This window comes from Protomyctophum parallelum (genome assembly GCF_964188405.1).
Source record: "Protomyctophum parallelum genome assembly, chromosome: 21".
Lineage (NCBI taxonomy): Eukaryota > Metazoa > Chordata > Actinopteri > Myctophiformes > Myctophidae > Protomyctophum > Protomyctophum parallelum.
Window position 1 is genome coordinate 12,913,776 of NC_139713.1, and position 144,179 is coordinate 13,057,954.

A 144,179-nucleotide genomic window follows, 5' to 3' on the forward strand; every position below is an offset into this window, starting at 1 on the left:
GCACGGGCAGCTCGTTGTGGGCAGACACGCGTCGTCCGTCCGCATTTCGCGAGGAGGTGCTGGCTACAGGCTCTCTCTCTGCGTTTTCATCACCTTCCATGTTCTCCTCCTCGGACTCCATTGGAAGCATCCAGCGGTCTCCATCAGGAATGTGTGAAGTCGAGGAGGTGCTGGCTACAGGCTCTCTCTCTCCGTTCTTCTCATCTTCTTCTTCGGTTTCCACTGCTAGTGGACATGTCAACGATGACCCGGCAGCCTCCTCTGCTCTCTGAAGTGGCTCTTCTTCTTCCTGCTCCCGTGGTGTCTGCGGAGGCTCTGGTTCCCTCTGGACCAGACTGGAGGTCCTCTCGTCGTGTTCAGTGGGACACACGGGCAGGCGAGGTAACTCTGGACAAGAGTGAAGTTTTAGAGTTGTTTTAGCTCTGGAGAGAGAGAGGTTACTATATATCTATTTGAACGAGACACGCTATACTTGATAACCCAGCTATATACGATAAAACGAAGAGCTCATATAATATCAAAGTGATGTACCTTCACAATATACCATACGACTAAGGTATCCGGATCCATGTGCAGGCGTCAACGTTAACCGATCAGGATCCTGAGGTCTTTGAAGTAGTTCCTCCTGCTGTTCCTCTGGTTCCACTTTCACCTGGACCACCAGACTGGGACTGCTGTCCTCCTCACTCTGTGGTGGTGGTTCCACTTTCACCTGGACCACAACTGGAATGAGTAGATCTAGAAGGAGAGGTGAGGTGGTAATGTCAGCAGAGAGCAAAGAAGAACGCCCACCCCAAGTTGTTTCAAATTGGCCTCATAGCGGCACTATATATAACAGGCCGCTTCACATGTTGGCCTATGACTCTTGAACCGTGGATAAAATGTTCTTAAGCATCGATTTCAGCTCTGACACTTATTTCAGACATGCTCTAGTATGTGAAGAGTCTGCCTCTGTGCTATTAACTCATTTTGGACAGTTAGTCTTGCCGCCATGACTGTCTCTGTATCAAAATGAGTCACCTCTATGGCTTATACATGGAATGTATGGGTCACACCCATTTAGCTTTTTTTTTTTACTCCTACAGATTTTCTACAAAACTAAAAATATGTATGATCTCTGTCATGTGAACATGCATGAAGTATGATTCAGATTCTGGCTACGATTGCCTTCCAAAGTTTGCAGGAGTGGCTCATTTGACAGTGTGTGTGTGTGTGTGTGTGTGTGTGTGTGTGTGTGTGTGTGTGTGTGTGTGTGTGTGTGTGTGTGTGTGTGTGTGTGTGTGTGTGTGTGAGAGAGAGAGAGAGAGAGAGAGAGAGAGAGAGAGAGAGAGAGATAGAGAGTGGTGTGTGTGTGTGTGTGTGTGTGTGTGTGTGTGTGTGTGTGTGTGTGTGTGTGTGTGTGTGTGTGTGCGTGTGTGTGTGTGTGTGTGTGTGTGTGTGTGTGTGTGTGTGTGTGTGTGTCTCACAGCATGTGACATTGTCAGCCTGGTTATAGACTGAAGTGTCGCTAACAGTCCTACAGGAGGCAGCAGAGTTCAGTTCTTGACTCAGGGCAGTTGAGCTGCTGGATATCTGCTTCAAACACGTATGCACGCACGCGCATGCACACGCACACGCACGCACGCGCATGCACGCACACACACACACACACACACACACACACACACACACACACACACACACACACACACACACACACACACACACACACAAAATAAAGTCAAAATAAATGAAAGCCAACTATGTTACCTTTATTCTGATTCTGACTGGCTGCATACATTTGATTAAAGAATAGCTAAAAGGTAACGCAGGTCATTTACAAATGAAATGTTCAAGCCATATTTCATTCTTGATCCTATAATCTGTACACAGTTAATCCTACAGACATAGTTGTATTGGCTTTAGCGTCCGCAGGTCACAGATTACTATGAAACCAGTCGGTCAGTCCGTCTGTCGGGAGGTATCCTTTGGTTAGACATAGCATTGGTCCGACCGGATTAAGGCTGGTGAGGGGTGCGTTAAAACGACCGGATTAAGGTTGGTGAGGGGTGCGTTAAAACGACCGGATTAAGGCTGGTGAGGGGTGCGTTAAAACGACCGGATTAAGGCTGGTGAGGGGTGCGTTAAAACGACCGGATTAAGGCTGGTGAGGGGTGCGTTAAAACGACCGGATTAAGGCTGGTGAGGGGTGTGTTAAAACGACCGGATTAAGGCTGGTGAGTGGTGCGTTAAAACGACCGGATTAAGGCTGGTGAGGGGTGCGTTAAAATGACCGGATTAAGGCTGGTGAGTGGTGCGTTAAAACGACCGGATTAAGGCTGGTGAGGGGTGCGTTAAAACGACCGGATTAAGGCTGGTGAGGGGTGCGTTAAATCGACCGGATTAAGGTTGGTGAGAGGTGCAACCATTACTCAATGGCTCTGGTCTCAGCCACCGCGGTGGATATTTTTAGTTCGGACCACTATGTAAATATGTGTCACACTGACCTCTGTTCCGCTGGGATTTCCAGCCACTTTGCCATCATCACTGCCGAACTCCAGGCCTCCGGGAGGCGATGTTGTGACAACATCTCTGGCGGTGCTGATGGTGCCCAATGTGTGGATCTCCATCTGGCCAGTGTCACAGTCCTCCACCTTGACAACCACTTGGTTCTTCTCCCCCTGGTCCTCATCTATACACTGATAAGAGACACACACTTTAGACTATAGAACAGGGCTGGGCAATTATTATTCCCAAGAGGCCAAATGAGAAACAAAACATATTGCTACTCAATTCTGCATAATATACATTATATTTCTATATAAAAGCAGTACATGGCATTGTTTTGACAAGCTGGTAAGAGAGTATATGTTATTATTAGGCAATGAAAAAGTAAGGTTGTCTTACAAAAATGGCATTTATTAAATAAAAGTTTCCAAAACAATGGTGAACAAGTTGTCAATTGCACGCAATTCACGGCAGGAAACAGACCGTGTAAGTGAATGAACACGCTTCAAAAGCACGCATAATAAGGTAGAATTTGAAAGTACGTTTTATTTTCTAATTTAACAACAATTCCAAGCAACCTTTCAGGACAGGGGCCGGTCAGAGTCAGCCAAAGGGCCGCATTTGGCCCCCGGGCCGTGTAATGCCCAGGTCTGCTATATAGACGCTGTGCTTCCCCAACGTTTCAGGTCGAGACCGAACAGAGAGATCAGACGTTTGCCCGTTTGGAGACTATTCCACAGTCTCCGAATGCTCAGTGCTTCCCTTTTTTACGTCAAGGACCCCCAAATTGACAATCATTAGCCTGCGGACCCCCATTTGAAAAGATATGCCAGGGACCCCCATAAGAGAACATCTTTACGGCTCTAGCAGTAATTCAAGGGCGGTTTGACCTGAATTAGGCTTTGCGGCCCCCTATTAAAATGACCGGATTAAGGTTGGTGAGGGGTGCGTTAAAACGACCGGATTAAGGTTGGTGAGGGGTGCGTTAAATGACCGGATTAAGGTTGGTGAGCGGTGCGTTAAAACGATCGGATTAAGGTTGGTGAGGGGTGCGTTAAAACGACCGGATTAAGGTTGGTGAGGGGTGCGTTAAAACGATCGGATTAAGGTTGGTGAGGGGTGCGTTAAAACGACCGGATTAAGGTTGGTGAGGGGTGCGTTAAAACGACCGGATTAAGGCTGGTGAGGGGTGCGTTAAAATGACCGGATTAAGGTTGGTGAGTGGTGCGTTAAAACGACCGGATTAAAGTTGGTGAGGGGTGCGTTAAAACGACCGGATTAAAGTTGGTGAGTGGTGCGTTAAAACGACCGGATTAAGGCTGGTGAGGGGTGCGTTAAAATGACCGGATTAAGGTTGGTGAGTGGTGCGTTAAAACGACCAGACTAAGTACCTCATACTTTAATGCTTAGTATGAGGTATAAAGTACAGCAGCCTTGTGTTCCTAAAACAGAAAGAGTGGGTATTGGGTAAGACTGATGTTATGTATCTTTCAGGACCTTTCACTGCTTTGTCTCAACCATTACTCAATGGCTCTGGTCTCAGCCACCACGGTGGATATTTTGAGTTCGGACCACTATGTAAATATGTGTCACACTGACCTCTGTTCCGCTGGGATTTCCAGCCACTTTGCCATCATCACTGCCGAACTCCAGGCCTCCGGGAGGCGATGTTGTGACAACATCTCTGGCGGTGCTGATGGTGCCCAATGTGTGGATCTCCATCTGGCCAGTGTCACAGTCCTCCACCTTGACAACCACTTGGTTCTTCTCCCCCTGGTCCTCATCTATACACTGATAAGAGACACACACTTTAGACTATAGAACAGGGCTGGGCAATTATTATTCCCAAGAGGCCAAATGAGAAACAAAACATATTGCTACTCAATTCTGCATAATATACATTATATTTCTATATAAAAGCAGTACATGGCATTGTTTTGACAAGCTGGTAAGAGAGTATATGTTATTATTAGGCAATGAAAAAGTAAGGTTGTCTTACAAAAATGGCATTTATTCAATAAAAGTTTCCAAAACAATGGTGAACAAGTTGTCAATTGCACGCAATTCACGGCAGGAACCAGACCGTGTAAGTGAATGAACAGGCTTCAAAAGCACGCATAATAAGGTAGAATTAGAAAGTACGTTTTATTTTCTAATTTAACAACAATTCCAAGCAACCTTTCAGGACAGGGGCCGGTCAGAGTCAGCCAAAGGGCCGCATTTGGCCCCCGGGCCGTGTAATGCCCAGGTCTGCTATATAGACGCTGTGCTTCCCCAAAGTTTCAGGTCGAGACCGAACAGAGAGATCAGACGTTTGCCCGTTTGGAGACTATTCCACAGTCTCCGAATGCTCAGTGCTTCCCTTTTTTACGTCAAGGACCCCCAAATTGACAATCATTAGCCTGCGGACCCCCATTTGAAAAGATATGCCAGGGACCCCCATAAGAGAACATCTTTACGGCTCTAGCAGTAATTCAAGGGCGGTTTGACCTGAATTAGGCTTTGCGGCCCCCTATTAAAATGACCGGATTAAGGTTGGTGAGGGGTGCGTTAAAACGACCGGATTAAGGTTGGTGAGGGGTGCGTTAAAACGACCGGATTAAGGTTGGTGAGGGGTGCGTTAAAACGACCGGATTAAGGTTGGTGAGGGGTGCGTTAAAACGATCGGATTAAGGTTGGTGAGGGGTGCGTTAAAACGACCGGATTAAGGTTGGTGAGGGGTGCGTTAAAACGACCGGATTAAGGCTGGTGAGGGGTGCGTTAAAATGACCGGATTAAGGTTGGTGAGTGGTGCGTTAAAACGACCGGATTAAAGTTGGTGAGGGGTGCGTTAAAACGACCGGATTAAAGTTGGTGAGTGGTGCGTTAAAACGACCGGATTAAGGCTGGTGAGGGGTGCGTTAAAATGACCGGATTAAGGTTGGTGAGTGGTGCGTTAAAACGACCGGATTAAAGTTGGTGAGTGGTGCGTTAAAACGACCGGATTAAGGCTGGTGAGGGGTGCGTTAAAATGACCGGATTAAGGTTGGTGAGTGGTGCGTTAAAACGACCAGACTAAGTACCTCATACTTTAATGCTTAGTATGAGGTATAAAGTATACAGCAGCCTTGTGTTCCTAAAACAGAAAGAGTGGGTATTGGGTAAGACTGATGTTATGTATCTTTCAGGACCTTTCACTGCTTTGTCTCAACCATTACTCAATGGCTCTGGTCTCAGCCACCGCGGTGGATATTTTTAGTTCGGACCACTATGTAAATATGTGTCACACTGACCTCTTTTCCGCTGGGATTTCCAGCCACTTTGCCATCATCACTGCCGAACTCCAGGCCTCCGGGAGGCGATGTTGTGACAACATCTCTGGCGGTGCTGATGGTGCCCAATGTGTGGATCTCCATCTGGCCAGTGTCACAGTCCTCCACCTTGACAACCACTTGGTTCTTCTCCCCCTGGTCCTCATCTATACACTGATAAGAGACACACACTTTAGACTATAGAACAGGGCTGGGCAATTATTATTCCCAAGAGGCCAAATGAGAAACAAAAAATATTGCTACTCAATTCTGCATAATATACATTATATTTCTATATAAAAGCAGTACATGGCATTGTTTTGACAAGCTGGTAAGAGAGTATATGTTATTATTAGGCAATGAAAAAGTAAGGTTGCCTTACAAAAATGGCATTTATTCAATAAAAGTTTCCAAAACAATGGTGAACAAGTTGTCAATTGCACGCAATTCACGGCAGGAAACAGACCGTGTAAGTGAATAAACAGGCTTCAAAAGCACGCATAATAAGGTAGAATTAGAAAGTAAGAATTAGAAATTCCTTGCAGGTGATATATTTTTTCTTCCAAGCGCTCATTTTCTGTAACGTCCTACTGCCTTCTTGCATTAGCAAATTCATAACAGGTGGTAGGCCTACGCAGTTTTACCTGCACTGCAAGTATCTGAGAGTTGAAGCATGTGCTGCATGCTTTAGGTGGTAAAAACGCCATGCGAGTAAGTGATCACTGATCAGGCAAACATTTGTCTGTATCACACACACACACACACACACACACACACACACACACACACACACACACACACAATCTCTCTCTCTCTCATCTCTGTAAGTTCTCTCTCTCTCTCTCCCTCCACAGAGATATTAAATAAAGGCTGTCAAGAGTGGCAACATAACATACATAACATACATATAACCTATAACTCTTGGATCGTGATTTGATTTATAGTTAGACTACCATTCATTTTTGAATGGCACGCCCATAACAGTGTGTGCGTTTTGGGGAGGTGATGGAGCTAGTCTCCGCGCAATTGCGCCCAGGTCAAAAATTTAACAATCTTTACAGTCTATAATATGCTATAGAAGCACACCAGTTCGTTTATAGCAGCACGCTTTAGCCACTCTATTGACAAGAAAGTGTCATGAAACAAAGAGGTAATTAATCAATGCTGTCAATAAGTTGTATACAAATGCTATACATATACTGATAGTCAAAGCAAAGGAATTTGAAAGCTATATGCACATACATCTGGAATCTGTCTGGACTATCAACAGAGATCTGCTATCATAAATTCAAATTGGCAAAATAGGCCCAGGTTGTATCAACTATCAATCAATGACTAAAGTTTTCAAAAACTATTAGCCAATTCACAAGTATAGCTTATCCCATTCTGACCTGAGATCCGATTCTAAAAATGTCTATTACATCCTGACAGTTTCATTATTAACCCATTCTGACCTGAGATCAGATTCTAAAAGTGTCTTCGATTTTTCAAAAATAGCAGACCTACAAGCTCGTATCGCGCCACTCGGTGGCGCGATATGAGCTTGTAGATCTGCTATTTTTCAATAGCTAAAGCATAGCATGATGCCGACACCAAAATGGGTGCCCGGTCAGAATGGGTTAAATAGTTAGTTCGTTTATTGACACATATGTATAAAACATTGGCTCCAAACAATAATAAAAACCCATGAATCAAAAACTTTAAAAGGTACAATACATTAAAATATAAATCAAACGCAGCACGCGGAGCGGCGGAGTCAGTTCAGTCAGTCAACCTCAAGGGAAGTTCTTGCTTGCTCAAAGGCCCATACTATGCTCAAGGGGTTAACATGCTGCATTACTATGTGGGAGTATACGTGTGTGCAAGTCTCTCACGTCATTCGCTGATGCGGCAGTCAGCTGACTAAGTGGGCAGGCTACTTAAGCTCACTAGACTCCATGCTCTTCCTGCCTTCCTCTGCTCATGGTTCCCCGGTCGTATGTGATGTTTTCTGTTCCTCGTGGTTATTGCTGCTGCCTTTGCTGTCCGCGTGTGCAGCTACTGCTGCTTAAATTATGCTTCTCAGCTTCTGTCCATGCTGTGATAAGGGCCTGCAGGTTGTATGCACAATATTAAGTTTGATATGAGTCTGCTAATGCTGCTGAGCTCGATTATGTGGCTTCATCAAGCTTCATAATAGCCTGTTCTGGTAATTAAGCCGGATGCACAGACAGTGCTGCAGCTTCTATTGTAATGTGGTACGTGTCTAGTGTCTACAGTCAAAGCCACGCTTTCATTTTGCTGATGTTTTGCCAAGTCAGCTCAGGTGCAGTGTTTGTCCCCTCCAGCTATGGGTCCTCAACTCATGTGCAGTGGTTGCCACATGCGCTTTTATAAGCAACTTTGGGCTTGTTTTCTGTAGTTAATCGTTGTTCTGGGGTTCTGTCATAGATCCAAATGACCTCGTCCATGAAATGTATTGTTTCAAGTCATTGTAGTCATTAAGGTATATATATTGTAAACTAAGTTCTCACGTGGTGAGTCCTAGGTATGGGAAGGTTCTACACCTAGTTGCTTGCTTTCTCAAGATCTGGCAACTCTGCTGCCTGTTTGTCTCCAGTTTCATTAATTTTGAAGCAAGACTTCAGTCACACTCTGCTTACTCTAGTATTACTTAACACTTTTTATATGTGCTTTGAAAGTATTGCTGTGAGTTAACTACCTCAATGGCAATCTCTATAGATTTGGTGCTTTACTGCTTTGTAGCCATGTGGTTGTTGAGGTTTCCTCATTGCCATGAGGGTTTGTTCATGCTAAACTAATGCTAAAGCTAGCACCCTTTCTCCATGTGATTTATTATGTTTCAGTTTTGAATTTATATGTGGCATAGTTATTATTCTTAAAGTTTTCCATGTTTCCATTCAGGACAGTATCATAACATAAGTTATTGTTAATTCATCTCAATCGATTCAGTTATGTGCAGTGTCATATTAAAGTAGGTTAAGATTGCAAATTGCATTTGCAGTAATCTCATGTCAAGTGTCATAGCCTTCTGTCTAGTTTATTTACTCCTGTAAGATTTGTTTCTAGCTGTTTATTTTGGATGTATTTCTTAAATGGGCATTTAATTAGTGCTTCCTCTGTCGTGGTATCATGTCTCAGCTTCTCTATACGGGTTGAGCTGTCTTGGAGAAGAGCTGAAAGCCTTAACAAACTGCTGCCTCCGTCCGCCCCTCAAGCCTATCTAGAGATTCTAGCTGTCGGTCTAGTCTCTCTAGTGTATACCCTCCTCACCTTCTTTGAGGTCAGAAGTTCAGATCAATATATACGTACACGTATGTAGCGTCTTGTCACCGTGCGTCCCATTGCCCATTTGTCACTTTTAATGTCTCAGATTCATATTGTATGTTCTGTTGATCAGTCCTTGAGTGGGATTAGGTAATGGCAGTTGCTTCGTGGGACTGAAGATGTTTCAGAAGGTGGTAGGTTAGCAGCTCGCTGCGTTGCTTCATTTCTGCACAGCTAACATCCACTGCCAGGAGCTCTAAATTGAACTCGTAAGCAATTATTCATCACTTATCCGTGAGAGGATCCGGGTTGAAGGAAGGCAGCCATAGACTATGTCTATGTTCGCAGCAAGCTTGGCTTCCGTGTCGCAGTGCTTGTGCGACCTATCGGTTGTGGTTTCCCCGGTGCAGTCTTGGGATTGTACTCTGCCAGTTGTATTCAGATCAGTAATTGATTTGATGTCGCTCAGTGCCACTATAGTATTGAGTAACAGCATTAGGAAAATGTATCCAAGTGTAACCCTAACCCTAACCCTAACCTTAACCCAACAGGATAATTATGTCATAGGTATCCTCTGCACTCGGCACCAATGGTCGGGATGGAGTAAGTCCCTGCGTCATACTAGCGTCACGTCCAGGGGCTGTACGTGTACATCAATCTGCTCACTCTACTGAAACAAGAGTTAGGCTCCTGCCCTCGGTCCTCATGACTCGGCAAGGCTGTTTTCTGCCCATCTTAGTTATTGCAACTAATTGGATGACAGTAATCAATTCATAGTTAATTGCATATATGTTATCAATCAACCGTAGCCTTTGTCATTGCTTCTTCATAGAAGCTGTTTAGCGCTGTGTTAAATTAATTAATTATATTAATTAATTATTAATATTTAATACAAAAAAGTGGCTATTCAGGACAGGCACATATATAGGCATGCTTTCTCTCAAAGCATATCATGTTTTATCTGTTATCTGTGGCTCATTCGTTCATCAGGTCATGAACCCCAGATGATCTTTTGGTCCTAAGCTTTCTTTCAGCTCAATCACAGATGTCCCGGGTCGCTCAGTCAGGAGATTCACCAATGCTTCTTCAGCCGGTGTGGGCCGGTTGGGTTTCTTCGAAAGTGATGGTTCTAGTATCTAGCGAAGAAGTAAGTCCATCACCATCACCCATGTGCAGGCTGCAGCGCTGTCGATCCTGCACCATTATTTATAGATTGCTTGCATGGGTCATCTCATCTTAGTTCTGGAGAGTGGTATCGAACAGTTCTCGGGTCCGCATGACATGAAGCTTAACTTCTTTAAAGCTCAGAATCAATTGCTCAAAGGCCGCTTGAGAGCATATGCCGCTCATTTAAGTTAATTCATAAAGGGTCTCTATCAGGTCCTCCATGCTGGCCTACTTGAAGTGCCTAAAAGAATGCACAAAAAGAGGCAGCTTTTTGCTTCTACGGCCCAACGGCCTGGAATAAACTTCCATTCGAGCTCAGTCACGCACCCTCTGTAGACTCACAATGCGCTGTCAAGCTACTTTAGAGCCAAGTGTGCCCGGACCACTAAGTCAACATGGTCAAATGTATTTTGATCAAACAGAGTCTTTCTCAGTCTTTCATTTGTCCACAAAAAAAAAAAAAAAAAAAAAAAAAAAATATCTTTTGTTTTTAAAGATATGTCACTCTGACACTGTAACATAGGTTTTTGGAGTTTCACTACAGAAATCAAGAACTGTGCAAGATTAACCATGCATATTAATGAATTATTATATTTCATGATACAGGATGAGATTATGTACTTCTCAAAGTGGGGTCCTTGACTGGGTTGTCCCCAAAATAATGAATATAGCATTCAAATCTGCTATAGACCAGCAATTGACATGGATAGACAATGATTCCACTTGTATTATAAGGAGAGACATTCAGAAGCAGCTTGGACTCCTCATGCATAGAAGGAGGCATGATGTCAGTCCGCTGCCCCCCCAGGTTGGCAGAGGAAGTTTAGCGCCCAGGATTACATTACATAATTGGCACTGGCTGAAAAGAAAACTAGGTTACAAAATCAACGATTGCGGCAACCACACTCTGCAATATTTTAAAATTGCGAATTTTCTAGTTTATTTTATGTTCTTATATTCAATTTTGTTCTTGCCATTGTTCTATAATTTTAACCACTTGTGTTTTATTGTATTATATTTTTGTGTCCTGCCCTGTGAAGCACTTTGAGCTGCATTTATGGATGAAAGGTGCTATACAAATAAAGTTTATTATTATTATCACTTGGGTGTTTAAATAGTTTAGGATTAAGATCTAAGGCTTCTCTTTAAGTATTGGTATCTCGGCTCGTGGGTGTGGGAAGTCTCTCCGTGCTTAGGATCCCCTATTCACTCTTTAATTCATTCAGTCAGGATGAAGTATAAGTAACTCTGTCTCTGCTCGTGTCTTTTAGTTCTACATTGGGCAACCTGCTCCGGCTGTGTTCCGGATTCCGTAAGGTGGCGTAAGCCCTGCTTAATCGGCTATCGGTCTCCTCAGCACATTCCCTGGCTACTCCCGATTCTACTGCCACGCTGATGCACCAGTCGCCACCTGAAACTCAGGCCATGGTCCTCATCTGCCCATGAATCATCATCATGTGCATCTAATCGGAAGAGCTTTCAGTTGTTTATTCAGGATGTAATGAGTGCAAGTGCTGTATTCGATCAGGAATGGTAATCTTATTACCTTCATATACGGTGGTCGCTGGGGGTAGTTCAATTGGTGGCATGTCACAAGCTAATGTTAATAATGGTTCGTTGATGTTCCTCTACAGTGGCATTAAAGGAACATCGGGGTAATTGTGGTTTCCTCACTCTGGCGTTAGAGGAACGTTGGGGTAACATAAATGGTTGCACTACATGTAAGATCTGTGAAATAGTTCAGGTAAGCCTCACGGCTATGGCATGCGCCATAGTTACACGCAGCTCACGTGTATCCGTGCAGGATCCAGAAATGCATAGCTTGCACTCTCGAGTCACTATCGAGTGGGACATCTGCCCGGATGTGTATCGGTTGAGAATTCCCGTAGGCTGATGGCGTTTCCTCATAAGGAACGTCGGCGTAATTGGGCCAATGGTGTGTCCTCATACTGGCAGTAGAGGAACATTGGCGTTGCACTACACGTAAGCCCTGCGAAAGCAGCGTAGAATATTCCTCTATAGTGGCATAGAGGAATGGCCTATCGGCGAGCGCAGCCATGCAGGCCTTTTTCAGCTTAAGCTTAAGGTTAGTATATGCTTGTACTCCAAACCAATGGGTTTTGAGTCCGGCTTTCACCCCACACATTACTTTCTCACAGATAAGCCTCACGGCTCGCAGTCATGGCTACACATAGCTCACGTAAAGTTAAAATATCCGGGATATCTGCCCGGATGCGTGGGACATCTGCCCGGGTGTGCCCGTAGGGCGTTCTCGGTTCTGCTTTGTTGGGGGGGTTAGCAATCCGTGCAGGCTCCAGAAATGCATATTTGCATTTCGTCACTGTGCATTCATAGTGGGTCACCTGCCCGGATCAACGGTGAGAGTTCACCGAAAGGTATGTGTGTTGGGGGGTTATTGTATATCTATCTCCCTGCTCTTATGTTTTATGATGTTGCTTAATCATGCCGAGCAGGGAGAAATCCAGCAGAGCCGAACGCCAAGTCAAATATCATATGCACACTCATTACTCATTCTTCAATAAATATTGTTTAATCTATTCGTGAGTTGTCTGACTGAAATCAAACGCAGCACGCGGAGCGGCGGAGTCAGTTCAGTCAGTCAACCTCAAGGGAAGTTCTTGCTTGCTCAAAGGCCCATACTATGCTCAAGGGGTTAACATGCTGCATTACTATGTGGGAGTATACGTGTGTGCAAGTCTCTCACGTCATTCGCTGATGCGGCAGTCAGCTGACTAAGTGGGCAGGCTACTTAAGCTCACTAGACTCCATGCTCTTCCTGCCTTCCTCTGCTCATGGTTCCCCGGTCGTATGTGATGTTTTCTCCCACCACCACCCCAGCACCACCGGTGGGCTCTGCTATCTATGCTCCCCATGGGGGGGGTTATTGTATATCTATCTCCCTGCTCTTATGTTTTATGATGTTGCTTAATCATGCCGAGCAGGGAGAAATCCAGCAGAGCCGAACGCCAAGTCAAATATCATATGCACACTCATTACTCATTCTTCAATAAATATTGTTTAATCTATTCGTGAGTTGTCTGACTGAACTATAATTTTTTTTTACCTTATCCATAATGCTTTTCACTCTGAAAACAGTCCAGTTCAACAGTCAGTTTAAATCAACTTCTTCTCAAACACTTCCTGTACACTGACTGTGTGTGTGTGTGTGTGTGTGTGTGTGTGTGTGTGTGTGTGTGTGTGTGTGCCTGCGTGCATGCGTGGGCCCATGCTTCAAGGCCACTGCCAGGGCAGACAACAGTGGACATTATTATTAAAAGTTGTGAATGATCTAATATGTAGCTTTTTGTAGCGGCCTACAGCAGGTCTGAGCCCCGGCAACAGCAGATAAGAACATATGCCTACTGTTGCATGACTGGTTTGTGTATTACATTGAACAACACATTTGGAGATGGAGGTCAGCAGTAAAATGCATATATTCATGGTGGTCCAGGAGAACATGTTCCTGTCTTGACAGGAACATTATGATAGAAAACAGATACCGGTAAGTAGCCTATAAAATAACCTGTCCTCTATCAGAGAGAGAGAGAGAGAGAGAGAGAGAGAGAGAGAAAGAGAGAGAGAAAGAGGGAGGGAGAGAGAACTTACAGAGATAAGAGAGTCAGAGAGAGAGAGATGGTGTGTGTGTGTGTGTGTGTGTTTTTTGGATCCTAGCCCAAATGTGTGACTGTATCTTGTGCTGTTTGCATGAAGTATTCATTCATTTGCTATTCCACTTAAACCCTATATTATTTCGTCAAACGGTCCTTTAGACAACAGCAGACCAACAACAAGCTCACAACACGCGACGTGTTGTGAGCTTGTAGATCTGCTATTTCTGGCCAATGTAACCCACAGACACAATGTTACAACACTTTCAAAATGTTTCAACAATAGCCGATCTACAAGCTCACAACTTAAGACATCACATAGTTAGTGGCACGCTGTGAGCTTGTAGATTGGCTATTGTTGTTCCTTTTGACTGACAAAGTAAGGCATTGATTTACAGGTGGGGATACAAAATAACAATCACATGTCAAGGTTTGTGTCCAACAGCAACAGGTTTCATGTGTTTCTCTAGGGGTTTACCCAGGCTAGGCACAAGCTGCATTTAATAGCCAATTACTGACAAACTATACATGGGATCAATGTGTATTTGTTTTCCTCCTAAAAGTAGGCTTTCATTCAGTGTGTAGTATGTTTATGATATTATTTGTGTTCATTTTTATATCTGTCTGTCAATGTCTGTCAACTTCAACCTTCCATATCTCTGCAGTTTTTTCAAGCGAGCAGCGTGCAGCCAAAAGCAGGTGTTAGAAAAAGGTCAATATCTCCAGAATGGAAGATGGTAGAATCATATATTTTTTTTTAAATTGAAGTGGACAAGTTTGGCTTTCTTTTGATTTATGCGGTGTGATTCTCTCTAAGAGGCCCCTCGCTGTGGCTGTGGCTGAAAAAGTTCAGAAGTCCAATGTTAATCGCTTAGCAACACCAAGCCTGAGAAAATTTCACACTGTAGCATTCAATGTGTTATTAATGTGGCCCTCAGGTTAATATCAGAATACTGATATATTATTGATTTCAGCTGTTACAATTCCCAATACATGACCCGCTTTAATTACTTTTTATATTAGTAGCTGAATAGTATTAGAATTTCATTCTTTTCTTTTTTTTTACGTCCAATGGATTTGCATTTATGTTCATAAAGTTAACATAAGTATAACTACATGCATTTGAAATTAAAATTAAAAAAATCACTTTTCAGGATTCCAATTCAAAAATAGCAAAACTAATATTCAGGATTTCAATTAAAATATAGCAAAAATATATATTTTTGCTACGAACATGCAACGTGGCCCCTCTGGAGTGAGTGTGGAAATAGTGTGAGGCAGGAATGCATTTTGAAAACATGCAAACCATCCCGCTTTCTAACTGTGTCCCATAGATAGACCACACAACTCTACTGGATCCTGAAAATCTGAGAACAAAGCATTTTTTATTATTTATCCAAACATTTTTTTTTGGTTTTTGTAAATTCAAGTTAAGCGGTCCACAACACATACCGACATGGGAGCCTGGCAGTTTGCACTGCGTCAGTGTGGTTTACTGTACAGATTCTGTGTCCACCAGCAAAACGTACAACTGCGTAGAAAACTTTGGGTTAAAGAGCGTCGCAGTCGCTCCCCTTTCATGACGACTCCAGGCCCAGGAAATAATTCCCCATGCATTTGTCCCCATAGAGATTTCAAAAAGTATTTATTTAAAGACCTTTTAAGTGTCGTACAAAGACAACTCGGGTTGTGACAAATCATGACAACAAACAATGTTTTGGGACGATCAAATAATTACAAAGAAAAAAAAGAAAAAAAGTGCAGTTTCTTTTCTTCTAATAATTATTTGATAGGCCCAAAACATTGTGTTTGTTGTCATGATTTGTCACAACTCGAGTTGGCTTTGTCCAGCGGCGTAAACGTCTTTAAATAAATACCTTTTGAAAATATTATGAGGTAAATGAACAGGGAATTATTTTCGGGGTCTCTCTCGAGGGTGGCGGGAGTCCTTGACATGGAACCGTTTGAGAACCACTGAGGAACCAACGTGAGGTTTTTCCAGATAACCGTCAGGATCAAGAAGGCATTTGTAGAATCGTCCTCAGGTCATATGGGTCATATCTAACATGTGAACTAGGCTAGAGAGAAAATAATACAGCTCAATGTAAAGAAAGAATTATAATGATAAAATGCTCCTTTTTTTTTACTCTGTTATGTCAATGATGCGGGGCAGCTCTTTGTACTTGATGAGGTAGTACGGGTAGCACTGACAGCTGTCGAACACCACAAATATGGACGGCTTGGTCACGCAGTCCACGCAGGTGTCGTAGAAGAGGAGAGGTGCATTCTTGCGCACCGGCGGAGGCCGGCGGTAGACGGGCCTCCCTCGGGTCACGCTCCCCACCAGGACCTTGGCCAGGAACATGTGCCGGACTCCGTCGGGCCCCGACTCGGGCGGCGAAAACGGGTGGCAGTACTCGGGGCTCAGGGAGAAGTAGGAGCCTTCGCCGAAGGCCGTGCCGTTGGTCCCCGACACGCGCGGGTCAAAGTTGTGGCGGCATATCTGCGGCACCGCCGCGCTGGCGGTGCCGTGGAAGGCGTGTCTCTCCAGCCACGTCGTCTTGGAGTTCTGCTCCATGTGCGCCCTGTGCCTGCAAAACGTGCAAACGCAACAAGAGACCATTAACCCATCCGCAGTCCCGCCGACTTGGATTGAAACAAGTGACCCTAAGCTTCAGTGTCGTCGACTTAAAACGAAGGCGAAAAATGTTCGTCGACTACCTTTTTCCGCTGACGAAAACCAAAATGGAAACTAAATGAAAACTAAGCTATGATGACTAAAACTAAGACTAAATATATTGACATTGAGTATATATATACTCTTCCTAACATATTAGTCATTTTACGCTTGGTTGCATGCTGAAAATAGCCGATCTACAAGCCCACAACGCGTCGCAGTGTGAGCTTGTAGATCGGCTATTTTCAGCAAGTGAAACAAAAAACTACTGGAACTACATATTTTGAGATGGGGGTCCGTGGCCCAATAGAGATAATTCTGGGGGTCCTTGACATGAAAAAGGTTGAGCCCCACAGCCCCCACTGACATAGAAACATGGGTTTTTCAGAAAAAGGGTTAGGATTTAGAAGACATTTCTTTAATCGACTTCAGTCCAAAATGGGTCAAGGCTACACATTAGGCACACCTTTGGAACTTGTCCCAGTGGAGGAGGTTCTGGACTTGCTGGATGCTGGTGATTTCCATCTCGGTTTCAGAAAGGCTCTGATGGAACAGGTCCTGGACCTTGAGGAAGGCCCGTGTGCCCGTAGGGACGTCCACCAGCCTGTAGTCCTGGTGTGGGACCAGACTCCATACGGGGGGGTACCAGCAGGCGAAGGCCTTCAGTGGGTCCACGTTGAAGTTGGCCTCGGCGGGAGGCTCACTGGGAGTTCCCGTCCTCCTGAGAAGGTAGAGAGAGAGAGCGGAGAGGGCCAACGGATTTATTTGGTAGAATGACCTTGCATTACCGTCAATGTAGTTTTTCGATGAGGTGGAAATCTCTAATAGTATAAAGTATACTATATACTTTATACTGTATACTTTATATCTCTATAAAGTAATACAAAAAAAAAAAGAGGACAGGTAATGCTGTGCGTCTGTGATGTCAACTGAACTTAGCAATGCTGAAATATAGCTAAGCTATTGCAGACTGAAACATTATTTTATCTGGTTACAACTTCTGATAGTTCCACTTGAATATTGTCAGATACAACAGGCCGGTACATTAATCCTGCTAGATTTTCAGCTCTGCAAGCAGCATATACGATTTCTAAACCCATTTTTTCACCCAGTGTCAATTGTCTAATGTAATCCTGGGCGCTACACACACCGCTTCTTTTCACCTGACGGGAGAGTTTCCCCGGGCCGGACTTAGCACATGGAAGGAACACGTTATTCCGACCAGTTCCTTTCCCCTCCATCAGGCGCCCCAGGGGGAGGCAGTATAGAGACCAGGATCACTGCATGTTTTTTTTGTGAGGGTACCTACCTTAGGGGACACGGGGAGAACATGTGAGGGTACCTACCCTAGGGGACACGGGGAGAACATGTGAGGGTACCTACCCTAGGGGACATGGGGAGAACATGTCAGGGTACCTACCACCGTGCCCCCCTGCTATGTACATGTTTATAATACGAAATTTGATGAAAAAAAAGTTAAAGAAAGAAAATCACTTATATCGCTTATAAAATATCTATTGAATCCCCCCAGAAAAGACAGATGAGTATCACACGCACACACACACACACTTACCTATGTAAGTGTGGCTCCATGGATGCCGGAGAACGGTAGGTGGGCCTGCAGAGAACTCTTGCAATGGATCCTGGCTTTGAGTTGCGGGTTTGAGTCATATCGCCAAAGTTCACCGTGTATTCTTCGCCGTGGATCTGCACGGTGCATTCCGGTTCTTTGTCAGCCATCTTCCCCAAAAGCAACTTGGACACTTCCTAAATAGGCCACATTAAGAAGACACAATAAAACATGGCAATGCATTGACTGTGACATCTTACAAGCACCCCCTGGCCAGCAGTGTTGTTTTTGTCGACTAAAAACTAAGACGTCGACTACCTTTTTTCACTGACGAAAACTAAATGGAAACTAGATGAAAACTAATAGTGACTAAAACTAAGACTAAATGTATTGACAATTTTCGTCAACAGCTAAAAACTAGACTAAAATGTTAGGAAGGGACTAGTGGACAAGAGGTCCAGTATAAGTCATTTTACACTTGCGTTGCATGCTGAAAATAGCCGATCTACAAGCTCACAACGCGTCGCAGCTTGTAGATGGGCTATTTCAGCAAGTGTAAAATCAGTCATTACGACGGCATCAAGGCCCGCCAAAGCACATTTCGACTAAATCAACTGTAGATTTAACACTAAAACGTTCCAGGTGCGACTAAAATGTGACTAAAACTATTCAAGAGACTATGACTAAAACAAAAATCTAAATGTTCTGCCAAAAACAACACTGCTGGCCAGTGGCCATGCAGTCATTATTATTACCCCACCCACCTGACCTTTTTTCCCCCTAACTTTTCCAAGTGAAGGACCCCCCCCCCCAAAAAAACAGAAGTCCTAACCGTCGGGTATTCCTCCCATCTGCCGCTGTTGGAGCGGCAGTAGATGCGCCACCTGGTGGGGAAGTGGGGGTTCCTGGCGGGGTCACTGGTGTTAGACAGACGTCTCACATGTGTATACTTGTGGCCCACTTTGTTGTTCACCTGCATCAGTGCAAGATCCAGGCTCAGTCTGTGCAAACTAACAAGGAATACAGGATCAGTGTTGTTTTTCGTCGACTAAAACGTCGACTAAATGTATTAACAATTTCTTCAACAAATGAAAACCTAGACTAAAATGTCAGGAATGGACTAGTGGACAAGAGATCCAGTATAAGTCATTTTACACTTGGTTGCATGCTACAAATTGCCGATCTACAAGCTCGCGCGACGCGTCGTGAGCTTGTAGATCGGCTATTATCAGCAAGTGAAAGAATCAGCCATTACGGCATCAAGGCCCGCCAAAACGCATTTTGTTCGACTAAATCAACTGTAGATTCAGTCGACAAAAATCTTATGACATTTGATTTAGTCGACTAAAACTAGACTAAACACTAAAACATTCCAGGTGACTAAAATGTGACTAAAAGTAAATGAAAACTATTCAAGAGACTATGACTAAAACTAAAATCTAAATCTGCTGCCAAAAACAACACTGTAAACAGGATAGATGAGGACACATACATTATTGCCTGTGAAAATCCATAGAATTTAAGTTTACACTAAAGGAGCTCCCCTTTACCATTATCAATACCATCCAATCCTGATCAGGAATGAGTAGGTACATGAACATGGAGTTGCTAATACAATACCGTACATGGTAAAACACTATCATGAATGAATGCATTACTTTTCTTTATCATTTTCATTATCTGAAACCGTGATAAATACATGGAGTGATTCATGACCTACAGCAACAGGCCTTTGAAACCAATCAAAAACCCACATTGTCAATGAGAATTTGATTATTAATTTACATGTGTTTGACAATGTCACCATTCACTGGGCCTGTTTTCTTAACCACTTTAAACCCAGTATTTTAATGTATGCATGTTGTTATAGGCAGACATTTCAAAAGTGTCGAAAATCTTAGAAAAAACAGGATTTTTGAAAATGGGGACTAAAATAAAAAAGAGGTTAAGCCTAATTCATAGTACGGCACCGTACGGCGTAAACTCCGTAAAGTGTATGAATTAGCCCATTTACTCACCCATCCTTGATTATAATCTCTTCCACGTTGAAAAATTTGACAGTATTACAGTAGTGCCTCTCCAGACAGAGCTGAGCGTCAGGCTTTAGGTCCACCCACTGGCCGCCGGCGATCTCGAACAGCTGCCAGTGAAACGGGTAGGGAGTGTGGTGCATCTCACAGCTCTCCCCCTTGCGGCACAAATTCAAGAGGAACTCGTCACAGATCTGGATGTCACGGGGCTGCTTGGTGTGGGTCATCTCCTCGATGGCGGGTGGTGGTGGTGGTGGTGGTGGCGGCGATCCGGCCGGAGACGATGAAGAACTCGTCTTCGTCTTATACTTGGAGGTACACGATCGGGTCCTCTTGGCAGGAGGAGGAGAGTCGGGTAGCCGTTGGGTACTGGTGGCGGCCGCCGGCGGTGGCGGCTGGGAGATGATGAGAGGGAGAGGGCAGAAGAAGGAGTTGTTGGTCACGGGCGCCAGGGCAAAGGGGTTGACGGGAGAGCAGGCCACGTGGCTACTCGGCAGGACGGTGAGGAGGACGTTGTTGTTGGAGGCGCCCTGGGCGAGAGGCACGTGCTGGAGGGTGATGCGGGGCTGACTCGTCGGGGAACGCTTCTCCAGAGTGCTACTGCTACTCGGTGGCGGCGTGTCGTCGTTGTTGTTATTATCACGCGCGTCGTCGTTTCTCCGGGGACGGCCGCGTTTTCTCTTCGCCGCCTTGGGCGGCGTGACCGCGGCAGGAACCGGTGTCACGACGACACCGATGCTGTACGCGCCGACGGTCCATTCGACGTCGACCTGCTGAGAGCGCACGGCGTCCCACACCGGGAGGTCGGTGTTGGTGTCCATCGGGATTTCGAGGAGAACGAGAGACGGGCTCAACATTCTGACCTTGGATATTTTGGACAGAATCTCGACGGCCGGATTCGCCGGAATGTCGGGCATTTTAGTGCTCTTCTTCCGTGGCATCTTCGGAATTCTGTTGAGACATTGTTTTTGTTTTTTTATGAGCATGTTCTGTTTCTTTTTATTGAATTGAATCCATACTTTAATCATTCATTATGGTGAACAATCAACAATTCCCAGTGTTTTGTGGTGCAGGAGGATGCTAAACGCACACCAGTCTTGGTAGTGGTGCCAGCTCACGGCAGAAACATCTAAAGAGTTAAGTCAAAGTAGCCATAAACGTCAAGACGTCTAATTGCCTATTAAGTAATGGATGCCACGGGCGTCAAGACGTCTTCCCTTATATAAAAAAAATATTATATATTCTTACGATTTTTTTTTTTTTTCATCCATATTTTGAAAATTCCTCTAATCTGGTGTACAGGTGATGACATGCATATTACATGCATAATATAATTACAAATTATTTCTTTCTTTATAATGTATATATATATATAGTATATAATGGCACTCAGAGCCTAAACTGGTGACCACCAGGTGGCGCTGAAAGAGTTAAACTTCTGTGCACCAGTCTATCCTGTACATGGAGCTTAATTCCAGATCACGTACATTGATTGAAGGGCCTTTGTCTTCTGTGATGTAATGTTATGTTAAAGTTTACAATATTTGCCATTGAAATTATGTCAAACGTCAGTCTTACCCAATACCCAAAATTTCTGTTTTAGGAACACAAGGCTGCTGTACTTTATACCTCATACTAAGCATTAAAGTATGAGGTATAAAGTACAGGAGCAATGTGTTCCTAAAACAGAAAGATTGGGTATTGAGTAAGACTGACTGATCTTTCAGGACCTTTCACTGCTTGGTCTCAACCATTACTCAATGGCTCTGGTCTCAGCCACCGTAGTAGATATTTTGACATATATATATTTTTTTGTTATGTTGCCAACTTGCCACTACTGTTGGAGCAGCCATAAACTACACAGGTTCATCCCGATGTTCTGGGCATCTTTGTAATGTTAGTTAGTGTTAGTAAAAAGCAGGTAAAAGAGTAACGTTTGAAGCAGACTAACATCAGTCGCTTTTCCATTCACTGTAGTAGAAGCTTGGTGCGGGGTAGCCCTGGAACATGACTGCCATGATAATTATCATGACAGTCATGCAGTAACTTTGCCCTGTTTTTTGCAGCCGCTGCATTTACAAGATTTCCGTATATTTAAACATTCAGATTTCAAATATAAAGTACTCACAAAGTTTCCCACGGGTGTTAGTTAGTAGCAGCGCGAGCGATTAGAATTGCTGCGTCCCGCGTTCTTTAATAAAATGCATTTTTGTCCGAGCTCTCCGGCTACTTTTTTCAAACGGGGTTCGTTTGGGAAATCCACAGTTGCACACCGAGAGCGCACTCGCCTATTAGTCTGTATTGGCAGGGCGGTCAGCGTACCTATATCGAACACACCGAGTGCCACCATCCTCCCGACCGATAGGGGCGCGTAGTTGAAAGCCAATGGCAAAATAACACCTCGGATAAAAATGCTTTTTATTAAACAACGCGGGATGCAGAAATTCTAATCGCTCGCGCTGCTACTAACTAACACCCGTGGGAAACTTTGTGAGTACTTTATATTTGAAATGCGAATGTTTATATATTTTAATTATTTGTAAATGTAGCGTCTGCAAAGACCAGGGTGAAGTTACGTCATGACCCTCGTATGAATACGAGGGTCATGTTTACAGGGCTAGGTGCGGGGAAACCGCAGATGTGTCGTCTCCGCGGCTCCGCCTAAAGGAAATACGTAGGCTGCGACCATGAGACCCGCTACGGAATCGGTCTATACGACGATAAGAGCGCCCCAGCCCTCACTTCACAGTTCACATGGGTGGGATTTTTATTTTCGTACAAGTTGAACTGCAAGCTGAACTCAGCAAATTTGACATTTAGGCTATCATCATCACCATCCGACGTCGTCAATATCATCGCCGCCTCACCACCTCCCTCCATCACCACGTAAAAAACCCATCCCAATATAGCAAGGTAAAAGCGAAAGATGGTGAGGTAAAAGCTACACGTTTTCATAACTTAGTAACAGTTGGACCTATATCCTACTAGCTATAGCCCCGCTCGGAACCCTGCGTACAGTTTGTTTACAGTACACTACACTTTGTAAACAAACGAATATGGTTCCGAGCGGGTCATAACTTAGCTACCAGAGCCAGCTACTATAGGCTTAAACGGTGTTCACTTACCAGTTACCACCCACTCAGTCACCACGTAGGCTACGATAGTACGATCCCTTCTTCGTCCAACTTCTTCTCAAGGATCTATCAAGTTTAGTTTAGCGCAGAGATGTTCTCAGAATCTCAGTGGCCTAGCACTTCGAACATCGATCAACTGTAGCCTACTGATTGATTGATTCATTGAACAACTTATTTTTTTTTACTAGGGAGTAGGGAGCAACGTTACGTACCAATTGCTTCCAGCCTTCCACAAGCCTGTGGAGGAGTGCGCCAGGTGAACCTAATTAGGAAGTGATTATGTTCTGCAGCTCTGCTATGTTTTACACATAATAGTCAGGGGATAATACAATCTGGGAATAGGCCTACATTTCTTGTGTTTGTAAAGGTGTCTACTAACACATCCCACATTGGTTTATATTCAACCACCCTAGGGGAATTTTTGACAGCTGCTGAAAGTTGGGGTACCATTAGCCCCTTTCGGGACCCTACATAAAGCTTTTCTGAAATTTTGATGAGTTTTATGTTGGGTCCCTGCTCACTAGTGTATTTTCGTATGGAAATTCCTAAATGCGGATGTGGAGATTCTCTCTAAAATAGGACCCGCGGCATGTGACGCCATTATTTTCCTTGAGTTATTCTGAAATCGGTAACTTTAAGTAGCTATACATCCAGCTGCGAATATCTCCTGTGGCGCGGAAGCCGTTAAGTATTTTTAATCTTTGTTTGACCGATTTGGTCGCTTTATTTCTTCTTGTTTGTTTACCGTTTATTGTACCGCCTCCCGGTGTGCGGTTGGCTTGTGAGGCTACGTCCCTGCCTCTGATCTGCTGTGTCATAGCTATAGCGCCACTAGCTAGCCAGATAGGCGGTACAATGAGGTGTCAATAAACAAGAAGAATCCAAGCTTCCAAATCGGGCAAACATATATTAAAAATACTTAACGGCTTCCGCGCCACAGGAGATATTCGCAAAGGTATGTATGTGTACTTATACTTTACATATTCAGAAAGCCTCATACTGAAGAATATCGTCAAACAGCGCGGGGAGGCGTTTTAACTTGTAAACATTAGCCAGTAAATGTTTTAATCAGGTGGCATGGACGACATGGAACAGGACCCAATGCACTGGGTCGAACAAATGTCAGAAACTTCAGTAGCATTTGGGTTCTGCTTGGAGGGCTAGGGTACCATACAACCATTAGCCTATAAGACAACATGTTATATATTTAATTATGTCTGTGTCTAATTTCAGCATTGGTGTCTATCTAACTCCATCGCTCTAGAAACTGCTTCTCATTCTCTGTCAGAAAACACAACGTATTTTATCCATATTTGATTATGCCGATGTCGTGTATCAAACCGCATCTAAGTCCAATTTGAACAGTCAATATAGTTTACAACAAACTTTGCAGATTTATCCTAGGTTGTCCTTTTACAACTCACCATTGTGATTGTACTATGTATGAACATCTTGAGTTGTCCTGTTGCCCTCTCACTATAAGAAGACAGCGTCATTGGACCCAGTTTATTTTTTAAATGTATACACTTCAACTATCCACAATATCTCAAACAGTTTCTAGTACCATCCACTACCAATTACCAGTTGAGGCACTCTTTTTAACAGTCTCCAATGCATTAGGTAAGAAAGCATTCATATTTAAAGCCCCCTCTGATTGGAACTTTTTACCAACGCATATTCGAACCATTTAATCTTTTAATATGTTTAATATGTCTTCTAATATTACGACCTCTTGTACATACCCATGACCATCTCACTCCATTTTATTTATTATTTATATATTCATACACTATTACTTAATATTACTTACTTACTTACTCCTCTTCGTCCCCTATGGGACATAAGGCTTCAATAGGATTGTTCATTGTAGTTTCTTACTTTATTACTAGATTACTTAATATACTCTCATGCAAACAATGAACTTACAATCAATGAGATTAATTAAATGTGTCTTTGTATCAAACGTTCTCCAATGCTGAAAACCAAATTAAATGTATCTTAATGCTGACCTATATAGTGACAATGATACTGACAGTCGGAACAACTTTTCCATCTTGTTGCTACTCTGCTCGTCTAGTGCAATACCCTGTTTTGTGTTTTGTTTTCCTTTTTTTATTTTCTTGTCCCAGTACTGAGTGGACCTCCAACTCCTCCCTGGATTCCCACGCCAGCACACAATCCACCGAGCACCACCATAGTTTTTTAGGCAACGCCAGAGGACACAGAGGCGGCGGCGGCGGCGCCGACGAGGAAGGGGTGCAGGAGGGGGAAGAGGCTGGCATTCCCCACCATTGACCCGCAGCCAGACACGGTCATAAACATATCCACAAGGTCAGTCACAGATATCGAAATTGCAGCACTATGCAAAGGTCTCTCTTTTGCAACAAGCAACAGTTTTGAAACTCATATATACAAGTTTTTCAGATCACTCAGGCTGACAAGAGTTCTTTAACAAACCCAACAATACTGTGCATGAACCAACCCGTACTAGTGAACATGACACAGAGATACCATTGATGAGACTAACCCGACCACTGTGGCGACCCCCAAGAATGTGTTTCGTCCAAAATCCAAATTTATACCTATAAGGGCAGGAATGCGTCCCTTTACACTTACTGCCGCCTGGTGGAAAGAGACGTATATGCAGCTCTCAACAAGAGACAAGAACAGAGAATCCACAACAATATGACAAAAGCTGAAAGAGAGGTCCTTAAGGATTAAAAAAAATGACACCACAATCATCATTAAACCCGCGGATAAAGGGGGAGCCATAGTTTTACAAAATGTTCAGAATTATGAGGGAGAGATTGAGAGACAATTACAGGATTCTGATTTCTACCAAAAACTGAGTTCCAGAAGACCATCCATGGCAAACTACAAGAACTGCTGGATAAGGAAGACCTCAGCAAAAATGAGCACGGTTTCATGAAGGTAATGCACCCCCGAATCCCAGTGTTTTACACATTACCTAAGAACCCCAAAGGCCGACCCATAGTTTCATGCATTGGATCACTGACTGAAAACATATCTTCTTTTGTAGACCACCATCTCAAATCCAGCGTTGCCGGACTACACTCATACATCCGTGACTCCGGTGATTTCCTCCAGAAACTCCAGGAGATCGGACCAGTAAGTGAGAATGACTTCCTCCTAGTCACCTTTAATGTAGAAAGTCTATACACATATCCCTCACCAAGGAGCCCTAGACTAGAGGCTATCAAACAATTTTCCTCGAACTACGACCCAATGACAACCTCCCCAACACTAATTGTATCCTCGATCTGACAGCTTTGGTTTTGCAACACAGCTACTTCCTATTTAAAGACACCTTTTATCTACAGAGGGTGGGCTGTGCGATGGGCAGCAAAATGGGAAGGTCAAAATAAATCACATCACTCTGCCTGTGTTGTGTTCATGCTTTTTTCAACAGTCTGATGGTAGCGGCCGGGCAGTACAGGGTCAGAAATCCTGTTTTCAGACAGTTGATACTGTGACAGAGCTGGCCTAGGCTATTCTTTTTGTTTTGTTGGTAGTAATGGCGTGAATCAATTGGATCCAACAAGATAGTGCAAGTATTTGGCAGATGCATGCATGTATATCAGATCCAGTATGTAAGGGCAGGAATGTAAGCCTCAAACTGTTTCATTTATAAGAAAATATATATATGTCCATTTGAACTATGTATGTAACATCACTCATACTTCTGTGTGAGCTTGATTTTGGCAGTTGGCATGGTGGGTATTACTATTAAGCAATGCATCCAATTCAATTCAATTCAATTCAAAGGGCTTTATTGGCACGAGAAAACATACGTTTACATTGCCAAAGCAGAAAGAACAATACAGCAATACAATCAATACAAAACTTACGTACATTTGAAGGTCAGAATCTTCAATAGATCGAATTCTATGTACCAAGGTCACTCGATGCAGGTATAGTGCAGGAATATACACAATGATTAGTCTTTAGGGTGGTTGTGTTCCATTTGATATCCTTCTCCTATCACAGCAACTCACAAAATCCACTAGAGGGCAGTGCAGAATCAAAGATCTTCTTCAGACAACCAGGGTGGAAGAAATAAACTACTAAAGTATTGACACCAAAATATACTTAAAGTACCAAAGGTAAAAGTACTCATTGTGCAGAATGTCCCTTTTCACTCCCTCCCCCGAAATAGCAGATCTACAAGCTGCCTTGTCAAGCATGCCTTTCTGCACCTCAACGCATTGTGAGCGTGTAGATCGGCTATTTCCGAGTAGCTGAAGTATTATGGGGATTAAATTGGTTAATTATGTTTTGTTTTTGTTTTGTTTTTAATAATATTCTAAATCTGCAAAGTAACTTGTGACTAACACAGTGTCAAATAACTGTAGCAGAGTCAAAAGTACAATATAAGCATATTGAGATGTAGTTGAGTAGAATTATAAATAATAAAAGTACCTCAACACATTTGTACTTAAATTAATTTGTACTGCAATCTGAGACATCTAGTATGTACTGTACTACTGCATAGGGATTAACCATTGCAATGTGCAGATATTTATGGCCCTACTAAATAATAGCCGAAGGAAGAAAGGACTTAATTGGCAAACCTGGCTGTTCTTATTTTTCCTAGTTCTTGTGACCTGATTGACCTGCTTTGTTGAAACCCAGGGACGTGCACACATAGACATCAAAGGGGGCTTCATAGCTGATCAACAAGCTCTCAACGCGTCGTGCGCTGCGACGCGTTGAGAGCTTGTAGATCTGCTATGTTCGCTATTTTTGTCCCTCTCTGAGCGTCCCTGTTGAAACCTGCTGTGTAGACTAGAGAATGGGCCTCCCCATTCTGGTGATGCAATGTCATATCGGCCGTATTCAGAATAAGGTTTTGTGGCTGACATCTAGGTCACACCCAGGGGGGGGCAGTCAGACAGCCCAAAAACCCCATATCCCCATAGAGGTCCATGTATTTGGGCCCAACTTCACCTAGACTGTATTACCTTAATAAACATCATGAATAGTTTCTGCTTCCAGTCACTAGTTTAAAGTCTCATTTCTCATGTCATAATATTCTTTTTGGAAAATGATGGTCCCATTTATTAAAAAAATGACCATAAAGTTGCGTATGTTCTGAGGGGCGTGGCTACCGTTACAGTCTATGATCGGGAGCCACCCCTCGTTCGAGTCAAAATAAAAACAACTAAGAAGAAGGGGGGAAGTCCCGCCTCGTTGTCTGGGCCAGCCAATGGCCAGCTGGGCCAAAACGGATCTAGAAAGATGGCGATTTACAATACAAGGACTGACTGGCTTCATTTTACGTCCATATCAGACCCGGCGAACGCTTTGTCCATATTTTTTTCACACCCTACTCTCACCATCGTGATAATGCACTGCAACCTGAATGTGCATAGCCTGCTAACAAACACACACACATCAGGCCAATTCAGGAGCCATTCATTCTCCATGAGGTTTTAATGCATTTTCAGGACGTGTGTTTGCGCCTATTAAACCTCAGGTCTTGCTTTGTGGAGATAGCCACTGACTCTCAAATACAGGTACCCCCCTCTCTCACTCTCTCTCTCTCTCTCTCTCTCTCTCTGTGTTATTAGTCAGGGAATATTATCAGAATAATGTAAAATCTGGGAATACATTTCTTACCGAGACCTTTCTTCACCAATGTGTTTGTAAAGGTGTCTACTAACATATCCCACATTGGTTTCTATTCAACCACCCTAGGGGGAGTTTTGACAGCTGCTGAAAGTTGGGACAGCTCACAGGATGGGACAAGATACATGGCCACATGTCCACCTGTTTCAATCAAAATCCCTCGAAAGTCAACACACTTGACTCTTCAGTTAAAAAATGACATTTCTGAGGGTTAAAAAATACTTAAGTATACAACTTTACTTAAGTACAAGTACAAGTGATGAAGTTAAACTCTAGTTGAAATCGGGCCGATAGGTGCGAAAATTAATATGTTAGGCACATTTTAAAACTGTTATTGCTTTTGTAGATTAGATGATTAGATGTATTTGTATGTACTTTTTTAGAAAAGATTGTATAGAAAGGCCTATAACCAGGGACTGGGGTTGCAAATTAGCCTAGGCTGCAAACCCATATACAATGCAACCGTTTCATGTTTTTACAACTTGATACATTGTTTTTTTGTATTGTCCCTGTTAAATAATCGTATAAATAAAATAAATAAATAAAATACTTGAGTACAAATGTACTTAGTTATTTTCCACCACTCACGAGGTAACACACAAACTCTGGCTCATAGTCCAGCAGTTTAGTCGGTCTGGCCTGTCTCGGGCTGAATGAACTGGAGAAATCCCACTCTCACAAGGAGAGGAGAGGAGGGAGGGTGTTCAAACTCAGCATGCAATTGGCTCAGGCCTGAGAGGCTGGGCTTTTGCATCTGCTTAGGCTACAGGAGGAAAGCGTGCGTGCGTGCGTGCGTGCATGTGTGCGAGCGTGTGAGTGAGAGAGAGGTTAAATCAGGTAATCAACAGTCAACAGTGAAACGCTAGAGACTATTAGTGCCCTTGACACTCATAGTTGGCTGTTTCATGGTAGTCTGTACTGTGCACTGCAGGGTTGGTGTTGGTCTTCCAAGATCACCTCCGGGATTTATAAGCTTTGCCACCATTATGTGTGTTTGCCATCATCATTTCTAATTACAGCGCGCAACCACAAAAAGATACACACACACACACACACACACACACACACACACACACACACACACACACACACACACACACACACACACACACACACACACACACACACACACACACACACACAGACAGTACAATTCGAGGAGCTAATTTAACAACGTTAACCTATAGCAAGTTGCTATTTTGGGAATGTCATTATAGGCGAAGATGTGCATTTAGATTGTATTGTGTTATGTTACATTATGAACAGAAACATGGATGTACCATTAAATCTCTCACACGCAAGCACACACGCACGCACGCACGCACACATGCACGCACGCACGCACACACACACACACACACACACACACACACACACACACACACACACACACACACACACACACACACACACACACACACACACACACACACACACACACACACACACACACACATGATGTACATTGTTCTGCTAGACTGTTTTGATCATTGCTCATGTTCTACTTTTGCTTGACTTGCTTTCTGGGTTTAGAGGACTGGAGTGGAGATAGTAACAGCTGCCACCAATGACGCACACACACACACACACACACACACACACACACACACACACACACACACCTTGTGCCATCAAAGTGACAGTGTCATGCGACTTATGCCATTGTCGACACTAAACCAGGAGTTAACCCACGATCAGAATCATCACATAGGTATACATGTCATGTATACAATATGCTGTTTGAAATCACAGAATGATACATACATAATAGACAGTTTGCTTGCATGCATTAAATCACAAAGACATTATACTATAACAGTTGACCTTGAACTTTGCACTTTGTGTTCTTCTTTGCTCTATAGATGTTTTTTTTGTCCTGTGTATATAAGACTGAGAGTGCTCTGAGCTAAATAATTGTCATTGTATTTATACTCTGTATCTATACATATGACAAATAAACCTGAACCTGAACTATAGTGACTCTCCACAATTTCCCCTGAGGCCAGTTGTTGTACAACCAACCGGTTCTACAAGGCCACCCATCTCATTATAGTATACCTTACATCTCAGTCTAGATGTTTTTGAGCGGTGCCTATAGCCACTCCAATACGTGTGTGTGTGTGTGTGTGTGTGTGCGTCCGTGCGTCCGTGTGCGTCCGTTTCAGCCATAGACTGTAAAAAAATATGGACAAAGCGTTCTCCGGGTCTGATATGGACGTAAGATGAAGCCTGTCAGTCCTTGAACTGTAAGTCGCCATCTTTGTTGATCCGTTTTGGCCCAGCTGGCCATTGGCTGGCCCAGACAACGAGGCGGGACTTCCCCCCTTCTTCTTCGTTGGTTTTTATTTTGACTCGAACGGGGGGTGGCTCCCGATCATAGACTGTAACGGTAGCCACGCCCCTCAGAACATACGCAACTTTATGGTCATTTTTTTTATAAATGGGACCATCATTTACCAAAAAGAATATTATGACATGAGAAATGAGACTTTAAAATAGTGACTGGAAGCAGAAAGTATTCATGACCATGTTTATTAAGGTAATACAGTCTAGGTGAAGTTGGGCCCAAATACATGGACCTCTATGGAGATATGGGTTTTTTGGGCCCAATGACAGCGCCACAACAGGCCATTATATGAACTTTCAGGAAATCCCGATTTCCTTGTGGTTTCACAAAATATCTGTCTGACTGCCCCCCTGGTTTCAGCACGTACAGCTGCAGTAGCAGCTTTGCGACCTGGGGTGGCACTATTGGGCGGCTAGCGCTGTGTGCCCTGGGGTTTGCAGTGCACTAGAGTACAGTGCCTATAACAATATTGATATTATATATATTTTTTTCCTATGGCACGTTTTGTGACAAAACATAAATAAATAAAGATCTCAATGAAGTTCTCTCTACTCTGGACCACTCCACAGTGCAAAAAGTAGAGAACACGATGACCAATATTGAAAAATGCATGTTTTTGCACAAGGTTGTTTAGTGAGTGACTGACAATACACTTTTTTCGTGATATGACCTGATAACCGCTCATTTTTATAACAGTTTGAACATCTTCTGCGATGAAAGTTTTCTATTCAGACCATCTCAAAAACGTGTTCCTCCAGCTAGTCTACATCAATGGAACTATGGAAGGAAGGAAAATACACCCGCACACTGTATCTGATCGGAACGGTCTGAAAATAATACAGATTATTTCATCGTTTTTCACCAGCAAAGAAATAAATACATTCTACATTCAGTTGTGTGAAAACAGACACTTGGAAAAGTATTATGCTATGTATTGATTGATTGAATACTGTATCTTCATTCCTTTCATTGATGTCCACTGGGCTACGCACCTGCAGTGCATACGCCTGATTTACTAGGTGTACGAAAGCTTTTTACTCCAGTCTACATAAAACTTTAAAGCCATGGAATTTCAGTTGTTAAATTTCATTTTTTGTTTTGTTTTACAGTACTATCAAATGTATTATTGGCTCTGTGCGCATTCACACACACACACACACACGCGCGCGCGCACGCACGCACGTCGCACGCACACACACACACACACACACACACACACACACACACACACACACACACACACACACACACACACACACACACACACACACACACACACACACACACACACACACACACACACACACACACACACACACACACACACACACACACACACACACACACACACACATGTTCGTGCTCTGTGATTGTCAGTGGTGGAAAGAGTACTCAATTGTTTTACTTAAGTAAAAGTACCAATACCGCAATTTAGAACTACTTCGTTACAATGTACTTGAGTAAAAGTACAAAAGTATCGGCATCAAAATGTACTTAAAGTATAGCCGATCTACAAGCTCACAATGTGGCGCAACGCCGAAATGTATAGGGTCGAAGTGGATAATGTATGTTTTTAAAATTTCCAAAGTAACTAGTAGTAAAGTTTTCAAATAATTGTAGTGAAGTAAAAGTACAAATTGTGGCTCTGAGATGTAGTGGAGTAGAAGTAAAAGTATTGGAAAATGGAAATGCTCAAGTAAAGTACAAATACCTCAGAATTGTACTTAAGTAAAAGTACTTAGTTACTTTCCACCACTGGATTCTGTAACCAGACAGCATCATCCCAGAGGCCATATACTGTAGATCTAAAATAGTACACTCATGCTTGGTTTAGAAATGAACCAACGGCTATAATTTCATAAAGGTGACTAAAAGGCATTATATAAAGGCTTTTGTGGCACGGTGGCGCAGTCTGTAGTGCTGTCGCCTCACAGCTAGAAGGTCCTGGGTTCGATTCCCGCTGGGGACACTGGGGGCGCTGGGGGCGTGTTCCCTCTTCCGCGTCATCAGTGCCCATACCCGAGGCGGGGGTTGGCGAAAGGGCCTTTCTGTGTGGAGTTTGCATGTTCTCCCCGTGTCCCCTAGGGTAGGTACCTTCACAAAAACATGCCGTAATCCTGGTCTCTAAAACTACCTCGCCCTGGCCAGCCGGGGCGCCTGATGGAGGGGAAAGGAACTGGTCGGAATAACGTGTTCCTTCCACGCGCTACGTCCGGCCAGGGAAATTCTCCCGTGTCAGGTGAAAAGAAGCAGCGGTGGACTCCTCATGCATAGAAGGAGGCATGAGGTCAGTCCGCTGCCCCCCCCCCCCCCCCAGGTTGGCAGAGGAAGTGTAGCGCCCAGGATTACATTAGATAATTGGCACTGGGTGAAAAAACTGGGTTACAAAATCGTGGGATAACAAATTTAGAGAAAAAAAAAGATAAAGGCTTTTGTTTTAATTTAATTGCATTATATCGCATCTTTTGCTGTATATTGCCAATAAATCATTTCCAATGTGTCTGTCTAGGCAATGTTGTTTACATTCAGAGTTCATTTTGAATTATAAAAGGCAATTAACTTCATCAGTCATGACTTGTGCAATCTGTAGGAAGACGGTCATGGGGTGACTTAAAGCTACCTATATGCAAGTGTTTTTGTTGTTAAAGTTGCGAATACTCAACCGGTCCGTTACTATATTCCATGGCCTGTTAGGGACTCTCAAGGTGGGTTGTTTGTATATTGAGGCTTATTATATGAGCCCCATTATTGCCAACTGTATCATAGATAATATTGCTTAAATATTACTTTGGGAGAGAACACATGCAGAGAGGAAGGAGGGCTATACAAAGTGTAAGAGAAGCTAGTATATTACGTGGTTGAAACCAGCAGAGTGCCATAGCTCGAGTCATAGACAAGGTTCAAGGGTCATATATTTTGTAACCACAATGTTGGCTTATCTGACCCGGGCTGTAGAGCAGAGCAGAATAAACCTGCGCTGACCTGTCTTCTTCGCCGCGGTCTCAGGCCCACAGTGGTTCGTTCTACTACCTGTATATGGCAAAATGTAAGCGCTTGAATCCTGGCGTCCCTGTTTTGGACAGTCTGTCAAAATTCAGCCATCCAAAATTTGAGAGGACCTGTGTGATGTCATGACATACTTTCTATTTGTATTTTTTTTCTATTCATTTGGTCATTAAGGTCTGCTCTGCTGGAATTATTGCGAGAAAACAAAAAGTTATGGTCATTGTATCCCACCATAGACAACCAATATAAGGCAAAATTTCAACATATTTTAAGTAGCATGGTTTTTATGATTCTGAATGCATTCCAAGCATGTTGCATGAAAAACACCAAATCCACTTGCCCAATGTGCTGACCTCATCACATTTGGATGACGTCTATCACCGTTTTTAGGCCAAGGAGTGTTTTCCGTGCAAAACTAATGCTTGAAATGGATTCAGAATCATGAAAACCCCCTAGTTTGACATGTCACATGCTACTTAAAGCATGATGAAATGTTGCCTTATATTGGTTGTCTATGGTGGGGTACATACAAAAAAGGGCCATAACCTTTTTTTTTGTGATGTTTACAGCAGAGCAGACCTCTCTTTCTGTGGACCTTAATGACCAAGTGAATAGAGAAAACACAAATAAAAAGTATAGGCCTATATGTCATGACATCACAGGTTAATCCTTCATTTGTGTTTCTTTCTTTATAGCTATTTTGAATATTAAAAGGACTGGCATTATAAGCTGAGGCTTCTGCCAACACAAAAATAAAAAATAAACTAATACATTGTAGTGTGTTTATTTTAAATGACCAATATAACCGTTGGGTTTTTGGGGCTAAAAAGGAGGGGCCATGGATAGATCCTGCAGGCTGCTGGGATGCCGGAGTCCCCCAGGGTTCTATCCTCGGTGACTCTGCAACTTGCATTACTTAGCAACCTGCTATATCAAGTCAAGTGATAGTGAGCAGGTGAGCAAATGCAAGAGGGACTGCAGAGTGAATAATAAGCAAATAAATTAGTCTTAAACTGGGGGTCATGTCACTTTATAAATTAACTTAATTCTGTCTGGTCATTTTTTATATTAGGTTCAACATGGCAATCAATTAAATATCTCCAATTCGTAGTCCTTGAATATACAGTTATATTAGGATCTTGGTTGTTTTTGGCAGTTGCCTAACACAGGGATCCATAATCAGACAAATATGCTATTCGTGCATTTTTTTTTAATTCATTAATTATTTGTTAATGTAATGATCTTTGTTTTGTTTGGTTGCAGGCAGCGACCCTTCCCTACAGTTCCCGGCTAGACTAGTGAAATTGTAACCATTCATCCTTGTGTTGTGTGTGTGACTGTGTGTGTGTGACTGTGTGTGTGTGTGTGTGTGTGTGTGTGTGTGTGTGTGTGTGTGTGTGTGTGTGTGTGTGTGTGTGTGTGTGTGTGTGTGTGTGTGTGTGTGTGTCAGACAGGGCAGCCCAGGTTACGTAGCTGACGATACATTACTTACTACGAGATCATATTCTAGTCCCCCGGCCCCATAGTAGGAACGAGTGAAGGATATCTGACAGCCCGAGAGAGCTGCCTGCACGCCACGCTGCACTGCAGTGCCGAGTTCACCAGCAAATACACACAACTATTCGGCCATTTTCTGCCGTGCTATAAGTAAGTCCTTCTACTTCAATAATCCGACAAGTTATTTGTTTTTATTGGTGGATAGGATTGTAACGGAAACATTCTAAAAGAAGCGGACACGGAGAGGGATTGTAGTATAGAAGCGTGCGCGTGGCAGCTGCTGCAGACTGCATGCAGTCGACTGCATGTCTTTGCTGCTCGTGAAAGAAACGTATACTTGCAGTCGATTCCTAGAAGCCTTGCATGTGCGAGAGAGAGAGAGAGAGAGAGAGAGAGAGAGGAGATCGCATGTACAGTCGGGTTAGGTTTATACTTGGCAAGTTGGCAGTTTAAGTTGGCACCGTTGCTTCTTTTGCTCGTGTCTCTTGTTTTGATACTGTGGCATGTAGTACTACGTGTAGTGTGCCGTTTCATTTGAAATGTTTGCGTGCGTGTGCGTGTGTGTGTGTGTGTGTGTAGTGTAGGTGTGTATGCTACATCTGCGCGTGTGGGGTGCATTGAACTTTCCGATACTTTCTCGATATCCTGCTACCTTGTTTACTCGCAGCAGCCGCGTGCAATGCTTGGAATTTGTATAGCCTAACTTTACTGGAACTCTGGAAGGAAGGGTTAAACAGCACTGTAAGTACTGAAGCAATGCACGCATTCTTTAGCAATATGTCGATCTCTCAGGCCAGCCAGCGGCTGCTATAGTCAACTCTTATCATTGTAGGTCTACCTACTGTATAATGACAATGCCTTATATGTGAATATAAAACAGAGATATTTCAGTTGACCGATTATTTGCATCTATTGATCAAATAATTAATACAAACATGTCTATAAAACATGCATAATTGCTCATGTTTCTACACATGTCTTCTAAATCATGACAGTTTTCAGAAAAACCCATGTTTCTATGTCAGTGGTTCCCTAACCTTTTTCATGTCAAGGACCCCAAATGTATTTGGTCGCCGACCCCCATCTGGAAATATGTTGTTTCAGGGACCCCCCCCCCCCCCCCAGAAGCAAAGATTCGAGTTTTCGTTCTGAAAAAATATAATTTTGCACCAAATTTTCACGACTTTTCAAAAAATAGCAGACCTACAAGCTCACGCTGTGAGCTTGTAGATCTGCTATTTTTCTATAGCTAAATTATAACCATAATGTTTAAAACACCAAAAGTGGTTCAACATGACTTGAATTATCATTATCAGGTAGCCTATACACTTCTAGCCTAACATCTTCAGGATAAGAATTAGGCTATTTGACCTTTAATTTTCTCTCAACTTAGCTTACCGTTACTTTATTGCACTATCTCAGCTAAATAAAGAGAAGTGCAAAAGTCAGGCCCAGGGGGGCAGTCAGACAGATATTTTGTGAAGCCACTAAGGAAATCGTAGTTCATATAATGGCCTGTTGTGGCGCTGTCATTGGACCCAGAAAAACCCATAGCCCCATGTATTTGGGCCCAACTTCACCTAGACTGTATTACCTTAATAAACATGGTCATGAATACTTTCTGCTTCCAGTCACTAGTTTAAATCTCATTTCTAATGTCATAATATTCTTTTTGGAAAATTATGGTCCCATTAATTAACAAAATGACCATAAAGTCGCGTATGTTCTGAGGGGCGTGGCTACCGTTACAGTCTATGATCGGGATTCCCCTCCCACTCGAGTCAAAATAAAAACCAACGGAGAAGAAGGGGGGAAGTCCCGCCTCGTTGTCTGGGCCAGCCAATGGCCAGCTGGGCCAAAACGGAGCCAGCCAATGGCCAGCTGGGCCAAAACTGATCTAGAAAGATGGCGACTTACAGTGCAGGAATAACAGGCTTCATTTTACGTCCATGTTAGACCCGGGGAACGCTTTGTCCATATTTTTTACAGTCTATGGTCAGACCCCATTTTCCACCAAAATATTCTAGAAGTGGTTCCGTTCTAGACTCTTGGGACCTCAGTGCTTTCAGGGAACCCGCCCGCCGTTTCTTTGGTTCCAGTTCCGAACCAACTTTTAGGGTTCTGAAACCAGTAGAAACATGTCTGAACTCTGAACTGGTTCAATATTTGACGGGAAAGAAAAACAGAGCCATAGAGTAAGACAGAGTTATGAAGACTTTGTTCACTTCGTGGGGCTTCAGTTCATAGACTTCTAGTCCTGGACCGGAAGGCGGAAGTATAGGCAGAAATGGACATTGGACACCAGGCAACAGCCCAGCTTTAATGATCTTAAATCCCTTTATTTTAGATTGTTTTGTAGTAATCGTACGACATGAAACATTACAGAGACTTCAGTTGTTACTTTACAATACTTTTAAAACAGTTGTCATGTTGCACACATGCCTAAAATTGGCTCGGTTTCCGCCCCCTCAATGTCGTAACTCTTCTATTAGAAGGCTCTGGGGGAGAAGAAAAAAACGAGCCGGTTCAACCCTGGTGGAGAAGGGGCCACACTGGTGGAAGATCTGCTATTTTTGAAAAATCGTGAAAATGTGGCGCAAATCTTACTACTGTATATTCTTTCAGAGTGAACGTTTTTAACTAAAATCTTTGCTTCTGGGGAGGGGGTCCCTGGAACAACATATTTCCAGATGGGGCTCGGCGGCCAAAATACATATATCTTTTGGGGGTCCTTGACGTGAAACAGTTTGAGAACAACTGACATAGAAACATAGGTTTTTCAAGAACACTGTCATGGGTTGAGTACTGGAGTGCATACATGTACAGTACTTAGTTACTTCACACCACTGGAGATTAAAAAAAGTGCCAGCACACCCTGGCACACACACCCTTGATATACAAGTCAATGGCAAACAAATGCACTCTCCCTGTGTGTGCTTTTGTCTACCGCAGGGCCATGGCCTTCCTAGGGAGTGCTGTTTGGAGGGCAGTGTCGGCAGTGCGACCCCCGCTCTCCCCTCTGTGCCGTGTGAGCGCCCACTCCTACAGCTCGGACCAGACGCAGGAGAAGAGTGTCCCTTACGAGAAGACCCTCAAACAGGAAGGTGGTGTTCAAGGCCCTACGAAACCTCTGCCAAGGTGAGGGTGCTGCGAAGAAAGGGCAGGTGATGACAATTAAGACACGCTTTTCTTGGCGCGATTCATACTCCTATTTTTAGAGCCGAATAAAAGTCGGTTCGGCTCTGTAGAGCCTACAAAGTACATTTGATGTTGGGGGGTGGGGGGGGGGGGGGTACCGTCCTAAAGTCGGCTCTTCGGTGCTACTGAAAATGTCTGACGAGCCGAAATAATTTCGTCACTACAGCGCCGAAACAGCGGTAAAATAGGAGTATGAATCGGCCCTTAGACCAGGTGATTTGAATACAGTAGACCAGTGGTTTCCACACTTTTCCGATCGAGACTCAAAAGAGAGATTAGACGTTGGCCAAAAGGGACACAGACTGGTGAAAATAGCAGATCCATTTAGTACAACGCGTCGCTTCACGGCAATCAAAAAACATGAATTAAAAAACAATCTCGCCTAATGATGATGTCACTGGAAGACGTTTTGTAAACTGCCCACAGTTGCAATAAGCGTTGTTTTGACCAGAAATGTCGCCTGTGGATGGGGATTTGGAGTATAAAGGGACTGAAAGCGTGCGTGCGCACGTGTGTGCACGCGCAATGAAGATGGCGCCCAGTCCAGTCTTATGGCTAACAACAGATTAGCCATCCGAAGCTCATGTGAGTAGTCTTTTTCCACTAGATCGGATCAAACACGTTTATACGACTGAATTAACGTCGCCTCCCCCTGGCCAGCCGGGGCGCCTGATGGAGGGGAAAGGAACTGGTTGGAATAACGTGTTCCTTCCACGCGCTACGTCCAACCAGGGAAACCCATGTCAGGTGTAAAGGAGCAACTTGGACACTCGGGCATGAAGGAAGCATGAGTTCAAGTCCGTTGCTCTCCCCTTATCCCTCATATATGGGGGACTAGGTTGGCGGAGGGTGTGTAGAGCCCAGGATCACATTAGATGATTGACACAGGGGTGAAAAATGGGCTACAAAATTGTGGGATAAAAATATATATATATAAAAAAAAAGAGACACTGCGAAGGAAACTTTCAACGTGAAATGTTTAATTCGTTATGATTGGTCAGTTCTGATTGGTGGTTTTGAATTGACAATTTTAAGGACTTTTAAGACCTTTTTAATACCTCAAAAAAAAGAGGGGGGGGGGGGAAGACCATTACTGCATCAAAAGTAAACAAACTATACTTAAAAAAAAACTGGTCAAACATTGGCCAAATTGTCAAATAATATAAGAAAGAGAACCACCGTTCTACGACATGACTATACTCATCCTGTGACAGATTAGGCTTGAAACTTAAAAGGTAGCACTTTTAATAGAATGGTTGAGTTTTTGATGAACTGCTGTTGGTGACGGTAGTACACTAAGTACAGTCAGCTGTTCACCGCTGGCATTTCATGAATGGAAGGAGAGGGGGGGGGGGGGGGGGGGGTGAACGACGGGGAAGTCCAACTTTGCTGACAAATGAATGTATGGCGACAAATTTATTAGGTCACCGAGAGGTACAGTAGGCCTACTGCCAGACGCGCTGCATGCCAAGAACTCACTTCTCCAGTGTACTGCGTTTTGTTCATTTGTGACCAGATTTTGACTGAGAGCCTGCCGTCGCGCAGATTACAGCTTTTCACCAGAGGAGATTATATTTTTTTCTCCCCCCAAAATGAGTTAATAGCACAGGCAGACTCTTCACATACTAGAGCATGTCTGAAATACAGGTACATACAGGTGTAGCAGCGTGGGGATTGTTGTCTTAGCGTTTTGTAAAGCGGTCAGCCCATTCTGACCTGAGATCAGATTCATACGAGGTTTCCACTGGACACACACTGGCCTGATTAACCCATTCTGACCTGAGATCAGATTGTCAGTCGTTCTTCAATAAAAAAAAAAATAGCAAACCTTTCTGTTTTAGTCATAGTCTCTTGAAACGTTTTCATTTAGTTTTAGTCACATTTTAGTTACCTGAAATGTTTTAGTGTTTAGTCTAGTTTTAGCTGACTAAATATAAGATTGTTGTCGACTAAATCTACAGTTGATTCAGTCGACTGAAATGTACTTCAGCGGGCCTTGATGCCGTCGTAATGACTGATTTTACACTTGCTGAGAATAGCCGATCTACAAGCTCACAACGCGTCGCACTGCGACCAAGTGTTAAAATGACTCTCTTGTCCACAAGTCCCCTCCTAACATTTTAGTCAAGTTTTTATTTGTAAAATTGACAGTATATTTTAGTCTCAGTTTCAGTCATCATAGCTTAGTTTTCATTTAGTTTCCATTTAGTTTTCTTCTGTGGGAAAAAAGGCAGTCGACGGACATCTTTCCGTCTTCGTTTTAGTCGACGAAAACAACACCGCGCCGTCCGTGACCACATAGGGACCACATAGCAACCCATCGATATAGCCGTCTATATACTGTACCTGTCGCCGACAACTGCGATGAGCTGAAGAGTTGTTCACCTCTCATCATGCCATCTTAATCTGCCTCTCCTCAGGTCGGCAGATGCTGTTGTGATCGGAGGCGGCAGCCTGGGCTGTCAGACCGTCTACCACCTCGCTAAAATGGGCATGACCAACGTCGTGCTGCTGGAGAGGGATCGCCTGACCGCCGGAACGACCTGGCACACAGCAGGTACACACACGCCTGGCAACGACCTGGCACACAGCAGGTACACACACGCCTGGCAACGACCTGGCACACAGCAGGTACACACACGCCTGGCAACGACCTGGCACACAGCAGGTACACACACGCCTGCTACGTGTGGAGTAGAAAAGGGGGGTGGGGGGGTTGTGCAGGGCTGGGCTGGGCTGGGAGGATGATTATATGAACCCATTTTTTGACCTGAGATCAGATTTCTAAAATAAATGTCTGTTTGAAAATGACAGTTTTCTGAAAAAGCTATGTTTCTATGTCAGTCGTTCTTCGATTTTTCAAAAAATAGAAGACCTACAAGCTCGTGAGCTTTTAGATCTGCTATTTTTCAATAGCTAAAGCATAGCATAATGCTGACACCAAAAGGGGTTCCCGCCTAGAATGGGTTAATTGTTGTTGGCTCCCTAATGCTCATCATTCCAAAACCACTAATATATACTTAGTTATAATTTCGACCGAGATCGATTCTACAAAGTGTCTTCTAAATCCTGACAGTTTTCTGAAATACCCATGTTTCTGTGTCTGTGGTTCTCAAACTAATTCACGTCAAAGGACCCTCAGAATTATCTTTAATTGGCCGCCGACCCCCATCTGAAAATATGTTGTTCCAAGGACTCTCCCAGAAGCAAAGATTTGAGTTAAAAACTGAAAGTATTTGTGCCGCATTTTCACAACTTTTCAAAAATAGCAGACCTACAAGCTCGTAGCGCGGCACTCGGTGCCGCGCTATGAGCTTGCAGATCTGCTATTATTCAACAGCTAAAGCTCAACATAGTGCTCAAACCAGCAAAAGTATAGACTCATAGTCGTATAAATATAGTTAACCCGAGGCCCCCAGGGCTTTATAGTGGGTCCACCTTTTCTCCTCGATACCGAAACTCTTCATCTACATGTTTACACACAGTGTGTTGTTGTGAGCTTGTATTTTAGCTGAATATTAGCCCGGGAATGGAGATGCTGGGGTTCAAGTGACTATAGTGCCTACTTTTTTTTTCCTAAAACACAATGGTGTCCGCATTGGCACTTTACTGTACCAGAGTCGTGTGGGAACTCTACAGGCCACTGCTACAAGTTGCCAGCGTTTAGAGAATTTATACAGCTGAAAATGTTTAGCCGAATTCCAAGAATTTAATGTGGGATTAAAGGAATTATTGTGTATTGTGTATACCTTTTTCTGAAGTGACGGCTTAAAATGTTTCGTATGGTTTTATAGGCCAATGGTAGAAAGGACTGTATATTTATCATGTATATCATGTTAAAAGATGCACATGTACTTTTGTTTGTTTGAATTTACCATGCTAGAGATGGCAACGTGCTCGCCTCTGTATCATGTTAGAATCCAATATTGGAAAAACTCAACCTGATTTTAATAGACTGATGAATAGACTAATAGATTAAAGTAGCTATAAGCAATAATAATGTCGAAAATGTGAAAGTCGAAATGACTAACCAATCAGGAAGTAGACAGGCAAATCAACCAATGACAAAGCCTCTAGGGAAATCTTTGAATGCAGATTGTGGCCCTATAGATGTGTCACAGAGACTACATTTGTTTTGGGAGCGTTCTGCCCATTGCTGGCTGTCTGAATACTAAATACTAAATCTAATGTGTGTGTACTTTGTGTCGATAATAATTTGTCTGTATACTTTGTAGTTTGCAAGGGGGAACAAAAATAATGTGTATAATCATGTGACGCATGTGACTTGGGTTGACTATAGAGATTAGCTTGTGCTATAGCGGCGGCTTAATGAACAATGCATTTTAACCCATTCTGACCTGAGATCAGATTCTAAAAATGTCTTCTACACCAAAATGGGTTCCCGCCCAGAATGGGTTAAAAAACCCAGACTGAGTAATCAGAGCCACGCAGTTAACACCATAGGGATTAATCCAGAGGTTTGCCTTCATTCATGCCAAGCTATTAGACTTAGATTACTGTACTGTACTGTACTGTACTGTACTGTACCGGTTTTAGCGTTAACTCCTTGCAACCGTTTGGACCCAAGGGAGTTGCATGCATGGTGACCCTTTTGTGTGGTTATAGGGCTAGAAAATACATTTATATGAATGGATAAAAAAAAACACCATTATATCCACACATAGCTATTGAAAGATAGCAGATCTACAAGCTCTACGAGCTCGTAGGTCTGCTATTTCTGAAAAATCGTGAAACTGAGTCACAAAGTTGGAATATATTCTTTCAGAGCTAACGTTTTTTAACTCAAATCTTTACTTCTGGGGCGTTCCTGGAACAACATATTTTCATAATAATCTTGGGGGTCCTTGACATGAAAATGTCTGAGAACGTACATGGGTTTTTCAGAAAACGGTCAGGATTTAGAAGACATTTTGTAGAATTGTCGTGGGGTCTAAATGGGTTAACGTGTTAACACATTGTGCCGTGAACACATTTGCATAATGGTGATTCCATGCCGTGCCCTGTGCCCGTGTTAATTATCACCACCAATTATAGGCCTTCTGTGGCAGCTGCGGCCCAGTGACGTGGAAGTGGAACTCCTGGCCCACACCAGGAACGTGGTCAGCCGAGACCTGGAGCAGGAGACTGGCCTCCACACGGGGTGGATCCAAAATGGAGGTCTCTTCATCGCCTCCAACAAGCAGAGACTGGACGAGTACAAGCGCCTCATGTCGGTACGGACCTGACGCCCGGATAGATGCCTTTGTTATCCCATTCTGACCTGAGACCTGTTAGCTTGTAGGTCTGCTATTTTTGAAAATGTGGCGCAAATTTCGAACATGTATATTTTTTCAGAGCAAATGTTTGTAACTCAAAACTTTGCTTCTGGGAGGGCATGGGGGGGCGTTGGCAGCCAATTACATATATTTTTGGGGGTCCTTGACAGGGTTTTTTCAGAAAACTGTCTTTAAAAAACTGATTTTAGAAGACATTCGTAGAATCGTCCTCGGGGTCTAAAACGTGTTAATCATAATTCTTAACGATTCGTCCTTCTCCAGCTGGGCAAGGTGTACGGCATCGAGTCCCACGTCCTCTCCCCCGCGGAGACCAAAGACCTGTATCCCCTGATGAACGTGGACGACCTCTACGGAACGCTGTACGTGCCCAAGGACGGGACCATGGACCCGGCGGGAACCTGCACCACGCTGACGCGGGCTGCGTCTGCCCGGGGAGCAACGGTAATAATGTGTAACAATCAGGCCCCCTTTTCCCACCGGGTTGGTTCCCAATGGGAACCGGTTCAGTAAATGACCCAAGGCACTGTGTGTCATGCTTTTATTTTGAAAGGGTTTTCTTTTTGGTTTGAGTTCAGTGTGTGGCTGAGAGCCTGGTAATTTTCCACTGGGGGGTTGCATTGATTAGTGATTGCACTCACCTGGCTGCTCAGGATCAGATCAAGGAAATGTTTGAGGAAGCACAGTTTCATATCTTAGCACCCAGCTAGAACGGGAACAAGGTATTGTGTTTGTGTTTTTATTTTCTGTGCGATTACTTTAGAGATGTTTATATTAAGAGAGAAGGTGTCATGTAAACATTCTCTGGCTTGGGTTATTTACAGGTTCAGTTCTTTTTGGTTTTTATAGTTTAAAGGTGTAAAATCAGTCATTACGACGGCATCAAGGCCCGCCAAAATACATTTTGTTCGACTAAATCACCCGTAGATTTAGTCGGCTAAAATCATATGATATTTAGTCGACTAAAACTAGACTTAACACAAAAACATTCCAGGTGACTAAAATGTGACTAAAGACTAAATGAAATGCTATCCAAAAGACTATGAAAAAAAAAAAAGAATTGCTGCCCAAAAACAACACTGGTTTTGCGTCTGTGTGCCCCTCCTCCTCCTCCTCCTCCTCCTCCTCCTCCAATCAGGTGATTGAGAACTGTCCGGTGACCGGTATCCAGGTGCGGGCGGATGACCTTGGCGTGAAGCGAGTCAAAGCGGTGGAGACTCCTCATGGCACCATTGAGACGGCCTGTGTGGTCAACTGTGCAGGTTAGATTGGAATTAATATTAGTACCGTAACTACTGTGAATGATTCATTATAGTCTACTGAAATTGTGTTAACACGTTTTTAGCGATGGGAGTTTAATCGGCAAACACATCGGTATCGGCCGATTGTATTTTTTTTTATTTTTTTTTATCAACACATTTAGTACAGGAAGTGCCTTCAAAATAAAGGCTATAGAGTGCCAGAGTTGTCTGATCGCTTTTACTTTGAAAGCCATGAAACAGGAAACACTTGCCTAAAAAAGTTGACTTTACAAAGGGACCTCACATCCCCGATCATCTTAATATATTGTTTTACGCTCCAAAAAACGTTCATATTTTGCGGGAGAGACGGATGAGGAGCAGAAATGAAGCGCCAGCATATCGATCCATTCATCACCGCGGAGAGCGCCTTGGATTAGGAGATACGAGTCATTCTTTCCGCCGCGCTAACATGGGAGTCAATGACAAGCTAATAGTTGCACTGAGCGTTAGCATACGGCAAGCGAAAAGCGAAATGCCAAAAAAAAAAATAGGAAAAATTCTGAATATTCTTATCTCGCCCCGCGTCGCTGGGACGTCGCTAGGACGTCCTCACACGTCAATAGTACTAATATTTCGGGGTCCTTATGACGTTCTCAGACGTCCTATGTATAGAATCTGTTAAAGGGTAAGACCACTTTTTGAGAGGAATTGGGTTGTTCTCTTACCATATTATGGGCAAACTAGTCCATTCCATGAGTTATTTCTCTCCGTTGTTTATTAGCAATTTAAGAAATAAAAAATAAATAAAAAGGTCGCTCATTGACTTCCATCGTAGCGGGGAAACAGCTCTCAAAGTCACTCTTTTAGCACATAAACCAGCGCAACAAAAGCTGATTCTGACAGTTTATGACATCATAAACTCATGCGGTTTTATTTTTAATACAAAAATGTCAATTTAGTCTTGTTTTGACTAATTTGTGTAGAAAGAAGATCCGGGAGGTATGCCTATACGCCGACCGAATCACTGCCGTTTGCATTGAGTAAAAAACGATCTGATTGGACCAAAACTGTAACACCCACTCCTGAAGCGTATTATTGGAATGCTGTTGTTGAGCCACGACGGGGATGTAAACAAAATGGATTTGATGTCGTCCGCTTGTCACTAAAAACACACACAATGGACGTGTTTGAGGGAGACACTTTAGAAAACACTTGAGTTTAGAAGAAGTGTCTGTGTCTGGGACTGCTCGTATTGCGAGACTGGAGCTGGGTGCATCTCAAATTAGCGTGGAGACTTGTTTACAAACGAAACCTCGCAAGATGTCCCTGCGAGAGTTGGACCCTTTATAAATCTATCTTAAAAGACCGCATGCGTTTTCCTGATGTCATAAACTGTCAGTATCAGCTTCTGTTGCGTTGGTTTTATGTGCTAAAAGAGTGACTTTGAGAGCTGTTTCCCCGATACAATGGAAGTCAATGAGCGACTATTTTATTTCTTTTTTATTTCTTAGACTGCTAATAAACAACACAACGGAGAGAAATAACTCATGGAATGGACTAGTTTCCCCATGATAAAATTCTGACTTGTCTAAGCCTGCAGTGCTGTTACATGCATTTTTGCAGAATGGACAAAATTATTATAATCTTTCAATATATCGGTAATATCGGTTATCGGCCATAACAGCAGTTGATTACCGGTATATCGGATATCGATAACGGCCAAAATATCTCATCGGCACACCCCCGTCACGTTTTAATGAACAAAAAATGTAGTCAACTCTAGGCATTCTTTTTTTAAATAAAGCATCTCCCTCTGTCTGTGTCTGTCCGTACATACTGTATCTCTTTCTTTCTCTCTCTCAAAGATGCGCATGGCAGCATCTGTTTTTGTTTTATTCTTATTAGTCAATATTCATATCTTAATCTGAATTATGCACTTTTTAAATCTCAAGGAAATACGGTGGGCGGCGGTGGCTCAGGGGTATAGAGTGGCCGCATGGTAACCGAAACGTTGCTAGTTGGAACCCTGTGGGCTCCACCCAGAGTCAGTGTCGAAGTGTCCTTGAGCAAGGCTCTGAACCCCCTAATAGACCTATCCCAAGCCCCTCCCCAAACTGCTATGGTCCAATCACAGCAAAGCATAACATGGGTTAGACAAACCTCTCCACCAATAGTTTTCCTATAATGACAAAACATTGTTTAAAAAAAAAAAAATCTGCGCACATCTTTTTCCAGTGCATACGGCAGGCCTTGTTGTTGTATTTGGAAGAGATTTTGAAGGTCTGTTCCAAAAATGAGCCAGTATTTAATGTGTCAAATCCATGATATTTAACATTGGAATGAATGAGCCTGGCTGGAAAGTGTCTAAGTGGGAGAGGCCGGGTCTTAGCTATAGTTCAATTGGTCCTCAGTGTATGAATATGTGTGTGAATGTAAAGTTTAAAATCTATGTAAAGCGCCGTAGATGTTGTGTGTAAGATACAGCCTGTAATATCTTGTAGCAGCATGTACAGTGTACAGTACAAGAAGCTGTTTACACATGTATTTCTTGCTTTGACCACCAGAGGGTAGTCCGTAACTGATTGCACAAACATTATCGGGTGCCTCTCCTATTCTTCTCAGAACTTGTGAGTGCAAAAAGGATAGTTGGCCTAGCCTGGTTAATGTTACTCTGTTAAGGCAGTGGTTCCCAAACCTTTTTTCAAGTCAAGGACACCCACATTGACACTAATTAGCCTGCCATTAGCCCCCATTAGGCCTATACGTGTTGGCCAAATGTCTTCTAAATCATGACCGTTTTCTGAAAAGCCTGTTTCTCTGTCAGTGGTTCTCAAACTATTTCACGTCGAGGACCCCCAGAAATTATATGTAATCGGCCCGCCGACCCCCATCTGAAAATACGTTGTTCCAGCCAGGGACCCCCCCCCCCCTCAGAAGCAAAGATTTGAGTTAAAAACGTTAGCTGTGAAGGCATATATTCAAAGATGTGCGCCACATTGTCCTGATTCTTTTCAAAAATAGTAGATCTACAAGCTATTTCCAACAGCTAAAGTATAACATAATGCTTATAACATTAAAAGGATAGAGACTGAACCGGCACCAAACTTTAGTGTCCAAAATGCGGAAGTGCCGAAACGGGCGCTCGAAGTTAAAGCCACAGCTGCACGGGGTTTCCTCGTCATAACTCCACGGGTCCGCCTGCAGTACTCAACCTCTTACCACTTGGGGCCGAGCACCCTCAACGTTGGAGAGCTGCACAGGGGGCTTGGCTTATACAACACCAAAGGGTGGTTCTTGACTTTTCTTTTAGGCGACATTTTTTATGACGTTCTGTGCGTATGCGTGTGTGTGTGTGTGTGTGTGCGTATGTGTCCACGGTGCAGGTGTGTGGGCCACCAAGCTGGGCGACATGGCAGGAGTCAAGGTTCCCCTCGTTGCAATGCACCACGCCTACGTCGTGACGGAGAGAATTGACGGCATACAGGTGAGACCTAGCCTCGATACCCAGGCTTTCATTTCGTCTGCGCGAAAAATGAAAGCCTGGATTTACGCATGGGCTGCACTGGCCTTAAAAGTGGGATCGCTCCAAGTGATGTGACGTCAGGGCTCTGAGCGGTGTGCACCCCTCAAAATAACACTGTGAGGGGATTATTACCAGTGGAATTCAAACGAGGCTATGCGAGGAAAATGAGGAGAATGGCTGAAGAACCCACCACACCGTCTAAGAAAAAAACCAACGTGTGCCGACTCACAAGCTCATAGCGCGCCACTTACGAGCTTGTAGGTCTGCTATTTTTTTTTTATCGTGAAAATGTGGCACAAATCTTTCTTTCAGAGCTTCTGAGGGGTTCCTGAAATAACATATTTTCAGATGGGGGTCGGCGGGCCAATTACATATAATTTTTGGGGTCCTTGACAATAAATATTGAGAACCACTGATACAGAAACATGAGGTATTTCATAAAACTGTCAGGATTTAGAATACATGATTTTTTTAAATTTTGACGTCCGGCCTAAATGGGTTAAACAAACTCAGCCTGTTGAGGTGTTCCGCATCACAGTTAACCCATTGTGGGGCGGGAACCCCTTTAGGTGTTAGCATTACGTTAGCTTTAGCTATTGAAAAATAGCAGATCTACAAGCTCATGGTGGCGCGCTACGAGCTTGTAGGTCTGCTATATTTTTTTAATCAAAGAACGACTGATGAATTGAACAATGTGGACCCTGTTGTAAACAAGTGTAATGCTTAATTGGGTCGTCCACTCACAGTTGACAGTCTTTTGTATTGAGTTTGTGCTTAAAATGTACTGTAAATTCTACAAACTGTTAATAAATATTTCAATCAATCAAAAACAGCTTTTTCAGAAAACTGTCAGGATGTAGAAGGTCAGAATGGGGTTGAATCAAAGCTCAAAGTTGTTTTTACTTCTACTGTATCTTTTTTTTTTTTTTTTTAAGATATTTTTTGCGGCTTACGCCTTTTATTGATTTTTGAAGGGACAGACAGTAGGCTGACAGGAAACGGGAGAGAGATGGGGGGATGACATGCAGTAAAGGCCGTGTCGGGTCCGGGAGTCGAACCCGCGGCACACTGCGACTGGATTACCAGTCCGGTGCCCAGACCGTTACGCTACGGCCTGGGCCTCTTCTACTGTATCTTGTCTCATGTTTTTGTCTTGTTTTTGTTCCTCAGAATATGCCTAATGTCCGGGACCACGATGCCTCCGTGTACCTGCGCCTCCAAGGTGACGCTCTCTCCGTGGGGGGGTACGAGGCCAACCCGGTGTTCTGGGATGAGGTAACTGTACCCAAAGTTGATAACGTTTATACTTCAATAACTCTCTGGGGCTTGTCTTTTCCGTCTCGTTTTGCAATTAATGTCAGACAAGGTGACTTTTAAATGTTCTTATTTTCTTTTTATTGTGCCTCTCCCTGAGACTAGACGGCAGCAATATCTCATACTGTCTCATACAATTTACAATTTAGGCATTTAGCAGACGCTCTTAATCCAGAGCGACTTACATTAAGCAAGAACAAAAAAGCATGGGAATACATCACAAAAAAGCATTTATCATGAAACATGCGTAAGCTAAGAAAGTAACAGAGGAATATCTATATAATGAAACTATACATATAAACTATACATATATACTACTATGCTATACATATGTACTATGACGTGCTATGACTACATACAATGCAATTATAGTGCTGTCTACATAACAATGCAATTATAGTGCTGTCTACATAACATGCTATAAGTCTGTATCAAATGCTATCTAAGTCTACATAAATGCTATCTAAGGGGGTGGGGTAAGTGCTATGGGCCATGATGGAGTCTGAAAAGGTGGGTTTTCAGACTACGGCGGAAGATTGGGAGTGATGCTGCAGTTCTGACTGCAATGGGAAGTGTATTCCACAGTTTTGGAGCCAGAAGGGAGAAGAGTTTGGGACGTGTGGAGCGTTGTCCCGGCGTTTTTAGTGAGGGTACTTCCAGCTTCCCTGCGTTGGCTGATCTGAGTGCGCGGGAGGGTTTGTAGGGTTCGATCATACTTGCAAGATATGGGGGAGCCATACCTTTGGTTGCTTTGAATGCCAGCATCAGAGTTTTGTATTCTGTGCGGGCAGCGACCGGGAGCCAGTGGGAGCGGAGCAGGGGGGAGACAATTTTGGCTGGTTGAAGACCAAGCGAGCTGCAGCATTTTGGATCAGCTGGAGAGGCTTAAGTGCACATGCTGGTAGGCCAGTAAGGAGGGAGTTACAATAGTCGAGTTTTGACAAGACTGTTGTCTGGATTAGGAGCTGGGCTGATTCCTGGGTGAGGAACGGTCTAATTCGACGTATGTTATAGAGTGTGAACCTACAGGATCGAGTGACAGCTGTGATTCTGATGTGGGTTTTGAACGAGAGCTGACTGTCCAGGACAACACCAAGATTCCTGGCTGTTGGGACAGACGTTACCAGGGCGTTGTCTACGGAAATAGTTAGCTCCCGCATAGGGCAGGACTTAGCTGGGAAGAAGAGAAGCTCAGTCTTGTCTGGGTTCAGTTTGAGGTGGTTGGAGGACATCCACTGTGAGATGTCAGCCAGGCATGCGGTGATGCGCTCTTCCACCTGAGTGGCAGAGGGGGGGGAAGGATAGAAACAGTTGTGTGTCATCGGCGTAGCAGTGATAGGATATATTGTGAGCAGAGATGATAGTGCCAAGGGATTTAGTGTACAGTGAGAAAAGGAGGGGACCAAGTACAGATCCCTGTGGGACCCCAGTTTGTTGGGTTCGGGGGGATGATAACAGACCTTTCCAGGAAACCTGGTAGGTCCAGTCGGTGAGGTAGGAGGAGAACCACTTTAGTGCCGTTCCACCGATGCCTAGATCCGCTAGGGTGTCTAGGAGCAGTTGGTGGTTCACTGTGTCAAATGCTGCCGATAGGTCTAGAAGAATCAGTACTGCAGACTGGGAAGCAGCTTGGGCAGCATGTAGTGCTTCTGTGACTGCCAGCAGGGCAGTTTCTGTGGAGTGGGCCTTCTTAAATCCGGACTGGTTGGGATCCAGCAGGTTGTTCTGTGAGAGATGGAGACTGGAGAGAGAGCTGGTTGGAGACAACACGTTCAATGGTTTTAGAAATAAATTAAAGGAGTGATACCGGTCTGTAGTTCTTGACATTTGAGGGTTTGTTTCTTGAGGAGTGGTGTTACTCTGGCTGACTTGAGGGCAGATGGGAAGCAGCCTGAGGTTACTGAGGTGTTGATGATGGAGGTGATGAAGGGGAGCAGATCAGGTGCGATGGTCTGGAAGATTGGAGACGGGACAGGGTCAAGAGGACAGGTGGTAGGTCTAGAGGATCTTACTAGTTGTAGAACCTCGTCTGGGGAAAGAGGAGAGGAAGGAGGACATGCATGGTATGTTGGGGTTAGTGTTGGTTGAGTCAGATGCCACTTTATGTCGGAGGGGAGGAAAGGAGCTGCTGATATCATCAACCTTCTTCTCGAAGTAGTTGACAAAAACATCAGCAGTGAGGGGTGAAGGTTGAGTGGGGGGAGGGGGTTTAAGGAGGAAGGAGAAAGTGGAGAAGAGCTTCCTTGGGTTAGAAGTACAGGATTGGATTTTGGTGTGGTAGAAGGAGGTTTTAGCAGTGGTTAGTGAGTGGGCGAAGGCAGAGAGGAGTGAGTGAAAATGAGTGAGTGAATTACTGTTGGTCCTTGCTATCTTATCAATCCAACAGTCTGCTTTTACCCATTTTGGGGCGGGAACCCCTTTTGGTGTTTCAACTACCGGTAAGCATTATGTTATACTTTAGCTTTTGGAAAATAGCAGATCTACAAGCTTGTAGCGCGTATGTGGCGCGATTAAAAAAGATCCGGAAAATGTGGCGCAAAGCTTTGAATATATATTCTTATAGCTAATGTTTTTAACTCAAATCTTTGCTTGGGGGGGGGGGGGGGGGGGGGGGGGGACGACAGGACAACATATTTTATTATTTTCAGATGGAGGTCGGCGGCCAATTACATATATTTTTGGGGGGTCCTTGACATGAAAATATTTGAGAATCACTGATATAGAAAGTTTTTTTTACAAAACTGTCCGGATTTAGAAGGCATTTGTAGAATCGTTCTCCTGTCTAAATGGGTTAAACTGAATTGCTGTCCATTTGAAGCCAACCGATGCCAAATGTTTGCGTCTGATCCCGTTTTTTGAGACCACCCATTACCGATGTTTTGACACATAGCTTTTGCAATCTTTTCTTAAAACACTTATTTTGCTGGGGAGAAATTTTCAGAATAAAGGCACTAGCAGTCCCAAGCACTATGAGGCGGATTTTACTCTGAAAAGCCCCGCCTTCCATCCCCCCCCCCCCCTGCCCCAAAACCGGGGAGGTATAATCGCACTGTCAAGTCTGATCTCTCTCTTTAGAGGTGTTTATATTCCAAACAAGATATGTACCATATCTTTATGTAACTATACATATTCCTCAATAAAATGGATTACAGCGATTTATATCATTATAAATGACCTAAAGACGCCCTAACTTATAAGCAGGTCAATAAAAATGGAACACAAATAATGTTTTGATAGTGGTAGAGAAAACGTTTTTTTATTGTGGTAGAGAAAAGTGTTTCAATATATGAAAAGATTTCCACAACGCTTTTAGACCTTGTAGATCTGCTGTTTAGAAAACTTGTCTCTGTCTCTGTCCTATATCTCTGAAACTGTTACTTTTCAGGATTCAAATTCAAAAATAGCAAAACTAACATAATATTAGTTATAGTTTTGCTATTTTTGTCCATATTATGGACCATATTATAAGCCAAATATCTCACGGCTCACCTGTATTCATCTACAGGCGATTTAGTCGAACAACATGTGTTTAGGCGGGCCTTGGTGCCCGACGAGCTTGTAGATCTGCTATTGTCAGCATCCAACCAATTCTATAATGACTTGATCTGGATCTCTTGTCCACTAGTCCCTTCCTAACATTTCAGCCTAGTTTTTATTTGTTGACGAAATTGTCAGTCTTAGTTTTTAGTCATCATCATATAGCGGACATTTTTCGTCTTAGTTTTAGTCTACGAAATCAACACCGATATGTATATGCAATCTACTGTTCAGAATCAGACTTCTGCTTTTTTGTCTCATGTACGTATGTGTGCAGACATGGTGCATCTTAGTGGCAGGGCTTTGACATTCTACAGAATTTATACCTTTTTTTTTTTCCTTAGCTTTTTTTCTTCTGTCTGGTCAATGGGTGCTTTGATGTACGTGTGAAAGCTCTGTCTAGAGAAGAAAATAGAGAGTGCAGAGAGCAGCTACTGAGACACCTACTGGGCTGTGAGTCTGGACCGATGGCTTTGAAGAGATTGGGGCTATACAGAGTCTTAGATAAAGTGAATGAATTGCTCCTTGAATGTCCCCCCCCAATACCAAGGACACGTTTTGCTATTCTCCTGTGTTCCGTGCAGGAGGGGAGAACCTGTATTTTTGTTTTATTTTAGGGGTGATCTTGAATATTTAATCAAAGAGTATTAAAAGGAGAAGTACCTCCCATGAACCTGGCTTCTAACTCGCAAAATAAAAAATAATGTGCTGTGATTGGTGGTGGTGGGGGTGGAGGTTTTCTGAAAGTCTTATGTTTTCTACGTCAGCGGTGCTCAAACCTTTTCCATGTCAAGGACGCCCAGGATTATCTGTATTTGGCTGCCGACCCACCATCTGAAAATATGTTTTCCAGTGACCCCCTCCCCCTCCCCCATAGCAGATCTACAAGCTCGTATAGCGCGGCACTCGGTGCCACGCTATGAGCTTGTAGATCTGATATTTTTCAATAGCTAAAAGTATGACAGAATGCTTGAAAACACCAAAAGAGGTTCCCGTAATTAAAGAAAAACTAATCTTTTGATAAAAAGTAAATACTTAACTTTATGCGTTTCTGAATGTGTCCGGCCTGCTGTTCTGTGTCATAGGCTGGTTAAAAAACAGAGAATAAACTTTAGTTCTGTTGAACTCCACATATGTGGACAAGCCAACAACACACACACACCAAGGCCCGCCCCCGCTCGATCATGATTGGCGGAAGGCCTCTCTCTATCCTGATTGGACGAAGGCTTGGCCACCTAGCCAAAAAAACAAAACCGTTTTTTTTTTACCCCCAGGGAGGAACTCCTTATATGGAGTCTATAGTAGGGAGGATTATCACAACAAAACAAAAAGTGAAATCACTGAATATACTGTACCTTTAACTAAAAGTCTGTGCTCTTGTGGTAGTTGGGGGACATAATTTAACAAACTTGCCACTGACCCACCAGGGGGTGCTAAAGATTGGTGCTCTGCGTCTATGTCACACTGTGTGTGTGTAAACTTTAAGAGTGGATGGAGTTTTAGCCAAATATAACAAGAGGAAGTTCTGTATCAGGGTCTTCTTACATTATTGTGTCTGCATTATTCAGTGGTATAGGTCTCTGTTCGATGGCATTGAAAGGGAAACTTAAGAGTGTGGTTTTGACCTGGTTTTGACAGTTGGACACACGTGTGTGTCGTTTTGTCTCCTCAGGTGTCTGATAAGTTTGCGTTCAGCCTGTTTGATCTGGACTGGGATGTGTTCATGCAGCACATAGAGGGCGCCATAAACCGAGTTCCTGCTCTGGAGCAGACTGGCATTAAATCCACCGTCTGTGGACCAGGTAAACTATTATTAGGGCATGCACGCTCTCAGAGGTTTAGCTAAAATGATTAGATGATTCATCATGAACACACACACACACACACACACACACACACACACACACACACACACACACACACACACTCACTCACACACACCAGTAGGACGCAAGCTCATAGCGGGGCACTCTGTGGCTATGAGCTTGTAGATCTGCTATTTTTCAACAGCTAAAGTACAACGTAATGCTTAAAACACCAAAATGGGTTAACTTGTCAAGGACAACCAGGGTAAGTTAGTTAGACCTGTCGAGTATAGGAAGAGACACCGGGATGGATGGATGGATGGATGGATGGATGGATGGATAGATGGATAGATGGATAGATGGATAGATAGATGGATATCAGAGAAGAATGTAGAGGAAGAAGACTATGAGGGAAGACATATTAGAAATGGAGAGGAAACAGATTGGAGAAAATAAATTGGAATTGTTATGTTGTCTGAATCTCTATATATAGCCTATAGAAACCAGCAAAAGCAAAGGCTATATAGTACATCTCTCCCCAACTGTGACCTTGGAGAAAACCTAATGGTGTTTTCAATTCCAGCGTTTGTGTTTGTCTGTATAGTAAGGGCATTTTATCAGGGTTTTTTTAAAAGTCCCTGGAACAACATATTTCCAGATGGGGGTCGGTGGCCAATTACATATATTTTTTGGGGGGGGGGGTCCTTGACATGAAAATGTTTGAGAACGACCGACACACAGTAAGAAACATAGGGTTTTTCCAGAAAACTGTCATCATTTAGAAGCCGTCTGTAGAACTGTCCTCGGGTCTAACTGGGTTTAACGTGCACTTGTGCAGACATTATTGGCACTGTGTTTGCATTAAGCATCTCCAAACTGTTGTTTATGTCTCCTTCTCTCTCTCTTCCTCTCCAGAGTCGTTCACAGCGGACCACAAACCCCTCATGGGAGAGGCACCAGAAGTCAGAGGGTTCTTCCTGGGCTGTGGTTTCAACAGTGCTGGTAAAGTAGTGATAACCCATTCTGACCTGAGATCAGATTCATACGAGGTTTCCACTGGACACACACTGGTCTGATTAACCCATTCTGACTTGAGATCAGATTCATACGAGGTTTCCACTGGACACACACACTGGTCTGATTAACCCATTCTGACCTGAGATCAGATTTAAAAAAATGTCAGTGGTTCTTCGATTTTTCAATAGCTAAAGCATAACATGATGCTAACACCAAAAGGGCTTCCCGCAAAATGGGATAATAATAATAATGAATTGCATTTTCATAGCACAAGTGCTCAAAGCGCTTCACGACGGTTCATTCGTTCATACATTGGGAGGTGAAGCGGCGAACAGTCGACGCCAGCAGTCCTCACTTCCCACATTCACACACGGTGGCCGAGCTCACACCGACCGACTCACTGGAGGCAACGCAGGGTTCAGTGTCTTCTTGCCCAAGGACACTTCGACATGTAGGACAGGAGGAGGAGCCGGGATTCGAACAGCCGACCCCATGGATCATTGGACGACCCGCTCCACCTCCTGAGCCATGCAGCCGCCCTAAGTAAGAGAAGAGATGGGCGGATATATGGATGGATTGAAATAAAGCCAGGAGAGCGGTATAGAAACCATAGACTTATAGACGCCCCTTTCTGCCTCTGAGGCGCGCGTGTCGCCATTGAGCAGTGGTTGGAAAGTAACTAAGTATTTTTACTAGAGTGCTGTACTTAAGTACAATTTTGAGGTATTTGTACTTTACTTGAGTATTTCCAATTTCCAGTACTTTTGCTTCTACTCCGCTACATCTCGGAGCCAACGTTTTGTGCTTTTGCTCCGCTGCAATTATTTTAAAACTTTAGTTACTAGTTTACTTTGGAGATTTCAATTTGAAAACCTACATTGACCACTTCAACCCTATATACATTTCGGCCATTTGAAAATAACCGATCTACAAGCGATCTATATTTTGTAGAATCTGGTCTCGATTCAGGAACGATTAATGTCCAATGACAGTTTTCTGAAAAAAGATTTGAGTTAAGAACGTTCGCCCTGACCCCTGAAAGAATATATTCAAAGATTTGCACCACATTTTCACGATTTTTCAAAAATAGCAGACCTAGAAGCTCGTAGCGCGGCACTCGGTGCCACGCTACAAGCTTGTAGATCTGCTATTTCTCAATAGCTAAAGCATAACGTAATGCTTAAAACACCGCCCAGAATGGGTTAAGGCAAGACAGACCACTGCGGGTCAAAAAGAACACTGACCCCGTGGTCTATACTGTATAGAGTTTGACATCGGGCCTCTAAAAGTACTACCGTTAGATCCAAACGGTGTGTTTTATAGTAACTGTATGAACACTGGAGGCTTGAGAGATTCAGAGCTCTGTTTTGCATTTGCCCAACAAAGATTGTTTGGACAGCGCACACACAGAGAGAGAGAGAGACGTGTGAGTGTGTGCGTGCGTGCGTGCGACACACACTTATCTTTTTAGAAATGGCCAACGCAACGGCCAATGTTAATTCATTCATGTATTCGCCCTGTACAGTAGATTTATTCAACGTGTGCAGTTTGTTGCGGGGCTGGAAGCAAACTTTATACTCTCCCAATCTGACCTCCTCCCTGATGTGACGATGCTGTGTCTCATCGCTGCATGATTCATTAGCTGCTGTTCTTCTAGTCTGTCGGTCGAAACTGTCTGCCATATTGTGTCAGCAGGACTGGACTGGGACAAAAAAAAATCAGCCCGGTCATTTTCGCGTGAATTTGGCCCAGACCGTCCGTCCGGGCCCACCACAACCATGCAGCGTGCAGATAGCAGAAACTCTACCGCCCGCTCCATCGAGGCACAGATATAAACAAACAAGCCCTATAATACCACTCACTGATATACAGGTGCAGTGACATTATCATGATGGCACTGGCAGAATGGCCTGCCTGCCTTTTTATATTTTATTTTATCATGGCGGCCCCCTACTGTCGCGTCCCACGGGGAATATGCCCGGTATGACCTGTGGCCAGTCCAGCCCTTATCAGACCAGATTGATGGGGGGGGTAGATCCTTGTAAGTTGCATGTTGTGAATCTGACTCCCATTGCAGTTGTTCTTTTCGTCGACTAAAACTATGAAAATTTTTTGTTTCGTCGACTACCTTTTTTTTCACTGACACAAACTACATGGAAACTAAATGAAAACTAAGCTACGACGACTAAAACTAACAATTTTGTCAACAAGTACAAACTAGACTAAAATGTTAGGAAGGCACTAGTGGACAGGAGATCCAGTGTAAGTCATTTTACACTTGGTTGCATGCTGAAAATAGCCGATCTACAAGCTCGCGCTGCGACGCGTTGTTGTGAGCTTGTAGATCGTGCTAAGTGTAAAATCAGTCATTAGGACGGCATTTTGGCCCGCCAAAATACATTTTAGTCGACTAAATCAACTGTAGATTTAGTCGACTAAAATCTGATGATATTTAGTCGACTGAAACTAGACTAAAACATAATAAAAACATAATGTGTTTTGACTGTATGATGTCCCGTTAAATGTCCCGTAAATGAAAGCTACAGTCCACCATTGGTCTTTCAGTCTTTAGCACAGTGGTTCCCAAACTTTTTCATGTCAAGGACCCCCGAATTGACACCAACGCCAGGGCTCCACTGGGCGCGTCTGCGTCGCGTCTCCGTCAGCGTCGGGAATGTTCCCTTTTAATCAATGGAGGGTGGCTCCACTGCCCGCGTTGCGTTGCGTTGTGCTGCGTTCGGTGACTCAAAAATTGCCCCGGTTCGTTTTTTGACGCACGCACGCGTTGACAGCAACATAAAAGAATGTTGCTGACGCGCAGTTTTCAAAAGCCCGCGGTGGAGCACCTCTAGCGTGACGTTGACGTTGTCATGACGCGAGCAGGACGCGACGGAGACGCAACGCGCCCGGTGGAGCCCTGGCGTAATTAGCCCTGCCCGGACCCCCATTTGAAAAGATATGCCCACCCCCCGCGCTTGGTTGGTACGCACACACTCAAACACTGTCTTAGCTCTGATGTCGATTGTGAAAACCCAGCTATAGTCTTATCTTCTATCTAATACATCTAGGTGTGTGTGTGTGTGTGTGTGTGTGTGTGTGTGTGTGTGTGTGTGTGTGTGTGTGTGTGTGTGCGTGCGCATGGAGATCCCAGCACCCTCCCCAAGTCGGTGCGTCGTGGATGGAATGACGTCGTTATAGACTGTGATATGATACTGCGATATAACAGTGGGAGTTACACAGTGGGAGGAGGGAGCGGGGAGAGATGACAAGAGTGGGTATACTGCACAAGGGTTCTCTCTATGAAGGCAAAACTGGTGGTATTTTACCCCATTCTGACCTGAGATCAGATTCTTAAAAAAATGTCTTCTACATCCTGACAGTTTTCTGAAAAAGCCATGTTTCTGTGTGTCAGTGGCTCTTCGATTAAAAAAAAAAAATAGCAGACCTACAAGCTCTTAGCGCGCCACTCGGTGGCGCGCTATGAGCTTGTAGATCTGCTGTTTTTCAACAGCTAAAGCAGTATTTGCAGCTTTGATTCACGGAAATCAAACGCTGCCTGCACAGCATGTTGTAGTCCAAACAAACACCCCCCCGTTCACTTGCATTGAACTCATTTTCCCAGAAGCCCCTATAGTAGCCCCAGACAGAGCATGCATGGCTTGATTTCCCGGTTTCGTCGTCATAACGCGACGGCCTCGTCACCAGGTCCGCGACAAATCCGCTCTTTCTTTTTAAATTATTAAAAAAAAATGGCAAATTAAACACATTAACCCATTTTGGTGTTTTGAGCAATTCTGTTATACTTTATAGCCATTTTAAAAAAAAAGTCATTTTACACTTGGTTTGCATGCTGAAAAATAGACGATCGGCTATTTTCAGCAAGTGCAAAATCTGCCATTACGACATGGGCACCAAGGCCCGCCAAAATACATTTTAGTCGACTAAATCAACTGTAGATGTAGTCGACTAAAATCTCATGATATTTAGTCGGCTAAAACTAGACTGAACACTAAAACATTCCGGGGGACTAAAATGTGACTAAAACTAAATGGAAACAATTCAAGAGACTATATGGCTAAAGGAGCCCCAGCTATAGGCGTTGATACTATAGCCCATTTCGGGCGGAACCCCTTTTGGTGTTAGCATCATGTTATGCTTTAGCTATTGAAAAATAGCAGATCTACAAGCTCATAGCGCGCCACTGAGTGGCGCGCTACGAGCTTGTAGGTCTGCTATTTTTGAAAAAACAAATCGAAGAACCACTGACACAGAAACATGGCTTTTTCGGGAAAACTGTCAGGATGCAGAAGAATTTCTTTTAGAATCTGATCTCGGGTCAGAATGGGCTATAGATAGATAACGAAAGAGACTGGTATATAGAGGAACAAAGCATCTGCCACCACCTAAAACCTAAATAATAATGACGGAAAGAGACTTATCGAGCCCCGAGTGAGAAGTGAGTGAAAGACGGTAACGGATATCAGGGGGATGACATGACTGAGTGCATGGGAGAGGAGGAGGGGGGGGATGATAGGGGCGACCATACATCACCGGTGTGGCGAATATCTTGGCTGACATTTATCAGTGTCACCGGCCCTCCCCTGCTGCTGCTGGCCGTCTCAATGATGTCTCGGGGGGGGAGCTCCATCATCCCTCCCTCCCTCCCTCACCACCCACCACCCCTTCGTTTCCATCTCGTCCGTCCGTCTGTCTGTTCGTCTGCCCGCCCCGTCGGGGGCCGCCCCAGAGCGACAGCTATACCAGTACACGCTCCAGACTGAAGTGATGAGAGAGGGAGCTTGTAGATCTGCTATTTGGTGGTGGTTTTGGAGGGATGGCGTCGGGGAAGGAAGGGTGAAAGATGAATGCAAAGGACGCCACCACTCATGTTGCTGCATGTTGATGCCTGTCCTCCATGAAATGCGTGGCTGCGCGGTACACACACACACACACACGCGCGTGTGTATAGGCACAAATTATGTCATCAGCAGCAACTAGGAAAATACAGCTCATTAGTCCAGCAGTGTTTGATCAGCATTCTTTGATTAATGGAATGGAATGGTCTGTTAAGAGTGATTATAAACCAACTGTTGGAGATCCTATTGGGTGGAGCTGGTGAGGTTCAAACCCCCCCCCACCTGTTTCAGACCATACATGGGCAACTGGTGGCCCCGGGGGTCCCTACTGTATGTTGTCAGTGGTTCTCAAACATTTCCACGTCAAAGACCCCCAAAATTATATGTAATTGACCGCCGACCCCCCATCTGAAAATATGTTGTTCCAGGGACCCCCGAAGCACTGAGGAAACTGTTGCGCCTTTCTTCGTCCTTTTTTTCTCTCTTCAAACTTAACTACGGTAGCGGTGGTCTCAAAAATATAAGGAAAACTTTGACTGGAAAAGACTCGCTCACCGTATAGAAAAAGAAGTAAAACTCCTTAGACTGAGACTTAGAAAAATATATTTTCTTTTATTTTATCATGCTGTGCTCATGGTGCTCTGTGCTCATGGTGCAATTAAAAAGCAAACGTTTCGGTCCTCAGACCTTCGTCAGTGCTATGGTTTTTCACAGACAAAGAACATACTTTTAAACAACTCAAACAATACAGCTCAGGTGCTGAGAATTACTAATTGGTGACATCACCTGATTGTGGGCGTGGACATTACAAAAAGGATATACAAAATCACAGTTATATAGGAAACAAGAATATTACATACATCACATGTTGACAGACTTATATAATCACTTTTTGAATATAACTTTTTACTTTATAGGTAGCACTGGAGGGAGAGATCTTCATTTAAGCCACCTGGATTGACAGACTTTAAATAAAAAATCCATCTAGATTCAGTTTGGAGGAGTTTAGTGTCTAAATCACCCCCTCTTCTAGATTTCTTAATTTGATCAATGACTGTGTTCCAGGGACCCCCCCCAGAAACAAAGATTTGAGTTAAAAACACTCACTCTGAAAGAATATATATCAAGATTTGTGCCACATTTTTATGATAAAAAAAAAAAATAGCAGACCTACAAGCTCTTTAGCTATTTTTCAATAGCTAAAGTATAACATAATGCTTAAAACACCAAAAGGGGTTCCCGCCCCACAATTTGTTAAAGATTTCCAAAAATAGCAGATTTACAAGCTTGCAGCGTGGCACGACGTACAAGTGTGAGCTTGCCTTGTACATATGTGTGAGTTCTTATTTATCTCTGTGTGTGTGTGTGTGTGTGTGTGTGTGTGTGTGTGTGTGTGTGTGTGTGTGTGTGTGTGTGTGTGTGTGTGTGTGTGTGTGTGTGTGTGTGTGTGTGTGTGTGTGTGTGTGTGTGTGTGTGTGTGTGTGTGTGTGTGTGTGTGTGTGTGTGTGTGTGTGCGCACAACATTTGCAGGAATGATGTTGGGTGGAGGTTGCGGTAGAGAACTGGCCCACTGGATTATACACGGCCGCCCAGAAAAGGATATGTATGGATATGACATCAGGTACATACGCTACTCGACACACACACACACACACACACACACACAGTGTCGTCGACTAAAACTAAGTCGACTACCTTTTTTCACTGACGAAAACTAAATGAAAACTAAGCTATGATGACTGGAACTAAGACGAAATATACTGACAATTTCTTCAACAAATAAAAACTAGACTAAAATGTTAGGAAGGGACTAGTGGACAAGAGATCCAGTATACGTTTATTTTTTACACTTGGTTGCATGCTGGAAATAGCAGATTTACAAGCTCGAGCTGGTAGATCTGCTATTTTCAGCAAGTGTAAAATCAGTCATTACGACGCCATCAAGGCCCGCCAAAACACATTTTAGTCGACTAAATTAACTGCGGATTTAGTCGACTAAAACTAGCCTAACACCAAAACATTCTAGGTGACTAAAATATGACTAAAACGAAATGAAGTTTCATTCCAAAGACTATGATTAAACTAAAATAGAAATGTTCTGCCAAAAACAACACTGGCCACTGACTAATCACTTCTGATGCGTCTCCTATGCTTATTTTCGCTGATTTGGGTGGCACTGGCGCCACCTTCTGGCCTGTAGGGCTGGCTCTGGTGTTTTCAAGTGACACCGAGTGCCACGCTACGAGCTTGTAGATCTGCTATTTTTGAAAAATCGTGAAAACTCTGCGTAAATCTTTGAATATATATATCCTTTCAGAGCGAACGTTTTTAGCTCAAATCTTTGAATATATATATCCTTTCAGAGCGAACATTTTTAGCTCAAATCTTTGAATATATACTGTATATCCTTTCAGAGCGAACGTTTTTAACTCAAATCTTTGAATATATATATCCTTTCAGAGCGAACGTTTTTAACTCAAATCTTTGAATATATATATCCTTTCAGAGCGAACGTATTTAACTCAAATCTTTGAATATATATATCCTTTCAGAGCGAACGTTTTTAACTCAAATCTTTGAATATATATATCCTTTCAGAGCGAACGTTTTTTAACTCAAATCTTTGAATATATAATATATCCTTTCAGAGCGAACGTTTTTAACTCAAATCTTTGCTTCTGGGGGGGCCCGTTACATATAGTTCTGGGGGTCCTAATTGAAATGAAATAGTTTAGAGAACCACTGACATAGAAACATGGGTTTTTATATTTCGAAGACATATTTTAGAATGTGGTCTCGGGTCCAAATGGGGTTCAACCCATTTAGGCCTGACGTAAAAAAAAAAAAAAAACTCTCTGCTCTGAAAGAATATATATTCAAAGATTTGTGCCGCATTTTCACGATTTTTTCAAAAATAGCAGACCTACAAGCTATGAGCTTGTAGATCTGCTATTTTTCAATTAGCTAAAGTATAACATAATGCTTAGTTAAAACACCAAAAGGAGTTCTCGGCCCAACATGGGGTTTAATTAAACTAAAAGTTTCCCATTTGTTCTTCCCTCTGCTGTCTCAGGCGGTTCCATAACTCCCTGACGGCCAACAGCCTCTGGATCAGAGAACGGAGCCACGAGTCGTACGCCAAAAACTACTCCGTCGTCTTCCCCTACGACGAGCCGCTGGCCAGCCGCAACATGAGGAAGGACCCTTTCCACCAGGTAAATAACATGAGGAAGGACCCTTTCCACCAGGTAAATAAACATGAGGAAGGACCCTTTCCACCAGGTAAATAACATGAGGAAGGACCCTTTCCACCAGGTAAATAACATGAGGAAGGACCCTTTCCACCAGGTAAATAACATGAGGAAGGACCCTTTCCACCAGGTAAATAACATGAGGAAGGACCCTTTCCACCAGGTAAATAAACATGAGGAAGGACCCTTTCCACCAGGTAAATAAACATGAGGAAGGACCCTTTCCACCAGGTAAATAACATGAGGAAGGACCCTTTCCACCAGGTAAATAAACATGAGGAAGGACCCTTTCCACCAGGTAAATAAACATGAGGAAGGACCCTTTCCACCAGGTAAATAAACATGAGGAAGGACCCTTTCCACCAGGTAAATAAACATGAGGAAGGACCCTTTCCACCAGGTAAATAAACATGAGGAAGGACCCTTTCCACCAGGTAAATAACATGAGGAAGGACCCTTTCCACCAGGTAAATAAACATGAGGAAGGACCCTTTCCACCAGGTAAATAAACATGAGGAAGGACCCTTTCCACCAGGTAAATAAACATGAGGAAGGACCCTTTCCACCAGGTAAATAACATGAGGAAGGACCCTTTCCACCAGGTAAATAAAACAACATGAGGAAGGACCCTTTCCACCAGGTAAATTAAATGACACAGCTCGGATTCCATTACAAAGTTATGTAATGCTAGACATTAACCCATTCTGAACGGGAACCCATTTTGGTGTCAGCATCATGTCGTGCTTTAGCTATTGAAAAATAGCAGATCTACAAGCTCATAGCTTGTAGAGCTTGTAGGTCTGCTATTTTTGAAAAATCGAAGAACGACTGACATTTTTAGAATCTGATCTCAGGTCAGAATGGGTTAATCAGACCAGTGTGTGTCCAGTGGAAACCTCGTATGAATCTGATCTCAGGTCAGAATGGGACTACACACGGTCATCGTACAGCAACGTTTTTTTGGGCTGGGTGGGAACCCCCGGAAATGCTTTGGCCGTTTCTTTTTTTTTTTTACCTGCCTACCAATTGTACTATAATATTATGCCTGGGGCAGCCTGTTAGGGGGACAAAGTAATTCTGTGACAAACTCTTCCACTTGCGTTTACCCTGTAATTCAGGGCCCATTTCATGCCCAACCCTTTGCTGCCAAGAGGGCTCTCCATCTTTTTTAAATCTCCTAAGATGTTTATCCTTGTTTTGATTGTTGTCAATATATATATATTTATATATATATATATATATATATATATATATTGGACTATATATTCAAAGATTTGCGACCCATTTTCAAGATTTTTCAAAAATAGCAGATCTACAAGTTCAAGTTATGAGCTTGTAGATCTGCTGTTTTTCAATAGCCAAAGTGTAACCTAATGCTTAAAACACCAAAAGATCCCCAAAAGAAGTTCAGTCACACGAGAGAGACTCGGAGTAGAACCGCTGCTCCTTCGCCATGGAAAGGAGTCAGCTGAGGTGGTTCGGGGCATCTGGTTAGGATGCCTCTCGGGGCGTCTCCCTATAGGGAGGTCCTCAAGGCACGTCCCTCTGGGAGGAGACCCCCCCGGGGGAAAGACTGAGGCGCAGTTGGGAGGAAACACATCGACTCACTGGCCTTGGAAACGTCTCGGGATCCCCCAGGAGGAAGTCACTAATGTTGCTCTGCATGGAGAGGGAAGTCTGGAGCTCTCTGGTGGAGCTGTTGCCCCCCGCGACCCGACTACGGATAAGTGGTTGAAGATGGATGGATGGATGTCTGAGCAAATGTTGCGCCATGATGACGTACGATGATGAGAGCGCCCCCTCGACTCACACTGTGTGTGGGTGTGGGTTTTCCTTTTATGTAGCAGTGTTTTGTATTGACCTGTTCTTTTGTTGGAGTTGTACCCATTCTGCATACTGGGAAATGCAATTTTCAATCAATCAGTCAAACTCCCCACCATACCTCCCCCTCCTCCAACCAACCAACCCACCCCTGTGTTCGTCTTTCTGCTAAATCTAGAGGCTAAAGAGCTGCTTCAGAGCTGCAGGGAACCTAGCATCTCTCAGCTGGGTCATTTATCCCATTTAGGCCTGACGTTGAAATAAATAATTGAAAACGTCTTCTGAATCCTGACAGTTTTCTGAAATACCTATATGTTGCTATATCAGTAGATTTCAGGTCAAGGAACCCCAAAAATGATATGTAATTGGCCTCCGACCCCCCCCCCCCCCATCTGAAAAGTATGTTATTCCAGGGACGACCTGACCTCCCAGAAGCAAAGATTTTAGTTAAAAACTTCCGCTCTGAAAGAATAATATTCAAAAGATTTGCTCCACGTTTTCGCGATTCTTCAGCTATATAACGTAATGCTTTAAAAAACACCAAAAGAAGGGTGGTTCTGAACGTGTTCAGACTGTGATCCCTGCCAAGATGGCTCTAAATGGGCCATTTGGCCTTGACGTTCTTGCCCACACACCGGCGCGTCATTCCACTCTCCTTCCCTCTCTCTGACACTCCACTAATGGCCCTTGATGACATGCCTTTTTATTCAACTAATGGATCTTGACGTGCCTTTTTTATTCGACGCCTTAATGACCCACTTTGTGGTCATTTCCTAATCCCACCATGCTTCGTTTAACCGCAAAGCGTCTTCCACCATGATTTAAAAGTCAACGGTATATAACGCGCAGGGTGGTTTCTGGATGCATCACTGTCAAATTAACATGCATTGTCCCAGTCGGTGTGTCTCGCCGGAACTCCCGGTATGATCCATTCTAGTCAGCCCACGATGACGGTTTCATCTTTAACCCGAGGACGATTCTATGCAAATGTCCTTCTAAAATCCTGACCGTTTTCAGAAAAAGAAACCCATGTTTCTATGTCAGTGGTTCTCAAACATTTTCATGTCAAGGACCCCCATCTGAAAATAGGTTGTTCCAGGAACCCCCCACCCCAGAAGCAAAGATTTGAGTTTAAAAACGTTCGCTCTGTAAGAATATATATTCAAAGACTTGTGCCACATTTTCAATTTTTTTCAAAAATAGCAGAACTACAAGCTCTGAGGTTTTTCAAGAAAACAGTCCGGATTTAGAAGACATTTTGTAGAATCGTTCCCAGGTCTAAATGGGTTTAAATGGGAGCTCGTGTTGCAGTTACATCATCCAACACAACACACAATCATGCACTTGAATAACTACCTCTCACAACAAAGACTGAATATTTGCACGCATCACAGTATTTTTTTCTCCTTCTCGTATCTCGGTCTGATAAAAAAGGCCCCCTTTTATTGGCATGGCAACCAATACAAGGCCAGTTATTATGATGCTTTCTGTGTAATTACGGCGCCATCTCTGTAAACCAGCTCCCTTGTATAGTTATAGTGCATTGTGTCATTACGAAGGAGACACAAATGACTACTCTCTCTCTCTCTCTCTCTGTGGCTTTGAGAGAGGCTATATAGCCACCGGTGGAATGCACATCATTCCTCCTCGCAAACACAAGGGTCCGTCGACCAGCCCACTGTAGCCCTGCTAATCACTCAGTGATTAGACTCAGCCTAGCAACCAGCCCAAGAGCAACGTGTGTTTATGGGGGTGTATACTGCATGGGCTATACGGGAGGGATGGGGGGGGTTTGAAATCTATTTATTATTTGTGAAAATTATAGCTTTGTGTTCCAAGATATTTGCGATGGCCGCTATGTATACCACATATATATATATATATATATATATATATATATATATATATAATATACCACAACAACAACAACGTCAACAGCAGCAGCAGCAGCAGAAACAACAGATTGTGTCAGGTGTTTGACGGATGCCAGAGAAGCCTTTTTTTTGCCGTGTACAAAATAATGAGACTGGTCTACTTTTAGGCGAGCGAGAGGATGTGATCGTTTTTAGGGGCCGGATGTAATTATAGATCGGTGTGGGAGGCTTTGGCAGGAGACTGTAGTGCTAGCAAGGAGCAGAAACATGGTGTTGTCCCTGCCTTACCTCGACAGTAGGCAGAGCAGAAACATGGCGTTGACCCTCTACCGTACCCGACAGTAGGCAGAGCAGAAACATGGTGTTGTCCCTCTACCGTACCCCCACAGTAGGCAGAGCAGAAACATGGTGTTGTCTACCGTACCCGACAGTAGGCAGAGCAGAAACATGGTGTTGTCCCTCTACCGTACCCCACAGTAGGCAGAGCAGAAACATGGCGTTGTCCCTCTACCGTACCCGACAGTAGGCAGAGCAGAAACATGGCGTTGACCCTCTACCGTACCCCACAGTTGGCAGAACAGAAACATGGTGTTGTCTACCGTACCCGACAGTAGGCAGAGCAGAAACATGGCGTTGTCCCTCTACCGTACCCGACAGTAGGCAGAGCAGAAACATGGCGTTGTCCCTCTACTGTACCCGACAGTAGGCAGAGCAGAAACATGGCGTTGTCCCTCTACTGTACCCGACAGTAGGCAGAGCAGAAACATGGCGTTGTCCCTCTACCGTCCCCCGACAGTAGGCAGAGCAGAAACATGGCGTTGTCCCTCTACTGTACCCCACAGTAGACAGAGCAGAAACATGGCGTTGTCCCTCTACTGTACCCCACAGTAGACAGAGCAGAAACATGGCGTTGTCCCTGCCTTACCCGACAGTAGGCAGAGCAGAAACATGGCGTTGTCCCTACCGTACCTCGACAGTAGGCAGAGCAGAAACATGGCGCTGTTCTCTACCGTACCCCCACAGTAGGCAGAGCAGAAACATGGCGTTGTCCCTCTACCGTACCCCCACAGTAGGCAGAGCAGAAACATGGCATTGTCCCTCTACTGTACCCGACAGTAGGCAGAGCAGAAACATGGCGTTGTCCCTCTACTGTACCCGACAGTAGGCAGAGCAGAAACATGGCGTTGTCCCTCTACTGTACCCGACAGTAGGCAGAGCAGAAACATGGCGTTGTCCCTCTACTGTACCCGACAGTAGGCAGAGCAGAAACATGGCGTTGTCCCTCTACTGTACCCGACAGTAGGCAGAGCAGAAACATGGCGTTGTCCCTCTACTGTACCCGACAGTAGGCAGAGCAGAAACATGGCATTGTCCCTCTACTGTACCCGACAGTAGGCAGAGCAGAAACATGGCGTTGTCCCTCTACTGTACCCGACAGTAGGCAGAGCAGAAACATGGCGTTGTCCCTCTACCGTACCCCCACAGTAGGCAGAGCAGAAACATGGCGTTGTCCCTCTACCGTACCCCCACAGTAGGCAGAGCAGAAACATGGCATTGTCCCTCTACCGTACCCGACAGTAGGCAGAGCAGAAACATGGTGTTGTCCCTCTACCGTACCCGACAGTAGGCAGAGCAGAAACATGGTGTTGTCCCTCTACCGTACCCGACAGTAGGCAGAGCAGAAACATGGTGTTGTCCCTCTACCGTACCCGACAGTAGGCAGAGCAGAAACATGGCGTTGTCCCTACCTTACCCGACAGTAAGTAAGTAAGTAAAGTTTATTTATAGAGCACCTTGCACAGACAATTACAGTCACAATGTGCTTTAACAACAATAACATTAAAACAAGTCAATAGTCAATAAAACAAGTCAAGAACTACTAAATCACTAATAAAGTAAGACAAAATAGAAAAAGTAGAGTAAAAATAAAGCAATCAACATTTAACCAGGCTATGGAGAGGCCTGTTTAAAAAGGTTTCAACAGTCCTTTGAAAATGTCCACAGAATCCACAGTTCTTAAGGTGGAGTGGGAGCTCATTCCATAGCCTATATAGGGGGCAAAACCTGCAAAGGCTCCATCGCCTTTGGTTATTCGTTTTGTCTGAGGAACAACCAGCAAAGCCTGTGATGTGGATCTCAGTGACCTTCTGTGCACACATACGGCTGGAGCAGGTCAGAGAGATAAGGAGGTGCCTGGCCATGGAGGGCTCGCTGTGTAATAACTAGAGTCTTAAAATGTATTCTGTAAGTAACTGGGAGCCAGTGTAGGGAGGCAAGGACGGGTGTTATATGACAGGATCTCCTGGACCTGGTCGGCCTGTATTCTGAACCAGTTGTAGGCGATCTAATGCGGTTTTAGACAGACAGGTAAACAGAGAATTACAATAATCAAGACGTGATGATGACACAAATGCATGGATAATAGTTTCTAACTCCGGGTGTGAAACAACTGATCTTAGTTTGGCAATGTTACGAAGGTGAAAAAAGCAGGTGCGCAATACGGAATAAATGTGTTTGTCTAAAAGCATGGACTGAAATAATTATATTCAAAGATTTGTGCCACAATTTCACGATATATATATTTTTTGCAGATCTACAAGCTCGTAGCGTGGCACTCAGTGCCGCACTACAAGCTTGTAGATCTGCTATTTTTCAATAGCTAAAGTATAACGTAACACCAAAAGGGGTTCCCGACCGTCCAAATATCTTGCTGCCCATTCTTTCTGTTCCGCCAGAAGGAGTGGTAATTTGAAATTTCTCCCTTTCTGTCATACTTCGGAATTCTGGGAAATTTGTTTTCAAATTTTGGGAAGAACTCCTCTCTAATATTTGTGTAGTTTTTACATTGTGTTAAGAAGTTATAGCTCCGTCATCACAGTGACAGCACAGTCTCTCCTCTCTGGGCAGCCAGGTCTGTCTGTGTCTGCCCTTCTCTAATTGCCAGACTATGATCGCTCAGTCTGTACATTGTCAAAGTCTTTCTCAGGTTTTTATCGGTTACTGTGGTTAGGTATAGTCTGCCACAGTATACTGTCTGTTTAGGGCCAAAATATGTTTCTAGTTTGTGTTGTGATTGTGTGAGTTCGTTCCAATATGTGATGTATTTATCTATTTCTTTAGTTATAATTTGGTTAGGTCTAATCTTCTGAGTGATAGTGTAGCTGCACTGAGGCTGGCTGGGGTTTGTGATGTCAGAAGGTGAGAGGTCAGCTGGTTTCAGAACCAGCTGACTGAGGGGGCTCCTTTGGATGTTCAACTCTTGGCAGGCAAGGGCTTTATAATGGTAACAGGCAGGGTCACTCTTTTTAATATGGCTCCAGAATTTAATAGATATTTTCTGTATATTTAGAAGTAAAGGATATTGGCCTAATTCAGCCCTGCATGCAGAGTTTGGGCATTTTCTTTGTACCCGGATAATAGTTTTGCAGAACTCTGCATGCAGGATCTCAACTGGGTTTTTGTCCCATTTTGCCTAATCACATTGTAATAAGGGACCCCATACCGCACTGCCATACAATGCAAAGGATTCTATAACTGATTTAAATATTTTGAGCCATGTCCTAATTGGAATTTGGATTTGAATTGAACGCTTGATGGCATGAAAAGCCCTTTTTGCCTTGTCTTGATGTCCCACACAAACCAAGTTGAATACCTTACCTTTAGAATGGCCAATTTACATTTTCTATTGGTATATTGTATCATCTCGTTTAAGATGCCATCAGTCCCACATAGGGATGGGTATCGTTAGGATTTTTTCGAGACCGGTACCGATTCCGGTTCTGCTTATCGATTCCGGTTCTTAACGGTTCCCTATTTCGGTTCCAAAATGGTATAAAATAACTTAAATAAGAGGTCAAATGTTTATTTAACAAAAAAGCTCAATGTCAATTTGAGTATATATATAATGTACAATGAATAGTGTAACATCCTCTCCTTTATTGAGCCATTTGTGGATAATATAGTGATTATTTTAAATATAATATATCTATTCTGTATTTACCCAGGGCAATAGTGTTGTAGGCTACGTCTCTTACTACTAACTACTGACAATGACAAATAAAAGCATGTCTGAGATCTGAGAGCAACACACACACACACATACACACAAATTAGCATCTCAAATTAGCATCTCCAGCCGATAGGTGAGAACGGCTTTGCCGACGTGCGAATGGTGGGATCATTGAAAACAAAGGCGGCTTGCAGAAATGTGCATGCTGCCAGAGTAGGCTATCATTTGTTTTTTTTCTTGTTTTTTCGCCACCTCTCTTCGACAGTTCGACTGCAAGCTCTAAAGTTAATTAGAGTTTAGTTTAATTAATTTAGAGTCTAAACTAATTGAGCCTCTGGAGTCTGGACCCTACGCCGTGATCACACACACAGACACACACACACACACACACACGCATCCGAGGTGGGTTGATGTTGATTCAATGCTGTGCAGCGCACATGCATGATCATGCAGTGAGGCAACTCAGGCAGCAGAGCACAAGACTCCTGTCCCCTCTCTTAAAAGTTGCCTCCCATAAACTTCACTTGAAAATTACGTTTAAGAAACTTTAATAATGATGTTGCTTCAATGCTTCTCTGCACCGCGCGTCTCTCTGTCTCTACACTCCTCGACAACTCCATGCAGAGAAATAGCCCCGCCTCTGCAAGCCACAAGCCCACAACGCGTCGCTGATGCAACGCGGTGTAGGCTTGTAGATCAGCTCTGTTCCCTGCGCTTCTATTAAAAGGGTAGAAAATAAATAAATAGCGTGTGACCGCGTGTCTGTGAGAACCGATAGAGAGAACCGAAATTGAATTATTGTAATGGGTACCCGGTACCCAGGCACGTTCGGTTCGGTACATACTTGGTCCCGAGTTTCGGGACCCACCCCTAGTCCCACATGCTTATTTGTTCTGCAGAACCTTTAGTTTGTCTTCCAATTCTAATTCAGTGATTGGGAAATCCAGTTGGGTCTGATAGTCCTTTATGGTTTTCTATAAAGATCTCCAAAATGTGTTTTCCATGTATCACCATTTTGAATGGATTGTTCATTGTTTTATGTTTCTCTGTAAATAATTTCCAGTGTTCCCAGAATGTATTTGATCCCAGAAACTCTTCAATTAATTCTAGTTGGTTTTGTAAATATTGATCTATTCTTGTTCTCGGGTGTGTTTTTATATTGCTAGTTTAAAGTGTCACAGTAACTAACTAACTGTTTTTGGTTGGAGATATTTCTTAGTGTCTTCCTAATGGATTAACAGTCTACAGTCTGACAGTAAACCTCTCTCTCTCTCTCTCTCTCTCTCTCTCTCTCTATCTCTCTGGATGTAGGTGCTGACAGTAAACCTCTCTCTCTCTCTCTCTCTCTCTCTGGTTGTAGGTGCTGACAGTGAACCTCTCTCTCTCTCTCTCCACCCTCAGGGGGGGCCTCCACCCTCAGGGGGGGTCTCCACCCTCACAGGGGCCTCAACAAAATAATTATGTCATAGGTATATGGGGGCCTCATATTTGGTCTTGAAACGGGCCTCCAGATTCCTAAGGCCGCCGCTGAGAACACACAAACACACCAAGCTGGCCATAGGGGGCGCTAGCTCCCCTCAAAGAGCCAGAATGCAAAATGCTTGTCATTTAGCCTCACTTTGAGATGCTCAGTGGACTGTCTCTCACACAGCGATATGGAGAAAAATATCACACCCGCGTGACTTGAGCGGCACTGTTATCACCATACATCACATTCCGTGCTCAGCCAGTCAGCTTGAGCACATTCCACGCACGCGCTCATGCACACACACACACACACACACACACACACACACACACACACACACACACACACACACACACAGCCTCAAAGTACAACACAGCTCAGTGTTAGGGAACACTGTAGCGTGTGGAAGACCCATAGATCCATAGATCCATAGACCCATAGACCCATAGACCCCAAGGTAGCCGCTATGAAGTAATAAATATAGCAATAGAGTTCAAAGGGTGCAGATGAAGAACAGCTGCACTAATTGGCGTCGTTAAGGCGTGCATGGCAACAGTTTGTGTCGCGTGTGATTTCACACCAGAAGATATAAGATGATGCACACCTGAGTGCGATATAGACAGACAGACAGACAGACAGATGTTGTCTTGGACCGTTTCCAAAGCAGGAGGACCAAAGCGAGCCTGTCATGCTGCTGTAGCAGTGAGGAACAAACTGTATTCCTTTGGAGGCTGCTATGATGGAATAACCTTCAACAACATGCAGGAACAGATTGATGTCCATGTCTTCAACACAGTGTCTTTATGCTGGAAGAAGTTACCTCCAGTGGAACCAGGAAGAGGAGACGGTCACCTTGAGGTTCCATCCAAGCGCTGGGGCCACACAGCTGTGTTGGTGGAAGATACAGTCTACATCTGGGGAGGCTATCCTTACTGCAATGGGCTTTATGCATTTGATGTTGACTCCCACAGATGGTTCCAACCCAGGGTTTCTGGGACTGTTCCAGAGGAGAGGAGCTACCACTCAGCCTGTGTGTTGGAGAAGGTCATGTTTATCCATGGAGGACAAACCAAGCTGAATAGATACACTAATGACATGTACAAGTTGGACACCAGCACAATGGTCTGGACTTTAATTAACACCAGAGGAACTCCACCTCCTGATTCACACGATCACTCTACCACCATCGTCAGGACAAAGATGTTTGTATTTGGCTGGAGGTACCGGGGGGTCTGCCAAATCAGAGTGTTTGACATAGAGACAAACGCCTGGCTGGACACACCTTCTGCACAACTTCTACCAGAAGGACGCTGGTGTCATTCAGCATTTATCTACAATGGAGAGCTGTACATATTTGGTGGCTACAACTATTACCGGAACTTAAATGATTTGTGGAAATTCAGTCCAGAGACCTTCTCCTGGAAGAAGGTTGAGCCCAAGAGGAAAGGACCATGTCCAATGTATGGTATGTGCTGTTGCATTGTGGGAGATCGTATCTTCCTCTTTGGAGGATACAAAGGAGATAAAACTATCTCTGATGAGCTGTTCATCTTAGACTTGAGTCCTTGTCTTAAGACGTTATGTAAGCTAGAAGTTATTCAGTATGCTCTGGACCAATCAGAACTCCCACACAACATCAGGTGGGAACTGGCAGGAACAGCAGAAAGATCAAGAAATGATGGATCACCATCTCGTCTCACCTGGTGGGATGAGATTGAGATGTTGATCCATCAGTTGGGACACACCTGATGGTGAGCCACCTCTCAGCATCACTTACTGAGATTCAAACCTCAGGAGACTCCTTCTCTCCAGACAGGCTCTCTAACCATTCAGCTAGGCATCAAACAATGACAATTGTTCCGTCCAACACAATGCGGTGGAAACACAAACCTGTGTCTGTATGTTCCAAACTGAACACGGTGGAACTCTCTTTATTGTATATTTATTTCTATGATCTTTTTTTATTTAAAGGACCAAGCAGTCCTGAAAGGACTTGGTCCTTTATTGTTATTGTTAGTTATTTTTTTCCTTCTCCTTCTGCCATAAAATGGCAGTTTTGGCTGAACCGTGGAGTCGGTATTCGCGAAACTTAAAAAAATAAAATAAAATAAAAGATGATATCGGCCTACAGAAAAAACTAAAATCTTAAAGACTATCTGGTACACAGCAAGCTAAAAGGATTCAACACACCAGCACGCCAGAGACCAGAATACTTAAAACCCAAACAAATAGTTAAAAATAGAACTACAAAACGCATGTCGGAGATTACACTAGAACTACAAAACGCATGTTGGAGATTAAACAACAGATAACAGCCAGCACCAGCAACTGTGTTTATTTAATCACATGTGAAAAATGGCTTGCAATATGTCGGAGAAACGAGTAAAACAATAGCTGCAAGGCTGAGACAACACAAATACAATATTAACAATGCAAAAAAGACAATTACAAGGATTGTTCAACATTTCATGGCTCACAGGATAAAGACGTTTTAATGAAAAACAGTGGATTAAGAACCTCAACACGGATTTTCCTGGAGGTTTAAACATGCCAAAATATTAGACAAGTTGTTTTGATTTTGTACCAAAATTCCACAGCCATATACATGCTAAACACAGCCAACAATCAATGGAAATCAGACTTTGAATATAGGGGACAAATTAGCACACTCCACACCGTGGAGTGTGCAGTGCACTGAAGTCCCCTCAGTCAACCGCCGCCACTCTTGGCCCTCTCTCTCTCTCTCTCTCTCTCTCTCGCTCACTCACTGCCTTGCTCTCTCCCACAATGTTAATGTTAAGTTAGTAAAGTTACACCTATTTTATGTAAATAACATGGTCAAATGTGCAGCATTGGGAGGTAAAGGGGAGACACTTTAATTGTGAAGGGACGACAGGATGAGGAAAGGTGTTGTTGCTAATTGTCTAGAGTAATGGCTGCGTGTGATATTGAACAGTCAAACTATTCGTATCAATATACGGCTGTATCAACAAAAGAATTATGTCATAGGTATATGGGGGCCTCATATTTGGTCTTGAAACGGGCCTCCAGATTCCTAAGGCCGCCCCTGCTGACAGTAAACCTCTCTCTCTCTCTCTCTCTCTCTCTCTCTCTGGTTGTAGGTGCTGACAGTAAACCTCTCTCTCTCTCTCTCTGGTTGTAGGTGCTGACAGTAAACCTCTCTCTATCTCTCTCTCTCTCTGGTTGTAGGTGCTGACAGAGCAGGGCTGTGTGTTCCAGGAGAGACATGGCTGGGAGAGACCGGGCTGGTTCAACAAAGAGGCACCTGCTCCTGTAAGACACTCACACACACACACACACACACACACACACACACACACACACACACACACACACACACACACACACACACACACTGGACTGACTGGTTCCATCATAAGCACTGACTCCCACATAGCCGTATATCGTCTGGCCATATAGTGCCAGGCCTGCTTCCCCTGTTTGTGAAACGAAGGGTAGAGCACCACATTTTCACCATTTTCTTTCTCCAAAAATAGCAGATCTACAAGCTCGTAGCCATCTCTCTCCCCCCATTCCCTGTCAGCCTGTACCGTCTGTCCCTCCATAACAATTATAAAATAAAAGGTGAAAGCCACAACAAAAAAACAACAACAAACATTTAAAACATCCTGAATGGGTTAACAAAAAACAAAAAAATATATCCCCAAATTAGGTCAACATGTTATAATAATGTAATATTATATAATATATTTAAAAATCTTTTTCCCTGTAATGTTTATTTACTATTTCCCATTCCCCCTGTCAGATTGCGGGCTATGACTACTACGGGGCCTACGACACTCCGAGGAACGAGAACTACAAATACAACCAGCTACGGCAAAGAATACACCTTTGACTTCCCTCCACATCATGACGTGGTAAGAGTGTGTGTGTGTGTGGTGTGTGTGTGTGTGTGTGTGTGTGTGTGTGTGTGTGTGTGTGTGTGTGTGTGTGTGTGTGTGTGTGTGTGTGTGTGTGTGTGTGTGTGTGTGTGTGTGTGTGTGTGTGTGTGTGTGTGTGTGTGTGTGTGTGTGTGTGTGTGTGTGTGTGTGTGTGTGTGGTGTGTGTGTGTCAGTGTTGTTTTTGGCAGCAAATTTCTATTTTAGTTTTAGTCATTAGTCTCTTGAATAGTTTGCACTTAGTTTTAGTCACAAAGGAAAACAATTCACAGTATATAAAGAAGGGCCTGTGGTCACTGTGTTGGTTTTTAATATCATTAAAAGAACAGAGTCATTTTCTATCATGTCCTATATGACAAGTCGTGGTATGCTACATAATATGAATGATAATGTTTCAAATTCAACAACATTTAGGACAATGGAAATGCCACCGTGATTCATCTCCATCCAATGTACAGGCTGTACAGCAGTGTTGTTTCCGTCGACTAAAACTAAGACGAAAATGTTCGTCGACTACCTTTTTTCACTAACGGAAACAACACCATTGCTAATTAGTTATGTAACTTTTGCAACTTGTGGGGATTAGCATAACATTGGTCATGATAAAGCCATACCAGCTATCACTGCAGCGAGTAGACAACGTTATGCAGCGACAGCGTTATGTAGGTACAGTAGGCTATTTCACGGCTTTTAAGAGCTCCAAAACTGCAGAATGTCGACATGTCGTGGTCTGGGGGGTCGGACTGATGCCTGCTAGTTAAGCTAGCTTGCATCCGAGTTGTTCCACCGGGGCACCGGCGGTAAATAAAAAATAATAAAGCGCCGATGCCAAATCAATGGGGTAACGTTGTATGAACGCTACGCCGTAGCATAATCGTTAGTTCACGTGAGGTAACGTTAACCTTTGCTAGAGATTGCGATATTTTTGGCGATGCAGATTGTTAAGGCATTCAAATAATATTGGTTATCATATTCTTCCGTAATAAAGGACAACTAAATCTCATAAGATTTTAGTTGGCTAAATCGACAGTTGATTTTGGCGAACAAAATCTATTTTGGCGGGCCTTGATGCCGTCGTAATGACGAATTTCACTTGCTGGAAATGGCCGATCCGCAAGCCCACAACGCGTCGCAGTGCGACACGTTGTGGGCTTGTAGATCGGCTATTTTCAGCATGCAACTAATTGTAAAATGACTTATCTCTTGTCCACTAGTCCCTTCCTAACATTTTAGTCGAGTTTTTAGTTGACGAAATTGTCAGTATATTTAGTCTTAGTTTTAGTCGTCATAGCTTAGTTTTAATTTAGTTTCCATTTAGTTTTCGCCAGTGGAAAAAGGTAGTCGACAAACATTTTTCGTCTTGGTTTTAGTCCTTCTAAGTTCCTCTGCTGTGTGTGTGTGTGTGTGTGTGTGTGTGTGCGTGTGTGCGTGTGTGCGTGTGTGTGTGTGCGTGTGTGTGCGTGTGTGCCTGTGTGCGTGTGACTGTGTGTGTGTGTGTGTGTGTGTGTGTGTGTGTGTGTGCACGTGTGTGTGTGTGTGTGTGTGTGTGTGTGTGCGTGTGTGCGTGTGTGTGTGCGTGTCTTCCAGATTAAGAGCGAGTGTCTGTCGTGTAGACACGGCGTGGCCGTGTTCAACATGTCCTACTTTGGCAAGTTCTACCTCACCGGACCGGACGCCAAGAAGGCGGCCGATTGGCTCTTCACCGCTGACGTCAACAAAAAGCCAGGTCGGTCTAGTCTAGTCTAGTCTAGTCTCCCCACAGCGGAAATCCTTGACAAGGGTGACGTGTGCACAACCAACCAACAAACCAAACCAACCATTGTGTGTGTGCGTGCCTGTGTCTGTGCCTGGCTGTGCGTGTGTGTGTGTGTGTGTGTGTGTGTGTGTGTGTGTGTGTGTGTGTGTGTGTGTGTGTGTGTGTGTGTGTGTGTGTGTGTGTGTGTGTGTGTGTGTGTGTGTGTGTGTGTGTGTGTGTGCGTGTGCGTGCGTGCGTGCGTGCGTGTGTGTGTGTTCATTCCAGGCTCTACTGTGTATACCTGCATGCTGAATAAGATGGGCGGGGTGGAGGCCGACCTCACTGTGAGCAGACTGGAGCCGGGCACTGCCAATCTGCCCCTTGCACCGGAGTCCAACGGTAGGAATAATGTGTGCATGTGGGTGTCTCTCTCTCTCTCTCTCTCTCTCTTTTTCAATCTATGTATACATACGCCTTAAAAAAACCCCGGATATTATATTAATTTATCCCATACCCAGACAGTCTTTATTCTTTATTCTTATTCTTTACAGTATTAGGATCCCCATTAGCTTCCACAAAGTGGTCGCTATAGTCTTCCTGGGGCCCACGCACAGATGTATACAATAAAAGCAGGTGATAATTAAGATTTAAAAACAGACTAAATCTAGCTAATCAGCTAAAACAGTGACGTCGCTCTGCATTTAACAGAGACCAATAACAACCAATAGTCACAAAATACAGTGTTCACACAAAAAATACACACAAAAAATGTTATATAAAAATAAATAAATAAATGAGGTACAAAAAATAGGAAAAATAAATTATAAGCTGCACATGGGTGTCACGCAGCAATCCACAAGCTTACAAGGTGTTTCACTGCCATATGTGACCAGATTTTGTTTTGTTTTGCCATGAGTTAATAGCACAGGCAGACTCTTCACATACTAGACTAGAGCATGTCTGAAATAAGTGTCAGAGCTGGAATGTAAATATGAAATGAATGCTTAAACATGTAGCTATAGGTGTAATGTTAGAGACCACAGAAGTGAAACCTTTCAAGCCTGTTTTCTAAACTCGCTGTTTCTCTGCAAGACATTAATTACTCTATATAAGCCATATCTCCAAAACCGGTCAGTCAAACTGAACAACCAATATGTCAATTTGAAGCTATGATTCCCTGCTTTCATATGACATGAAACATTTTGGCACACATGTTTTTTTTTGGTGCGCAACTACAGTAAGTATAACTCTGTCTTATTTGGCAGGTCAAACTTGGCCTCCACGCTTGCTGAGTTGAGATTATATTTTCTCGTTAACTGCCATCCATGGACATTCCACATCGAGTGCGTGTTTTCAGTGATTGCGCGGATAGACTCTAGCGCTATAGAGTCATGTGGGTAGATTTTGAAGGTGCGTTTTACCAATGGAAATACATAAATTGGCCTCGCTCTGCGCACATTCGTATTATGAAAGGCATATCGGCCCGTGTTGAACGCACTGGCCCGTGTTGAACGCACACACATTATGGCTTACCGCGTTGCTGAATATTTTAGCATTGTGGGAGTGTCCATATGTTAATTATTTTCGCTTTGCGCAATTTGCTATTAAGCCCCTTGACCTAAAGACACTCAGCGCATAACGATTAGACGTGGGTCTGACCACCTCATAAACGCAAAAAGCACTGTTTGATTTGACACTTGAGCGGCTCTGTGAGGCTGCTAGAGTGTTGCCATGTCTGTTTATTATAAGCGGCTTATTTTTCTGTAAAGTTGCTTTCTGTGTGGTCGCTTTTCTTGTTTCTAAAGTGGTTATTTGGGCTTTTCTCCTAATGTTGTTTAAACCAGTGATCCTCACACAGCACATTCCCATGTCAAGGATCCCCAGATGAATGCATTTGCCCAACTAAGGACGGCTAATCCAAAAATTAAATAAAAAGATTACTTTTGAAAATAGCAGATCTATACCAGCTCACAATGCATCACATTCATTCATTAAAACTATGAACTCTGACTGCAGGGGGATATATAATGATCATTATAACAATGTGCAAGAACATATTTAAAAAGAAGGAAGAACTTTATATTTGTGGACAATCAAAATATGTTTTTTTATTTTAATGTGGTGTCATTCAAATTAATCTGGATATGGCAGACTCACTATTTAGAAAATAAAAACATGGCACTTCATTTAAAATAGGTTACAGACCCCTGTTATATGCGCTTATTTTTATAGACCTATTTACTTGTTTCTATGAGACATGGCAGTTTTGCGTCTTTTAAAAAAAAATGTTGAGATTAGAAACGGCCATAATTCTTTCATTTCTCAACCTTAAAAATAAATAAAAACATCTCCATAATCCGTGGGAAGTTTGCTTTCATATGCTGTATCACACCCGATTCAAGTCTTCTTCAATAAAATGCTACGAGCGAACTCAGCGAAGACCATACCATCGGGGCCACAGCATTACGCAGCACGCATTCAACTCATTCCTTCGTCGTGACTTGAATGAAATAAAATATAATAAACGTTATTTTACTGGTGTTTTTCAATAGAAACAAATAAAGAGCGTGTGTAGGCTACTGTGTGCAAGTGCAACAGTGCATATACATGCATGCACTAGGCTATATTTCTTCCGTGTCGGGATGGTGATTGAGCTCTTCAAGTTCACAGCCCGTTTGTCTTTCATAAAAAAACGTTGATATTAGCCTATAAACACTCATGGTTCTCTCATTTCTCAACCGTTTTATTAAATGTAAAAATCTCCATATTCCTTAGGAATCTTGCTTTCATTCGCTGTATGGTACATGGTTCTATCGTTATCGAATTAAACAATATCAAACGAACTTGCATGTTCGGGGGTAGACGATTCTGGGAACATTACGCATGGATTGCCAATATGCTGCTATCTACTCGCAGTTCCATTCCGATCTGAAAGGTATAGGTGGATCTGTTCTTTTGAGGCATAAAGGTGATAGCATGCAGTGCAATATGAATAATTAACCCAAATGTGACAAAGTCATGTCATGTCTTCTATGGTGCCAGCCTGAAGAAATGTAATACCACGATCCCCAAAGTGCGCATTCCGTATGTGACATCAGCTGACTGGTAAATAGAATAGTACGGACATGTTGATTGGGTACGTCTCAAACACGCCTTAAACACACCCATGACTAATTCAAGGCCGTTTTGCGCACTCCGCGGGGTGTCAAAAGCGCTTCTTAACATGCCCAAAATTGCAATATGACATACCACACGCCCCCAGATCATAATACTGTAATTAGATTAGTAATATAGAAGTAAGTAAAATAGAAGTCCTAAATCAACCCCATGGTCTCTTGAATAGTTTTCACTTAGTTTTAGTCACATTTTAGTCACCCGGGATGTTTTAGTGTTAGTCTAGTTTTAGTCGACTAAATATCATAAGATTTAAGTCGACTAAATCTACAGTCGATTTAGTTTGGCGGGCCTTGATGCCGTCAAAATGACAGATTTTACACTTCTTTCAGCATGCAACCAAGTGTAAAATGACTCATACTGGATCTCTTGTCCACTATATTTGGTCTTAGTTTTAGTCACCATAGCTTAGTTCTCATTTAGTTTCCATTTAGTTTTCGAGATAATATTATCACCCACTCTAACCAAGAAGCCATCTGCCTTGTTGAGATTACTATTTGATCCGAAGAGAATGGATTCAGTTTTTCCCAGGTGTAAAGATATCAGCGTGCCAGGTGCAGATTCTACCGAGTTCAGAGCTGAGGGTCTTTTGAACCTGCAGTCTGTTCCTGTCCGAGACCAGCAGTGCTGAGTCATCTGCGAACTGGAACAAGTTGCAGTCACAAGCCGATGTCATGTCGTTTACATATTATTAGGAACAGTAAAGGCCCTAGTATGCTTCCTTGTGGAACGCCACAGCTGCTCACTGGGAGGGGAGGGGCAGTGTTCCGTTCACCTCCACCATCTGTTCTCTCCCCCTTAAGGTAGGATTGCATCCAGTGTTATGTAATGTATATTTATTATTTATTCCCCGGTGTAGGCGACGCGTACTACCTGGCGATTGGCGGCGGCGTGGCGGAGCACAACTGGAACCACATCAGAACCGTCCTGCAGGACCACGGCCTCCGCTGCACGCTGACCGACCACTCTGAGGACATGGGCATGATCAGCGTCCAGGGACCCCGGAGGTAGGGCATGTTTATCCCATTCTGACCTGAGATCAGATTCATACGAGGTTTCCACTGACCGACCACTCTGAGGACATGGGCATGATCAGCGTCCATGGACCCCGGAGGTAGGGCATGTTTATCCCATTCTGACCTGAGATCAGATTAGACCACTCTGAGGACATGGGCATGATCAGCGTCCAGGGACCCCGGAGGTAGGGCATGTTTATCCTCACTCCATGCCACATGACGCCTATCCCACCTCCATATATATTATATATATATATATATATATATATATATATATATATACACCGGTATGTGTATGTATGTGTATATATATTAGGGCCGGGACTAATTGCGATTAATTTAGATTAATTAACTACAGAAAATTTAATCGCGATTAACTACAGATAAATTAATCGCACCTTTTTTTCACTGCGGAACGTTTCTCACTGGGCGCTTTTCTATAGTACTGAAAACTGGAAATAATAAAAAGTCACCCCATTTTGTGTTGCCTAGAACTGGAGGTCTGACAAAAAACAGTAACAATATGAAGTAAGTACAGCTTTGTGATGTCACTGAGATGTACTTGTTACTGTTACTAATTTTCTTTCAGACCTCCAGTTCTAGGCAACACAGAATGGGGTGACTTTTTATTATTATTTCCACAACAGGTATATTAATGACAGTAAAATGTTGAAAATGAGTGGTTTCCTGTAGTCACTATTCATTGATTCACTGGGATACCAAAAAACATAAAAAAAAGGTTTCTCGCTGTTCTCGGGTTGAATATTGATATGCGATTAAAATGCGATTAATCTAGATTAATTAATCGCAAAGCCTCTGATTAATTAGATAAAAAAATGTAATCGAGTCCCAGCTCTAATATATATATATAAAAATTAGATGAACCCATTTAAACCGGAGTTAAAAACATTCACTTTGAAAGAATATTCAAAGATTTTTCAAAAATAGCAGACCCTACGAGCTTGTAGGGTCTGCTATTTTTCTGCTATTTTTTCAATAGCTAAATTATAACATAACGTTTAAAACGCCAAAAGGGGTTCCCGCCCCAAAATGGGTTTAAAAAAGGGGGAAAAAAAGCATTGTAGTTGTTTTTTTAATTGCTCTAATCCAGTGTGCAAGTGACGACATGCACATGACGTGCACATTGGATTATTATTAGTAGTATTTTGTGGCACATATACAACACCTAGTGTAAACCCGGTGGAACGCGAATGCCTATTCCAGAGTTTGGGAGCTCGCGAGTTTGCAAATATCCCCGGCTGCCACCCTTTGTGATGAGGCCGGGGCTGCTGTGGAGGGGGTCTTCAAGGACGGTGTTTTGCTCTGAGGACCTGAATGTTGTAAGTTCGTGTGTGTATTATAGGCTTATATAAGGGAGCCAGCAGCATGTCAGATGATGGTACTGGAGGTGTGAGTATTGTCCAGGTGGTGAAGAGGTGGGGGATAAGGCTTTAAGTGCCTCAAGAGGATGAAAGAGATCAAGGCCATTGTCTTAATGCACCCCGAGAACGAAGAGAGAGAGAGCTGTGGGTTTCGAGGGAAGAGAAGGAAGATGGGGATGGTGGAGAGAGGGAGAGAGAGAGAGAGAGAGAGAGAGAGAGAGAGAGATGAAAAGAGAATGGCTGTTAATGGACAGGAGGGATTGAGGAGACAGCATAGAGGAGTATTAATCCATTCTGACCTGAGATCAGATTCAAAAAATGTCTTCTACATCCTGACAGTTTTCTGAAAAAGCTACGTTTCCATGTCTCGTCGTTCTTCGATTTTTCAAAAATAGCAGACCTACAAGCTCGTAGTGCGCCACTCGGTGGACCTGGAAAAGCGGACGTGTGGGGAAAACTTGCGTTGGCATAGTTATTTGTAGATAGACCTGTAGATTTAGTCGACTAAAATCTTATGATACTTAAGGCTCATACATAGTCTGGATTTACGGTGGTGGGGTGACCACCGAACTACAACATGACGTCACGAGCCGCGGTGAAGAGCAAGCCACCGCTCCAGCCCTTCTCTCTGTTTTTACTCACCACCGCTCAACGTTATTTCAGCTCCGGGTGGTCAGCTCACCACCGGAGCGGTGGTCACCTCACCACCGAAAATCCAGACTATGAATAGGCCTTTAGTCGACTCAAACTAGACTTAACACTAATCGGGAGCGATTCTCGGGCATAAATTATCGTCTAGTGTCGTAATCCCTCCGATCTGCTCGGGGCCGCTCACAGCGCGATCGGGATCGGCCCGATCAACATCAAGGATGTTTGATATTTGCTCTGCCCCCGCAGCCCCCCCTCTCCTTCTCCTCCTCCCCTCCCCTCTCCCCCTCTCCTCTCCACTCCCTCGGGGCCGAGAATCCTTGGGTGCGCTGTGCCCGAGTTTTAAAACCGTGTAGTGTGTGCTGCGTAAAATAATCGGATAAAACAATCGGGCCCGATTATCCTGTAGTGTCTGGCGCTATCGAGTGTAAGGCCACCTTTAGTATAGTAGTAGTAGTAGTAGGTTCGATGATGATTTTCACGGCGTTTCCGTGAGCATTTAAACTAAACATCATCCAGCATTTAGGGCCGATATAAGATGGTAAAGATGAGATGGAAAGTGATCTTTAAAACATGGATTTTTCCCCCAGGTATTTCTCTGTGTACTTGTTGCTGCTCCATGCTGTGTAATCCAGCATGCAGTGCACCCCAGGGAGAGACAATTTGGCGACAGAATTGTTGCTTCTATGCAATTCTGAACCATATACAGTATGAAATGCTTTCATGTGCACACACACACACACACACATGCACACGCACACACTCTCTCAGTCAACATATATATACACATACATGCAGCCATTCACTGAGTGTACTGTACTGTATATACAGTATACAGTGGCTAATTGGCCTGGTTGTCGGAATCTCTTATTTCAGTGAACAGTGAGCTGCTTAAGATGGAAGAGAATTGGAGTTTGGCCATAAAAGCATATCCTCTCTCACGCGCACACACACACACACACACACACACACTCTAATACTCGATTACTTGTACACTTTCAAACTGACATGGATGCGTGTATGCCTACACGCACGCATGCACACACACACACACAGACACACAATGTTTTACATGTCTTAATTCATCGTATGAGGTCTAAATAATCCCACCAATCCCACGCTGAATATGTCTATATATGTATCCTTCGTCGTCGTCCTCTGCCTGCCTACACACGTACTGTACCATAATATCGAAGCGAGCTAATGCTAAGTCTTGTTTGCCGTTGACTCATCGATGTCATTTCATTGATATTTATACAGTATGTGTAGTGTTTGAGAGAGAGAGAGAGAGGGGGGGGGGGGGGGGAGGGAGAGGGAGAGGGAGAGAGAGAGAGGGAGAGAGGGAGAGAGAGAGAGAGGGGGGAGGCTTGGGGTCTCGAAGCAGCATGAACACACACAAAACAATCACACCCGTGTGAAGTGGAATAACGTTCAAAATGGTTACCACGTTTTTGAGTGGTGCAACCAGTCCAAAGGAACAGCTTTGTCCCCATGTCCCAACCTATACAGTCCTGACCTACAGTATGTGACTATTATGTCCCTGTGTGTCCCGACGTTTAGAGTACCAATAGGGGGTGCTGCTGCACCACTCGCTTCAGACTGGTCAGATTCTTTGTGGTTACGTCAGGGGTGTCCGAAACATTTTTTCAAAGGGGGGCCATATTTGAAAATCGAATCAGTCCGACTGCATCTCCTGTCTCACTGTGCCTTCTGGAAGACAACAAGGTACAAAGTCACATACAGCAGGAGAAAACCTTCGCACACCTATAGCAATCAGGCGTATGCACAGGTGCGTGTGCACATGACGTAAATCACCGTCAAGTTCAAGTGCACGGTCATGTGCCCCGAGACGGAAGATTGATAATCTCCGTCAAATTCGTGCTATATGAAAACTGATCGCATCGCCCTACAGCCTAGAGGCGCTCGCTGACGATGGGCACATTTTATTGATGGATTAAATAGGCCCGCGGGCCCTCAAGCTGTTTTAACTATAAGGGACTGCCATGGAAATAAGCCTTTATCCTTTTGATAGTGATGTACAGTATAACTATGTGAATTTTTTTGTACATGTAAACATTGTCAATAAACTATCAAATACTTGAGTAAATGTACGTAGTTATACTTTACAACACTGATGCAGACCGTTGCTAAGTGTTTCTAAAGGTGATTGTGTGTGCGCGTGTGTGTGTGTGCGTGTGTGTGTGTGTGTGCGTGTGTGTGTGCGTGCGCAGTCGTGAGGTGCTTCAGGAGGTCCTGGACGCAGACCTGAGCAACGAGGCGTTCCCCTTCTCCACTCACCAGGTGGTCAACGCGGCGGGACATCAGGTGAGAATTAACACCATTCTGACCTGAGATCAGATTCATACGAGGTTTCCACCGGACACACACTGGTCTGATTAACCCATTCTGACCTGAGATCAGATTCATACGAGGTTTCCACCGGACACACACTGGTCCGATTAACACCATTCTGACCTGAGATCAGATCCCCCCCTTGTGGCTGCTGGGGGTACTGCGCCCTGGGTGCGTTTTTGCGTTTTCACATTTTTTATTCACTAATAAATGCATTATTCATTTACATATTTGTTAAATTGGAAAAAGGGCTTCGCGAAGACCTCCATATCATTATGGCCAATGCCTGTGTGAAGAGTGGGAGCGATTGGTGCAGGCGGCGAGGAGCTACGGCGGTCACAGTGACAGACAGACAGACATTCAGACAGACATTGACTGAATTATAGTATGATGATGATAAAAATGTGTCGACTACCTTTTTTCACTGACAAAAACTGCATAAAATGGAAGAAAAACTAAGCCATGATAAACTAAGCCCTTGCTTGCTTGCTTGCCTTGCTCTCGTTAACGATAAAACGGAATAATCCCTCGCGTTCATATCTTGAACGAGAGAGGTCAGGCAGGTCAGACGTCGGAAATGAAGCGCTTAGTACGTATTCTGGTCAAAACCATGGAGAGCTCCTTCAGATTAGCAGATACGAGGCATTCTTTCTGATCCCTATATATATACGGATTCAGATTATTTTTATCGTTCACTTCCCTGTATATATATACAGGGAAGTGAACGATAAAAAAAATCTGAATATCTTTTTCTCGTTTGATATCAATGAAAATGCACTATAGGACGCGTGTACAGTACACGTCCTTTGGATCCGTCGGTTGGATTAGTTATGACGTTCCCACCACGCGTCGTACGGTCTGAATGTGTTAACCCATTCTGACCTGAGATCAGATTCATACGAGGTTTCCACTGGACACACACTGGGTCTGATTAACCCATTCTGACCTGAGATCAGATTCTATAAAAATGTCAGTCGTTCTTCGATTTTTCAAAAAATAGCAGACCTACAAGCTCGTAGCGCGCCACTCGGTGGCGCGCTATGAGCTTGTAGATCTGCTATTTTTCAATAGGTAAAGCACGACATCATGCTAACACCAAAACGGGTTCCCGTTCAGAATAGATTAACGCTGAGCATACATGCCTGTGTGGGGACAGTTGTCCCTCGCAGGTACAGTAATAGACACACACGCACACGCACACACACACACACACGCACACACACACCGTGTGAGAGTAACGCTATCCCATTTCGACTGTCATTGGACATGGTACATTTGTCAGCTCCGAAACAACCTTACGTCAACGTAAGTTAGGACGTGGAGTCGATAATTAGAAATATGTATGCAAATGTACATGCTGCTGATTGAAACCCATTTATTATTGAAAAGGTTGAGTCGCATGAGAGTCTGCGTGCGCACGCGCGCGCGTGTGTGTGTGTGGGGGTACGTGCCCGTGTGTGTGTGTGTGTGTACTGGTACGCTCTCAGGATGAAATGAACATGATTTTCAAGTGTAGTGTGTGTGTGTGTGTGTGTGTGTGTGTGTGTGTGTGTCTGTGTGTGTGTGTGTGTGTGTCTGTGTGTATTTAACCCATTCTGGGCGGGAACCACTTTCGGTGTTAGCATTACGTTATGCTTTAGCTATTGAAAAAAATAGCAGACCTACAAGCTCATAGCGCGCGCTACGAGCTTGTAGATCTGCTATTTTTTTTGAAAAATCAAAGAACGACCGACACGGAAACATGGCTCTTTCAGAAAACTGTGGGGATGTATAGAAAGAACATTTTGTAGAATCTGATCTCGGGTCAGAATGGGATAACGTGTCCTGTGTCTGTATTGTGGGGGAGGAGGTGCTGTTCTCCTCCTCGGTGTCCTTGGGCCAGACCTGGGATCTGTCCAGATGGCTCGGGCTGACGAAGCATCCGCTGGAGAAAACTGTCTGGGAGCGTTAGAACTATAGTGTGCTCGTTTCCCTTCACCTCATGTCTGTCTCAGTCTCGCTCTCTCCTGTCTGTCTGTCTGTCTGTCTGTCTGTCTGTCTGTCTGTCTGTCTGTCTGTCTGTCTGTCTGTCGTCTGTAGAGGAAATTCTTGGTCTCGATATTAATAAGCAGAGAGGGAAGCATCGGAAGCAGGACTTTTACAACAACTAGCCCTTACCCGTTGTAAGATATTTCCCCCTCCCCCCCCCCCCCCCTTGTGGCCGCGGGGGGTAGTTTTCACATTTGTAATTCACTAATAAATTCATTATTAATCATTAATGTGTCAAATTGGACAAAAGGGCTTCGTTAAGACCTCCCTATTATTATGGTCAATGCCTGTGTGAAAAGTGGGAGCGATTGGTGCAGGCATGAGGAGCTACGGCGGTGTTTCTGACACACACACACACAGACACACACACAGAGACATTGACTGAATTATAGTATGATGATGATATGACAGTCAGTAACAGGTGGTCATTCAACATCTCCTTTCATGGTTGTAGGTTGTCAGAGGAAGACACAAGGTGCTATAGTCTCATTTCTGTTCTAAATGAGATAGCTACACAAATACACGTTTGCCGACATAGTGGTATAGTATAAGCATGGAGACTCAGTTAGAATGTATATTGGTGAGAGTCCATTCGATTGACTGAATGGAAGACAAAGTAATGCTTGTATATTTGGTAGTATATAGTTTGGCATTCTAAAATTGCCATTACACGTCGTCTAAGATGGGTGACGGAGTAGATCCTGTCACGCACACATTCATACAGTGTTAGCGGTGTCAGCATCATGTCATGCTTTAGCTATTGAAAAATAGCAGATCTACAAGCTCGTAGCGCGCCACTCGGTGGCGCGCTATGAGCTTGTAGATCTGCTATTTTTGAAATAAATCCCCGGCGCCCATTGTGTTAAGCACGGTGAGACAGGCAGTTCTCTCTCTCTCTCTCCCTCTCTCTCTCTCTCTCTCTCTCTCTCTCTCTCTCTCTCTCTCTCTCTCTCTACACTCCCCCGGACCCTGCATCAGATGTCCTGTTCGCTTCAGTGAAAATCACTTGGATTTGAGCTTTTTTTCCCCTTTTTTCTTCCTTTTCCTTTTTTTAAACTGGCACGTATTGTTCTGTTCAGGGAGTAACGATGAGAAGAAATGAACGAACGGAAACACAACAGCAACTTAATGGCCCTGTTCAGCCAGATATACCTGGCGCTTCTGTCCACTGGGCTGTCCCTCAGTGGATGACGACTCCACACGTATTTTGCTGCCAAAAATGTGCGGGTTTTTTTGTCTGTTCTCCCAAGAACATATTGAAGTGATGAGTTATTATTAATGGTGGATTCAAATTATTTATATTATTATATTCTATTATTATATTATATTTCTCTCTCTCTCTCTACACTCCCCCGGACCCTGCATCAGATGTCCTGTTCGCTTCAGTGAAAATCACTTGGATTTGAGCTTTTTTTTCCCTTTTTTCTTCCTTTTCCTTTTTTTAAACTGGCACGGATTGTTCTGTTCAGGGAGAGCTCAAAGCATAGAGGTGGAATAAAATGTCACTCAATGTTTGTGCCCTTTGTGCATTCATATTGAAACCTGACGCTCGACAAACGTACCGTCTGAATGAACACCTCTCAAAGAGCACCTACGGACGGCTGAAATTTGAAACTGGCCCCTGTAAAAAAAAAAAGAATCTTCTCTCTCTCTCTCTCTATTTCAAAAGGCTTTATTGGCATGATGAATATGTTTTACATTGCCAAAGCATACAATGAAACAAATGTCAACATTGCGCACACGGAGACAACAACGAACATCTCGACAATAATGTGAACGACGAGTAACGATGAGAAGAAATGAACGAACGGAAACACAACAGCAACTTAATGGCCCTGTTCAGCCAGAGATATACCTGGCGCTTCTGTCCACTGGGCTGTCCCTCAGTTGATGACAACTCCACACGTATTTTGCTGCCAAAAATGTGCGGTTTTCTTTTGTGTCTGTTCTCCCAAGAACATATTGAAGTGATGAGTTATTATTAATGGTGGATTCAACTTCTTTATATTATTATATTATTATATTATATTATATTTTTGGGAAGAATGATACTCTGATGTCTTTATGTTTTGTTTGTCACATTGTAAGTGAAAGTGTAGCACCGTGTCCAACCTCCCCTTGAGAGCATCTCTCTCTCTCTCTCTCTCTCTCTCTCTCTCTCTCTCTCTCTCTCTAATACCTTTCATGTCCCTCTCCCAGGTGCGAGCCATGCGTCTGTCGTTTGTGGGCGAGCTGGGCTGGGAGCTGCACATGCCCAAAGCATCCTGTCTTCCGGTCTATGACGCCGTCATGGCTGCCGGGGCCAAACATGGGATCATCAACTCTGGCTATAGGGCTATTGACTCACTCAGCATAGAGAAAGGTATATAGTTATTATGAAAAAAAAAAAAAAAGTGCAGTTACAGCTATAACTGAACTGGCTGTAATACTGTCACACGCACGCGCACAAGCACGCGCACGCACAAACACACAGGTTTCTACACACACACACACGCACACACACACAGGTTTCCACACACACACACAGGTTTCTATATATTGACTTTCCATGTTCAATAACCGTTATCCCAGCTCTCTCGGCTATCTCTGGAGGGAATAGCCCGCGCGTGTGCGTGCATGCGTGCGTCTCTTTGACTTTCGCGGTTCACTTCACAAGATGTCCTCTCTAGCCTGTAGTCCATTTTCTTCCTCTACTCCCCCCCCCCCCCCACCGACACACACACAAACACACACACACACACACACACACACACACACACACGTGTGTCACACACACACACGCCAGATATTATGATGAGAGGAGTATGCACACACACAGTAAGAACGGATGATGGGATTATTAAAATACATGGATGGATTCTCTAACTGACCCCTCCCCCCCCCCCAGGTTATAGACACTGGCACGCTGACCTCAGACCAGACGACACGCCCCTGGAGGCGGGCCTGGCGTTCACCTGCAAACTGAAAGGCTCCGTCCCCTTCCTGGGCCGCGGTAGGCTGGAGCGGCAGAAGGAGGAGGGGCTAAGGAGGCGCATCGTTTGCTTCACCATCGACGAGTGAGTGACTCTTCCATCGCCACTAGGGGGCGCAAAAAGGCCCTGACTGCCAGTTTCTATACTTTTCTTCTTCTTTTTTTTTTAATGGCGTTGTTGGTGCTGTGGGAGTTGATAAAAAAATAAGTTAATTAAGTCCTTGGCAGACATTGAGGTAATAATGGCGTCTCTCGAATGCCTTAATCCACTTAGGCCTGACGTCGATTTTCCAAAAAAAAATCGTCTAAATCCTGACATGTTTCTGTATCAGTGGTGCTCAATATTTGTCAAAGACCCCCAAATTATATGTTATATATGCCGCTGACCCCCATCTGAAAATATGTAGATCGAGGGTCTGAAAGAACATATATTCAAAGATTTGCGCCACATTTTCCCGAATTTTTCTACGAGCTTGTAGATCTGCTATTTTTTCAACAGCCGAAGCATAACGTAATGCTTAGAAACACCAAAAGGAGCCCAGAGTGGGTTAAAGATTCTTTAGCTGTGGGGGGGGGGGGGGGGGGCCTAGTGGTCCAGGCGCATGCCACCTATTATAGGCTCTGGCCGGACAGCGCGTCGCGTGTTCGAGTCCCGTTCATGGCGACCTTTGCTGCGTGTCTCTCCCCTTCTCTCTCTGTCCCTCTTTCCTGTCCATCTTCACTTGATACTAGGGGTCTATATCGATACATTTTAACAGATACTAGGGGTCTATCGATACATTTTAACAGATACTAGGGGTCTATCGATACATTTTAACAGGTACTAGGGGTCTATCGATACATTTTAACAGATACTAGGGGTCTATCGATACATTTTAACAGATACTAGGGGTCTATCGATACATTTTAACAGATACTAGGGGTCTATCGATACATTTTAACAGATACTAGGGGTCTATATCGATACATTTTAACAGATACTAGGGGTCTATCGATACATTTTAACAGATACTAGGGGTCTATCGATACATTTTAACAGATACTAGGGGTCTATCGATACATTTTAACAGATACTAGGGGTCTATATCGATACATTTTAACAGATTCTAGGGGTCTATCGATACATTTTAACAGATACTAGGGGTCTATCGATACATTTTAACAGATACTAGGGGTCTATCGATACATTTTAATAATGAAACTGTCAGGATGTAATAGACATTTTTAGAATCTGATCTCAGGTCAGAATGGGTTAATAATGAAACTGTCAGGATGTAATAGACATTTTTAGAATCTGATCTCAGGTCAGAATGGGTTAATAATGAAACTGTCAGGATGTAATAGACATTTTTAGAATCTGATCTCAGGTCAGAATGGGTTAACAGCGATACATCACGATGCATGGTTGACGATGCGATACATGGACGATAATTTCATTATGGCGATCCGATACGATACGATTCGACACTTTGAAATCGATACAGTAACTATTTTAAATACAATGACGTTGTTTTTTAAATTAAGTAATTAAACTCTTTTTCACAAAAATGTAGTATTGATACAATCGATTAATTGCATGGCAAAACGATTCGATACCGATTATTTCCATTGCAAAACGATACAATACATAATAGTCAATGTTGCCGTTTTCATTTTGATATACTTCGATTCCTTGAAATTAAAATCGATTTTCCAATGCAGTTACTATATCGATACACCCCGACTTGATAAAAGCAGAAAAGCCAAAAACTTTAAAATCTTTAAAAAAAAAAGAAATAGGGGCACGGTGGCACAGTTTGTAGTGCTGTCGCCTCACAGCTAGAAGGTCCTGGGTTCCATTCCCGCTGGGGACGCTGTGGGCACTGGCGGCGTGTTCCCTCCTCCGCGTCATCAGTGCCCATACGCGAGGCGGGGGTTGGCGATAGGGCCTTTCTGTGTGGAGTTTGCATGTTCTCCCCGTGTCCCCTAGGGTAGGTACCCTCACAAAAACATGCCGTAATCCTGGTCTCTAAAACTACCTCCCCCTGGCCAGCCGGGGCGCCTGATGGAGGGGAAAGGAACTGGTCGGAATAGCGTGTCCCTTTGGAGCTTGGACTTGGACTTTGGAGCTTGGACTCCTCATGCATAGGAAGCATGAGGTCAGTCCGCTGCCCCCCCAAGGTTGGCAAAGGAAGTGTAGCGCCCAGGATTACATTAGATAATTGGCACTGGGTGAATAAACTGGGTTACAAAATCGTGGGATTAAAAAATAAAAATAAAAATAAAGCACTATTTTACAGGCCTCTGGTCAGTTTATTAACCCTAAGGTGAACGCTCTCTCATACTCTCACAAACTCCACTCCCTTCTGGCTCCAAAACTTTGGAATGCGCCACTTCCCATCACAATCAGAACTGCAGCCTCATGGTCTCAAAACCCACCTGTTCAGACTCCATCATGGCCCGTAGCACTTGCCCTAGCCCCTTAGATAGCACTTCATGTAGACTTCAATAGCATTCCATACAGACTTATAGCATGTTACGTAGACAGCACTAGAATTGCTTTTTATGTAGTCATATGGTATATTATATATGTATAGTTTATACATACATAGTTTCATTATATGGATATGTTCCACTGTTATGTTCTTAGCTTACGCATGTATCATACTTTTTATGATAGATGATGGATTGCCATGCTTTTTGTTCTTGTAAATCGCTCTGGATTAAGAGCGTCTGCTAAATGCCTAAATTCTCTCTCTGTCTGTCTCTCTGTCTGTCTGTCACTCAGTCACGTCCCACTGTTGGGTCTGGAGGCAGTCTTCCGTAACGGCGTCCCCGTGGGTCATCTGCGGCGTGGCGAATACGGCTTCTACGTGGACAAGTCAATGGGAATGGGCTACATCCGCAACCCTGACGGAGGAGTGGTGAGGATGACCTTCTCTCTCTCTCAACTTCTCTCATTGTCTCTCTCTCAATCTTTGTCTCTCTCTCTCTCTCTCTCTCTCTCTCTCTCTCTCTCACGCACGCACGGAAATAGTCGATATACAACAAGCGCTGTGAGCTTGTAGAGCTGAACATAATGCTTAGTTAAAACACCAAAAGGGGTTCCCCCGACCAGAACCCATTTAAAACCTGTGAGGACGATTCTAAAAGAAAATGTCTTCTAAATCCCGACAGTTTTCTGGAAAAACCCCATATGTTTCTTTGTCAGTGGCTCTCAAACATTTTCATGTCAAGGACCCTCAAAAGAATTAATATGTAATCGGCCACCGACCCCCATCTGAAAATATGTTGTCCCAGGGACCTCCGAACATAGCCGATTAAGCAGCAGGTACTACCTGTGCCAAGAGGTAGTGTTATATATATATATATATATATATATAAAACACTACCTCTTGGCACAGTATATATATATATACTGTATACTGTATATTAAAAAAATTAATCCTTTTTTTTTTCTCTTTATTATTTTTAATCTGACGTGCACATGGATGCGCACACGGATCTTTATTATTTCATTTGACCCGTATCTCTGGCGCCTGCACAGCGTTTCTATTGTTAACAGACAGGTGGCATGGATTGTGTTTCCAAACCACGGGACAGCGCATTAGTTTCATAGGAGACACGGGACAGCGCATTAGTTTCATAGGAGACACGGGACAGCGCATTAGTTTCATAGGAGACACGGGACAGCGCATTAGTTTCATAGGAGGAAAGTGTCTAAAGTGTCCGCGACTAAAACAGAAGCTAATAATGGCTATGTTGAAACAAAAGCAGTGCGGGAGGGTGGGGCCCTGACAACGAACGGGGCATAGCACACCGCAACGTGGCGAGGCCCAAATGCCTTAACCCATTCTGACCTGAGATCAGATTCATACGAGGTTTCCACTGGACACACACTGGTCTGATCAACCCATTCTGACCTGAGATCAGATTCTAAAAAATGTCAGTCGTTCTTTGATTTTTCAAAAATAGCAGACCTACAAGCTCGTAGCGCGCCACTCGGTGGCGCGCTACGAGCTTGTAGATCTGCTATTTTTCAATAGCTAAAGCATAACATGATGCTAATACCAAAATGGGTGCCCGTTCAGAATGGGTTAAGATAGGGATGGGCAACTTTGAAGATGGAGAAGGGGCCACTCTATTCCCACACTCACTCCACAGTGCATATTACTGTCGTAACAAAAATTGCCGATCTACAAGCTCAAAACAAAACGTCGCACATGCACTGAGCTTGCAGATCGGCTATTTTTGCTATATTTGAATTGAAAACCTGAATCATTTTTTTGCTATTTTTGAATTGGAATCCTGAAAAGTAACCTTTTTTTTCATTGAATTTCAAATGCATTTAGTTATAGTTATGTTGACTTTATGAACTGTTAACATAACTACATTGGACACAAAAAGACAATAACACTGTAATACTAGTCATTAAGTACTAGTCATTTAATACTGGTCATGTAATTAAAGCGGGTTTGGAATTGTAACAGCTGAAATCAATATATATACAGTATTATATCAGTATTCTGATATTAACATCCGCGCCGCATTAACCCATTCTGAACGGGAACCCATTTTGATGTTTAGCATCATGTTATGCTTTAGCTATTGAAAAATAGCAGATCTACAAGCTCATAGCGCGCCACCGAGTGGCGCGCTACGAGCTTGTAGGTCTGCTATTTTTGAAAAAATCGAAGAACGACTGACATTTTTTAGAATCTGATCTCAGGTCAGAATGGGTTAATCAGACCAGTGTGTGTCCAGTGGAAACCTCGTATGAATCTGATCTCAGGTCAGAATGGGTTAAGTGAAGGTGGGGGCCGCATGTGGCCCCCGGGCCGCCAGTTGCCCACCCCTGCCTTAAGACGAGCGTATTGTGCGAAATTAATTCATCAGGACGAGTATACCTCGGCTCAAATGTGTTCAAAACAGTTTCACACAAAACGGTCCTCAGGTGCAAAGTTGGAGCAGAGTGAGATAAGGGGAAAAAAAGATAAACCTTTTGATTTAATAAGTGGGATGCAAAAGGCAAAGCCGTCACTTTAGTTTAATTAAAAAAATGTAGAGTGCTGTAATTTGCACATTGTCTTCAGGTGTGTGTGTGTGCGTGCGTGCGTGCGTGCGTGCGTGCGTGCGTGCGTGCGTGCGTGCGTGCGTGCGTGCGTGCGTGTGTGTGTGCGTGCGTGCGGTACATAGTGCGACACCACACGAAAATGAACAATAGTTATTTTTTATATACTGTAATCTTTTACCGGTATACAGTATGTTCACAATAACCATTCCTAACATTTTGACAACGTCAAAGTGTGTGTCCCTGGGTCTGACCGAGCACGAACATAGCGTTGTAGAGTTTGTGCACCACGCTTGGTCACTGTTGCGCGCACCCTAACACACAGAAAACAAGACACACACAGGCCAGGGAGGAGGGCTTGTACAGTACAGTACAGTACAGTACAGTACAGCACAACACAAGTACATTACAACACCACTCACTTCGGATGAGTCTGATTTTTTATTTATTATACCAGTGTTGGTTCAAAGTAAGATGAGGTCAGTGGTGGGAGCGAGTGACGCAGGCGTTGCCAAAGACAGATGCGTGTGCGATGATCACATCCCGGACAAAAAGAGTTTGAGGGTAAGGAGAGCGCAAATTAGCTCGTGAACGAATGTATAATTGCTCACAGCACCTTCCTCCCAACCCATCTGTTATTCAGCACTGTGCTCCATTTCATTTTCCACTGATATTATATATTATTAAAAAAAAGAAGCAGAGTGCTGTAATTTGCATATTGTCTTCAGGTGTGTGTGTTTGTGTGTGTGTGTGTGTGTGTGTGTGTGTGTGTGTGTGTGTGTGTGTGTGTGTGTGTGTGTGTGTGCGCGTGTGTGTGTGCATGTGTGCGTGCATGCGTGCGTGCTATATAAAAGACACAAAATCTGTTCTGCCAGTGTGTGGATTAACCATCTCCTCCTTAAACCCTCTGTACTTAAAACCATTCTGGACGGGAATCCCTTTTGGTGTTTTAAGCACTTTGGCTATTGAAAAATAGCAGTTCTAAAACGGGTAGTCCCAATACTTCATTCTGATTGGCTGGTTACCGTCACGTGACCGGTGTAAATTTCACCGATAACCCACTGCTTCAATCACTTTGTATCAAACTGCAGCCTTGTAGCTGAACTGGGGAAGGGGAGCGCTTGATTGCTTTACAAACGCATGCCGTGCGGGCGTCTAAGCACCGCCCGGCTCATATGACTGTGAATGTGTGGCTCCAGGCAGCCCCGTAAATACATCAAGCGCTATTCTCCCGTCACATAGGCTACTTGCGGAGCAAAACAAGGAAGTGTTTTGGCTCTGGGTCGCTCGCTCTGGTGGCACAAAGCGTAGATACTTTTGTGAATTTAATAGTTTTAATATTGCTATATGTTTGTAACCGTTTTAGAAAAGCAATAAGCCACTCGAGGCCCCAGCTTACCGGGTATTTTACCCGGTATTACCGGGTATTTTACCCTCCGCTTCGCGTCGGGTCTTCGTACGCTCCCAGGCAGTGTAAAATACCCGGTAACCTGAGACCTCTCGTGGCTTATTGCTTAAATCTACAAGCCCATAGCGCGCCGCGCTATACGAGCTTGTAGGTCTGCTATTTTTTTTTAAAGCGTGAAAATGCGGCGCAAATGTTTGAATATATATTCTTTCAGAGCGAACGTTTTTAACTCAAATCTTTGCTCCTGGGGAGGTCCCCTGGAACCACATATTTTCAGATGGGGGTCAGCGGCCAATTATATATATTTTTGGGGGTCCTTGACATGAAAATGTTTGAGAACCACTGACATAGAAACGTAGGGTTTTTCAGAAAACTGACAGGATTTAGAAGACCTTTTGTAGATAAACCCGACCGGGGGCCGCTGGCATAGCAGGTACAACGCGGTTCACATCACCATCGTGACGAGCTTTGCTGCTTGTCACTCTGCAATCTGCATCTCTCTCTCTCTCTCTCTCTCTCTCTCCCCCCATTTCAGTCTACTCTACGGTCTTGTCAATAAAGGCCTAAATTAAAAGCCCCCCAAAAAATGTATCTTTAAAAAATATAACGTAGGCCTTGTCCACGTGTACATAGACATTGGAGAGAAAGAAATACCTATTTCTCTGTACGTTTTACGGGGTGGGGCGAACCCCACTTGCAAATGTGTTTTTTTCATTATATATTTTTTCACCCCTATTACAAAAAACAAAACAAAAAATTGTACTTTTCTTTTTTTGGAGAATTATTTTTTTCAAATCAATCAATTTTCACATTCTCACATAATCCCCCACCTCTCTCTCTCTCTCTGTGTGTGTCTCTGTCTCTCTCTCAGGTGAGTCCAGACTTCATAAGGAGCGGAGACTTCACCCTGGAGAGGATGGGGGTGACGTACCAGGCCAAGGCCCACCTCAGGTCACCGTTTGACCCCGAGAACAAACGCATTAAGGGCATTTATGCTTGAGAAGACGGAAAATGACCAACACTCACTCACTCACTGACCTGAGATCAGAGTCATACGAGGTTTCCACTGGACACACACTGGTCTGATTAACCCATTCTGACCTGAGATCAGATTCTAAAAATGTCAGTCGTTCTTCGATTTTTTTCAAAAATAGCAGACCTACAAGCTCGTAGCGCGCCACTCGGTGGCGCGCCACGAGCTTGTAGATCTGCTATTTTTCAATAGCTAAAGCACGACATGATGCTAACACCGAAATGGGTTCCCGGCGAAAATGGGTTAAGCCCCTTTCGTCCTGTCCCGTCTGAAATTCTGAATCCAGAAACTTTTTACTTACAAAAGAAAGAAAAGACAATTTTTCTAATAATAATATGATCTTTAATATAATTATCTTAAAATCCCCCAGCCCGACATCAACATAGGTCATTTTTAATTCAAGCTTTTCGGGATATAGAGGCTCAGTTTTGTGTGAGTCCGTGTTTACGTACATATCCAATTTTGTGACGGTATAACAGTCTTCCTTTAAAACTGAGGAGTCATGTTAGGGTGTAGCTTCTAACAATATTCAAAGCACCAATTATCTAAATCTTTTGCAGAACCTTTAAGATTTCAACTGGAGGTACTGGCGAAACTATAGCTTGTGCTGTCAAAATAATTTGTTTTTCTCGCTGAAAATGAACAACAAGTTCTCTGCGGACATAATAGTTTTATATTCAGATTGCTGAACGTGAAACCCCGCCCACTGTATATACATTGCTGGAACGATGATTTTTGACATCGGGGTGTTCTCTGCTTTTGTATTTCATCAACCATCCCCACACGCTTTATATTATATATTTGACAAAGGATTGTAGTGAAGTAAAAGTACAAATTCTGGCTCCGAGATGTAGTGGAGTAGAAGTAAAAGTAAAGTACAAATACCTAAAAATTTTACTCAAGTACAGTACTTAACTGGTTCCGCACCGGCCCCGAGAAAACGAGATTAATTCACCTTTGCAATGGATGCCATGTTTTATTCCCATAATCCAGGGTGAAAAGATTTAACCCATTCTGACCTGAGATCAGATTCATACGGGGTTTCCACTGGACACACACTGGTCTGATTAACCCATTCTGACCTGAGATCAGATTCTAAAAATTTCAGTCGTTCTTCGATTTTTCAAAAATAGCTAAAGCATAACATGATGCCAACACCAAAATGGGTTCCCATTCAGAATGGGTTAAATAAGTACGGTCCGTTAGCATTTTATGCTAACGATCCGTGAACGTTTACCTAAAAACAGCCAAAATACTCGCGTGCACGCGTTTTCTCTCCGCAATGGTGTCATTCTTTGTCCCAAGACCTCGCGTAATAACGTGGTTTTCGGCAACACGTACTGTATGTTGCAGCCTTTTAGGCCTCTTGTGCTCCAAAGGCTTTTTTTTCCCCCAGCTGAAAATAACAATAAACAATGGCCAGAGTTGAAACTGTTTCGACACGCGTGCAGCACAGAATGCTTAGCGCTGCTAGCATAGAATAAATAACGCAGTGCTCCCATTGGAAACCATTCAAGACATATACAAACACCTCGGTGTATGTGGTAATTGTGCCTTCTGGAAGACCCCACACCGCAGACTAAAAGCAACTCGAGTAGTCTTAAAAGTGTTTGAAAGGTGCCTTATCTGTGTCTGTCAGACATGTTGTGAATCGGACTCATGTAATAAATGTTTGTGAAAAGAAATGCAAATAGATGATTTTTTTTTTTTTTTTTTTATGCACACGGAAAGTTTCTTGCCCTGCTTGGATGAGATCAATCTTTTTTTTGTATGACATATTTACTATAATATTGTAACTAATATGTAAGGACATAATATTATATCCCTGCCAAGGGCCTTGATGAGCTGCCTGTAAACTAAAGGGCCTTTATCGCTCCCCATTTGCAAGGCCCTTATTGCTTAAGTTCAACTGTGCTAAACAATAGTTGCTAACCGTAGAACGTTGTACATTGACACTGTAGGTGCAGAAACCGTGTATGTCGGGAAATGGAAATATTACGTGTGTATATGTGTTCCAGTTGATCAAATGTAGTTTTTAATTTGCCACAAGCTCTTGTCAATCAGCACCACGCGCGGCAAAGGACGGAGTTCCCCGTTCTTTCAATTAGTAGCGCCCGGCGCCAGCGGCGTCAACTCCGCAGGTGCTCAGGCGCAGAAGCACCCACGGGCAAAATAATAAGCGGCGCCAATATCAATATGCAGTATATGCACCCACTGTCCTGACTGAAATGTCCCTTCCCCAGTGGACATGTTGTCATGCACGTAGTCACATACCTTTGGCTTTACGGGGGGTTGGGGACGCTTGGGCGCAACATATGTGTTGGGCCGCCGCCCATGGGCATTCAAATGCTAATAAGGTGGCTTTTGTTCCGCTGCCAGGTAGCAGAAAGGTCCTTTTCAGGGCTAAAGAGACTAAAGACATATTTGCGATCCACAATGGGACAAGCAAGGCTCAATCACCTTGTTCTGATAAACTGTCACAGCGACATGGTGCAGGAATTGGACATGGATGTTATAGCCAACGAGTGGGGGAGGGGGGGGGCTGCACCCACCGCCGTTATAGGAACCTGACGCCTCTGCCCGGCGCGCTCAGGACGGAGATTAATTGAAATCAAAAACCGAGCGCATCGCTTCCACAGGCCGGGAGGCCGTCTGTTGGGCAACATTCAATGTCATTTCCGGTTGGGACGTCATCAAAAATGCCCCCCCCCCATTTTAGGACGAGACCGTGAATCTTAAAACGTGAATAACTCTTGATCTGAATCATTCCGACCAATTCTAATGAAAGTTATGAAAATTATGTTTTTGATGGCCCATCAGATAGCGGCTGGTGCGTCGCTAAAATGTGCTCCGCTGCTGTAAATCGCTGGGCGCTCTGATTTAATGGATTAAATAACCCCCGGGCGTTTGGTGTGTTAATTGGTTAAATATTTATAAACCCCACACAGACGCTAAACTAAAAGCGCTCGCATTGCGACGCAACACGTTGTGAACTTGTAGATCGCCTATTTTTGCTTTTTGTGCGACGCTATCGTACGACAAAGTATGACATACAGTAGCGTATTCATTTATGGGGGGAAAAAAACTAAAAGAAGAAATTTGGAGAAAGATTTCTGCCCAACAGTGACAATATAGTAAACTTACCCTTGAGATACTTTGAATTGTGTCTGTTTATACTAAAGGTAGATTGTTGAAAAGCAAACCAACAACTAACTAACATACTTATACTTATCATGCCTGTTAATTAACAATATTTCAAACACAAAACATATGTTTATTGATGCTGAAAACATGTGGGAAGCGTTAAGGCTAACGAGTTGATTTATATAAGTAACGGGTTAATGAAACACCGTCATTGTGGATTCAATACGTTGAGCACCTGTCACTGTTGCGCTTTCTATTTGTCTTTCTCCCCCTTTTAAAAAATTCTGTCCTGATAATTCTTCTTCCTGATAGACAGAATTTGACTTATGTGTAGTGTAGCCGTCCTGCAAAAAAAAAAGAAGCAGATGAAGTTGTTGTCTTTAAATTTAAGCAATGATGGGTTTCTTAATGCTGAGCCTTTAGAATTTGCTGCTATATGAAATCTTTTGAAGTCGTGTTGTGACATTTTTGGACAATTAATGTAATTGCCATGTAACCGTTCATACGTACTGTACACAAAGAAAGATGACCAGTCGAAGGATGTGATTGCCATTCAAATGCATTTATCTCACACGTTATGTCCAAAGCGCTTCATCAATAAAGTTCCTTTTTAAATATACTTCTTGTGCTATTTATTGATAACAGGACGGGCCCGCACGCACGCGCACACACACACACACACTCACATATATGCACACACACACATAATGCACAATGAAGATACATGCACTCATGATTATTTGTAAGAAAGGGTGTTTTCGTCACCGCTACACCCCTTATCCCTAAACTTCTTTGCCTTTTTTTTTTTTTTACTATTTTGCTAAACTTTTTTGAATATTTCAACTAGCCAATCTACATTGACACGTTGTGAGCTTGTAGACTGGCCATTTTAACTATTCTAAAATGTTTAGCAAAATAGTAAAGTAGTAGTAGTCACTAAGATATTGTTAGATATTTGAATAGGCAAGTCATTACAATAGATTTTTAAAAAGCAATTGGTTGACATCAGTTCCCAAGCACAGCATTATGTTATGCTTTATAGCTATTTAAAAATAGCAGATCTACAAGCTCATAGCTTGTAGGTCTGCTATTTTTGAAAAACCGTGAAAATGTGGCACAAATCTTTGAATATATCATTTCAGAACGAACGTTTTTAACTCAAATCTTTGCTTCTGGAGGGGTCCCTGGAACAACATAATTCAGTCAGTGGCCAGATATTTTTAGCATTATAACATTAATATTATACATTATATGCAAAAGATACCAATAAATGAGAACTTAATGTATAATATGTTTGTTCCATTTATCCAAACAACATATTTTCAGATGGGGGGGGGGGGGGGGGGTCGGCGGCCAAACACAGATAATTTTGGGGGTCCTTGGCTTGAAATAGTTTGAGCACCGCTGAAACAGAAACATGTTTTTTTTTCCTGAAAACTGTCATGATTTAGAAGACATTTGTAGAAGCTGGAGTCAGTCCTAAATGGGTTAAACATCTGGTGCCGTCGTTACATTTCTAACTGACAATAATTAAGGTCGTAAACTGGTAAATTAGGGATTTTGTAACTGTGGTTGTGGTGGTGTGTGGTATGTATGAACTTGTGAATGTCACAATTTCAAAATGAACATAATTATTGTGTTTTAGTCTGGCGACGAAGAGGATTTTATCCTGTGCCCAGAAATATTTTCATTAAAGATGGAGTGCCACAATTTCTGTTCCAGTTTTTCATAATGTCTATGAGGTGACAGTATTTCATTAGACACCCTGGAGTTGTTTTTATGTGCTATGGTGTATTCACTTTGTATTTAGGGTTTCTTCCTGGAGGCTGAACCCTTGACAGTCAAACGGGGCCAATGAAATAAACAGTAAAATAGTGATATCACACTATCAGCCCCTCCCCTAACCCCTCCCCCTTTTACAACTACAGCTGTGGGTGCGGCTTCAGTTCAGGTGGATCACCACCCATCACCACCCACCAGGCAAACCAGGCACACTTAATGAACTGGTGGGCGTGGTGTCCACATAAAAGCATGATTTCAACAAATACTGTACACTTTTTGGAAAAAGTTCTTCCTCCTTATATTATAATAATACCTGATGATCATGTTTTAGGGTGGAAAAAAATCGTGGCACTCCATCTTTAAGCTTCATTAAAGTCATCAATTAAATAAGGTATTTCAATCAACCAGTCACACCAACATGGTGGGAGCGGGCGCATCGGGCTGTGTTGTTTTTGGCAGCAACATTTGATTTTAGTTTTAGTCATTATAGTCTTTTTTTTAATAGTTTTCATTAAGTTTCTGTCACATTTTAGTCACCTGGAATGTTTCATGTGATTTTAGTCGACTAGATCTACAGTTGATTTAGTTGATTTGTATTTTGGCGGGCCTTGACGCCGTCGTAATGGCTGATCATACACTCATACACAACGCGCTTTATAAGCGCTGCGGCGCGTTGCGAGCTTGTAGATCGGCTATTTTCAGCATGCGACCGAGTGTAAAAATGACTCATACTGGATCTCTTGTCCACTATAGTCCCTTCCTGAAGTTGTCGTTTTTTTTTATCTGTTGACGAAATTGTCTCATTTAGCTTTAGTCGTCACGGCTTATAGTTTTCATGTGGTTTCCATTCAGTTTTCGTCGGTGAAGAAAACGTAGTCGACGAACATTTTTCGTCTTGGTTTCAGTCGACGAAAACAACGCTGCTGCGTGGTGGTGGTGGGGGGCAGTGGCGTGCACAGATAGACACTAGGGGGTGCTAGAGCACCCCCTGCCCTTTTGGCAATTTTGCTCTTAAAAAAAAAAAAAAAAAAAAAATCTTAATTTGTAGTGTGTGGACCATGCGGTGACATTGATCAAATCTTGATAAAAACGCTTCTACTATATTAAGCCCGACACACACCGTCTGCGACCGCCGCGCGTACCGCCGCGGCACAGTATTGCCGCGCGCCATAGCCGCACGGCAACACCAACAGGACGCGGCGCGCTACCACGCGGCTGGGGAGTTTTGTTGACTATATTCCATTGCCACGCCCACGGATAGCCGGGTGGAGGCCGCGCGGCAACGCCTGGAAAATAGAACAGCGGTGCATCGGCACGGCAGGCGAGGCGTGACCACGCGCCAGCGCGCGTCGGACGCAGCCGGTGTGTGGTGGGCTTTATTTAGGCCCCCCACAATCTAAAGCTATGTTTCTATGTCAGTGGTTCTTCGATAAAAAAAATAATAGCAGACCTACAAGCTCGTAGCGCGCCACTCGGTGGCGCGCTATGAGCTTGTAGATCTGTAGTATCTAAAGCACCAAAATGGGTTCCCGCCCCAAAATGTGCGGCACAAGGTGCCCTTTTTTTCCACTTGAGCACCTGCCCCTCTAAATGTCTGTGCACGCCACTGGTGGTGGTGGTGGTGGGGGGGGCATCGGTGGACCTTCACACCATGGTGGGCGCACTGGGCGCGTCGGGCTTCGTAGTGGTGGTGGTGGGGGGGGGCATCGCTCCACCCTCACAGGGGTAGCGAGGTCTCTGTAGGGACGAGGTGACCACCGGTAGAGGCTGCTTGTCCCACTCACCCTGCAGAAAGAGGGACACAATAACTGGGAGTATTAGCTTGGCCTGATGCTGGTCATGGCCAAGCTACAGCAGGCTCTTCTGGCCCGTTTACTCTAAACGCGCGGACCGTGCGTGCGTACGCCAAATGCCCCGTGGCTACTACATCGATCTGTCAGACGCGCGGCAGGTTTGTGCGGGACCTTCCGGGAGGATACAGTATATAGATACGCGCACATGGGGGCATATGCACGTAAAGAAATTTGAACCGATCCTATTTTTAGAGCACACGTAGGATGGCCCGCGGTATCCGGTATACCCGCGGTATCATTCACATATATTGGTCCTATCCAAACGCACTGTACGCGCGCAGTAACCGCATACGCACGCGCGCAAAATTGCCTGGTGTAGCTTGGCCGTCAGTGTGTGCGTGCGTGCGTGCGTGCGTCCGTGCACGGATGATACATGTGATTGCGTGAGCATGTTTGTTGTATAACTGGCTGGTCGGTGTACTGTGTGTGTGTGTGTGTGTGTGTGTGTGTGTGGCACTGAACTGAAAGTCAACCCAAACCTGTCTTCAGATAAATGATGTATAGTGTCCAGCACCATTTTTGGTTTCTGGTTTGGGGGGACTTAATGTGGAACTGCTATCGCTAATCAATTGAAATGGTGTGTGTGTGTGTGTGTGTGTGTGTGTGTGTGTGTGTGTGTGTGTTTGCCTGCGCAAGTGTGTTTTCTGGTTTGCACGCACTCTTCGCGCTTGGCTGTGCACGTGTGTGGGCCCACAAGCTCCTGATGAAATGGCAAATGGCTGTGTCAGCCTGTGTGTGTGTGCGTGCGTGCGCAATGTGACTCACAGGAAAGAGGCGTGCAGAAGACTGATTGCAGTGCATGGAGATGGGGGCCGTCTTATACAGCGAGTCCAGCACCTCTCCGCTGAACGTGTCCCAGTCGATCCTGGAATACTGCTCGGTCACGCCGACCTCGGCACACACACACTCGTCCCGGCCCTGGAACCTGGACAGTACGTGGGGTAGAGAGGGGGAGAGAGAGAGAGAGAGAGGTCGAAAGAATATAAGGAATTGCATTTTTATAGCACTTTTCCAAGTGCTCAAAGCGCTTTACAACGGTTCATTCGTTCATAGATTTGGGAGGTGAAGCGGCGAACAGTCGACGCCAGCAGTCCTCACTTCCCACATTCACACACGGTGGCCGAGCTCACACCGACCGACTCACTGGAGGCAACGCAGGGTTCAGTGTCTTCTTGCCCCAAGGACACTTCCACATGTGGACAGGAGGAGGAGCCGGGATTCGAACCGCCGACCCCATGGATCGTTGGACGACCCGCTCTACCTCCTGAGCCATGCAGCCGCCCGTGAGTATTGGAGGGCAATTGGGAAGAAAGGAGACAATAATAAAAGCCTTTCCCACTGGTGTCACAAAGGCACAGTTTGTTTAAAAAAAGACGCACAGCGTCTGGCCTTTTGTGATAAACAACAGTCGGTATACACGCTGTAGGAACATTGGGGATAGACTAGACTAGAGCAACAGGAGCAGGGAGACGTGTGGAGCGAGGGTCTGAAGAAGAAGGATTCTGAAGGGCAAACAATTCTACTGAGAGTACATAAGCTACAATCTTATTTTTAACCCGCTTAGGCCTGACGTCGATAAAAAAAAATGTCTTCAAAATCCGTTTTTCTGAAAAACATTATAATATCAAGGACCCCAAAAGCTATATGTTTTTGACCGCCGAATTATGTTGTTCCAGGGACCCCACCCCCAGAAGCAAAGATTTGAGATAAAACGTTCACTCTGTAATAATATATATTCAAAGATTAGAGGCCCATTTTCACAATCTTTCCAAAATAGCAGACCTACAAACTGTGAAGACATTTCTTTCATTCATTCAAGTTTTATTACTCTCGAAATGACACAGAGTAATTAAACACATTTTCAGTGTCGTCGAGCGATACAATATCATTATCTAGAAAAAAAACAAGCACTCGGTGGCACGCTATGAGCTTGTAGATCTGCTATTTTTCAATAGCTGAAGAATAACATGATGCTTTAAAACACCAAAAGGGGTTCACGCCCAAAATTGGTTAACCCATTGAGACTAGATTTATTTTCCTGATCTTCTGATGTATTGTGATGTTTTTTTTTCTAGATAATGATATTGTATCGCTCGACGACACTGAAAATGTTTAAAAAATGTTGAATTACTCTGTGTCATTTCGAGAGTAATAAAACTTGAAATGAAACGAACGAATGAAAGAAATGTCTTCACAGTTTGTAGGTCTGCTATTTTTTTTTTTATCGAAGAGCGACTGACATACTGTAGAAGACATTTTTTTTAATCTGATCTCAGGTCAGAATGAAAACTGTCAGGATGTAGAAGACATTTTTAGAATCTGATCTCAGGTCAGAATGGGTTTAAGTATATGTATACCTGTTCATGAGGCTGAAATATTTCTGCAGATATCCAGTGTCCACGTGGCTCTTGCAGAGCTCCAGTTGAGAGCGAGGGTAGTAGTGAACGTAGTTCACACACATCTCATCCATGATGCTGAAACCTCCCTGGAGAGAGAGAGAGAGAGAGACGGAAGAGTATAACACCATTCTGACCTGAGATCAGATTCATACGAGGTTTCCACTGGACACACATTGGTCTGATTAACCCATTCTGACCTGAGATCAGATTAAAAAAAATGTCAGTCGTTCTTCGTTTTTTCAAAAATAGCAGACCTACAAGCTCGTAGCGCGCCACTCGGTGGCGCGCTATGAGCTTGTAGATCTGCTATTTTTCAATAGCTAAAGCATAACATGACGCTAACACCAAAATGGGTTCCCGTTCAGAATGGGTTAAGTGCAGTACTTGAGTAAAAGTACTTAGTTACTTTCCACCGCTGATTAGACGTGTATATATATATAGCTTACAGATTATACATGTCACTTGTTGTTGTGGTGTTTCTTACCACGGTCGGCTTGGTCCTGTCTTCCGTGTTATAGGTACACTTGGTTACGAGGACATCACCCTGTGGATTGAAGTGGCGTGCACAGACATTTAGAGGGGCAGGTGCTCAAGTGGAAAAAAAGGGCACCTTGTGCAGCGCGTGGAACCGGCCCCGGTTGCCTTTAATAGTGTGAGATTTATAGATTTTTGGGGCCTATAAAATAACTAACCTAATTAAATTAGTTAATATAACGTGCCAATAACTTTAACCACTTTATACTTTAGCTATTTGCAAAATGTGTGCATGAACGAACGAATGAATGAATTGTTTTATTTCCGTGTCTGCCTGCCTTTCGCAGCCCATCCCTTATTACGGGATTATTCAGACATCATTTACAGTAAGCTACTTTACATTTCCTGCGCCAAAACGCTGACGCCGAAATATTATGAACAAAAAAAACATATCACACAATGTGATATGATGATAACGAGAGTACCTAACCCATGGCCCACATACTGTACAGTGTACACAAAAATAATAATAATAATAATTTTATATATTTTTCTTCCAAAAGGGCACATTGCCAAAAGGGCAGGGCGTGCTCTAGCACCCCCTAGTGTCTATCTGTGCGCGCCACTGAAGTGCGGCCCGGTGGGTGTGCACGCCCACAAACACACAAGCACATACATACACAGTAAGAGCTCATAACACAGACTTTGTTGCATCTAGCTTTACTGAATATAACCGAGTTAGAAATATATGTTCCACTTAAACCCTATACTTGTGTTGACTGCGAGAGTCTCAGAGAGGGGTCTACAAACTCTACATACTTGACTCAGTGTGAGCTTGTATTATAGTTGCTAGCTGGTGAGCTTGTAGATCTGCTATTCTCAGCAAAATGTTATGCAGAATGGTAACCACGTCATGTTGTAACCTGGCACCCATATTCTGGGCTTATCATCAATAGGTGAAGGTGAATAGCAGATCTGCAAGCTCGTAGCGCGCCACCGAGTGGCGCGCTACGAGCTTGTAGGTCTGCTATTTAGGTTACAAACAGATTGTTGAACGAGCCATATGTGTGGCCATATATTTTGACCTGAGAAAAGATTCGATACAAATGCCTTCTAAATCCTGACGGTTTTGTGAAAAACCTCATGTTTCTATATCAGTCGTTCTCAAAACATTTTCATGTCAAGGACCCCCAAAAATATAATTATGTAGCCTACTGTAATTGGCCATCTCAAAATATGTTGTTCCAGGGACTCCGCCATGCAGAAGCAAAGATATGAGTTAAAACCCCTCGCTCTGAAAGAATATATATTCAAAGATTTGCGCCACATTTTCAGGATTTTTCAAAAATGCCTATAAGTATAACATAATGCTTAAAAACACCAAAAGTCACAACGCAACAGCCGTGTGCAAATGCAGGTATATATACTCACAGGTAGAACATTGACCATCTTCCTCAGAACTCGGATTGTCTGTAAAGAAGAAGCACAAGAAAACATTGACAAAAGGATGTATACACCAAAAGGATTGTCCACCGTCAACAAGGATTCCACCCGCTGTTGTTTTTGTCGTTGTTTCAGTCATATAGTCTCTTGAATAGTCGCGCTGTGAGCTTGTAGATCGGCTATTTTCAGCACGCAACTAAATTGTAAAATGACTTATACTGGATCTCTTGGCCACTAGTCCCTTCCTGACATTTTAGTCTAGCTTTTACCTGTTGACAAAAATTGTCAATATATTTAGTTTTATATTATAGTTTTAGTCATCATAGCTTATAGTTTATAGTATTTAGAGACATTCAGTTTTCGTCAGTGGAATAAAGGTAGTCGACTCGATTCTTCGTCTTAGTTTTATAGTCGACGGAAACAACACTGGTATGCGGGAAAATAATTATTCTATACAAATGTCTTCTAAATCCTGACGGTGTTCTGAAAAACCTCATGTTTCTATATATCGGTGGTTCTCAAACATTTTCATGTCAAGGACCCTCAAACATATACGGTATGTACTGTAATTCATTTATTTTCCATGTAGTTTTCGTCCGTGGAAAAAGGTAGTTGACGAACATTTTTCGTCTTGTTTAAGTCGACGAAAACAACACTGGTCTCATTAGGCCAGCCAATCTAAGTTAAAAAGTGGCATGCCCCAAAAGAAATCGCAATAGTTCATCCAAATAACATATTAAAATTTGAATTATTATATATAAACGTTGGATCATGGTAAATCCAGAGGTTGAAAGTTGGAGTAGGCCTACCATTAAAAACCTATAAGGCCAACAAAAAAAAACGTTATGGCCTTATTTAATAATTATGCTTTAAGAAGCATGTAATATGTCAAACTAGGGGGGGTTTCATGATTCTGAATTCATTCCAATCATTAGTTTTGCATGAAAAACACTCACAGTTGGACACATTACATTACAATTCAATTCAATTCAATTCAATTCAATTTTATTATAGTGTCAAATCACAACGAGTTGTCTCAAGGGAACTACATCCCTATGTTCAGATGGGGGTCCGCGGGCCAAATACATACACCGTGACATGAAAAAGGGTTGAGCACCACTCACATAGAAACATAGGTTTTTCAGAAAACCTGAATTTAGATGCCTTTTTTTTTTTTTTTAAGAATCTGCCTCAGATCTAAATGGGCTTTTAAAATACTGCTCACCACCTACAACAAGGCCCTCAAGAACCAAGCTTCCCGACCCAATGGACTGACACCACGCTATAGACAGGAACGCCCACAAACGTCACATGCGGTTTTAGCCCGGGGTAAGAATTTTCTATGGCATGCCAATGCAACTTGGTCCAATCCTTAATCACATACGGACCTACGGATCTATGCCGATAATATCTAACTTGCGGAGGCCTTGTCCACGGGGCAAACAGATCTTTCAACGTATAGGCATTGCAAATACGTTTGATAATCGCTATACTCTGCGCAATAATTGTTTTGGGAAATGCCGCAAATTGCATTGCAGTGAACGAGAGCAAATCACACAACTTAATCCCCCGGGGGTTGGGCGGAGTCACAGCTTGAAGCTCTGAATACGCGCCGTGGTGTCAGTCTATAATAATACCTCTCCGACCTCCACCACTGTCACGGCGCATCACGCCGGGAGGGAGGGGGGCCCCCCCACGTTCGACGTTCCCTCAGGCCCGGTGATGCCAACCCCCCCCCCCCCCCCCCTAACCCTGTCGCTGTGACAAAACAAACATACAATGGGGGTCCCATGCATGCAGCCCATCTGGCAATAATCAGGAGGTCACCGGCTCGCTTCCCTGCCCGCCCTATTATGCTGTGTGTATTGAAGTGTCCTTGAGCAAGACATGTAACCCTAACCCCCCCTAACACACACACACACACCCACAGGGTCACACACACACACACACACACACACACACACACACACACACACACACACACACACACACACACACACACACACCCACCACCTCTGAGCAGCCATCAGCTGGGGTCGCAGATGAAACTGCATTTCCCATGGGATTGAAGGTCTATACGTTCTTTGTTATTCGTGGCACACATGATGTAGCGAATTATCTAACAAAGACTTTAGCTTCCACTATGCTATACTATACTGTATAGTGTACATATAATCACCTGGTAATCATTTATAGAACGAGGGCTTTTACAAAATGGCTTTAAAGAATCCAACAACGATTCTGTTCTGGTCTGACAACTGCACATTGCTGTGCAGAGTTGCTGTGCTGCATGTGTGGTCCAAATGTATGGAATCCAATTTCCCTGCTTTTAGTACTACTGTAAAGTGCAATTAAATATAAGAATGTTACAAGGTTGCTAAATCGGGCAGGCCTTTCTGGTCCAACAACACTTTAAAAAAAATGTCTTTCTTCCCACAATAACCACCACACGTCTATTCAAGGAAAAATAAAAATGTAAAAGTATTACATCTTAAGGGAAACGCAGTTTGGGGAGAAGACTTCCGCTTGACCTTATAAGCACTCCTCCCTCATTATCAACAACTCCTCCCCCTCCTTATCAAACTCACCTGCCTTTCATTATCACCCAGCCAATCCCTGGTGCAATCGCCACAGTATAAATACACCTGCGATCTCTCAACCAAGTTGTTTGTTCTGCTCCACGACAGACCAAAACATGGGTTGTGATTGCTGCACGTGTAGATCGGCTATTTTCACTATTTCTTTGAATATATATTCAGAGAGAACATTTTTAACTAAAATCTTTGCTTCTGGGGAGGTCCCTGGAACAACATACTTTCAAATGGGGGTGCACGGCCAGTTGCATATATAATGTTTGGGGTCCTTGACATGAAATATTGAGCACCACTGATATACAAAATTAGGTATTTCAGAAAACTGTCATTTTATACGAGTGGTTCAATTATTTGGGGGCCCACTTGCAATATCCTCATGGCCCACAGGTTGAGAATCGCTGCATGATACAGTGTAATGTACAGTGAGAGAACAATGATAATATAGTTGTCTCCTTTAGAACATTGGTTCTCCCGGGGCTCCCAACTAATTAAATTAGTTCATATAACGTGCCAATAACTTTAACCACTTTATACTTTAGCTATTTGGAAAATGTGTGCGTGAATGAATGAATGAATGAATTGTTTTATTTCCGTGTCTGCCTGCCTTTCGCAGCCCATCCCTTATTACGGGATTATTCAGACACAATTTACAGTACTTTATATTTCCTGCGCCAAAACGCTGACGCCGAAATATTATGAACAAAACATATCACACAATGTGATATGATGATAACGAGAGTAGGAGAGTACATTCAAGTAGTGCATTTTGTAAAGATAGAGACTAAAGTATATATATATATATATATATATATATATACATACAGTATATATATATATATATATATATATATATATATATATATATATATATATATATGTACACACTTTTCTTTCATTTTTTTTTCAAATCTTTGCATCTGGAGGTCCCCGTCACAAAATATTTTTGAGATGATGGGTCCCCATATGTCAAATACATGGGGTCCTTGTACATGACAACGCTCGAGAACCACTGCTTTTAGTTTAGGAGACACTACAGTCCTCCTGTTCATTCATCCATTCTGTGTGGGAACCCCTTTTGGTGTTAGCACTATGTTATGCTTTAAGCTTTTGAAAAATAGCAGATCTACAAGCTCTTAGCGCGCCACTCGGTGGCGCGCTAAGAGCTTGTAGATCTGCTATTTGTAGGTCTGCTATCTTTGAAAAATCGAAGAACGCCTAGACATAGAAACATATAGCTTTTTCAGAAAACTGTCAGGATGTATAGAAGAAAATTTTTTTAGAATCTGATCTCAGGTCAGAATGGGTTCATTCTATACCTGGTAGTGTGTGCTGAAGTGCTGGTCCTCCTGCACCACTTCCAGCTCCCTGCCGCCCCTCACGAGGACGGTCCGCACGGCCCGCCCGGCCAAGTGTGTGTGCAGCTGGGATGCGAAAATGTTTATGCCCCTGGGAGGCAAGGCCTGGAATGAGGACAGAGAGAGGGAGATAGTACAGCAGCTTAGCTCCACTATATGAATGTAATCGTTCAGTGTGTGGTAAAAGCATGACATTTGGTACACTTATAGCCAAAGGCATTCTAAAAAGATTTGGATATGGACCCAACTTGAACTTTCAACATGGCGCCCATAGCAGCCATTTTTTTCAAAATGGCCACCAGCAACAACCGTTTTCTTATGAGTGATGGTGATGGGTGCAATATGATATTTCAGACATAATTTGGACATATTTCCATGCATAGTACTTGGTAAATGTTTCTTTTGGATGATGTAACATTTTCAATGAAAATTCAAAATGGCCGCCATTTTAGGAGAGAGGGGATTATAGGGAAGGAAAGTATAATGAATTATCTTCATGAAGGTATACTCAATGTTTTTAGTTCATTTTATAGTGTCAATATTTTATAACATACGACATGATTCCTATACTGTACAGTGTACACTACCTACTACAATACCTTCCCAGAACTACCTTTTGCACGTGTTGACATTCATTTTAATTTATTTTCATTTTTCATTTTTTTTTCTTTTAGGGTTTATGACCTCAATTACACTGACAGCAACCTGAACTTTGAACATTCAGTGGATTTTCTGTGGTCTGGGGTTTTCTCTGTGTGTTCTGAAGCCTTCTTGCAGCTGCAATGAAAACAGGCAAAATCCCTCAACAGTGTTCATCTGTTGCCATATAGGCCTATGGGATTTGTGGACTCTTACCTCACAGTCCACAGGCCAATCAGAGCACTTGTTTGAGCCGGAAAACCCCCAGACCACAAAAAATCTACTGAATGTTAAAAGTTCAGGGTTTTTTGGGGGTGCAACTGAGCTCAAAAAAAAAAAAAAAAAAACAGAAAAAACAATTATGAAACCTTTTTTTAATGTCACGATCACGATAAAGTATTGAATCTATAAATTGGCTTGTGTCGGGGGAAGGGAGCCGAGGGGGAGGATGATACAGTAATTGTCACTGCATGTATTCCTATATACGGTACAGGCTGGGACGGCAAAACTGTCAGCAGGGAGTATAGGGCGAAGGCTCTACGTTTTTGACTTGAAAGCTACTTTCAAAATGACCAGCTATCTACCCAGCAAAAAAATAATATTATTCCATTGCTGAAAATAAGAGGGGAGCAATCACATAACGACTAACTACATTGGGGTCAAAACCAGTGTTGTTTTCGTCGACTAAAACTATGACGAAAAATGTTCGTCAACTACCTTTTTTCACTGACGAAAACTAAATGGAAACCAAATGTAAAACTAAGCTATGATGACTAAAACGAAGACTAAATAAGCTATGATGACTAAAACGAAGACTAAATATACTGACAATTTCATCAACAAATAAAGACTAGACTAAAATGGAGGGACTAGAGATCCAGTATAAGTCATTTTACACTGCTGAAAATAGCTGCGACGCGTTGTGAGCTTGTAGATCGGCTATTTTCAGTAAGTGTAAGATCAGTCATTACGACGGCATCAAGGCCCGCCAAAACACATTTTAGTCGACTAAATCAACCGTAGATTTAGTCGACTAAAATCGTGTGACATTTAGTCGACTTAAACTATAGACTAAACACTAAAACATTTCCAGGTGACTAAAATGTGACTAAAACTAAAATGAAAACTATTCAAGAGACTGAAATGTTGCTGCCAAAAACAACACTGGTCAAAACAAGAAAAGAAAAGGCGATACACATAATCATAATGCTATACGTACAGTGTGGGTACACTTGGACGTGCAGTAGCCGGTGAGGAAGAAGCTGTGTTGTCTTGGCGGGACGGCCATCAGTGGCGTGTAGACGAGGCCCAGCTCCATGATTCCGGCGTCGTAGCGCCTCAGACTGGGCGTATACAGCAGACGTATCCCCGATGAGTCTCGCCGTCCTGCGTGCGCAGTAGAGAACATCGTCCATTTAATAAACTGCGTGCGCAGTATAGAGAACATCATCCATATAATCATGCTGCGTGCACAGTAGAGAACATCGTCGATATAATCAAGTTATTAACCCATTTCTGACCTGAGATCAGATTCATACGAGGTTTCCACTGGACACACATTGGTCTGATTGACCCATTCTGACCTGAGATCAGATTCTAAAAAATGTCAGTCGTTCTTTGATTTTTCAAAAATAGCAGACCTACAAGCTCGTAGCGCGCCACTCGGTGGTGCGCTATGAGCTTGTAGATCTGCTATTTTTCAATAGCTAAAGCATAACATGATGCCAACATGGGTGCCCGGTCAGAATGGGTTAAACTGAAGGCTTGACAAAGAAATAATAAGGCACATCCTGGATACATTCTAGAATCAGTGGTTCCCAAACTTTTTCATGTCAAGGACCCCCAAATCAACATTTGTTAGGCCACGGACCCCCCCGTTTGAAAACATATGCCAGTGACCCCGACAAGGGAGGATTTTTACGGCTCTATAGCAGTGATTCCAAAACATATTAATTTCAAGGACCAGTTTCACACGCATTATGCTATACGGACCCCCGATTTAATGGAATTTCTATCTCTGGTACCCCGATTTATTGTACACTCTGAGAGTGTACAAATGGAACCAAATGGACCCGTTAGGGTAACTCTCAGAGTTACAGACCCATAAGGGTACATTTGGTTACTAACTATATCTCTAATTGAGCTAGGTACCCCCCGGAAGTACCCCTACCCTACTTTGAGAACCACTGTTCTGTACAATGACAATTGTGTGCTGGTGCGGATTGAGAGGTCGTCTGTGCAAACAGGGCCGGATTAACACCTCTGAGGGCCCCTGGGCACTGAAGCTCGAAGGGCCCCCCCTTCACCCGCGTGCAACATTTTTGCTGTTTTTTGGAGCCGTTTTGGGGCGGTTTTATGCCGTTATATTGGCCTATTTCCGGTCGCCTGCCCCCCCCCCCCCCCCCCAGAGTGACAGCCAATCTAGCGCATTGTTGCTGCTTTACACACACAATTTGCACTTTTCAGCTGCCCTTCTCACCAATAAATGCAACAATAAAACACTAATATTTTTAGACACCGTTTATTTCATTCGGATTAGCAGGTACATTTTCTGTGAAAAAAAAAAGTTTATTTATATATATATATTTGTTGAGGGGCCCCTGGTGCCCAAGGGCCCCTGGGCACGTGCCCAAAGTGCCCATATGGTAGATCCGACCCTGTGTGCAAAGTTCAGAACTTCAGATCATCATCCCTGGCTGTATGTATTACTCTTGCCCTGATGTTCAGGCAAAAGTCTTTAAACATGACTGAGACACATTATAGTGTCATTTATCTGGAGGGGGAAAGCATTTCCTTGACAACGTATAATTACAGATTCTATTATGAACATGATCCACTATTTTTATCTTGATGTGGCTATAACATTATAGGAGGAAGAACATGTGAGTGTTAGCAGTGGAGAGGACCATGCTTTTAAGTGATCTTTTATTTTTTGTTATTAACGTCCTCACTGTATTGTATTACTGCTTGTTTTTTAATGTCGTTGCCTTATTTTATCTGTTCTTATCTTTGTACCACTGCCTTCTCCTGATTTGACACTGCGTTATTGTCCTATTGTTTTAACTGCATGCCTGTTTTTAATGCTGTTTTGTTTTGCTTTTGTTTTTATTGTTTTTTCTGCTCTGTAAAGCACTTTGAGCTACATTTATGTATGAAAGGTGCTATATAAATAAAGTTTATTATTATTATTATTATTATTATTATGTACTTTAGGTGTTTTAAATTGATGGTTTTCAAAGGAAAAAAGATACGGCAATGGGGAAGATTATATGGCATAATACAAAAGTGTAACAGGAGTTTAGTTTAGAGAGACTATAAAAGAATATAAAAGGCAATGTTATGCACAGTAAAAAAAGAAAAGAAATCGGAGCGTTCATTTTTCCGATTGTATGGATTTACTGTGTACACAACCAAAACCTCCGACGCGACGTGTTGTGAGTGAGCTTGTAGATCGGCTATTTTCACAGTGATTGTATTGAGTAAAAGTACAATATTTGCCTCTGAGATCTCGTGGAGTAGAAGTATTTCAATTGGAAATAAAATAAAAAATCACACCCGTGTGAACCGAGTAGAGCAACTCCCCTCTCTCTCCCCCTCCTCTCTCTCTCTCTCTCTCTCTCTCTCTCTCTCTCTCTCTCTCATATTAGCAGGCAACAGTGCTCTCTGTTTCTGGCAAACAGTGCCCCTACTGGTACTCAAACTGGTGCTCATTAACCAACACATAGGTGAACACGGACATTGCTGTTCCTTGGAGTGGTTGCACCACTCAAAAAAGAAGAAAGGAAACAGTAGCCTATTCGTTCCACCACTGAGAGTCAGAGAGAAGTGAGAATAATTACAATGGTGGAGATGACATGAGACCCATGAAGAACCCATATATTGACTATAGACTAGGTATATAGGCAAGATCAAAGCGGTCTTTCATCTGTATTTGAAGTAGTCTGGTCAGTGGAAAATAGACTGAGGGGCTTCTAGCACGGAAGAAAGCGAGAGAGAGAGTTTAACCGATTTAGGCCTGACGTCGAAATATTAAAAAAAAGTATTCTGAAAGAATACTGTATATATTCAAAGTTCTGTGCCGCATTTTCACGATAAAAAATAAATAAATAGCAGACCTACAAGCTCGTAGCGCGCCACTCGGTGGCGCACTATGAGCTTGTAGATCTGCTATTTTTCAATAGCTAAAGTACAACATAATGCTTTAAAACACCAAAAGGTTTAAGTACTGTAAACAAACAAACAAACAAAAAAGAATCCCAAACTATAACCAGTATAAGACACATGCGGGCGAGAAGCGTGCACGCATCCGCCTGGGTGACAGCAGACTGCTGGGCGAGCGCTGGCGCTTTGGCATGGGGGTATAAGATCTTAATTTTCGGGCCTGTTGAGAACTCTAGTTTTCGCCGGCTGCCGGGAGCGGTGGCTGCACTAATAACTTTTGGGCATGCCCGTCTAGAGTTTGAATGCATAGGTACGTATCAGTCAAAAGGGAGACATCGAAGAGGAAGGACGGATGGGGAAGGGTCAACATATAATGGAATGTCAGAACAGGTCAGCTCCATATATGGAGATCTTTAAGGGTTTGAGGTCTGAGATGTATAGAGTTGCTGGTCAATATTGATGACATCAGCTCCATCCCTGATGATGTCACGTGATGTCACGTGCTCCATCCCTGACGAAGGTGCGTGCGTGCGTGCGTGCGTGCGTGCGTGCGTGCGTGCGTGCGTGCGTGCGTGCGTGCGTGCGTGCGTGCGTGCGTGCGTGCGTACCAGACAACAGCAGGGGGTTGTGGTAATGGACCTCCAGCCGAAGGAATTTAGAAGAACCTGGTCCACCCAATGGCAGCCCTGCATCAGGAGGGTAGTAAAATGCCTACGAAGGATTTCAAATATAACATATCATTTGAATAGACATTTACATATATTAATATGAATGCATTAAAGCTCCGTCATTTTTGTTATTAAATTTTTTGCAGTTTTTTTCACCCAGTGCCAATTATCTAATATAATCCTGGGCACTACACTTCCTCTGCCAACCTGGGGGGGCAGCAGACTGACCTCATGCCTCCTTCCATGCATGAGGAGTCCTAGCTGCTTCTTTTCACTTGACAGGGGGGGAATTTCCCTGGCCGGACGTAACGCATGGAAGGAACACATTATTCTGACCAGTTCCTTTCCCCTCCATCAGGCGCCCTGGCTGGCAGTTTAGAGAGACCAGGATTACTCCACACAGAAAGGCCCTTTCGCCAACCCCGCCTTGGGTATGGGCACTGATGACGCGGAGGAGGAAACACGCCGCCAGCGCCCACAGCCTCCCCAGCGGGAATGGAACCCAGGACCTTCTAGCTGTGAGGCGACACAGCACTACCGACTGTGCCACCGTGCCCCTTCGTTATGGCATTTTCTCCAGTGAATAAAATGTTATTTTGTCCAATCTTTACGGTAGAGTATGTTAATTCAAGGTCTCCCTGAGGTCTACCCTCTTCTGTTGAGACTATAGGTTGGACACACAACCTTTGACATAACCCCGACAAGGTATATTAATGACACAGTTCAATGTTGAAAATGAGCGGTGTACAGTATTCCCCTTCAAGTAACATTTTCATGCCAATTACTCACTCACTCTCCCAGCAACTAACTAACTAACTATACACACACACACACAGCGCTTGTCCGTAAGCATACCTCAGCCCCCATGGCCCAGGCAGCCAGCACATGACGGCAGGAATTGAGCGTGGAAGGTTTCATCTTGTCGTCACAGGAGCCGCTGTACTGCGGCACACTCTGGACGTCGGGAGAACATTCGAACACCTCCATGTGATGCACAATGGCCTCGTTGCCCGCTGTAATCACTGCCTCGTACTGACAGGACAGAGAGAGGGGAAAGGGGAATACGTTATATTGTCGACGGGTTAAACCACAACATGCCTTGACATTAAAGGACCACTTTAATCTCGAATTGGTCATCACTATAATGTTCATGATACAATTCCACATTTCTATTGTCTCATAGCCATACGTAGGTTATATCAGCTATTCCTGAAAAGTTGCAATGCAAATATGGAAGCCAAAAATCGTGTTAAAAAAAAACATCTGACGCTGATGTCACTGGTGGACGGGTTTCTGAACTGCCCACAGCCTATAAGACACAGACCAAGTAGGGGGAAAATGGTGGCATTTTATCATGAACATTATAGTGAGGACCAATTTATATGAAGTGGTCCTATAAGTTTCAATCGTCATAACCACAGTACAAATACAATGCTCTCTAAATGTCAATATATTTCACTAATTGATTCTGTATATAAAAAGGAATGTGCTGCAGCCAGTGAACCGGGTGATGTTTGTTACCATGACAGCCACATCATTTATTTATGTTGTTTTGTTGTTGTTGACAATGTGGCTTTTGAGGATGTTTTTTGAGACAGCCATGGCCTTCATGCAGTGAGAGTGCATGCATGGCTTGTTGTGCAGCTGGGTCTTTCTTTAATTTGTATTAAAAAAAAAACCCAACTATACTCTCTAGCTTTGTGCAAACAGTTTGTCCGACTCCTTGCTCAGGTAACCAGTAATCACTGAACGTTCTTGCTCAATTATTGTATATCTATAAAGGGTTTAACATGCGGTTGATCTGGCAAATACCTTGAGGGAACTCCCTCAAGATCCTTGAGGGAGTTCCAGGGGGTCCACAGCTAAATGATAGTTAGGAAACAAATGGACCCTTAATGGGTCTGTAACTAGGAGAGTGTACAAATGGAACCAAACTCAATGGGACTGTAGTCTAATTCAGTTCAAACTGGAGGTCATTGAAATGAAACGGGTTGAGAATCACTGCTATATAGAGCTTTAAAAGTCTTCTCTCATGGTGGGTGGGTCCTTGGTGTATCTTTTCTAATGGGGGGTCCGCGGGCTGATAAGTGTCCATTTGGGGGTCCTTGACATGACAAAGTCGGTTCAAGGCCACCGTCATACAGGGACGTGCAGAGAATGTTAGAGAGGCAGGGACTGAAATTCCCTAAAAGGGCACAAAAAATATAAAAAACAGCGGATCTATACAAGCACTCGACACGTCGCGAGCTTGTAGATCAGCTATTTCCGGGGCGTGACCATGACCCCGAACTCTTTAGCTATACTGAAGATGCGGGCGTATACGACACGGATGACAAATGTCGCGTTGAAGTTCAGGAGAGTTTGAAAAGAGGCGATTCTCTCCTGCTGCTGGCATGGAAAGAAAATGTCAGCATTTTGCTCAGGACTCAGGAGACCCGGGTTCAAATCCAGGGTAGAGCATGACAGTTACGTAGTGCAGCTTTTCAAATTAAAGGTATATTCAGTGATTTCACTCAAAAACCCTTAGGTTTCGTTTTTGGCTAGGTGGCAAAGCCTTTCATCCAATCAGGATAGAGATCCAGGGGTTAACTGGGGACAGGGAGGAACTCCTTATGGTCAGCACACTCTATAGTAGAGAGGATTATCACAACAAAACAAAAAAATAAGTTATATTTGAATTAAGTGAAATCACTGAATATACCTTTAAGCTCACAAATGCGATGCTTTAACTGAAGGCTATTCTAGCAGTGGCTCAGAGCCTCAGCCTGACGACCTCAAAACTCTAATATCTCCCCTGAGTCATAGGCAATTAATTGCTGTCTTTAGTGGTTAAGAGGTTGGCTTTCCTCGTGGGAGACCAGGGTTCGATTCCCGGCTGTTACACTCACATACAAAAGAAGACCTCAATAGCGCTAAGAAACATCAGATTCTGTGTTATTTTAACTTTAATAACTGAAGGCTAACAAACAAAAGATTACTTCAAAATTACCAGGAGACTTTGGATGAGAGTGGCTGACTGATGGCGCACTGGTCTAATGATCAGTCTTTCAGTACAGACATTGCATGTTCAACATTCATCAGCTCAATGCTGCAGTAATTTGAACTTTTCAAGGCTCGAATGAAAAAAGAAAAAGAAAAAAGCACCAGGAGAACTATACTATATGAACTATAGGCCTATAGTATGTAGTTTTTTCATAATTTTCATATTTGTTTTTGAAATCGTCGAAGAACCATGAACAAAAATAATGATCAAGCCTTGAAAAGTTCATATTACTGCAGCATTGAGCTGTAGGAGGAACGGGACTTGAACATCTAATGTCTGTACTGAAAGACTGATCATTAGACCACTGTGCCATCAGTCAGACACTCTCAGCCAAAGTCTACTGGTAAGTGTGTGTGTTGGCCTTCAGTTAGTAAGTTGAAACACTCCAGCATTAAACTATAGGCGGACAGGGATTTGAACATGTAGAGGTGTATTAACTGAAGGCTGTGGCTGTGGCAGTGGCTCACAGCCTCAGCCTGATGACCTCAAAAGTCTCATATATCTCCCCCTGAGCCACAGGCAACTTTGTGGCTTAGATGTTGGCCTTCCGTGCGGGGGACCTGGGTTAGATTCCTGGGTGTTACACTAACGTACAAAACAACTCTTGTTTGTGTTTGCAATATTTTCACCATGCTGCATTTGTGGTCTGGAGAGGGCAGTTTTCTTTTCTTTTTTTTTTTTTTTTTTACGGGCAAGTAAAAGGACAGGGGCTCTAGCATAGAGTAGCCTATATATGAATAGAGAGGGCACCCGAGTTCTCCTTCCATCCACTTTAAGTTGCTCAAAAGGGCATGAGGCGATTCCACTCCTCCTTCTGGGTAGGAACAGAGAGCATTCTGGGATGGATTGGCCCCAAACACATGAACGCGCTGCCGTTGAACGTGCACGAACGCGAACGAGCGTGCTGCCGTCGTGAACGTGCACAATGATAGTCAACGGACCAGCGCGTTCATGTGTTTGGGGCCTAGGCTGCAATACCTTCATTCGGCCACTATGTCCATTTCGCCTCAGGGTTTCCTCTGGGTGCCTTCTCTATTCATATATACTCTAAGGGCTCAAGCCTGTCTATAAGTGTGCACATGCATGCCGTCCGTATATACCATGACAATGTGGTTCTTGGGCATGTTCTGGGGCAGCTGGTGAACCGTGCACCAGTAGGTGGTCTCCCGCGCGGGTATGGTGACGTCCGGGGCCAGGACGTCCAGCGTCTCCACGTCGGGCGGCAGCGAGGGGCTCGGGGTGTCCGGGCGCAGCAGCAGCACCCGCTGCACGCCGCGCACCTGGACCCGGGACAGGTTCAGCTGCGCCAGCGACGCCATGGGTCGATCCAGGAGTCCATATATCACGTGAACGGTGCCCTCCTTGAATAATAATAATAATAATAATAAAGGTGTGTTATTGTGTTATTCTACAACAGGTCGTTAAGAGGAAGCAATCTGATTGGTTGAAACGGTTTCTAGCCGTTGATCAAACCAGCACTGTTCACCACCTAATCAAAACAAAGAATTCAGCCGCTCTGTTTTCCCAGAGCGCTAGCAAACTCGTGGCTAGGCTAGCTAGTTTCTTTGGACATTTGTGGTCGTAGTGACTACATCTGTCATTAAAAAAATATTTTTTTTCAGCGATTTTCTTAGTTTTAAGGGTAACTGTTGTAGAATTGCAATATTACACTCAATATTACACTTCAGTGATGCGGTAGGGGAACGAGACGAAGTCGAGTTCCGCAAGTCGTGGCAATAATCACGTTAAACAACACCCTCTCGTGTAATATTGCTTAATTACTTTATGCACGGGGTCGGACATAAAGTATAAAATAGGCCTTGATTCACTTTCAAAAGAAACGTTTTGGTAATTTCCTCGTCTATACTCTGGCTTATGGTGAACACCTCAGATGTTTTTTTTTTTAAGTTGCTTGATTCAGTATTTAGGATATTTGATATTCATTTTGGCTGCCCCGCCCCCTTCCTATACAAACCCATTGTAACGTCGAACTCCATTTTAACCGTGATTGATATAGATTAAGACAAACTTAAGATTTTTGAGACCTTATAAAAGTCTAAACTTTGATCACGCTAAGAAAGTGAATCCACCGCCTAGTGTTAGTCTAGTTTTAGTCGACTAAGTGTCATGCGATTTTGGTCGACTAAATCTACAGTTGATTTAGTCGACTAAAATGTATATGTTGGCGGGCCTTGATGCCATCGTAATGACTGATTTTACAGTTACTTGCAAGAAACATATTTTTTTTGCTTTTTAGATACCTCTATAAAATTACAGAGTGTACACATCGAAAAGCAACACAGCAGACAATAGTGTGTTACTTGTCCTCTGTTATTTGCCAGAAGCGATTACTTTACAAAAGATCTCAGTAATTCAGAAATAGTCATTTGTTCATGATGTGGTCACTATGGGCTCTCATTGACTGGCTCGCATGGTGCGACGAATCTGCCGTCTGGAATTTGCGTGATAGCAAAGATTATACGTTGGTGACCTTACCTATATTTGGGCGGGTCTTGTAAGCTTATATAACACAGATTTATCTGGCACTATAGCGCCACACTTTGGCCTGGAGGGCTGGGAGATAACTGTGTTTTAGAGCTCTTAGAGTGCAGATGCAGGGGTTCACGCACGCACGCACGCACGCACCACGCACGCACGCACGCACGCACGCACGCACGTACGTACGTACACACACACCTCAATGTTGTAGTCTCTGGGATCACAGGTACTGAAGGGCCTTTTGAACAGCAGGTAGAAGCCGTCAGCGCCCTGTCTCGTTTCCAGCAGCTGGTAGTCCTGTTGGCTGTCCAATGACACGTGACCCTCACTGTCACTCCATGCGTCCTGGAGAGGGACGCACACACACACACACACACACACACACACACACACACACACACACACACACACACACACACACACGCACACTTTGTCATGTATGTCTAAATAGACCCGCATGCAGGCAATGGGAGAGCAAGACACCCACACTTTGATTGATTGTCCTGTATGCGGGTCATGCGGGTTTAGGAGACGCAGTGGTGCATTGTCCACTCTCCCACCGCTCCCCCCGAGAGCACCTGTTGGTGCCACTGTTATTCGGGCTCGTTGCTAACGTGTATAGTTGGCTTATTTGGACTTGCTTGCTAATATTGATGTAAAACTGCGGCTGTGGCTCAGCAGGTATAGAGCAGGTCGTCCAATGATCCCTGGGGTCGGCGGTTCGAATCCCAGCTCCTCCTCCTGTCCACATGTGGAAGTGTCCTTATGGGCAAGAAGACACTGAACCCTGCATTCACTCCAATGAGTCGGTCGGTGTGAGTTCGGCCACCGTCGCTGTGTGAATGTGGGAAGTGAGGACGCTGGTGTTCTCCGCTTCACCTCCCAAATGTATGAATGAATGAACCATTGTAACGCGCTTTGAGCACTTGGAAAAGTGCTATAAAAATGCAATTCATTAGTATTATTATTATTATTATTATTATTATTATTATTATTATTAAATCAGTGGTTCTCAATCATTTTCATGTCAAGGACCCCCAAATTAATATCTATTTATTTGGACACAAATCCCCGTCTGGAAAATATTTTGTGCCACAGTGACTATTAGAAGATGCATGCGTTGTCAAAATGTTTCATAAATATTCCAAATACCCTTTAGGAAAAAGTAGCAGATCTACAAGCTGGATGGTGCTTTGTGAGCGTGTATGCCACCGCATATAGAAACCTGTACCTCATTCATTCATTCACCTCGTGCAGTTCATTAGAGCGACATGTCATCTTATGGAGGCCGCCATGCTGAGCTCCAATAATGGCCAGTGGTGGAAAAAGTACACAATTGTTTTACTTAAGTAAAAGTACCAATACTGCAATTTAGAAGTACTTTGTTACAAGCAAAAGTACGGAATTGAAAATGTACTTGAGTAAAAGTACAAAAGTATCAGCATCAAAATGTACTTAAAGTACAAACAGTAAAAGTACTCACATTGCAGAATGTCCCATTTCACAAGTTCAAAATGTGTACAAAATCTTTTGAAAATAGCCGACCTACAAGCTCACAATGCGTCACAACGCGACGCATTGTGAGCTTGTAGATTGGCTATTTTCAAATGGCCGAAATGTATAGGGTTAAAGTGGTTAATGTATGTTTTCTAATCTAAATTAAAATCTCCAAAGTAACTAGTAACTAACATTTTAAAATAATTGTAGTGGAAAAAAGTTAAAGTAAAAGTACAAAATTTGCCTTTGAGATGTAGTGGAACAGTAGAAGTAAAAATACTGGAAATTGGAAATACTCAAGTAAAGTACAAATACCTCAAAATTGTACTTAAGTAATTGTACTTAGTTACGTTCCACCACTGAATATGGCGGAGGCACAGCACACGCTGCAGCCACTCAAAGTGACTATACATGGCCAATCACAGCGCATCTGGGGTGCGTCCGAACGACCAGAGGCCGCTCGGTGCGCAAACAGAGCGCACCGTAGATTCTGACAAGTCCCGGAAAAGACGCGCTGTGATTGGCCATGTATAGTCACTTTGAGTGGCAGCAACATAGATGCCTCATTGGCCGCTGCAGTTCATGGGGGCGACCTGTAGCGTGACCTAGTGGTCAGAGCGGGGACTGCAGGCGGTCCCCGTGGAGTTATGACGAGGAAACCCCGTGCAGCTGGGGCTTTAACATTGAGCGCTCGTTTGCACAGCTGCCGCATTTTGGACACCAAATGTTGGTGTCCAACGATCGATTTGATATTGCAGCATGCACGCACGAACACGCACGCACGCACGCACGTGTGTGAGTGTGTGTGTGTGTGTGTGTGAGAGAGAGAGAGATGGCAGAAGTGTTTGTAGTATACAGTGACCTTTTCGTCTGGTAATTATTTCCCCTGTGGGAGGAAAGACTGATGGAATGAGGAGAAGGGAGAGAGGACAGGCTGGACAGCGCTGAAGATTTAAGAGAGAAGAAAGAAAGAACATAGAAATGTATATTTATTTATACACCGGGATGTTTAACTACAAAAAAAATAATGATAATAATGAATTGCATTTTTGTAGCGCTTTTCCAACTTGCTGGAAGTGCTCAAAGAAAGCGCTTTACAACGGTTCATTCATTCATGCATTTGGGAGGTGAAGCAGCGAACAGTCGACGCCAGCAGTATATCCTCACTTCCCACATTCACACACCATTAACATGTCCATCTACAGGCTCACGACGCAAGCTTATAGACCGATTCCGTACCGGTTTCATGGTCGCAGCCTACGTATTTCCTGTAGGCGGACTCGACATAGCTGCGGGAGTAAAACCCTCACCAGGCGCACCTCTTCCACTACAGTGAACGGCAGAGTGACTGATGTTAGTTTGCCTCAAACTTTACTCCTTTACCTGCTTTTTTACTAACACTAACATTACAAAGATGCCCAGAACATCGAGATGAACCTGTGTAGTTTATGGCTGCTCCAACAGTAGTGGCAACATAAAAAAAAAAAAAAAACGGAATGTCTAATATCCACCGCTGTGGCGGAGACCAGAGCCATTGAGTAATGGTTGAGACAAAGCAGTGAAAGATACATAACGCAAGTCTTACCCAATACCAAATCTTTCTGTTTATTAACACAAGGCTGCTGTACTTTATACCTCATACTTTAAATGCTTAGTATGAGGTATAAAATACAGCAGCCTTGTGTTCATAAAACAGAAAGATTGGGTATTGGGAAATTACGTATCTTTCAGGACCCTTCACTGCTTTGTCTCAACCATTACTCAATGGTTCTGGTCTCCGCCACCGAGGTGGATATTAGACATTCCGTTTTTTTTTTTTTTTTTTTATGTTGCCACTACTGTTGGAGCAGCCATAAACTACACAGGTTCATCTCGATGTTCTGGGCATTTTTGTAATGTTAGTGTTAGTAAAAAAGCAGGTAAAGGAGTAAAGTTTGAGGCAAACTAAAATCAGTCACTCTGCCGTTCACTGTAGTGGAAGAGGTGCGCCTGGTGAGGGTTTACTCCCGCAGCTATGTCGAGTCCGCCTACAGGAAATACGTAGGCTGCAACCATGAAACCGGTACGGAATCGGTCTATAGATCTGCTGTTTTTGCTCAACGTCCCCCCCCCCATTATAGGCAGGCCCTGCAGTGGAGATCGTGGAGAATATATAGATACAGGACATGGAAATGCTGTGTGTAGAAGATGTGTTCAGAAGCCAAGCGGCCCTGACAGGTGTTGCTATAAATGGCTGCTCGAGGTGATGCTGTGGAGGAGTATATATATATATATATATATATATATATATATCGTCAGATAATGACCATACGACAAGTCACGCTGCCTCCTCCCTGACAGGTCATTTTTGCAACAGCCCTGCAGCCCCGTCTTCTCCTAATGGCATGGTCCATCGTTCCAGGATATAGAGGGGCTTTTCGGAGCTGCTCGGAGCGCTCATGCCACACTCCAGATGTAGACACATTTCTCATGATGTATGTGTGTAGACACATCCACGTACAGCATGTACACGGATGTTCACGAGCCACACACTTTTTCCACATTGTGAGCTGGTAGATCTGCTGTCTTCAAATGATTTATACAGTAGGCTACGGCTGAAGTGGAGGTAATACAGTGTGTTTTGTATTATAATCAAAATGTACAAGGTAACCATAGTAACTAACATTTTTCGTATAATCGTATAGTCGAGTAAAAGTACAATATTTTCCTCTGAGATGGAGTGGGATAGAAGTCAAAGTATTGAGTTGTTATTAATACTGATGAAAGTGAACAATTCTTGTCCTTTGTGTTTTAACTTTTTGGGGAGGGAAACTGGTCACTGGTTTTTCTTCATTGGGATAATACTGTATGCGGCAATTATACAACTGCCCTCTCCAGACCACGAATGCAGCATTTACTCCATGGAGAAAGAAATGCAAAATGCCCTCCTTTCCTTTCCTTTCCTTTCCATGCCAGAAGGCCGCATTCAGGAAGAATTGCTTCCCCCCCCCCCCCCCCGAAGTCTCCTGAACTTGAACACATGTATTTTGCGTTGAACAAATTTGTTTAGAAATCCATGTGGTTATAATTATACACACACCGCATCTCCACTGGCTAAAGAGTGCTGGGGTTGCGACCCCGAAAATAGCAGATCACTTGTAGATCTGCTATATTTTCGCTATTTTTGTCCAAAAGTGAAAAATAGACTAACACTAACACATTCCAGGTTGACTAAAATGTGACTAAAACTAAATGAAAACTATTATACTAAAATATTATACTATTATACTAAAATCTAATTTTGCTGCCAAAAACAACACTGCCTGCCAGTGCAGGAACGCCCTCTGGGAGAGACATATATGCCTCCGTCCCGCCCTCTTCAACAACCCCCTGCCCCTGGGGGTTGTTGTTACACAACACGACGACAAAGATCTCCTCTCCTCCTCTCCGCCTGCAGGAGGGGTTTTTTGGCCCTAATCCGCCAAACATATACAAATTGTGTTTTTTGTGAACACTCAAACCATGACGAATGATCGTCCAAACCCCTCTGCGGTTGCTGGACAGGTATACTTTTCCCCTGCAGAATATTGACATAATCATTTACGAACACCTTATCGATCAGGCTTATCGAGCCGGGTTCTTATATCGAGCCCTGCGGCGCTATTGAGCATTTTATATTATTTTGTGGAAAGACGGGAGACGACAAAAAATGTATTCTGAACAAAAACTCAAATACATCGCGTGGATGCACCAGGAGGTATATCCTCACATTCCTCAGTGATGTATCCCAAGGTCAGCGGGGGTTTCGGGTCTCTCGGTCATACGTCCCTCACTCAGGTGACCCAGCCGGGGGTGATCAAGCCCCGACTTACGTCCCAGTATAGCTACCCTCGATCAGTCCCATTAGGGAAAGATCAGGGCCACACAATCCGATGCTCCGGAACTACTCTGCCGGAACTGGGTGGGTTGACTCCTGACCGGGCCCCTCCTACGTCTCACCAACAGAACCAGTATATTTTACTACTATAGGGCCTTCAAATACTGCAGTACTTTTCTAATAGACGGAAGGCTGACCTTTTTATTTTGGGAAAATAATATTGAAGAAACTGTTAACTGTTATGTGTACAGTCACTTTAAAAGTGTAATTTTGTTTACCTGGACAGCGCTGGTCGGCAGATATCAATACACTTTTAGACCGACATGTTTGTGCCAGCGTGGGCGATTAGAATTATTTCTTGATCTCCTCTTGTCGTGATTGCCTAAACATGACGACGTCATGGGCCGCTATGCTCGATAACAGGCTTGATAACGATAGGCCCATAGCTTATTGATAACGGGTACTCAATAGGATTGTTATCGGGTCTTTTCAGGTATCGGGTATCGAGCTCCATCGCTAATCATACAGAAGGTATAGAGGTAGAATTGCAACGCAGGCAGATTAAATTAGAGCAAGAACGTCTTTTTATTTTTTTTACTATAAAACAATAGATATGTCAATGGTTATCTGCTAATGGTTCTCTGATGAATTTGTGCAGTTTGAATGATTCCCATTTTAGCACAGACGGGAAACACTGCTTGTGATTATGAGTTCATGCGAAACTAGCCTCTCTATAGCTCCCCATGCAAAAAAAACACCAATCTCACACCTCAGCGATCACAGATGCTGAAACGTTGAACGAAAGGGAAAATCTACATCCCTCGAGGAATATGCAACACACTCTCCAGGCTTTTATTTTGTGCCTTTAGCAGTGGGGTGTGTTGATTTTGTCGACTTAATACTATGACGAGAAATGTTCTAACTTTTTTTTTTCACTGACAAAAACTAAATGGAAACCAAATGAAAACGAAGCCGTGGTGACAAACATGATATAACTAAGGCTAAATATATTTACATTTTTTATCAACAAATAAAAACTAGACTAAAATGTTAGGAAGGGACTCAGAGATCCAGTATAAGTCATTTTACACTTTGGTTGCATGCTGAAAATAGCAGATCTACAAGCTCCCAACGCGCCGCAGCGTGACACGTTGTGAGCTTGTGGGTCGGCTATTTTCAGCAAGTATCAAATCGGTCATTACGACGGCATCAAGGCCCGCCAAAATTCATTTTAGTCGACTAAATCAACTGTAGATTTAGTCGACTAAAAAATCTTTAGTAAAATAGACCATAGATATAAAAAAAATATATAGATGCCTCATTGGCCGCTGCATTTTGTTGGAGCGATGTGTGTTGAAGGACGGGCGGATGCTTTTTTTTATCAATTAAATAATAGCAATTCAAAGCAGTTGTCCTCAAAACCACACCTACATTACGCTGTCATAAGAACGGGAGGTGCGCTCATGATAATGGCAGCAGAGCAATTAAGAGCATAACCTATTTGTCCATGATTGCATGCGCACCTGCAGCCCATCAAGTATAATTTATGCTTCGTCCCGCGACGGTGTCGCGCTCACGCAGACCTCTACGCTCACAACAGTGAGCTTGTATTATCAGCTCTTCTCTGTGCGCAACACTGTTGAGCTTTGAAGTATAAATGTCTCCTAGGGTGCACCTCAACTAGCCAACACACAAGAGGAGGTTGAATGAACTGAAACCAGCGCTCCCCAAAACAACAGGTTTGGAGATCTGGTCTCTAAAATGTGACTAAAAACTAAATGAAAACCAAAAAAAACTATGACGTAAACTAAAACAAAAATGTGCTGTAACAAATCAACACTTAGGGGGTGTGGGGGGCTATAGTACACTTCTTGCAACTTGCTTGGAATTCTACACCAAGGCAAGCTCAACGATGAGTTCACTTGCAGGATTAGCATGTTTACATAATGTCAATAGCTTCACGCTTTAAATAAGATGGCGGTGATAGCAATGCTTTATCCTGTCATGCTCGGGGGTGGTGGGGGGGTGGGGTTATCAGCTTCAACTTCCAAATGCTTGCAGCTACATGTTCCACCTATTATTCTGCTGTGAGATAACAAACCACCATGCCATCCTCGGCTATAAGGTTCAACTATCGAACTACCCCCCCCCCCCCCCCCTAGCGTTGCCAGATCTGAATCTTTCAGTTCTTTGTTAAAGCTGCTATAAGCAATATTATGTCAACATTTTAATGACCTTACATTTTTAGTAGTCTCTGACATATAGAGCGTCGCAGTCCCGCCCCCTTTCATGACGACGCCAGGCTCATGGGAAATGATTCCCAATGCATTTTCCCCCATAGACATTTCAAAAGGTATTTATTTAAAGACGGTTGACAAAGTCAACTCGAGTTGCGACAACTCATGACAACAAACACAATATTTTGGACCAAACAAATAATTACAAAGAAGAAAAACAAACAAAAAAAGCGTTGTAACCTGCCGTTTTTTTCTTCTTTCTAATTATTTGTTCAGCCCAAAAAATTGTGTTTGTTGTCACGATTTGTCAAGACAAGAGTTTGCTTTGTCCGCGTCTTTAAATAAATGCTTTTTGAAATGTCTGTGAGGAAAATGAACGGAGAATCATTTCCTGGGCCCTGGTAGGGGGGGGGACTGTGACTGCTCTATAGGGGCCGCAATCTGCATTCAAAGATTTTCCTAGAAGCTTTGTCATTGGTCGATTTGCCTGTCTGCTTCCTGATTGGTTATAGTCATTGCGACCGTTTTTTTTCCCCCGACCAACGACAAAGCTTCTAGGAAAGTCTTTGAATGCAGATTGTGGCCCCTAGATGTGTCACAGAGACTACATTTATTTTGGGAGCGTTCTACCCATTGCTGGCTGTCATTAAAATTTTGACATATTATTGCTTATAGCAGCTTTAACACTTATTTGTTATTATAAAAGTTCCATTAATGAAAAGGCAGTAAGCATATATGTTTTTAAGGTATCAAGCACAAAGGGCCTATGGCATATACATAAAGACTTGTATGTCTGTATGGGGCCAAGCCCGAAGTGACCAATACTGTTTACAGGTCAATACTAATATAATAATTAGTTATATTAGTTTTAATTAGTTATATTATACACGGCATGTGTGTTTTACCCTCAGGAAGATCTTGAACATTCAAATAATTTTTTGCTTGAACACACATGCTTGTCGTCACTTCAGGACCGGTCTTTGTCTTCCAAGAATGATCTCTATTGGAGCCACGGACCCCCATCTCAAAATATGTATTTCCAGGGACATCCCCCAGAAGCCAATATTTTAGTTAAAAATGTTCGCTCTGAAATATATATATTCAATGATTTGCACCACATTTTCACGACTTTTCAAAAATAGCAGCCCTACAAGCTATGATACAATTGTATGTATCTATCATCATCAATATTTAATATCAATGGTCTTTTGTTAGGTGCGCTGTGAACAAAACACAAAAAATAAACCCAGCCCTTTTGCAGCTTTATTTCACATTATGTAGCCAGACAAATTAAATACACTGTAATAGCCTTTTCTCGTTTATCTTCTCCTTTTCTACTTTTTATTTAGCCCATTTAGACCTGAGGACGATTCTCCAAATGCCTTCTAAATCCTGACAGTTTTCTGAAAAACCCTATGTTTCTATGTCAGTCGTTCTCAAACATTTTCACGTCAAGGACCCCCAAAAATATATGTAATTGACCGACGACCCCCATCTGAAAATATTATGTTGTTCCAGGGACTCCTCCAGAAGCAAAGATTTGAGTTAAAACGTTCACTCTGAAAGAATATATTGATTTGCATCACATTTCCACGCTTTTTCAAAAATAGCAGACCTGCAAGCTCGTAGCGTAGATCTGCTATTTTTCAACAGCTAAAGCATACCATAATATGCTTATACAACAACCAAAAGGTGTTAGCATCATGTTACGCTTTAGCTATTGAAAAATAGCAGATCTACAAGCTCATAGCACGCCACCGAGTGGCGCGCTACGAGCTTGTAGGTCTGCTTTTCTTTTTTATTCGAAGAACGACTGACATTTTTATAATCTGATCTCAGGTCAGAATGGGTTCATCAGACCAGTGTGTGTCCAGTGGAAACCTCGTATGAATCTGATCTCAGGTCAGAATGGGATAATAACCAACCGGTTGAATATACTCGTCTGCTTGCTTTGCTTACCCCAAAGTAGCTCTTGGTCCCGTCGTCCCAGAGCACGGCCAGGTCGGCGTCGGTCAGCTCCCCGCGGTCCGACATCCCCAGGACCACCCCGTGCTCCAGCCGCGCCACCCTCAGCTCCAGGTAGACCTCGCGGTCGGCGTAGCTGACGTTCCAGGCGAGCTGGAGGTCCCCGCGCGGGTCCAGGGGCACGCGGAAGGGCATGGGGAGAGGGGGAAGCAGCGAGGTGGAAGGGTCGGCGGAGGGGTCGACCACGGTGGCGGCCGCCGCCTGGGGGGGAGCCTGATAGGACGACACCAGGATGACCACCAGCGTGGCCAGGACCGTGAAGTACACGATGGTGACGTCCTGGAGTCGGAAGTGTTTGCTGAGCCTCATGGTCCGGTCCCGATGAGGGTTGAACACCGTTGTCTATATTTCTTTGGTACTGCGGGGATGAAGATCAAACGATGTGGCTTTGAAGTTGCACAAGTTGGTATAGATCGGCTCCTGGTGTGTATATATAGGCACTGACTGACTGGCCTCGATCTGGATGTACGTATACGCTGTCTGTCCTTTTCGGTGTGTGTGTGTGTGTGTGTGTGTGTGTGTGTGTGTGTGTAGGCCTACCACCAGAGCTCTCCAAATTCACGCCTTTCTGTTTCCTTTAGGTGCTCCTTTCCGGTCAAATAAGATGATCTCTTTGCTGCACCCAAAAATGTTGTCTTCTTTCTTTCTGTTTCTTGTTTATTATTCAGTGAGCCCAGCTCGATGGTTCAGAGTTCAGACGTCTGTGTTGAAGATGTCTTGGTTTCCAACGGCTCCCTTTCCTTTCATCTCTATACTTACTTTTCCAGAGACCTAATGGACATCGTTTCTCCTCTCTGGCTCCTCTATGGCTTTATAAAAGACCTGTCTCAGTCCACCACTGCTATTTAAGAGACCCCTCCCTTGCTGTGGGCTGTCTGTCTTTATATCCAGCCCCTAATGGCATTAGGTTTGTTGAGGGAAATTGGATTGGTCTTTCTTTAAGCCCTGGGGCCCAAGCATGATTCTCCACATCTGCCAGGCCCTAATTGATCCAAATTGAACCATGGACATTATCAATGACAATCGGGCCTGGACTAACTGAAGTTTATTGGCCTCTGAATCTCTTCCACTATAGCCTACTGCGTATATAGACTTAAAGTGGAGTCTTTCCTTTTCTGTTTTACGCGGAAGTGACAGAATTACAGACATCATGTTTCGCATTTCAGGGATTATGTCTACGGGATCTAGTAGCGTCTAAGGATCTAGTGGATCATGGACATTTGTTTCACCATGAAAACCTAGACAAAACTATATTGAACGGAACTAAAATCACACCCTAAAACCAAACTAATTGATTCAAAATTGAAATCAATTAAACGGTATATGCAATTACCGCACTCCTCTCACCTGCGCTTTTTCAAAGTGTTGATTCAAAGAAAGAGCCGGAGGGCAGGAATTAAGCCAGCTATAAACAAGCATTAAGGTCCCTGTACTTAACCTGCTGCCTGAGGCCAGAGGCAACCTATTCAAAGTGACAGCTGTGTGTGTCTCAAACGAAGACACACGGGCACCGGTCCTGTTTGCTTAAAAGGTTAGTTCCAGCCCTGTGGAAATGATGCTGTTGTCGTGTCTAATGTAACACATACACAACCACACACACACACACACACACACACACACACACACACACACACACACACACACACACACACGCGCGCGCGCGCGCACACGCACGCACACGCACGATAGAGACCTGAGGGTGTACCGTACTTGTTGAGGATGATTAATAATTACTCTTACAGATAATTTATTGATGGAAGAAAGACAGACAGATTTCATATATATATATACGTCTTCCAGTTTCATGTAGACCTTTTTAGATTCTGTATGCAGTGGTTGTAAAAAGGTACTCAATTGTTTTACTTAACTTTTAGAATCTGATCTCAGGTCAGAATGGGTTAATAATGAAACTGTCAGGATGTAATAGACATTTTTAGAATCTGATCTCAGGTCAGAATGGGTTAAGTAAACGTACCAATACTGCATTTTTTTGAACTACTTCGTTACAAGTAAAAATACTTGTACAAAAGTATCGGCATCAAAATGTACTTAAAGTACTAAAAGTAAAAGTACTCATATTGCAGAATGTCCCATTTCCACAAGTTCGACATGTGTACAAAATCTATTGAAAATAGCAGATCTACAAGCTCACAATAGATCGGCTATTTTCAAATGGCCGAAATGTATAGGGTTGAAGTGGTTAATGTATGTTTTCTAATCAAAATTTAAATCTCCAAAGTAACTAGTAACTAAAGTTTTCATATAATTGTAGAGGAGTAAAAGTAAAAATTTTGTGCTCTGAGATGTAGTGGAGTAGAAGTACAAATACCTCAAAATTGTACTTAAGTACATTACTTAAGTACTTGCTTTCCCCCACTGGTAGCCCGTGTACTTGCCGTACATATAATTGTTTAAAGATGGAGTGCCCCTTTTCTGTGTGGAGTTTGCATGTTCTCCCCGTGTCCCCTAGGGTAGATACCCTCACAAAAACATGCAGTAATCCTGGTCTCTAAAACTACCTCCCCCTGGCCTGCCGGGGCGCCTGATGGAGGGGAAAGGAACTGGTCGGAATAACGTGTCCCTTCCACGCGCTACGTCCGGCCGGGGAAATTCCCCTCTGTCAGGTGAAATGAAGCAGCTTGGACTCCTCATGCATAGAAGGAGGCATGAGGTCAGTCCGCTGCCCCCCCAGGTTGGCAGAGGAAGTGTAGCGCCCAGGATTACATTAGATAATTGGCACTGGGTGAAAAGAAAACTGGGTTACAAAATCGTGGGATAAAAATTAAAGAAAAAGTGCCACGATTTTTTTCCACCCTAAAACATGATCATCAGGTATTATTACAATATAAGGAGGAAGAACTTTTTCCAAAAAGTGTACAGTATTTGTTGAAATCACGCTTTTATGTGGACACGCCCTGCACCAGTTCATTACGTATGCCTGGTTTGCCTGGTGGGTGGTGATGGGTGGTGATCCACCTGAACTGAAGTCGCACCCACAGCTGTAGTTGTATGATAAAGGGGGAGGGGTTAGGGGAGGGGCTGATAGTGTGATGTCACTATATTACTGTTTATTTCATTGGCCCGTTTCACTGTCAAGGGTTCAGCCTCCATAAGAAACCCTAAATACAAAGTGAATACACCATTGCACATAAAAACGACTCCAGGGTGTCTAATGAAAGGAAGTTGTTTCATGATGTCCAGTACTGTCACCTCATAGACGCATGTAAAACTGGGAAAAATAAAAAAATTGTGGCACTCCATCTTTAATTATGGCCTTCCTTGCTTTCTTTCTATCTATCAGATACACCGTTAAAAATCTGACCACCACCGGGTTAAACGGGGTAGGCCTACATGTCTGACGTCAAGCCACAGAGGCTCAGAAAGGTCCGAGCAGAGAACGGCACAGCGGAACAGAGCAGAACAGAGCAGGACACGCAGCAGAGAGCACTACAGTGTCAGCTAATGTAATAAAGGCATTTATTGCCCCGAGGCTAAAGAAAGAGATCTGTCTCTCTCTCTTTTGTCTATGCCAGTGGGTTTTCTATAACCTTTTCAAGGCCCCATTATTTATTCTGTATTTGAGCCACGGACGGATCGACCAATCCCATTTGATGAGATTTTAGCCTTGAAGACCCAAAACTTGTAATATTTTGTCCACAAGTAAGTCCATGCTGTATTGATTTGGTGCCATATAGGATAGGCAAACGTTGGTCAAAATAACAGTTTTGTTACATCATGGATCCACTGGTTGAGAACCACTTGTCTACGTACGTGCGTGCGTGTACGTGCGTGTCCAGTGACCTTGAACTGTATTGCATAGTTTTGTCACTTCACTTGTTTCTTTTGTCTTTTTCTTGCACTAAAGATGTTTGTTTGTTTATGTCTTGTGTATGTAAGACTGAGAGTGCTCTGAGCAAAATAATTTACATTGTATTTATACTCTGTATCTATACACATGACAAATAAACCTGAACCTGAGCCTGGGGGATTTACTGACATGACATTATCCTACCTGGAACAATCTCCTATAGTTTCTTCCCCAGAACCTTCCCATCATGCATCAGCACTCGGATTGAGGCCCGACTCACACCTTCGCATCTAGCATACAACATCGATGCATGCTGGATGTATACAAAGGGTGTGACACTGTACATCTTGCCCCAATGCATTTCCAATGGAAGTCACATGGTTTGACACAACATTTGTGTTGCACGGCTTTCGGCTGTGTTTCGACTGCCCCCCCCCCCCCCCCCACCCCCTCACACAACACAAATGTTGTGTCAAACCATGTGACTCCCATTGGAAATGCATTGCGAGCTTGCATCAGCTATACATCTCATACAACGAGCATACATCAGTCAGGGAAATGGGCAGTGCTGTGTCTTCCTTTTTCCAGCTCACAGAACATTAGCAATAAGAAAAAAGTCACACCCCGTGTGAAGTGAGGGGTGCTCTTTATACTGCATCGTTTCATTCCGGGGGCCAATCACTCACAATTTGCGTCGTCACCTTCGTCATCAATGTTTGTGTTATACGCAGTGTGTGTGCCATTCACTGTCAATGGCATTTAACCCATTCTGGGCGGGAACCCCCTTTTGGCATTATGTTATGCTTTAAAGCTATTGAAAAATAGCAGATCTACAAGCTCATAACACGCCACCGAGTGGCGCGCTACGAGCTTGTAGGGTCTGCTATTTTTGAAAAGTCTTTTTCAGAAAACTGTCAGGATGTAGAAGACATTTTTAGAATCTGATCTCAGGTCAGAATGGCTTAAGTCCCCTGCACATTTTCTTCCCGTTAATCTGATATAGATACTGTATAATATCTCTCGTATCCCCAGGTGTCTCTCCGTCTCTCTGCGCGGTGTCCTCCTCTGTCCCACAACTCGCCGTGTCTCGCCCTGTCCTCGCCATCTTTCTCTGTCTTTTGTCTCCCAGCAGTGTCCTTTTTATATAGTCTGTCTCTCTTCCCTCGTTCCATCTCTCTCGTGCTCAAGTTGTACTCCGTTGTACAGTGATGTTGCATCTCTAAAATATCTATACTAAGCTCAGGACACGTCGTGATGCAACCATTATAATTCAAACGTTTCATAGCAATACAAGAAAATGAAATACAATGTGACATGAAAACTACTCGTTTTCATTATGTTATGTTATTGTATATATCAGAGTCAGACCCACAGAATAATACAAAGCACAAAGAACATTTTTTATATACAGTATATAATTTTTATCCAACAATTTTGTAACCCATTTTTCACCCGTGTCAAACCTGGGGAGAGCTACGGAGTTGAACTCATGCTTCCTTCCATGCGTGAGTGCAAGTCGCTCCTTTATACACCTTGACAGGGGGGAGTTTCTCTGGTTGGACGTAGCGCGTGGAAGGAACACGTTATTCCAACCAGTTCCTTTCCCCTCCATCAGGCGCCCCGGCTGGCCAGGGGTAGTGTGTGTGTGTGTGTGTGTGTGTGTGTGTGTGTGTGTGTGTGTGTGTGTGTGTGTGTGTGTGTGCGTGTGTGTGTGTGTGTGTGTGTGTGTGTGTGTGTGTGTGTGTGTGTGTGTGTGTGTGTGTGTGTGTGTGTGTGTGTGTGTGTGTGTGTGTGCGCGTGTGCATGTGTGTGTGTGTGTGTGTGTGTGTCTCTAACCTAAATTCTGTCCTTCCTAACACAAACATTAAACAATGAAGGATTTAATACCGGCGGTATTAAAGTGTTAGTCTAACTGTCTTTGCGTGTTAATTAACTTAAAATGGACCTCTAAAGTGCCCCTAACGCAAAGCAGAACCGGCCTAATCTAAATGCAGGCTTTGCAATTGATTTACGTTCTGATAATGTGGAAATAAAAATAAGAAAGGGTGGTAAAACTGAGGGAGATAAAAGCCTAAATCATACTATGTTGTTCTCAGGACATCGCTGGAGAATGAGAGAGAAAGAGAGAGAGAGAGAGCAGAGGACAGTGGTGTCTGTCAGAATATAATATATAATCTAATGAGCGTTCTGTACACTGGACACAGACCTCATTTGTTTTTCCACCTTGTCTGAGCAGTGGACAGAGGACAAAATGATCTTCATTGGGTTGCATGGCCATCTCATATCAGCACCCTGGCCAACGTTAAAAGTGATAATGTTCCAAAAACCCACAAACCTTGAGTTTATTGCCTGTATAGAGACGCACGCACGCACGCACGCACGCACGCACGCACTGTAGGTATACCATCATTGCAAATAATCGCTCTGTAGTTTTTCTGCTTTCAAACTGGTCTGGAGCTGTTAATTTTATAAGGTAATGAAATGCCACCCTGTTGAGGTGGCATTTCTTCCCAAATGTGACATGAGAGCAAAATGGACGCTGTGTTTATAGACCATATAGTCAATAGGCAGAAGTGAAAGTGCTTTATGGGGGTGTTCTCTCAACATATATAGATTCCAATTTGGGGTTGATTGGAAGTTGTTTCATGATTGTTTATTTAATAGTTTTATAGGCCCCTATAGCTCGTAACCTTATGCTTTCTATATCAGTCAAGTATGGCCCTATAGCCATGCGCTATTGCTGCCACAACTTTTATTTGCTGAAAAGAAGGCTTGACGCCGGAACGAAGACGTCTGTGAATGCTGTCCGTGTGTCTATGAATTAAAAGTTCCAGCAGGAGTGACTAGTGCATAGTTTTACACACTTTTCAGCTGCCTTCTCACCAACAATAAAACACTAATCTTTTTAGACATGCCTTTATTTTAGGGGCCCCTGGTGCCCAAGGGCCCCTATGGGCACGTGCCCCAAAGTGCCCGTATGGTAGATCCGGCCCTGCTTGGTAGTGCTGGTTACTGCAGGCTACAGTATAGTGGCTATTAACTCTCTTACAACTTTGACTTGTAACAGAGTATGCTTTTAATTCAGTGCTTCTTCCACCACTGGCTAAATAATTCCATCAGTATACATACAGTATGCCTGGGCTTATTGCTGGAGAGGATACAATCATCTGCACCAGTGTTGTTTTTGGCAGCAAATTTTGATTTTAGTTTTAGTCTTTTGTTTGTCTCTTGAATTAGTTTTCATTTAGTTTCAGTCACATTTTAGTCACCGGGAATGTCTTAGTGTTAGTCTAGTTTTAGTCGACTAAATATCATAAGATTTTAGTCAACTAAATCTACAGTTGATTCAGTCGACTAAAATGTATTTTGGCGGGCCTTGATGCCGTCTCACATTACTCATATTACACTTGCTGAAAATAGCCGATCTACAAGCTCACAACGCGTTGCAGCGTTGTGAGCTTGTAGATCGGCTATTTTCAGCATGCAACCAGGTGTAAAATTACGTATACTGGATCTCTTGTCCACTAGTCCCTTCAAAACACTTTTTTATTTGTTGACGAAATTGTCAATATATAAATTTAGTCATAGTTTTAGTCATCACAGCTTAGTTTTCATTTAGGTTCCGTTCAGTTTTCGTCACTGAAAAAAGGTTTTAGTCGACGAAATCAACACTGATCTGCACACTGTTTCATACTGTGCTCCAAGGAACTTACTTTTATTAATGGTGTCCTTTACATTGGGTCTTCATCAGGCAAATATGATGTGCTATTGCACCTGAGTGCAAACACAGTGGGCATTATTTGAAATGTGCACAGGCTGTGGACAGCCAGTATCATTTCAGATAAATGAAAGGAAAACTATAAAAACGAAATACATACATACATGGATGGACCTGGGACGTGTATCCTCAGTGATGTATCCCAAGGTCATCTGGGTTTCGGGTCTCCCAACATCATATACCCCTCACTCAGGTGACCCAGCCGGGGGTGATCAAGTCCCAACTTACGTCCCAGTATAGCTATACCCT

General features: G+C 43.5%; 2 protein-coding genes across 2 annotated transcripts; one reads left to right on the forward strand and one right to left on the reverse strand.

Annotated features, from left to right (window-relative positions):
* The first annotated feature begins 35,976 nt into the window (after positions 1–35,976).
* Positions 35,977–100,724, forward strand: sardh (sarcosine dehydrogenase). The gene is given in 23 exon segments (XM_083793905.1): positions 35,977–36,081; positions 38,703–38,888; positions 41,369–41,505; positions 44,004–44,182; positions 44,507–44,686; positions 45,381–45,504; positions 48,867–48,967; positions 50,177–50,281; positions 55,530–55,659; positions 56,578–56,664; positions 63,066–63,156; positions 64,609–64,750; positions 77,169–77,252; positions 77,746–77,813; positions 77,815–77,857; positions 79,466–79,604; positions 79,899–80,012; positions 83,647–83,794; positions 88,065–88,158; positions 92,413–92,575; positions 93,101–93,269; positions 95,952–96,087; positions 100,514–100,724. Coding segments are annotated over 23 exon segments (2,775 nt in total). The 5' UTR covers positions 35,977–36,055; the 3' UTR covers positions 100,643–100,724.
* Positions 100,725–107,245: 6,521 nt separating this feature from the next.
* dbh (dopamine beta-hydroxylase (dopamine beta-monooxygenase)) lies at positions 107,246–136,653 on the reverse strand (the record flags this gene model as incomplete). Its single annotated transcript, XM_083793241.1, has 12 exons — positions 107,246–107,386; positions 108,220–108,379; positions 109,812–109,939; positions 110,338–110,397; positions 111,759–111,797; positions 115,681–115,824; positions 117,578–117,744; positions 121,128–121,230; positions 122,043–122,219; positions 125,331–125,591; positions 126,928–127,074; positions 136,279–136,653. The coding sequence occupies 12 exons, from the start codon at positions 136,651–136,653 to the stop codon at positions 107,246–107,248; spliced, it is 1,902 nt and encodes a 633-aa protein (XP_083649367.1).
* Positions 136,654–144,179: the final 7,526 nt, after the last annotated feature.